We start from the raw sequence: 121,896 nt of genomic DNA on the forward strand, positions 1-121,896 counted from the left end.
CTGCAGTACCCTCAACACTCTTCCTTTTATCCATTTTCAGCCATCAGACTTGCAGAGAATCTTGCACCTGAATTCATCTCATGGGTCCACAAAGCAGCTAAGGGAAAGTCAGGGAAATCAATTACCTTTGCTTAGATCTATAGTCAGCAGAACTAACTCTATTTGTTTCAGCTGCTGGATTCCAGGATTGGAGTCACCTCATCCAAAAGGCAGCACGAATTTTGTCAGGTGAATTGTATGCAAAAGGTTTTCCCTTGCACCACTAACTGTAAAGGAGCCCATGGCTTCACTAGAGAGTCAGGAGAGAGAGGAATCCCACCACTGGAATCCACAGGTGTTTAAGTTTTCTCAGTAAGCCAGGGCTCTGCACTGTATGTCTGCCCTAAGCCCTTGCCATTGCAGCAGGACTCCTCAGATTCCTGCCTAGAGCTGGGCAGGATGTTCTCCTGCCTTCCCCGAGGGACCTCAAGGCACAAGAGTCTCCACAATGTCCTCTGCACAAGTAACATCAGACCTGGCTGTGATTAGGCTGGTGGAGGCAGCACTACCTTCCCTTTGCCCCTTAACACTGTTATTGCAGCTAAGGAGAGATTTGAGGGTGATGTCTGAACTGACAAGCTACAGAGTTGTTACCTTCCAGGTCATCTTGACATCTGATGTCAGTCTGCTGGTTCAGGGGGAGAGTGGAGGGAAGCAGGCTCATGCAGGGGAAGTTGGGCAGGTGACTCCCATGTCACTTAGCAGCCATTTCACTGCTGGGTATTAAGGGTCTGTAAGCTGCATCCCATCAGCCACTCCATGGAGCTGACCCTGCCTGCCCAGTATCAGGCAGCTGGGTACTGGGAATGCTGCATGGATTGAGTCTGACTTAGTAAATATTAGTTTGCAGAGTCATGTGTGATCTAGTGAAAGATAAGCAGTTTCCTGCTAAAGAGCCCCTTTTCTAAAAGCTGGGGTGGTGAAGTTAGGAACACTCACTTTGCACTAGCAGAGGGCAAATTCCTCAGCCATTAAGTGGGAAAAAGCCCCAAGGAATTTAAACAGGACAATGATAAAAGGCCATGAACAGCTGCTGAAAGTATTCATGAACTATGAGTAACTTTACATAAAGAACTAAAACAGAAATAAAGCCCAGTTTGATTAAATGGTTGGATTCAGGAAAGCAGGTCACCTCCTGGAAAGCAGCTTATGTAGGTGTGAGATGATTCAGGCTATTTCTGAAGAGGGAAAATATGCAACAGCTTCCTGGCTAAAGTACAGGCCACCCCACTCCCAAGTAAGGCTAAACTTGAAAGTAAGACTTTCAGTGACTCTTGTCATCGCTCCTTCAAGCCCTGTGCTCTCAGGGAATACTAATGCTCCTGTGCCTGGTCTCTGCTTCCAAAGCTAAAATACACACACACACACACACACACACACACATGCAAACAATTCCCAAATTTATAATATTCATACACCTACACAAAAGCAATTTCAAATGTGAAATTCAAAGGTAGTGAACATTTCCATTCCTGGTCAGATCATGCCCAGAACTTCATAGGTAGCACAGTGGCCAAAACCCCTGATTGAACCTATAAGCACTTGGCATCTGAAAATCGGGACACATCCATTTTTGTGTCTAACCTCAAATAGTTGCTTGGAAATAATACCTGATGATCTCCCTGAGGACCTAAGGGCAAGTCACCGTAGGAGATGGAAACCTTCAAACCCCTGTGACTGCATGGGTCAGCTGGTGACTGCTGCTGATCCTCCTCATGTAACCAGGTGAGCTGGAAAAAGCAAAGCTATTTGCTAACTCACAGTTTGTCACTATGACTTTTGAGAGACGGGATCTTGTGGCCTGGGTGATTTCTTTGCAAAATAGCTGGCAGAGAGCCTGGATACACATCCTGGCTCATACCTGCTTTCGCTGTAATTTGGCGCAAGCAGTCAAAAGCAAATGAGGGAGGATGTAGCAATAATATGGGGGAAGCTGGAGAAGTTGGAAATATGTGCAGGAAATAATCGAATTAGAATGTGCCTGGGAAAACCAAAGTTATATTTGGGAATATATTGTATATTCCCATTTGTATATTAATATTAATATTGTATATTGGGGAAAATAGTCTGAAACACTACTGCTCAATAGGACAGAGAAATCTGGAAAGCAAGAACATCAATTAGCAGACACTGCTGAATTATGGGCCAAGACAGGTCCATGTGATTTGGGGCTGCCCACTGGGGTATCTTAGTGCAGAGTGTGGTGTGCTGGGGCTGCAGCAGGGATGCTGCCATTGTTACTGTAAACCCCAGCAGGGTGATGCAGACAGGCTGAAGGCTTTCAGAGAGCACCACATCAGATGAAAAGTGGGAGGGAACAGCTGGATGAGGAAAGCCTGAAAGAATTCGGCATAAACAACTTTTGCAAACAGTGACTAAAGGAGGAGGATATGTTACCCTTCTGCAAGTATTTGAAGGCTAAAAACACCAAGTGTGGCTCATGTGGAATAAGATTAGATGTAATGGGATAAATGTATGGGCAGGGAAAATGTATTTTCTGCAAGGACAGAGGTACAAATTAATAGAAGGCAGTTTCCCAAAGGAGGAGTAGAAGTCTGATTGGTGTACACAAAACTGCTCCAGATAGAAAAACAAGGCCGTGTGCTACTGGGACGGCTCAGCAAAGGAGAAAAGCATAAGGTAGCCTTTACCTTCAGATCTTTTGCTGTGAGGCTTGTTATTCTGTAGAAAAGAAAAACTTATATTCATCACATTGCTTAAAATCCCTACCAGAACCAAGCTGAGTACAAAAATAGGTAACGGCTCTTTTTCTGCAGTGCTGAAGAACATTGCTCATCATAGTCTGGAACTTTCCTTGCTTGTACAACGAAGGAGGTGTGACATCCTGCTTTGTGTGGGTTTTGTGGAGGATGGCCCAGAGGACATAAAAAGGGATAGTTAACTGCAGTCAGCTATCACCTATGTCACTGGCAGTACACTGGCAGTGCTGAGGTGACTACATCCCACACTGCATTCCTCATGGAAATTAACATACAACTTACTGGGAGTGTTTGTTGGCCAGGTACCTGGTGACCAAGCTGTCATTAATTTCTGGGATTGCAGTGAAAATCAAACCAATGAAGGGGCACTCCTGTTCTACAGCTAACTTTTCTTCACAGTAGAAGTGAGGCACAATTTTTCACCTCATGTTTATTCAGAGCCTTTAGAGGCTCTCTCTTTTACAGGCATTTTAAAGGAAAAAAATCAGGACTTGGATGCAATCCTGTCACCTGCCAATTGCTCTCTCCATTCCAGTCAGTGGAAAGCTAGGCAGAAAAGGGCCTTTTTTCCCACTCTGTCTCGCTCTTCCTTTCCTATTCCTCTAAATCTGTGTAATCTGTAGAGGCCAGGGTGTTCACTGCTGTTCAGACCCTGTATTTTGGCTCATTAAAATGTCAGACTTGCCACTGCACACCCAGGATGCTCATTCCTATTGACATCAATGGACAATGAAATTGGTGGGAGTTGGGGAAGGACAAAAAGCCCATAACTTTCTTTATGATGAGATTAGTGATCAAAGTAGCTTTAAATTATGTTAAACTCCTCTAGTGTCATTAAGCAGAGTTATCAGGCAGTCCAGCCTAACACAAGCACACAACATTTTGGTAAGTTTTCCTGTGTGACTTGGGAAGAAAACGTGTCTGACACTCACCTGTGCTCTGCTGATGAGCTGTACCGAAGCTTTTGGGTTGCTGTGATCAGTAAAACGTGAGGAAAATGGATTTTGCTGCTGTGTTTCCAGGTTTTTTAATGCATCACACAAACAATTTAATAAATACACAGTAAAGTGGAAAATAAATCGTTTTGAGAGAAGGCTGAGGTGATCTGAAAGCCAAGCACAACAAAGCTGCCACTCAGCTTCTCTGGGACAAAACTCTTCCTTACCTTATTTTCAGATTGCAGAATTGAGTAACCAGCTACTACAAATTCAGTTGTCTTTTACCTAGTTGCTTCTATCTAAGGTATTTCTTCTATGTAAGACTGCTCACAGAAATAGTGCATAGCCTGAAAATAAGATTTGATAAGAGCTAAATTATAGTTTGGAAAACTGTACTATTGTGGTCTGTCACCTTCCTCACACTTAAAAAGATTTTTGTGCTTTCACATCTGGAACAATAGATGCCTTGCCCATAGAGGAGACTTTTATAGCCCCAAATATGTCTAATAATGTTTCTAGTTTATTTCTGGAAATTATTTTAATGAGGACCATTTCTCTTCTAATAAACCAATATAATAGAAGCTCATGAAATACAATCAAAAGGTTTCTCATGTAATAAATCATTATAATACTTTGTTATGTGTGAAAGAGCTTCTCAGCATTTCTGTGTATCCCAAACATGAACTAATTTTTCAGGAGCTGTGTTTTCCCATAAGAAAAGTGGTAATGTTTCTATGTCGTATTTAATTTTTTGCTGCACCAGACATATTTGAGGTTGGCGTGGGCAGTGGTGCTGCTCCAGTGCAAGCATGGACACAGGGTCCTTAGAGAGCTCTCAAATAAGTGCTAAGGGGGCAGTGCATGTGTGACACAAGGCATTTAATTAGCATGCTAAATACTCACATATGCATTTCAAAGCAGTGCCAGCTGAGCAGGAAAACAGCCTCACACAGTTTGAAGGAAACAATCATATTTGCTTTTTCCCCCTAAGTTGACTGTTATTTTTTGGACAGTAAAGGGAAATCTGTTTTTTTGGAAGCAGAATATACACTGAAGTCCTTTAATAAATCAGCTGGCTGAACTGCAACTGCTGAAGGGTATGGTAAGAACTTGCCAGTTTCTTTCGAAAAGCACTGTCTTGTTCTGGACATAGTTTAGGCTATACAAGTTTATTGCAGATGCTGAGATCTGCCTGTAGGGTAGGGGCACACGCTTCAGCATACATCATTGGAGATTTCTGGGACATTGAAAGGCTGCCAGAACAAGTTGCCTTGCTCTACCTGGGCCCAAGTGAAATGGAGATTTCTCTCTTTGATTCATCAGCATTTCACCCAGATAATCTTGAAAACTCAACTTGCCAAATTCACACAGTTTGAGAACGTTCACATTCAACCTATGGGACCTGACTGTGCTTTCCAGAGCTTCTCCTGGCTTTATTCCTGTAACAATCCCTTCCAATTCCATTGGCCCCAAAGCCTGACATAATAAATTCTAAGGAAAGTGCCTCCCTAGTTAGAAAAGTTCCAGCCCTTTAGCTGTCACTTGGTGTGAAGCTGGCCCAGCACACACCCACTCATTTCTCTCTTTTGGGCCACCTTCACGCAGTGTCCCGTGCAGGCAGCAGAGGGCAAGCAGGTATCTACTTCACCTGATACTGGCTAGACACAGGCATGGTGCCACTGCAGCTTCTGTTTGTCCTGCAAACATTTGTGCCTGGGACATAAAGCACTCACACTTTAAAAAACCCCAGAAGGAAACCAAAGAAATCCAAACAAACCCATCACTTCACCAAACCTGGTTTTAGAGACAACCAGGAGTTATTTTTCAGTGTCACCATATGTGTAGGAATTGTAAAGACCTTCTGCCTCAGATCTCTATCAGAGCATCACTGACTGGGGGAGCAGGAGTGCAGCCTTGTGGGTAGGTGCTCCAGAAGCCCAGGGGAAGGGAATTAGTGCTCCTTTGGACATTATGTTCTGCCATGCTCCCTTTCCTAGTATTGTAGAGTGGCAGCCAAAAACAAAGCTGCTGCCACTGGAGAAGAGGGACCTGTAGTGACAAGCAACAACAGTTTTGAACAGTAAGAGGGAGGATTTAGGCTGGACATCAGGATGAAAGTTTTTATGACGAGGGTGGAATAGATTGTCCAGAGAAGTTGTAGATGCCCTGTCCCTGGGAGTGTACAAGGTCAGGTTGGATGATCTAGTGAAAGATGTCCCTGCCCATGGCTGGAGGATTTGACTAGCTGATCTCCAAAGGTCCTTCCAACCCAAAGTGTGCTGTGATCCTTAGAGCCACTGCAGCAGAGTGCCAGTGAGAGGGGAGCTGAGGGTGCTGGACACACTGCAGGATTGGGCCAAGCATACAGACAAGACCTTGCAAGGCAGTCTTGACCAGGAATATTTTGGTCATTGAGTGCTGGCCATTTGGACACACTGCACTCTAAAAACATATTAGATGTCAAGGTCCTGGTGGCTGGAAGCTGATGAAAATGAGAAGACACCTGGGGAAATCTGAGAGCAGCAAGAAAACAGGAGGTTGGAGACAAAACTGCAATTCCTTTCTTCTCTAGAGTTTCACAGTCTGCTGGGTTTGGCCTAAGTTGACATGAAAGATCTGCTGTGTTTCCTGTTACACATGAAAAATGACATACACACCAGTAACATCAATATTATTATAATTTTTTGAATCGGACTTCACACGTAATTTTTACTAAAAATAAGTATTTTGAGATTTATAGTTCATCCTAGCCTGGTTTTTCTCATTGAGTGTGACCAGAGTTTTGGGAAGAAGGATGAGATAATGCACCTCCAGGCAATGCCCATCATTGCCCAAAGTTAAGTCAGTAGTGCCAATGGGCCACCTGCATCTCTAATAATGTCAAGCAGCTTCAAAACACTGACATCTGTTTGTGAAGTTTGAAGTTTAAGTGATTTCTCAGATATCCAAGCGAACACTCTCTACCTGGAACCTTGCTTGGAAAATATTTGACATTTCTATAGCAGGCATTTGCTCACTTAGGAAAAAATTATCCAGAGAAAATAGGGGCTTTGCTGCTTCGCCGATTCTTACACACACCCCAAGTGAGCTCCCCTCTCCTCTCTTTTCTCTACATTGTCATGTTTCTATGAGAGAGAGATACACCGCCATCAGTCTGCTCGTGGGCTTTTCCCTCTTGCAGGAGCATTGCTCCACTGTTAATACACTGGCATATTTTGTTTTATTTTTATTTGAGAAGTCACTATCAAAACACTAAAACTGGGGGATTTTTGATTATTTAACCAAGGATACTTTTAATTGCTCAATAATGTAACAAATCCTGTAACAGGATTTGAATTTTTGCTCAAATACCAAAATCCCTGGCAGAAGTTCAGTATTTCTTTCATTTTAAGTAGGCCTTTATGCAGTGTTTTTAGAATATTTTAAAGGGTCTCATCTGTTTTTTTCTAATAGCTTTGTGGAGACTGGGCTGTATAATAACATGAAGACTTGGATAAAATCCAATCCAGATCAGCTGCTATTGAAGAAACAAGCAGGGTTGGGTTTTTTTGCTCTCTACTCAAAACAAGAAACAGGGCTGGAGCTACATCGGCTGCTAGTGAGTCAGAGGTTAACCCCAACATGTCAAATCTGCAGCTGTGTTCATCCTTCCCCCCCAAGGCCAAGAAGGGCATGCGTGTTGCAGTTATGCAGACTCATCCATGCATGGAGACTGCACGATTGCTGTGCATGGCTATGTAACAAAAAAACCAAACCTGCCCCATACACCAGAGCAGTGTGTTTGATGCTGAGCTGGTTATAAAGCCAGGCTGGAATCAGCACCCTGTTCTCTCTGCAGCTCCAGCATTCAGCAACTTGTCAAATCAGAGACCCTCATGTGTAACTAAATCAGAGCAGCAGCCCCGGCAAGCCCAGCACAGGTCTGGGGGAAGCTTCCATCCCTGCTGACCCCACCATGGCTTCCCCATCTCTAGCCCTGCTTCAGCTCCCATGCATCAGCACTGGGGAGCAGAGCCTGATACACAGCATGGTTCAAATGCATATTTCTTCCTCATAAAAACATAGAACAAGATATTTGACTTCTTCTAGATTCTTACTAGAATCTTGGGGTATAATTAATCCACCCTATCTTGCATTTTTAATTATGTCTGCACTTATGTATCCAAGTCTTTCACAACCCCAATAGTTTTAAGATGCAGGGAAAGTATTATATCCATTTTCACAGTGAGAGAGGCTGTGGCATAGAGCCTCTGAGTAAGTAGGCCAAACTTCAGAGAAAACCTGGAGCATGACTGAGAACAGAACACAGATGTTCCCAGGCTCATGCTTCATTTTAATACAGCACTAGGATCCCTCTCTCTCATGATGCCAGTATAATGGTATTTCCTCTCCTGGAATGGTGTGTTCAACTTTGGCCAGCACCTCTCTCTCTGAGAAGTCATATAGAGAGGAGAAAAAGACCAGAGAAGTACAACCAAGACAAGTTCCCTTGTGCAGAGGATCTCCATACAAGGCAAGGAAGAGGCACAGGAGCCTGCAGAGGAATGTGAGGTGCTCTGTGCCTGGTGGAGCAGCGGGCAGATCAGTGTGCTGCACCACGGGGCTCTGCTTCAACCAGCCACAGGATAGGAGGGCTTGGTCATGGAATTTTGGGTCAGCTTGGTCTGCTTCCATGTTCTCTCTGTTCTGCAATAAGCCATTTAACACGTAAGGGCTTGTCTACCAGGCTAGGGGGAACTTTGGCAGGGTGTTTTAAAATGTAAGTTCAACATGTACCTTGAGCTAACTCCCAAGGCCAGTCCAAATGCAAGGCAGAGCACTTGTGAGTGGCTGTTCCAAAGGTGCTCTTAGACCTCTTGCTTACAGGTAGCTTTTGACAGTATCATGAGTATACAGAATCATAAAACTGTTTGCCTTGTAAGGGACCTTAAACACCATCCAGTTCCAAACCCCCTGCCATCATCACTGGATCAGGTTGCTCAGAACATCATCTGACCTGGCCTGGAACACATCCAGGGATGGAGGGATGGGACTTTGACGACCTCTTTGGGAGCCTGTTCCAGTGCTTCACCACCCTCTGAGTAAAGAATTTCTTCCTTACATTTAATCTAAACATCCCCTCTTTCAGTTTAAGACTGGATTTTGTTTGTCCCTTGTCTTGGTACTATCTGCCCGTATAAAAAGTCCCTCTCCTTCCTTTTTAGAAGCCCTCTTTAGGTACTAGAAGTTGGTATAAGTTCTCCCTTGATGCTCTCCCTTCTTCAGGCTGAAAAGTTCCAACTTTCTCAGCCTCCTCTTTGTAGAAGAGACACTTTGTCATGGTTTAAGCCCAGATGGAAATTAAGCACCACTCAGCCACTCATTCACCCCCTCCCTTCTCTCTGCATCCTCCCTCAGTGGAACAAGGAAGACTGAAGTAAAACTGTTATGTTGAGATAAGAACAGTTCAAGAACTGAAAACTAAATAAAATACCATAATAGCATTATTTAATACTATTTATAATATGATTAAAAAATCATAATAAAAAGGAAACAAACAAGTGATGCACAGTGCAACTGCTCGCTGCTCACTAACCAATGCCAGACCCCCTTCCTGATCCCAAATCAACCTCGCTTCCAGGTAACTCCCAGCAGTTTATATACTGGGCATGATGTTTTGTGGTGTTGAATACCCCTTAGGTCAGTTCAGGCCACCTGTCCCAGCTGTGCTCCTCTGCAGTTTCTTTTGCATACCTCCTCACTGGCACAGCATGAGACAAGGAGGAAAAAAAGTCCTTGAGTTGGGATAAACAAGACTGAGCAAAAAACAAAACATCAGTGTGTGATCAACACCATTCTCATTTTGAATCCAAAACACAGCACTGTAACAGCTACTGAGGAGAAATTAATTGTACCCTACCTGTAACTAGGAAAGTGAAGAGTGCTCCAACTCTCTGACCTTCTTTATGGCCTTCCTCTGGACCTGTTTCAATAGGTCCACATCCTTCTTGTACTGAGGATCTGGATCCATCCCCAAACCTGGGTGCAATACTCCATGTGCTCCAGTTTATCCAAGTATACAAGGGCAGAGCAGAGAGGGAGAATCACCTCCCTTGACCTGCTGGCCACACTTCTTTTAATGCAACTCAGGTTTGGTTTTCTGACCTGCAAGTGCACACTCTTGTGTCATGTCCAGCTTTTTATCCATATGTGTCATGATGAATATGCTGTGAAGTCCCACCTTAGTACTGCATACAATGGTCCTGGCAGATATAAGCCTTTAGGCAAGAAGAGCAAAGCTCAGCTTTACCAAACCTGAAGACCTTCACATGCACCATGGTGGTAGAAATGCAAAGTATTCTTTTTTCAAGGCTTTGTAATTCTAGAATGACCAGTATTTAGTACCCTGGCCCTTATGGCAATGGCAAAATTACATTTACTCATAGAAAGAATTAAAAAACTTCAAAGACTTGAAAAATAGACCCCACTCAGTGTGTTAGGGGAAAACCACCTAGGAAGATTTGAAAAAATTGAGGAGAGCTTTTGACCCTATATAATTCACAGAGCTCTTCTAGTTCATGCTTGCAACCAGTGGCCACATATTAGAGCTGGGAAGATGCACAGTTTTACTGAGAACACAGATTTTTGACTCCAGGCCTGTGTAAGAAGCACTAAAATGCAAGTACACTATGCACTGTGCTGTAAGGTAGCTGAGCAGAGCTCACATCCCAGGCTTGGAAAATGAATGTCTGTATGGTGCAGGGAAGGACCTGATGGGCCCCCTCACCCCAAGTGGCTGCAGGGCTGCATCTTCTAGGAGCACTGAGCCTGTGCAGGAGCAGGCAGCATACCTGATTTATGACCAGTGGATATCACACTTTGTTCTTCTTCCTGCCTGCCTTGCAAAGTGTTGTGACCACCGCCTTCAGACACACATGAGGAATTAAATGAAGCCATGCCTGACGTCCCAATGGAAGCCATGGTGTGCTGTGTGCAGAGCTGTCAGACAGACATGGTCTCATGGTGGCATTGTGAAAAGCTGCCTTCATCTGGCAGACATAGAAACAGGCACCACTGAAGATGTGCCTTGGACTTCAACAAGGCAAGGCTCCTCAGGACCATACCCAGCATCCCCAGGTGGCTGCAGACACAGGTGCCAAATCAGATGCTGTCACACCATCAGCATTTTTGCACACTTAGATATGCCTGGCAGTCCTACCAGGCTCTCAAGCTGCTGGATCATGCCAGACAAAAATTAAGCTCTCCAAGGAGTTTGGACCCCAAATGAGTGTCTTTTCAGGGCATTCTTCATTCCTCCCAAACACAGGTTGTGAAATGTAATCCATCATTTCCCAGATACTTTTTTGAGGCAGCTCTTCGTTGTATCTGTGACACTGCATGAGGGTGTAATGAACTTGGCAATGGGCACAACCGTTAGATAGACAGGATGAGCGCCTTAAGCACAAGACCGTCAGACAGAGGTGGTTCAGCCCTCCAGCAGCAGAGTAGCTCAGGATTGTCAACATTTGACTGTACTTTAGGAGGCCAGGAGACCCCAGAGTTGCATCAGAGCCAAGGGCTGCTTCATCTTTTTGATCCCAACCACCACAAATTCCAAAGGCATCCTCTCCTCCACCATATCCAGATTCTTTATTGCCTCTTGAGACCCAGGTGACCTTGCCTGACACAGTGTCCTTTCACTTGTATCTTCATTTCCAGGAAGTCCTGCTTTCCATCAGGGCATGCACAGTCATCTTAGCAATTTTTTTTTCTCCTTAAAGCCAGAAGTTGTCTGTGAGAAAGCATTTCTTCCCACACCTACATGTTCTGTACTCACTTTGAAATCTGAGATATACCTATGGTTCTGCTCCACTGCTTTGTGCACATATTAATGTAATGTGGGAATTCCATGCAACTTGAGACAGAGATATCCTTTGGTAACTACATCCATGAACTGCCTTAACCCTGTAACTCAGTGATCTCTGGCAGCCTCTATCACTCATTGTTAGTTTCCACACATCTTTCCTCTACCACTTACCATCTCATCCTCCCATAAACATATTTCAGTTGTGTTTAAAAATCTCTTCTACAATGGTGCCGAGGAAAAGCCTTCTAAAAATTAGTGTTTGCTGTTTATAATGCTAACTTTCTATAAGCTCCCTCAGACCCAGGCCTGCCTGTGCTGTAAACTGCCTGGGCAAGACAAACATTTGTTCTTTCTTTGGCACAAGGGGATGATGATCCAGAATGAGTGATGCTCTATGAGACAATAATAAAAGTGATAAACAAATAATCAGACTAATGCAGGGGGAAGTCCTTGCTAGAACACTGGTAAGGAAGATCAAGTAATCTCTCTAAAAAACAAGTTATTCCAAATATCATCTTCCTTCACCCAAATCAAGGGGCCAGGACTTGCACTGGTTTGACTGACTGTATTTTCTGTCATCAGAATCTGCTTCCCCACTACCTCTTCAACTTCTGATTCTCTTCACTTTCAGAGCCCACAAACATAATTAAATTAGAAATAAAATTGAATTTACAACATCAAAAACAGTCACATTTGGAAAGAGTTTAATTCCCTGATGCTCAAAAGCACATCACATTATAATTTATCAACCATCACATTTTTAACTATGTCAGATCTTTGTCATAAAATCACCATTAAATTGCTATCTAATGCCTTCTAATAAATGTCAAAATGAACTTGCAGATGCCTATTCAAAATATATTAGGAACCATTAAACAGCAATTAAAAGGAAGTTTCACAAATAATATTTTATATTAGATACATTGTAGAGCCAGGCAAGGAAGGGACAGTGACATTTTGAGGACCTTCTGGAAATGCTCCCTTGTGCCACATATTTCTGCAATGATGGACTGCATACCTCCCTTGAGAGCATCCCATGCTTCCTGGACATCCCTGCATGATGAGGCCCTGGGCACTTACATTGTGGATGCTGTAATTCACTGTTTTAAGGTGTAGCATGAACAGTATGTGAGGTAATGGCATTATTCCCACTCTCCCTTGTGCCCTTCTGCTCTAGGGGCAGAAGCTGTCCCAGACCCTCCCCAGCATTGCTCTCCAGGGTGCTGGGTAGTGCTGAAGCAGGCAGGGATGTGGGGCAGGAGGGGATAGCTGCCAGTGTAGGGAGAGAGAAATAGACACTGACATTTGCTGGAGTTTGGAGGGGATGGTAGAGGAAGATTTCCAGAGAGGTACAGAAGGTTTTGGGGATGATGAGTGGAGAAGGGTATATGAACAGCCATGCTCCCTCTGGAAATGTCAGATGAGTGTTACTAAACTGGGGAGATGGACAACTTGAGGCCACTTAGTATTTAGGTGGGCATATGCACTAAACCCCAAAGTGTTCAGAGTTTTTTACAGGCTTCAAGGAGAGAGTTCACACCACTGGCACTTCCTGCCCTGCCATCTCTTTCTCTAGTCCACATATTAACAAAACTCACCCCATGTGGCAATCTGGTATGAGCACGTGCTGGGCTCTCTCAGGAGGGCACTGAAAGTCACCTTTGCCCTCTGGATTGAGGCTCTCCAGAAGCAACTGTGAACTGAGAGGCACTGATGGTCCATGTTCTTCCTGTGTGTCCATGCTGCTTCTTTTCTGGAGCTGTGGTTTAAAAAGTGCATCTTACAGGCATATTAAGTACACATGCATATGTAAATACAATTTATACAAAATATACAGCTCGTTACAGGTATGATACCCTTAGTTTCTCTTTCAACACAAAGATTACTTTAATTTCTAAAGAATCCTAGAATCATTTAGGTTGAAAAAAACCTCTATGATCACTGTGTCCAGTTGCTAATTCAACAGTTGTGCCAAGTCCACCACTAAACCATGTCCTCATACCTTTAAAATGACTCACAGCATGTTACCTTTAGGAGTAAACATTAACATTAATATAAATGTTAAACATGAACACTAACAACAGCAATTCTTAACAATAATTTCTTAGTATTCACATTCCTACATCAGTCCAGCTACAGCTTAGAAATATTTAAAAAGCTGAACTTCATCCCAGCTTGTTCCATTTCAATGCCAGGTTCTCTTTAAAAGGGCAGCTTGCTTTCTCCCTCTTTTTTTTTTTTTTTTTTTTCCCCCACATTTGCCCTCACAAAAGGGAGGGAGGAAAGGATGGGACTAGATGTGACCATTAATCCTGCTGGGGTTCAGGCCAGTGCAGTGAGAATTAGGCAAGCAGGAGGCTGTGGGGCCCAGTGGGGACAGCACGTTCTGGCGGGGTCAGGAGCACGAGAAACAAACCAGCATCTTACACAAGGAGGTCTCAGGAGCCAGTAATAGATCCATTGTGTCAGTACACAAATATGTTGTTGTGCTCCACCTTCTGTCCTGTTTGTTTCTTACAGTACTATGGCTACTTTCCTCTCCCACTGACGTAGCTGAGAATTGGTCCTGACACAGAAAAAAAAGAAAAAACTCTCATTACCCCCACCCTCCCCATCACTCGTGCTGTTAAGGACCTGTTTACACAACTGTGGAAGAGGGTGTGTATTTGCATATTAAATGGGATCAAAATAATATGTAGCATATGTTGCAAACAGAACTAATGTCTAAACACACATGCAAACCTGGGCTAACGGGTCCTGCCAAAATATTTTAACCATCTGTTTTTACTTAGCTGTTTTTGAACAAATTATGTTTATTATGTTAATTTATTTTACTGTCAACAACAGAAAATGACAGTGTTGCCGCTAAACAGCATCATTATATATCACATTCTGGCATAATACCAGCAGGTTCTTCTAATGCGACAGGAATAAATGCATATTAAAATGTCAATTTGTTTAAAATCTAGTTCAGGATGGTAAATACATCTGCACAAATTCATCATGTTCCAACAGACACTGTTTGCATGCAGACTATTTTCAGATAAGGTGCTCCGACAGGACAGGAAGAGGCAAGAGCACAGAGGTCTCACCTGTACACCTGGCTCCAGCTTTCAGGTTGATCCCAAGAGGAGGGGAAGAGAGGCCCAAAGTGGGAGCTAATTCATGTTTTAGAAGTTGTGATTAAACTTCCCACAAGTCTATCTTTATTTGCAGCATCCAGGAAATATCCCTTAGATGAAGAAAAACTGAAATTGAGGTCAGACACAAGATACTATTGATCTTCATCCTAGGTCCACGTCCTGTTCCCCAGCATACACTGTTTGTGCAGGAACCTCTGCCCCCAGGCTCTTCTCTGGGCCGTGCCAGGGAAGGAATACCCAGTGCTACAGGCAGCTGCTGGTGCAAGCATATATCCAGCACAAAAGTTTGGTGACGGATGCTCTGGAGGCCCCAACATCTCCAAAATCCCCCAACAGTTAAGTTACATGATATTTTCTGGGTCAGCTCTTCTCTCTTTTGATCAAATAATTTTCCGTTTGTTTCCCAAAAGCAAATCTTTATTTCAGCAGGATTTTTCTTGCTGACCTCCCTAAGAGGAAAGATCTCTTTCCTGGAAGGGGCAGGTGTCTTCTCTGCCAGTGGCTTCCTTGTCCTCCTGGCTGCCTGCCTTCACCGTCCACAAGTACAAAATCATTCCTCTCCTGATTACTAAAGTCAGCACCTGTTCTCCTAAATCAGCCTGTTCCCCAAGTCCTGTTCCCATGTAGACAGCTGTTCCTAGTTTCTGTGACAAAAACAACCTTTTCTCCAAGTAACTTATGCTGAATCCCATCTTCCCCCACACAGGCCGTGTGAGCTCCCCTCTGGCTACATTTCCCTTCCAGTACAATTCAAGGCATAGTGTATACTCCACTTTGCCTCATTTCTCTTTCAGAACAATCCTTGCTGGGCTGACCTTCCTTCACTCAGTGAGAGAAGCCTGCTTGTCCCAGCTCTGGGCCATGCATGTTTTTGCACCACTTCACAGGCAGATCAGGAAAGTGGTCAGAAAACTCCAACCTACTTCACTTCATCTTTTGCAATAGTGGGAAAATAGCCTATGGTTCCATACAGCTGGAAGCAAGAGATTTTCATGTGCTCCAGAAGACAACTACAAAAACTGGAGCACTGGGGAGTCCTCTGGGTTTTCAGCCAAAAACCATAAAGAAGACAGACTGACTTTCCTGTCTAAATAGTCTCTTTCTCTCTTCTGCCCACATCTGAAGTGTTGAATCATGGTATCATTAAGGTTGGAAAAGACCTATAAGACTATCATATCCAACCATTGACTGGCACCATCACCAGGCTCACCATTGAACCACATCCATATGGTGTTTGAACACTGGCTCGGATGTGTTCCACTACTTCTCTAAGAAGTCTGTTCCAATGTGTTACAACACTTTCTGTGTAAAAAGAAATTTCCTAATATCTAGTGTAAACCTTCTCTGGGACAACACGAGGCCATTTCTTCTCATCCTGTCACTTCTTACTTGGGAAAAGAGACTGACCCTACCTCACTATGACTTCCCACACACCACCCTGGCCTCCATCTTGTGCAGAGCTCTAGGGATGTCTTGATGATGGCAGCTGTAAACACAGCAACTGGAACAATGTACGACAGGTTACGGAATCCTCCCTGGTGCTTTTATATAGATCTCGGAGAGGAGAAAAGAGAAAAATTAGCCTGAAGCCTTCAGAATACTGAACAATCAGAATAGAACAAGATAAAAGAGGAATGAGTGAAAAAGTCCAAAACAAGACCATGAACACAAGTAATGTTCTCTGGCCATCATGAACCATCCTGCTCCAGGAGCTGAAGGATGGTGTGACATGTAATCCAGTGACAATGTAATACGTTTCAGGATATGGCACAACATAAAATACAATCAGACCACAGTCCTGCAAAGACCAATGCATATGCAAAACTATGCACGTGGATGGTCCTGCTGAGGCCTGAGGAATTACTCTGGTGCAGATGGCTGAACACATGCACAAAACCCTGTAAAGCCAGAGCCCAGGAGAGGTATGGTCAGGGAGGAGCATTCCTGCCCTGAGCAGTCCTAATGCAGCATAACGATGCCTCTTATGGTGAATTGGCTGAGAAGCAACCAGTAAAGAAATACAATATTCCTTTCTGGGGATTAAGGAGCAGACATCTTGGGGTATGATTTTGCTTAAGAAAAGGAATAGGTGCCTTTTGATTAACCTCAGCTTTTTGAGAAGTGTAGCAAAGAAATACTGTCCACACAAATATTTTGATATTTCACTAACAAATATTGTAAGCCATGTCACCTTTGTTTAAATGCCTTTCTTTGTCATGACAAGGGCTGTTCATGCAAGATAGTAAAGGAATCCTTGTTTATAGCATCCACAATAGCACTAGACTTTGTTAAGTGCAGCAATGTATGAGAGGCAATGCCATGCAGTGCACAGCTTAGAGGAATTCTCCCTCCCTTCTCTAAATTCTGGTTTTACGAAGAGAAAGGTTACGTAGCGTTTATTTCAGGAGTTGAAGTCCTGAGAAAATAAACCTCAGTCCAAGTACTCGTCCAGCATACAACAGATATTCCATAAAATGTATGGGCTGATTTCATGCATATGGCTGCTCATTTTACAAGGGGATGATTAAGATGGTCATGGTTGTGTTGGCTTTTAGTCCACAAATGCCTCAGCTGTTCTGGATTCATTTAAAATCATAATGTACCTCTGTGTGCTAAAAGCAAGCAGCCAGCACTGCTCTGCTCTCGCTGTCCTGCAAATCCAGCCCTTTGCTTGTGACGGTGTTTCCAGCATGGCTCATTAGTCGCTATTGACTTACACGGTCCATCTCTTTCTTCTCACAGTCTGCCATCTCCCTCTGCTCTGGCACCAAAGGGACCCATGGAGCTGACAGGACTGCCTCTGGGAAGAGATTAATTTTTTATTACAGTTTGCTGGGTTCCACCCCCCTTCCTGACGCCTTTCTTACTCTTTGATATCTCCCAGCTGGAATTTCACAGCCTGCTCCTGAGGGATGTCAGCCCACCCTGTCCTGGCCTTCTAGCCAGAGAACACCAAACTGCTCTGCTGGCACTTTTGGAGGAGTAGTTTGTTGAGAGGAAGTGTTGCCAGTGGAAATGCAGTTCAAAAGGGATTTTTCCCTTCCTACACTGAAAATTCAGCACTTGCACCTCAGTCCCAAAGAGAGGCGTGTCTAGCACCATTGGGAGAAACAGTTTTTCACACCTAGGAGTGGAAAAGGCTTTTGTGGCATGGTCTGGGTGGTGCAGCATCATGCAGTGTTATTCCACATCCCCTCCTCAGGAGTCACACAGGCAGTGATTAAACAGGCAGGCTGTGACTCACAAAATATGAGCACCTTTTCCCATTTTAATCTGTTTTGGTCATCTTAGGCTTTTCAAGCACATTCTGTTTGATACTTCCTGCTTCAGAGGTTTTTCTTGCTGCAGCTGCCTAGCATCCCTTTCCCTCACCCTCCTCCACATCTTATCCTGCATTTGGTTTATCTCTTCACTCTAAAAAGGAAAGGCATTTATTGCTTCATTCACATTAAGTGATCATCATGTAACAGAAATAAACTGCTTGTTCCTATATAATCACAGATCGCTTTGAACACAGCTTCAAACAGCAGAGGTAGAAGTCTGCAATGTTTTCTTCTGAAGCAATCTTCATTTCTCAAAAAAACCCAACAAAACAAACCCTAAAACCCCTAAGTCAGTATCTTCCCACAACTGCAGCTGATTTCCTGTGTAAACTAAAACCATGTGATATTCCATAAATGCTTCCAGCTCTAAATTACAGGAAATGAAAACCATCATGGAAAAGGAAAGCTTTGGACTAAATTCCCAGATCAGATATCGCTGTAGCGCTATTTCAGTCTGATTACAATTTGGATGCTTTCTAACATACCTGTTAGTAATTAAAGAAGCTGATAACAGCTGTTGGAGCGCAACGTCCCACAGGGCCTTGTGGTGGGACAGAGACATCTTCCACACCCAGGGCAGTGCCCCAGAGGTGCCACAGATGAAATTATGAGCTGAGTTTGATCAAGGGAAGCATTTTTATGTAGCCATTGTGAAGGTCAGACTCTGAACTCCCAACTGTGTTAAACTGTGTGTGCCACACACAGTAACACTTCGCAGTCAGCTGGCCACACACCCACACCCACACATGTAGGTGCTGTTTCACCATCAAGGGCTTCAGGGCTGTGCAGACCTTCATTGCTCAGTAGCACTGTTTGCAATGAGAAAGAACGAGTTGTGCAAGGGAATATGAGCCAGTGCTGGTACAGAGCATACACATGGCAGGAACATAAGAGAAGAACAGATCTCACCCCATCCCACCTGAATTTGGAATATGTGCATGGTCTTCTGGGCTGGTGCTGTCTACTGCTTCTCACAGCCTTCTCAGAGCTGCTCTAATCCTATGGAAAGCTGAGAGTTAGGCAGTGTCATCCATTGTGAGATGCACCATGCAGTGTGAATGTGCAGACGTGCATGTCTTCCCCAGACAGGGCATCACAGCCCCTCAGAGCTGCCATGAACACACTGCAGAGTTAACAGACTGCTGCCTTCAGGTGGCTCTCTGTAGCTCTCACTTGCTGACAAGTCAAGTGGCCCAGCTGAGATTTATGGACACTTGTCTCAGTGTTCTCATCTCATAAATGACTGCAGAAAGGGGATTTCCATTCCACTGACCAGCACATTCTCTTCATTTCTGAAGAGTGTCTGTGTCCTTCAAGGCACTAAATCAGCCTGCCACTGCTAAGAAATAGGTATTTCAATTAAACAAATTAATTGCAATGTTCTACACAATATCTTAATTGATTCACCAGGAGATTTTTTGGTTTGTTCAGCCAAGATAATGATAATTTTCCTATTGAACTGATGCAGTGAAAATAATTATCAGGCTGAAAAGAAGTTGAGGCAAAGTACTGATTTTAAGGGGGGTTTTTGGTACACTATCATTCATTTCTTATTTCAAATGTCACAAGAGCAAAGCTTCACTTTCACTGGGGAAGGGTGTTTTGCTGGGTTACAGATCAATACCTGTATGCCACAGTCACCCTTTTAGATGGTTTAACCATTGCTGTCACTTCTTCACACATAAAACATTTGGGGTAGTCCCTAGCACCTCTGGATGTAAATTATAGCTGTCCTGTTCCTGGTACTATGAAAGTATTTCTATAAACCAGAGTATCTCAGCAGCCATCAATATATCATTCACATTTAGGCTTGCATTGATTTCTGTCTTGTTACCAGAATGAGGCAGGTGCTTCAGCAGGGCAGAGGGTCACATATCCAATGCCGAAGGCACCAAGACAATTTGCACAAATTGAGGACTTCAGCCAATACTTTCTATGAGCTGTTCCTGCTGAATGTCCCAAATGAGGGGTTTCAGTGCCAGCAAAATCATTAAAGTGAACAGGTTTGCCTTGTTCCCTACCCAGCAGACATTTCTGTTAGGGTAGGTCATTAGTTATTCCTGAGGTCATTAGGTTATCGCATTGAACCTTAATCCATCTAATTCATCCCAGTGCACTGCCATTTGTTTCTAGTGCTTGCCTTTTAAAATACCATTAAATCATGTCACAGGCCGCCTCTGCACCTGCCAAAAAGGCTGCATGCATTCTCTGATTTTCTTTGCCAGGTGAGTTCTACTGAGTATATTCCTGGAGAAGACAGCTCATTGCAAATCCTCTTTCTCCTCTTTCTCCTTCCCAAACACACTTGCTCACGCACTCTGGGGATTTTAACTTTTACATACCCAGCTTAGCCCTGGCTCAAGTCAATCAGTGCTGTCCTGAGCAGATGCTAGTGCGTTTCCATTGCCTCAAGCTAGCCTGGGTGTCCCACTTTCTCTTGCTAAGTTATTAGGGCAAGAAAAAAAGAAACAGTTTGCCTTTGATAGTGTAATGCAAAAATAAAGAAATCTCAGTAAAACCTTCCCTTCTTGTGCATAAAACCCTTTGGTAAAAAATTCTTAGCAGGATATATATATAGAGAAACTCCACTGAGATTGGTGCACAGCTTTAAACCAAACATATAAATTAGTAAAGAAATGGCATTTTCAGTTGTAGATAGCTTGTAGTGAATTAGACCAGGGCTTTTACAGAACAAAGGAACCTAAAAAAATCCCTAATCTCACTTTGACAGGAAAAGTCTCTGATCACTCCACCTGCCACTTCTTTCTGTGCCAAGAAAAACTCAAGTATACACTAAAAACACTGAAGGAGAGTTGAGTGTTGCATTAAATTTATGGACCACTAGAGACTAGGGTTGAATGTGCTGACTGAACTTATTCTAATAACTTAGATGGGAAAAATCCATACTGCAAATCACCTTACTTAGGTTGGTTTAACAAGAACTATTTACCCAAGAAAGAAAAAAATCATGAGTGCTGATTGCTTTCTCTCTCACCCAAGAAATACACACAGCCAGAGCCTGATAATTTTTTATAGCTGTAAAATACCAGAGAGTGGGAAGGGGAGTAGTTTGTTAGACCAGGTAAAGGATTTTTCACATAAAACAAACCGGATTTGCAGAGAGCTGTGTTTGTGCATATGAGAAATGCTTACCATTGGTACAAGATTTGAAGGCACAGACATCCCAGGGTTGTGCTAGTGTTGTCTCTGTCATGGTGGTGAACCTTAGGGGGTGCACTGGACCTTGTGTTTCTGAGCCCACATCACTTGGCCAGACCTCCATGCCCTTGGACTATTCAGTGTGTCCTGATTTGGACCACAGCCTTAATGTTATTCAATACCACCTCACATCCTTGCCAGGGCCAGGGGAAAGGAACTATGGCTTCCAAAAAGAAGGGAGTAGCTTCTGGTCATAAAAACATGGATGCATTGTCCACTATGCTTTCCATTGATGTTTCCAGTCAATTGTTCTTATCTCAATCTGTGATCTCTGCCTTTTAGGCTTCCCATCAGAGAGGGCAAGGGGACTGGCTTGTGCTCTTTTTAGTGAGAGGACTAAATTGGGGAATACCTTCCTAAACCATAACACTGTGCCTATTATCTTATGGCAAACACTTGTTTACAGTCTCTCACCTCATGTACACAGGCTGTGGATCTTGGTTTGGGGGAGTGGGCAAGGGGCATGGTCTGGAGATGGATCAAGTACACAAAGGCAGTGGATGAATGGGTTCATGACCAATGACTATAGGGCAAAAGTCACCTACACCCTAAATTACATTAGCTGAAGAGAGCAAACCCTGATTTTACAGGGCCAGGTCTTGTCCCCAGACTTTGTCCAGTAAGACACACACATGTAAGTCTAGTCTGTCCTATGGCAAGGGAATGAGGAGTTAGGAAGCATGCTTGGGAAGACCTGGAGAATGGGGGAAATGAAAGGGGTGAAGGGGCTAAAGCTAGAGCAGGTCCTGGGAAGACTCAGCACGAAAGAAGGGCAAAGCTTCTTTAATTAAAAATTCAGATATTCAAAGTCTTGCTGATGAAGCCAGAGTGTCTAAGAGCAGCCTCTGCTGCAGCCATGGTCTGTAGCAGCTTGTTCAGTGCCCATGCCCACAGGGAGGGCAGTCCCTACTGGAATTGCCAGGGAGGTTTCCAATTAGCACCAATTGAGGCAAGTTATTGGGGGGTTTTCTTCGTGCAGACACACCTCCCCTGGGGCACAGCATGAGACCACCCGCTCGCATTGCATAAACCACCAAAAAAACATTAAAATTATAGGAACCGTTTTCAATCACTACCAACCCAGACTAGATTTGAACCATCCACCAAAAGGTGAAATGTTAATGTGTTAATAATTTTTCAAATCATTGCTGTAACATTAGGAAGAAGCTCTGGTAACCTTCTGGGGGCTGCTGACTAACTGCCTAGTGTTCATTTGGCTGATCCTACAGGCTACAATCACGATAGGATAGTGTCCCAAGAGAGCAAATAAAATCCAAGAGGTACATTTTTCTTCTCAGCACTTGCCTGCTATAACACTGAACCCTTCATTAAAAATGTGATAAGCCATGCAATATATTTTCCTGTAAATTATAGCCTTTAATCTTTAATGTTAATGACAGAAATTTTACCATTAGCAGGGCTGTATTTTGCTCCACACTTTAAACATTCTTTAGTAACCATGCTTTCCTGTCCTCTTTTAGACAGATGGTAACTATTTCAGCTTGAATTCCATTTTATATTAACATAAAGAGAATTTGAAAAAACAAACTAAGGTATAATATAACTAAAATAGAAGAACTTATGGCACTGAAATGTGAAACATTTTTTTCCTAGCTGTGACCACCCTTTGACTTTGCTGTTACTAGGTGTGTGCCTTGAAACCAAAGTCAGTTTTGTAAATACTGCTGACAAGGAGGAATCAATCCACCTCAATCCCCAAGTCACACTGCCTTAACTTGGGCACAAATCTTAGAGGACAAATTATTGGCTGATCAGTTGGAAAATCTGTGTATTTGTAAAAAATGTGAAAGTCATGTTGGAGAGTAATGCTTGATCCAACAATTAATAATAGACTGGTAAAGAAGAACTCCTGAAGTTTAATCCCAGCTACACATTTCTCCATGTCCTTCACACGTGTCCTTCCAGCTTCCCTTGCAGCTTTGACCCCTGTAGCTGTTAAATGCAGATAATAGCACCAACACACAGCAACATGCATGCTGTATCAGTTTTGCCAGGAGTCATTAACTGTGGTGCACCTACTTACAATGGAAGCATCACATTTCATGTAGAGTTACAGCCAACATCCAGAAAATGCTATGGGATTGGCCACAACCCTTTTAAAGGTAGGAGAGGAATCATGAAGAAATACTTGAAATCCAAGATGGGGACCAGGGGCTGGGGCAAAATATCTCTTTTTATGTGCCAAGCATAACGGGGTCCAGTCTCCTGGCACATGATAACTGTGCCCATAATGAACAGGAGGAATGGTGGAAGATTTCAGTCCTTGATTCAGATAGAGCTTTCTTTAAAAGCAATCTTTCAAGCACAAGGCTTGGCAGTGTGTCACCCGCCCTTCCTGTAGGCTGTTCCTTGGTCTGTGGCAGTGGCTGAGGGTATCTGAGGTGCCAAAGTGTGAGCAGGCCAGAAGCCACCCATGGATTTCCTCAGCCAGTCTGGGAGATGGTTGAGAAAAGTGACCTGCATGGTAAGCAGTGCTCGTGAGCTTCCTGGAGGTGGACAGTTTTTAAGGAAGAAAAAGGACATTTGCATACTTTGGCCTCCAGTGACTTTTGTTCCTTCATTAAGGGTATGGAGGGGGATAGAGCCCCATGCAATGACAGACATTAAAAATACTATTGCAGGCAAAAAAAAGTAAAGGCTTCTGCATTGTTAGATTAATTTTTCTCCAATTTTTCCATGCTAAATTTGGACCTAAACACCCCACATTTTAGACATTAATGGACCTTTTATAGCTCTTATCTGTAATTTTTACTATTAATTTTAAGACCACAAAGCTAATATTAGAAGATCAGCAGTCTCATATCCTTTTTTGGAGGAAAACCTAAACTTTTCAGAACTCCATTTAAAGTTCTAGCAGTGTCAATGTGCAAGGGCTGTAACTACTGAAGGTCCTGCAATACTGGAACAGTATTGGTCCAAGTAGCCATTCAATGAGAAAGATGCTCTCATTAAAGCCTTCATGAGCCTTCCCCAATAAATCAGTATTGTTTCAATCTTTGATTTTCATTAACAGGTCTGTATTAGAAGGTTGACATTATAAATTTTAACTGCCACTGAGGCTCTGTTGTGATTGATAGTGTCAATGTTTTTCTGTTACTCAAATTTGCAGCTATTCAATCAGTGAAATTCCTGCTACTGCATCTGGAGAATGTTTTATATTACATCAAATATTGGCATATTTTTCTGAGTTTAAGCAGATTATATTTTGCAGCTGTAATGCAGTAGCCTTAAAATGAAGCTGATGATCCATATCTAGGAGAGAAAACACTAAATCACCAGTGGGCTTAATTAGCACAAGGTGAGAAAATTTTGCCCTACATGAAGTTGCAAGGCTGTTGCTTGGGAAAGGAGGGAAACATGTGGTCCCTCCTTGTCATCATCAGCTTTGTCACAATTAATTTTGTTGCATAAATTTCCTGTCTGGAGGGTTCTATATGTGTATTTTTCCTGTAAATCAGTATGCACTTTAGCATGGTCAGTAATTAATAATAAATCTTAATTATTAACAATTCTGGTTTTATCACACCATACTTGTCAAAAGCCAAAATTCTACCTCATTCTTTATTATAATACTATAAAATAATGATTCATATTTCCAATCTTTTACTGGACAGCTGAATATAAATAATCTCCCATTTTTGTCACTTGGACTCTCAACAGCTTTATCTCTGCTACTAATGGCTTTTCATGTCTCCAGAAAGAACAAAGCATAAAAAAAAAAGAAGATAATGATTTAATCAAAGACAACTCAAATGGCAGTTTTGCTGTGCGGACATAAACAGAGTTAATGGTTCTCCCAGGACTCCTTTTTGAGAACCATAAAATCCTGACACTTAAGAAATAAGAGTTAATACACACTTTAAGAAGTGTTTTTCTATTTGAGGAAAAGGCTGAAGTCTAATACTTTATTGGCTGAATCTTAAAACATTTATGATGGTGGGAAGACAGGGTTTTATTGTACATTTCATCTTCATTTCTTCATTTATTCTTACAATAAAATCAAATAATCAGTAATAGGCTGGTATTTTGGTGTCAAATGGAACCTAAACCACACACAAAAATGGAAAATCATTTGAGCAATATGTGAACCTTTAGTGACTGAACCCTAGCTAAGTAATCGACTACAGGAGGTGCTGCTTGGGCATTTTATCTTACTCCAATGACTCTTTCTCTGATTTTAAAGTGCTACTGGCATAAACAATTATGGAGAAGTCTTCATGCCATTGGCATTGCTGGACAGTAGCATTTTCAAAATTAGTTTCCCACAAGGCTTCCTTTCTACTTGGGAGAAAACAGAACAATTAAAGCTATCATACAAAGGAGATGCTGAGGTGTCTGCTTACCATCCAGCTGCAAAAATATGTGCATTGCTGAGACAACTTACTTCAAGACTCCTTTCTCACTTTTTAATGGTGTTAACTGAAAATTACTAGGAAATTTCCAAGTGCAAATTTGGTCGGTATTTCTGGAGACTAACCAAATGAAAGGTGAATTTAGACTAAAAATAGTATAAGCAGCTTACAGGCTTATAACTATAGATGAAAGATTATATTCTGTGTGGGAGTTTTGCAGGGAACTCAGGCAAAAGTGTTCAATGTCACTAACCAGTTTGTCTCTTTCCATTACAAAAAAAAAATTTAGGACATGAAACCTCAGCTAAGAAAGATGGAAATTTTAACATCTACTGGAGTACCTAATTTTCTTTTAACCCTGTTCTGTTTTGCAAGCACTTTCCTATTTTCTCTTCCAAAAAATAAATAAATGCACACCATACTACTTAATAGCATTAAGAGCATCAGTCTGCTCCACTGGCTGGATCTGGATCAAACAGTAGAGATCAAAAAGAATATAAATGTACTTGATATTCCATCATATCCAGAAATAAACTGCATGCAATAGAAGAACTAAAGTGAAGAAGCATATATGTTGAGTATTTTTATTTCCAGTGTTCCTTTACAGTTACTGGATTAACTCACCCTTCATTCCCTCTTTACTCATTCAGATCTTGACTCTTTTATCCCCTGCTGGCAAATTGAAGGTCTGCCTTGTGGTCAGAGGTCACTGAATTAATCACTTTAAACAAGAGATTTGCTGAGGTTTCAGAATTTCTAGTGTGACCTTTTTCTCCTTTCTGTTTTGCACAGCTTTCCCCCTGTTGTTTGTAAAGGAAAAATCTGTGGAACAAGATCAAGAATCAGAAAGTGCCAGGAAATGAGTGGTCTTGTGGCCCAGCTTACAGGAAACTGAGTGGCTCATATTCCCAAGCTGGGGTAGCTGGCTTGGTTGCTGACATCTTTCTAGTGCAAGACCTGGCTGCTGCAGTAGAAGGAGGTAGCGATGTGGGCTCTGTGGCAAAGCATTGGATGAAAAGTTTCCTCCTAATGTTAAAATTGACACCCACCCTTTAGTCTGATAGGTGCAGAGAGAAGAGTTCTACCCAGTTACATGGTTCAACCAACTGGAAGTACAACCTTCTTAATCTTATGCCCAACATAGTTTTCAAATTATCATTATAAAATCACTGGATATACAAACCTTAGGATATGGTGGTTTTCTTTGTTTAGTACCAATAATCAGCCCTGCAAGGTGAAAATCAACAAAATAAAAGAAACCCTTGAACCAAACTAATTTGGAAACTTTTGGAAACGTTTTGGAACTGTGGCCAGACAGGATGAATGAAGAGGAATTACAGGGAGGTGTACCAGGACACCTCACTGCTGCAGCAGTGCTGCTGGGAGAGGGGTCTGGTCTCTTCCGAGCAGACACTGCAGCGGCAGTGTCTGTGCACAAGGATGTGTGTGAGCTAAACTATCACCAGGCTCTTCTGGACAGAATGATGTGTCCTCTTCTGTGCACTGGATGTGTCATTTCTTTAGCTAAGTAGCAGCTCTGGGGACAAACCTGCCATCCTGCATGCATGTACCATAAACAGCATTCTGAATACTTAAGTCTGTACCTTATCTAGAGAACAGGCAAAAAGAAGAGTACAGTATATTTTGGAAGCCATTTATGCCACATGGGCAAGAATATGCCAGTTGTAGGAAAGCTATCCTATTGGGGTTTTTTCCAATTTCCACTCCAGCTGAATCCAGGTCACCAGTGCAACTCTCATTAGATGTATGCTTGGGCACCGTGGAAGGAGAGGGTTAGCAAGGGTCTTGGGGTGTTGTGGGCAAGAACTGTCCTTGGATGTCAAAATGCTCCTAGTACCTCATTTTTTGACTTGTTGTTCAGTCCAGAAGCCTCCCCTTATGCAGCCATCTTCTCTCTTCTAACATAGAGGAGGCCAATTTCCATATGCATTAACATTCCAGGGGCATCACAGGAGCAGCAAATCCTTTGAAGGGTAGAGAAACTCTTTCTAGTTATCTCCCCTTGGAGCCGATTCCAACACAAATCTGCATCTGAACAACTGTTCAGTGACTAATGCAAGAATTGTACCTTGACCAGTTGCAATATTGCACTCAGAATTTTTTTATATTCTGTTTCCACTGAACCAAATAGGATTTAAAGAAGTACTATAAGATTTAGTGAAATGAGCGTTGTGTTCAGGAGCCAGGGCTCAAGTGTTTTCCCTTCTTTTATGGTCTATTCAGATACAGAGGACACACTGTAAAAATAGAATTTCTCACTCCCATGCACAGGGGAGCCAGCGTAGGTAGGAAGAAAAGGGCACTGCCTGCTCAGCCCTTGCCCCATTGCACCACTTCACCTGCTGGCATTGCTCTCAGCCATTCCCCAAGCATTAACAGCCTTTTACTGGATTACTCTACTTTCTGTCCCACTACACCTTCAACCTCCTCTACACCTTGAAATATTGCATTTAAAATGTAAATTTAAAAAAAAAAGAACTAATTCCATTAACTCAAAATAGGTCTCTAATTGACCTCTTAATATGGTGTATTTAACATGACACCATACAATTTTCATATGTAAATGGGATGATTCTTAATAATTCAGTGCTTCTATTTTCATTCTATAGAATACATCTTCCAAGGGAGTCAGGAGAACGTTGTGAATCTCTGTCATTTATCACTCTGCCACAAAAATTAAACTGCAGCTGCCAGCATGAAACAGTACATTTTACACCTGTCTTCCTATGTTTTGCTCTTGCAGTGCACAACTCAAAAACGTGTATACTTTACTTTTAATAAACATATTGGAAACTTGAATGTGAATATACTTTTTCCTAATATTTCCAGTTGAAGGAAGAGGAAGATGCTGGGAAACAGCATTTCCCATCACAGGAATCAGTTCGGGGTCACAGCTGTTCTGAGGAATAAAATGTACACAGAGCAGAACTAGTTAATTTGATTCCATGTCGGGCTCGTATGCAGCATCTCCCTGTGCCACCTCCCCCTCCCCAGCCAGCCCATCCCCTCCACCCCCGGGATGACACTTCACATTTAATCTAAACCCTCTCAGATTAAGCGGGTGCCTAATTTACTCCCACAGTGAGGTCCATTGCAGCTGCGGAGGTGATGTTAAAGGAGAGTTTGTTTAAACAATGTTAAGCCTGCAAACCTGCATGAAAAAACCCTGATCTGGGCTGTCAGCAAAGCCTTTAATGTGCATTCAGTCTTGCATTCATCTGGGATCTGTGTGTGGTATTGACTGATGTTTTATTATTGTTTGGTAGATAAAAATATTTAACTTAAGAACAACTCAATTGCAGGAAGGGCTTTATATAGTCATCACAACATGCTTCTCCTGCTGCTGGGAGTGTAGGAGGCAGGGTAGTTTTCTACCACTTAACATGTAAAGTCTGACATATTTTAAGAACATGATCAAACTGCAGCTTTAGAAATCATATTAAATATAAAACCCCAAAGAAGTAAATCCATAGTCTTTTGACAATTTCCCTCAGCTAAACTATTCCAATATGCTATTTTTGCTTTTATTATTTCTTTCTGCCTTTGGCAGCACAAGTCTTTTCAACCAGAGAGGGTATAATGGACCATGAAAGCAGGATACATCCTCAGAACCCAGATGTCAGCAGCAGTTAAGGTGAACTGCTTCATTCTAAGGTGCAGTGAGTTACCTTGTGATTCACTTGAAACCTCAGCACTAGTGCGAGAGAGGAACTGGGAAAGGAGGTGGTTCTTCACTGAGATGGATTGTGACTGCCCTCAGGCCACTGGTGCCTCCTCATTTTATCAAATAACAACTTTGTTAGAGAAATACAAAGGAAAGTATTATTGCCAGATTTGCACTGTTTCCCTCTCTCACAGACTGTGTATTTTACACAGCTGACAGTGCATTTGTTACAGCCTACCTTCAGATGCGTGCCAGCAGGACATACTGGAAATTGTGCATCCAGACCAGAGGATTTCTTAACCATAGGCCTCCGACATCTGCTGCACACTTGTTACATGGCTGGAACATGAACAGAGCTTTTAATTTTGCTCTTTGATTTCTGCATTCCTGTTTTTAAATGCTGTTTGTGTAATTCATGCCTTGCAAGCCCACAGAAGTTTGGTGGAAAGGAACTTCTTTATTTGAACTCTCTGAAGTGCAATATTTCTCTTGGCTTAATTTTTCCCTCCTTCTAAGCTTATGAATTATCATCTGACAAATTGGATCTGTTCTTTTGCAGCAAGTTATTTGAACACATACTTGTAGCTGTTTTTAAGAACAGTACAGCTTTTGGATAACTTCATTGTTATTTTATGTGCCAGATGTGGTTTGTTTTCCACAGTTGGAGTATTAGAAAAACGTTGCATAACCACAAATATCCATCTACTCTTTTACAAATAGAAATTAAAATCTACAGATAAAAGATAAGTGGATCATGCAGAACCCAACACTGCCTTATTTCACTTGTCTCTTTATGCTGAAATGAGTTCAGGCTTGCAGCCACCTCCCTGCCAAAGTACAAGCTCGTCGCTCATCTTCCCTCTGCCTGGGCTTCCCCAGCCATCCTGCTTCTCTGCACTCCAGTGACTGCATTTGACTTAATATGCCCATTGACCAGAAGCATGGGAAGAAATCCTTCTTTACTCAAACCATCAAAGCCAGTTCAGTAAGCCTTCTGGTTACTCTCCACTGACTACGTCACCTACATTAGCAGATTTACTTTTGATATTTAGAGTTTCATTAAAATCTAGGATGTGCCCTGAATTTTATCCATATTCTGTGAAGCCTCTTTTTATTTCTTTCATTTGGGAGTTGTTACACAGATGAATAGCTGGTGTCTCTACCTTTTTATTAAGTGCCCTGAATATCACTTCTGGGGGCTGTGGGATGGAAGGGTTCCCCTGGCTCCACACCCAGATTGTACATTGCAAGACTCTTTCGCCCTTCAAAGTAGGTTAAATGCAAACAAACAGATTTAGCTCAGTGGGGATCCAACAGGGAAGCCAACATGTGCATCCAGCTGCGAGCTCTGTGAGGTCTGGGTGACACTGACTTTCTTCAAAGGAAAAGACAGAAACTGATTTTACAAATTCTGTGAAAGCTGCCTTTGCAGATGATGACTGGAGAAACAGAGGTACCAGTTTGGCAGAAAGCTAAATTTACTCCCAAGCTCCACTATAACAGCAACTCAGCTTCCTTTGAGAATTGCTTGTCCATGTGTATCTCTGTGTGCAGCACTTGTCACTGTGTGTTCCCTTTGCAGAGCGTCCTGTCTCGCCAGGGTAGGCACAGGGTGGAAAGGCTGCCACGGTCCATATTTCAGCTGAGGACAAGGGGAGGTAGCCCAGTGCAACATACAAAGCCAGACAGTGCATAAATTACAATTACTGATGAGGCAAACCTGCAGAAACCTTCAAAGCAGCATCCTCGAAACATTGCTCATATTTTAACATTTTAATTAAGTAGATGTTTTATGTATTCAAGCTGTAAATACTTTATGATCACTGACTCTGCCGTGTTTTGGACTTCAGACCTCAAAGAGGTAGAAGAAGAAACATCCCACATACAGGAAGAGTCTTTCTCAGATGACAGGATTCAATATCTTTCTGGTATATTTTTAATTTTATAGATAAAATTGATCAGGAATTGACAGACCAAATAATTATGGCTTGAAAAAGTTTAAATATAATCCACTTTGGCATTAGAAGAATACTTAGGTACATATGCAGCATCTTCTATTTTCAAGGTGTCACAAATTAAGTAACAAATGAATTTTGTTTGCCTTAGCTAGAAATGTCCCCTGTCAGTCTTGGACTTCCCCCCAAAGCCAACAGAAAAGGTCTTTATCATAACTGCTGCAGCAGCACTGGGCACAGATAATGTCTTGACTAACGGGATATGATGCAATAAAAAGCTTTATAGATAATTAAACCATCTCCCTAAAGTAGTACATTGAGAGGAGGCTGGACACTGTTACAGGAAGTTGTGCATTACCCAGCCCATGCCTCAGCAGGCAGGACCTTGCAGGCGGCTCTCTGCCTGCCTCAGCACAAACCCAAGCAGCTTCCATGCTGCTCCCTGAAAGATCCCAAAGGGATGGCACCACCTGGGCACCTGCCCCTCAGTGGGCCCCTAGCAGGGGCCTGCAGGGTGGGGGTGGAAAGCCTAATATGCTGCTTATTTCCATACCCTGAATCTGCTTATGTGGGGATATAAAGGCTTGAAGTGCTTCACATCAAGTGCCATAGGTGGTCTTTCCTTGGGGAATTTACAGCCTGGAAAATTCATGGGATGAAGCTGCTGTGAAGGTGGGTTCTCAAACAAACCAGTTCAACACAGTTTATCTTGTCTGTGCAATGTTGTAATGGAACAGCTCCCAGTTCCTCTGTTTCTAAATTATGTTTCATCTGTAATTCTGAGGTATCCTATGGGGACAGCAAAGCACAGGAATCATCTCTTGAAAAGGAATGAGAGAGTTGGATCTCTTTATTTATTGAAGATATTCTTAGTGACAACATAATGAAAGACTAGAAAGAATCAAAATCAGAGAATATGCTGAGTTGGAAGAGACCCAGAAGGATCATCAAAGTCCAGCTCCTGGCCTTGCACAGAACAGTACCCTGAGCCTGAGAGTATTGTCCAAAAGCTTCTTGAGCTCTGTCAGGCTGGTGCTGTGATGACTTCCCTAGGGAGCTGTTCCAATGCCCAATTATCCTCTAGATAAAGGACTTTTTTTAATATCCAACCTAAACCTCCTGTGACAACTTCAGGACATTCCCTTGGATCCTGTCACTGGTCATCAGAGAGGAGAGAAGAAAACAGTGTCTGTTCCTCCTCTTCCCTCATGAGAAAGTTGTAACTGCAGTGAGGTCTGCCCTTAATCTCCTCTTTTCCAGGCCGAACAGACTAAGTGATCTCAGCCGCTCCTCATATGGCTTCCCCTCAAGGCCCTTCACCATCTTTGTGCCTCTCCTTTTCATGCTTTCTAACAGTTTTGCATCTTTCTTACACTGTGACACCCAGAAGTGCCCCAGCACTCGAGGTGAGGCTGTCCCAGTGCAGAACAGGACAGGGCTGGCCCTCCTGGCTGCCAGGGCACTGCTGGCTCATGTTCAACTTTCTGTCCCAGGTCCCTTTCCAAGGAGCTGTTTGCCATCCTCTCATTCCCCAGTCTCTACCTCCAGGGCTGCTCTATATCAAGTGCAGAATCCAGCACTTTGCCTTGTTGAATTTCATGTGGCTGGTGAGTGCCCAGACCTCTGATTTGTGGAGGTCTCTCTGCAGAGCCTCTCTGCCTTAAAGGGAGTCAAAAGCTCCTCCCAATTTTCTGTCAACCGCTAACTTTCCGTGTCCAAGTCATTTATGAAGATGTTGAAGAGCGCAAGGGTGGAGCCCTTGGATCCCCACTAGTGACCAGTCACTGGTCTGATGTCACCCCATTCACTGTCATCCCTTGCACCCAAACAAAAACAAAACTCAAAAGTGAGACTGGGAGCTGCAGAGGTGCAGCAGTAGGAAGGTGCGTGACAGTCAGAATAGAGGAAAATTACTTCAGTGGGGCCAGTTTTGGTAAGATGACTGGCAGACTCAAGGTGAGGAAGAGAAGAAAGAAGATGGAGAAACAGGTTGTACTAAACTGGATCACAAGGTAACATTCTACAAGAATTTATTCTGCTTGTGCATTTCTTTATGCCTCCTCTATAATTCTATGCTAGCATATGATATAAGTAAATCTTATTTTCCCAATTATCCCCGTTGGCTCTGCATCACTATAATTGAAGGGTTCTGCTCTTCTCTCAGCATGAGCTCACCGAGAACAAATTGCTCTTACAGAGGAACCGATGTGTGAGCACATGCCAGGAGGACCTGACAGCGCGTGGTGCAGCTCAGCCACTGGCACAGAACCAGCTCTCAGAGAGCAGGGAGCACACACGCCACTTCTAATTACATGACTTCTTAATGTCAATATCTCTGGAAGAAAAACATTAATGTGCCTTTAACAGGACATTTCTTCCCCCGGTCTCAAAACACTCTCCAGAGGTAGTGGTATCTAGTCACAGAACTGGACACTGAGAAATTCAGCAATGTCTGCCCACCCAGATCTGTATCACTTCAATTTTTCCAGGAATGTCAAATGGGAAGAGGAGGGAATCAAAAGACTGTTGTCCATGGCATCTGCCAACAAACCTGCTTCTTATTTTTACCACCTCACATTTGGGAAAACATATTAACACCTCACAATATCTCATTGTGGAAAGCATTTCTAGGATTCAATTTCCTGCATTATTGTGATTCATATCACTACTGCAATCACACTGTTCAATGTGTTATTTGATTCTGATGTTAACTTTCCAGTGTCCCACTAATTGACTCAATAGAGAGAATTACAGTTACTGGTCTGTGCAGTGGAACACTGAATAACTACAATGGTTTCAATCTTTTCAAATCTAGCTCACTTGAAAAAAAAAAGGTTTTAAGGAGTTGAGATAAAGCACAGGATTAAAGGGACAGACTAATAAAATTATTATAGACAGTATCTGCATTTTCATTCTGATCAGCACTTTGCAGTCAAACACAACACCTATGTTATTTATATATGACAACATTTAGTTTTAAAGAGAAGTTCCACTGGGCAGGTAAGCACTACATTGAATTAAAAGGTACCTCTTGGCTTCCTATAAGATTAAAAATTAATAACCTAGGGAAAATAACTGCCTGACTGCTGAGAAATGATACATAAAGCAAAGTCATAAACACATTATATACTCTGTGTACATATTTAAATGTTCCCTAGTTACCCCTGATTACAGCTTGCCACATCAACAAAACACCTGGTCTGGTATTTTTCTTACATTGAAACCTGCTGGCCAATTGGAATTTTTATCTCAAAAGCAGCTGAAACCTTTGTTTACCATCTCATAGGACATGTTGTTACAGTCTCATGCTAAAGATCTTTTCTAATGACATGCTTGATGGGACTGAACGGTGTATGTTCACCAGCTTTCACCTTCACTATTAATAACAGCGCAGTTCCTACCTGAAATGTCTTCTATAATTGTGTAATTACACAGCTCATTTATCCAATTGTTAAGCCAGGAGTCTGATTAAATATTAACAACTGCTTGGTTCTCCTAGTGTCATTAGCTGGAAAGCAACCCTGTAATCTCAGGTAACCCATGATGGTAATTATCCTTCACAGCTCCCCTCAGCTGAAAATCCAGCACAGTCAGAGTAGATGAGGTGGCCCAGCAGAAAACACATCACCCCTCTGTTCCTCCTCACCTCAAAACTACCTGGGCCCTGTGTCCTGTGTGTGTGGACTTCCCATGATGGAAAACCAGGTACAGAGCACTGCAGAGGGTGCCACTGCCTGGATTTGCTCTTTTAATCCCATGCTGCATGTTGAGAAATTGTAGCTTGACTTCCAAAGTCATTTGTTACTTTAAATCAAAGAAGGGGAAGTTTGGTTTGGCCCCAACATTCCTTCCCATGGAAAACAAGGGGAAGAACAGAGGATCCCAGTTTATGAGCTGTGAGTGATGCTCTTGAATGTGGTTTTGCATCAGAGGGGCACGTGCCCAGGGAATACCCCCGATTATAAATGGCCTAAACTGAAATGCATAAACCAGGAGCAAGCTGCACTTCCAGTGCACTCTGCATGGGAGTATCACAGGGCCCTTTAAAACAGAATGTTGCAGAAGAGAGCATCAAAATTCTATAAACAACTCAAAGCAATGACAAACAGATGTTTAGCAGAGCCCTCTGAGGAGCCCTGTGTGCTGCTGCCCGCAGCCCTCACCAAACACCTTGGGCCCTGGGGGACCCTGAGCTGGGTGGGAGGACACAAGCAGGCACCTTCTGCCTCTGGGATGGGGATCACTTTGTGGAGACATCTGAAAGGCCCCGAGCAATGGGCATGAGGATGCACAGGTGTGGGCATTGCTGAAACCAACACAGAAAATCCCTTTTTCCCAGCTGCTGTGGCAGCGTTAATAGAGGACTGCTGCTGCAGCAGGGCTTTTCCCCCATTAACATCTTATTAGGATGAAAGGCGCAGTTTATACCTCCCAGAGTTATTGCTTCCAGCTGTCTGTAAACTCAGGTGAAGCCCTGCATCTGGTTCGGGTTTTCAGGCTCTCCGTTGCAGTGGGGAGGATGGGATCATAATTTGTGTGTGAGGAGAGCAGGGCTGGAGGTGGGCTGGGACCAGGGGGACTTGCCACCTATCAAGCTGGGCCACCAACACGCCGCCTGACATCTGCTGTGCACAGCCCCTCGTGGCTCCTCTTCCCCGGGGTTAGTGAGGCACCCCGAGGTGTCAGGTACCGCCACGCCCGCGGCTGCAGGAGGGGAAGGACCAGGGTTTGCTCTCAGACTGCCCTGGGATGCTCTCTGAGCATTAGGGACACGCAGAGGGCCCTTACAGCAGGTGGCTCTGGAAAGCCCATGGGGAACTCCTTGATCCAAAACGTGCTGCTCCTCAGCTCAGGCTCCCAGCACGGCTCTGTCAGGTGAGGAATTTGAAGTAAGATTTGTAAGATCAGAGTCAGAAATCAATAAACTCCATCAGCTAGGATCTAGCAGCTGTCCGAAACAACAGGTTACAGCAGCTGATAAATACTTTAAGGTGGGGGAAATGAATTAAAAATAAGACCAAAATATGATCATAAATCATGCTCTCCAGCTGCTAACACTACGTGAGGAACAAAACCCAATAAATAACCACATTCTGTTATATCCCTTAAAACACAGGTAGCACAACCTCTCCTAGGATGGATATTTAGGGATATTAACCCTCCTTTAAAGGGAGGGCAGGTTATGCTACAAGTAACCAAATAGCTCCTTGTTTAAGTTTTAGGTGCCAGGTTTTCTATGATCCAGAAAGCTGAATTATCAATTCCTATATTCTTTCTGAAATCCACTTCAGAAATCCTCATCCACCCCTCTGCAACAATCTTTCTCTTATACTTGCACCAATTGTGTAAATAAAGGATTCAGTGCAATACTATGATCCTTATGACTCTCAGCCTCAGCAGGGATTTTTTGGAAGCAGAGAAAACGTTTGGCCTCACCTCACCATCATGCATCTAGCAGGTGGGACATGCATTAGGAGATGCTCTCGTCTGAGAAGCATTAGGGAACCCTCCATGGCCTGTAGCATATCAGCTGAGGCTTCCCTCTCCATCATTTTCCTTTGCAGCCAAAGCTATAAAAAAATGTGTTTTAAGCTAATACATACTATATATAGACAAGAAAGACAGAAGACCAACATGTCCAAGAGGCAGAGGTGGCCAGTGAGGCAAGCCTGGGGATATCAGAACAACCTCCATCCTCCAGAACCAGAGTGGGAATTTCCCAACTTCTCCAGCGTGGGCTGGGACAAAGCACTGGGACCTGGCGCTGCCAAGACAGGCCGGGGGAGATGCCAAGAGCTTTGCTCTTCCTGGAAGTGTTGCCTCCACTCCTGTGAGTGGGAGACCCAGCAGCCTGATTTGAGAAGAATTGATTTGTCATTAATTTGTTACAGCAGCCAGGTACCTGTGTGGCTGCATTTTCTCCTGTGGCACAGGTCACACACTGGGGAAAGCTCTGCAGTCCCCTGGGGACAGCAAATGTGGAGCTGCAGGCTCATGCACTGGTTTCCCACTGGGATCACAGGGAGAGCCAGGGCAGATGGGCAAATGCAGCCTTTGCGGGCAAGGGATGAAAAGCACACAAAATATTGGCAAGGACACTTGTTCCCAGCTGTGCTCAATAGCTTTAGCAAGCTCCTAAGGACTGGAATGATCATCTCAGGAAAGGAGGCTCTGACATGGCCACCATTCCTGCAGAGCTTTCTGGCTCATTACAATCTTTGTGCCTTATGCTGCATGAACCACTGAAAATTATGTTGTTGGTATTTAAACATTTGTAACAATTGCTCATCAGAAAACATCCAACAGGCCTCTCATGAAGAGTCAAAGAGATCGCACATGAAACTATTTTTGCAGCACATCACTCACTGCCTTCTGTACTGCTGCAAGTAGCTCCACTGAAAAATGAAACCACCTGGAGGAATAAATTTGTTCAGTTAAGGCTGACCAGAATAAAAGGGGTTTTTTTCCTTCTGGCCTTGCACAGACATTTTACAAACAGTTGTTTTCCAAAACAGTGTATTGATCTTCAGTGATACTGATACTGCATGCCAGGGGTCTGCACTTGCTCTGGTGATGCAGAGGATCACAGAACATGATTCCTGCTCTGCAGCAGAATTGCCCAATTCCCCAGAAAGATGTGAGTTGCCATTCAGAGACCCAAAGCAGCACGGGTTCCAGCAGCGCGTTAATTCTGCCAACAGGGCTATGTGATCTCGGGGAGCCACCTGCACAAGCCCACACAAAAGTGCTCCCCAGAAACCTTCCAGCCTCATAAACCTCTCACAGGCCCCCGAAGGCCATAAATTCTGCAGGCTCTCTCACAACTGTTTCAAAACATTTAATGTTTTCCTTCTGCTCTGTGGTTTCACTGCCCACAGTGGGATCTCTGCACCCACCTGATACTGAGCCTGGAAGAGCTTTGCTCCATATGCCAAAAACTGCTGTGGAATGGAGCTAAATTGTCTGAGCTGATGCCTGGCTAGATAAGACATTGAAGCCACTTCCTTACAATATGATTTATTTTAAATTAGACAGAGGGGAAAAAAAAGCAATTGAGGTAAGTATTTAAATCAGATTTTCAGTTTCTAATGCCAGGTTTTAAGATAGCGGTGGAACAGTTCAATGGCATCAGCTGAACTGAAGAACTTGAGTGTGGGACAAGCATAATATTTCTTGCCATAACCATAAAAATACTGTTTAAAAACCAGCAACCCAAACAAGGAGAAGAAACTTGTAAGGAAAATGCTTCGTCCTGTCACCTCAGCAGGAATAAACACTGAATGAGTTACTGAAAAAAACACTGATAGAAAATGCAAAGTTCACTCATACAGGAAAGAAAGTGTAGGAAGGTGAACAAACCCAAAAGCTGGGGAATAAAAACTGAGAAATGGGAATGGCAATGCAAAACTGAAAGTGCCTGAAAAACCATCTGAAAACGTTTTTGATGCACAGAAACTGGGAATGACCCGCTTGTTTCTGCTGCCAAACATCTATCAAACAAAGAACATCGATATGTGAGCCAGAACTACATCATACAGCAATCTCAACAATTACAGCTTTAGGTTTAGCCCATTCTCAGTATTGAACTATGATTTGGAAGCATTCATGAGGTCAAAAGGAAAACACATGAAGGTTGATGTATACACCCCAAAGCTGTCACCCCACAACCTCATCTCCCACCATTCCTCAGTAAGACGAGATCTTTTGCGAGTGGGGTGCACTGGGTGTAAATAACCTGCACCTCAGTGACGTGCCATACAGAACCTGGTACTTCACCAGGCACTTCTGTCGTGGGCAGAAACAGGCCAAGAGGAAGACAACCTTGGGCTGTGCTGAGAGAAGAGCCATCAGGAAAGACAAGGTACCACCAGTTTTGAAGGATCAAGATTTCAAGTTACTTTATTTAACACCTTTTATTAACGAGGTGGGAGAATCCTAATGAAATCTGTGGATCTGACCGAAGTTTATTGGTTTAATAAGGCTGATTGGAATACATGAGACATGCATGAGACCTAGATAACTTTGTGGGTTTGAATATTAGAAACAGATTAAACTAGACCACACCAACTGTTCATCACACATCTGGAGACCCCTAAGTGGAACTGTAGTTTCACATGGGGACTTACCTGGTTTGACATGGAAAGTGGACATCTGTAGCTCACAAGAGGATAACAAGCCACCAGCACAGTGAGGCAGTATGGAAGGAGATCAAACTCTAGAACCTGAGAAGTTTATTCCTACTGCTCTGAGCTTCATGCACAGCTACTCATGCTTTCTTCTACAAGGGCTGGAAGAGCCTCATAGTTCCCCGCTGCCTGCAGCTCCTGTGGGAACTGCCATAGCCCTCCCAGGCATGTTTGCAGGGGCAGCCAGTCTCTAGTTCAGGGGCACTCACACCTAACGTGATGAACAAGAGACAAAAGAATTAAAATCATGTGAACCTTTGTACTGTCTCCAAAACTTGGCCAAGACTGTAAGCCATCCTTGCAGCTGGGCAGTGAAAGAGATGCTCTGCTCTTCCTAGCATGGCAGCATCTCCAGAATCCTTCCTCCTCTGCTGCAGGTGGCCCAGGGCTCAGTGGAGAAGGAGAGATCTGTGTGCTTCTCACTCCTCCTTAACCATAGTGCTTGAAGCTTGAAGTATCATAATGCACCAAGCTGAATTTCACATTGATTATTTTAACATGAAGCCTGTACTAGATTTCACTAGCAAAGCATTTCATGTGGGACAAAAATATTCTGTTTCCAACAGTGAGTCATGTTTTTCTTATTTGTGCACTGATGGGAGCCTGTGATGGGAAGTGCTGAAATGGGAGCGAGAGGCTCGGTGTGCTTCTACCTCTCCCCTTCCCTGGACACACATCTTCCCTAAGGAAAAGGGATTCCACTGTATGTCCATGGGTGCACTTCAGTCAACTGTGATGCTCACCACCTGGTAAAAAATATATAGGTTTTTGTTAATTTCTAATACTTCTTGAAAGTTTCTTACACAATGAATGACTAAAAGGCATTTTGCTGGAAAGGACTTCAATATGCAAAGAAAAGGAAGGTACAGACAGAAGGACAACAAAAAATACTATTTACCAGAGCACACCTGAGGATACCAAACTGCTATTACATTTTCATGGCTATTTCTGAAAGTACATTACAATCTTACTCTAAATCCCGGAAAGCACCTCCAGACCTGCTTGTCTTATTGAATTTTCTTGCACTGTCTATAAAACATCAATCAATAATCAGTGCTACAGATGAGAAACTCTTTGTGAGGGAGGAAAAAACTAAAGCAAACCATGTGGTCTTTGAGTTTTAAAGAAAGAAATCACTGTGGCAACCCTTAGCTAGTCAGTTTTCACTTATCAATTTCTATTTGATATTACATGCTGCTGTTCTTTTCAGACTGAGATTTTTTACACAAATGACAATAAGGAAATTTTTCTGCTTTCTGCCTGAGCAGCCAACCCCCACTGCAGTCGACAGGAGCCCAGGGAGCACAGTGAACCTGCACAGGGTCCTGGAAGGGGATGGTACCATGTCTGAAAGAGAACATAGGAAAGAAGGAAAAGCTCCTTGCTTACTTCAACCTGATACACGTTCCTTTTAACTTCCTTTTAAAATACTCCTTTCCTTTAAATCCCTTGCAGCAATTTTAAAAGTACATTTTAAAAAAATTTATACATTTTTAGTTCTCTTGCCTTCACTCTTAATAAATATCCATATATATAAATATCCAGCTCTGGAAATATTTTTTTAATTTCTTCAGGTCCTCTAATGCTTTTATTGCCCTGGTTTGGTACCTTCTGCAAAATGCAATTTGGTGGGTGAGTTCAGACCAGTCTATTCCAATTTATATAGCAATTGTATACAGCAATTAACATCTTTCTCCATAACCAAGGAAATAAAACTATTCCTTGGATTTCCTCTGTCTCATTCTAGACTTCCTGTCAGACTCACTTTTCGTGTACTGAGATTTCTTGTCTTCTTGTTTTGATTGCTGTAATCAGCACAAGGAGCAGGACTTTTATTGGTACACACATAATTTTCTCATTAATTAATTAGAAGAGATAAGATACATTGATCCATAATTCACTTAATTCTCCCTTCTCATCATATCCTCCCATAAACTTGCCCAGTGCTGTGGCTGTTGGCCAGCAGGCAACAACACGAGCCAGAAAGCGCTGGTTGCCACACGTCACATCACCAGCGTCCATCCTGCAGAGGCTTGCAGTTAGAATACTATTAGCTGCCACAGAAATTCCCAAAATATCTCATTTTAAGTGTTTGCAGGATCTGCTGAAATGGCCTCCCAGGTCTCCACTGCAGGGCAGCCCTTGGCAGGCAGCTCTGGCTGGAGGCAGCTCCAGTCTCTGCCAGCTGAAGAGCGCACTGACTGCAGCCCTGGGCAGCCACAGCAGCCTGCAAGCAGGGACAGGCCAAGGCTGGCACTGGGCACCCTGGGGAACAGCACAGGCTGTGCCTGGCTCACCTGGGGCTGACAGGCTGAGGCACAAGGGTGACCTTGGCCCTGCCTGAATGAATCTCGCCCTTGGGACACATCTGCCTTTGTGGCTGTGAAAAGGAACAACTCAAAATTCTCCCACCCATTTCAGTTCTGGCCATTAGTGGAGCAGGTTACTAAAGCCAAGTTAAACAAGGAAGGGGGTTGCATTTTCCACACCGCTTTATTTCTCAGAAACTTGGTGTTTAGAAATAAACTAATCACTTCCACTTGACACAAGCAAGGCACTATCTGCTGCGTTGTCTGAGTCTTCAGAAGCATTGGGATACATTTAGAGGTTTATTAGAATAGGGTTTGCCTGTTCAGAGCAGGATGCTGGGTGACTGTGCTGAGCTGATACTCATGTATCAAATCTAACGGTGATATAACAGGCAAAAAGGTGAATGATGAGAGACTTGGGGCTTCATTATAATGCCTTTTCTTTTACTGAAGACTCCTGTTGCCAAACACTCAGCTTGAAGGTTCAATCGATTTGCAGACTTAGCAGTGATTAAAGTTCTACAATCTATTCTCCATGGAAAAGTACTACTATGGCATTATGGCAAAGAAAGGAATGTTGCAAGGAGATGCTGCACAGAGAACTGAATGATGGTTCCAACTTCATACCTGCACCTCTTCCTTGCCTCAGGGAGAACGCCTCAGTTCCCCTCAAAACAAAGAGATCTAATGTTTTCTTTCAGTTCAAAAGTTGTTCTCAATTATATTGCAGTTTCATGAGAGCAGCTGAACAGCAGGACCACTCTACTATGAATTTTATCAGAAAGCAGTTATCTGCACTCAGAGATCCTGTGTGCACTGGGGATTTCTGTTGAATTTTTCTCAAAGCTGTTTCTCTCTGCTTACAGTTTACTTTTTCCTGTCTTATTTTTTTCAGCCTGGTGTTTTTCAAAATCACTGCCACGTTTCAGGGACTCTGAAAAGATACTGAGTAACAAACCCCCAAATCTTCTTTCGAGTGAGAATGAATCCTAAAAAACTTCATGAGCTGGAAAGCTTTAAAACAGAACACTTCCCTATTCCTCATATCAACCATATCTCCTAGAACAAAATCTTATTCAGTGCTGAGTAAACAATAATGTACTTCCCCTCTTAAATCTAACCAGTTGATTTATCATCATACTTTCCTTGGACACGACTGCAAAAGTGGAATTATTTTTCACAGCTGACAGTGGGAATGCAGAGCCCAGGAGTCAGAGAGCCCCAGAGACCTGACAGTCTTCTTGAACTGTCTGAAAAGCAGCTGAAAAATGCAATTCATCTGAACACTGCAGAGGGAAGGCAGAAAGAAGGACGAGCCTAATTGGTTCTGACTATTGAAGTCAGATCTCAAGTTTTCTCTAGAGATGTGTACTAGAGCAACCACTATTAGTGTACCCAGATCCCTTTTAAAAGGGCTAATTTGATCAAATGCTACAATAATTTAAGACTATTATGCTGTTAGGAGATCTGCATATGATATTTGACAGTAAAAAACATCAAATGTTTGTCACTGACACCAAATGAATCATTTGGAAGATGGTCCGTATCAGCAGGAACCAAAGGGAGCAGTCTGGCATAAAAGGAAGCTTCAGAAAAGAGAGTTTTCTGAGCAGTAACTCAAACCCAGATTCTATTTATTATGCATAACATGAACACAAGACAAAGGCTCAAAAGATAAAGGGTTCCTACCATGAAGGTGTGGGAACAATTTATTACCAAGTGATGGATGAAATGAGTTTGGTGTCAGCAAACCCTCTTGTGCTGCACATGATGCTCATATTTCCAAACTCAAACCCTGGGCTGCAATGAGCAACTTTTGTTGAGCAGCATTTCCAGAGTAGCCAAGCCTCACCCAGGGCTCCCATCACACATGAGGGGAGCAGGTACAGAAACTGCAGCAGAGTTTCCCTGCCTCCTCTGCCTGCATGTGGAGCTCTCAGATGGGTCCTCTAAGGCCTGCAGGTTTCTCATTTCTTTCAATCTCTCACCTTACATAAGCACTTCATTTATCAGAAAGAAAGGGGAAAAAATCCATTCTGTGTTGAAATAGACTGCCACCTGCATTGCTTCCTAATGTAAGCAAATCCCAGTGGAAAGGTTTATCACCAGACTTTTTTGCTAGACTGGTAAATCACTCTCAGAAACATAATTTCAACCTCACAAGTGGGGTTAACCAGCAAGAGTGGCACGTTTTTTTTTAAAAGATATTCCAACAATGCAACAATTAATCCAACTTCCTGGAAGAACTTGTGTGACCTCTGTATATTTCAGGGTTCAGATCAGTCAAAAATATAGTAGCAATACAACAACATTGTTACTGCATTTTTATAAAAGTAATTTGACTATACTGTCTAGTGTGGCATTAACATACAAGTTATAAATGCTCCAGAGACTTAATCCTTGTGTGTGATTGCATGTGCATGCCTTTAAGAAGACACTGGAAACACTGCTCTTGAAAGACACAAAACTATTAACCTGTGTAGACACTGCAGTTTTCTCCTGGTGTGCTGGTATCCCATCCATTTATCAGCCCAGCTGTCTCACAAGGTAAAAATAAAATGGTGCTTTCAGTTTAACAGGCTGCAACCAACTTAAGAAGCAGGGCTGGGCTCTGCTGTACTGGGCCTGGGAGTCTAAAAAGTGGATTAGGAGAGTAGCATGTAAAACAGCATAAACCTCCTAGATTCTACCCTGGAAAACTTTTGTCTCCAAATCTTCATTAAGGAGAAAAAAAATAAGTGAGCTTTCAAACAGTCTATACCATTTCTCTGTTTTATAGCTCACTGCAATTTCTTTTAATTACCTTGCAATTTAAATCTGTTGAATCTTAGAGCTGGTTCCCCTTGAAAAATGTCTTCTTGCAAACTTTGATTAGCTCCAGAGAAAAGAGAGCAGATGACTTTAAATGGCACAGAGGTGGATTTGTTGGCAAGTGTGTCAGGTTTGCACTTAGCAAGGAATTGGCAGATAGCAGAATATGGCTGGACAAGATTCAAACTCCAAGGACTTGGAGCTGGAAAAGGATTTATTTGAATAGCAGAGTACAGGAACGTATTTGCTGCAGTTAAAATTATTAAAAGCTTTTAACTAAAAACATGAAGAAATTAAACTTCCAATAAAAGGCAAGCAACTGCATTGCTTCAAAGGTATTGTCACGGGGTTATTTATTGCTTTCCTCCCTCACTGTGTCACTTGCTGCTCCTTGCAATAGGAAGGTATATTGATCTCCTTGATCAGGTGTATGTTCAAAAGCCAGATTAAACCTGAACCTGTGCAAAATTACTGAGCATTCAGGAAATAAAATGCTTTATTTTTGTCTTAAATCAACTGTAAAAAAAAAGTAATCTGTTCACTACATGTGAAAAGTAGAGAGCCTGCAGTCCCAGAAAAAGCAGACTCAAAAGAGTGTGAGCTGCTTCACATGGACAGACAAGAGGCTTGGCCACAGTCTGAAGCAACAAAACCAGGGGGTTGTGCTGAAAGAAGTTCACACAACTGAAGGACTGCCAGATGAGACTAGAACTTTATTTGGGGTTGTGAGGATTTTTTTTGTCTCAAATGCCATGTTTTCTTAAAAAAAGTAAAAAAATTGATTGTGACAGTGCTTGAAGTGTCAGCTGACACAGGGAAGCCTTGTCTACACTCGTGACCCTCACACTGGCAATGGACCAGTGGGAACTGCAACAGAAGTGGCCTCCAAAAAGCAAAAACCACTGCTCTGCTCCTGGGCTGGTGCTAAGCCCTGCTTTGGGGAGGAGGCTGGCCCCTGGCATCCCTTGCAACCTGTTTTCCTGAAAGAAGAGAGGAGGGGAGAGGAGAGAGAGGACTCAGTCACAGTGTCTCTGAACTGCTGCTTTATGCCATCATATCTGTATGAGACACTTTTATGGAAGTTCTCTGATTCCATTATTCAATTCTAACCAGGTAACAGGACATTCTAGTCTTTTACAATGACACATAAATACCTCAAATCACATTCAGCACCTGCTTTTTCTTATAGCAACACTTCACTTTTTTTACCCTACTACTTACCAGTGTTGCCTCTGCAGAAGACTCAGTGAACCATTTTCCTACTTTTTTAAGCACAAATGCAGTTTTTTATTTCATTTTTATGGACTAAAGCTAAAAGATGCTTTCCTCAGAAAGCTGAATGACCGCATTTCACATCTGGCAGCAGCTGGTCTCAGCAGCCAGCGTGTGGCTCACCTAACTACCAGCCTGTAACTGAGACACCAAAAGAAGACATTGGCAAAAGAATCTATGCCATTTGGAAAAGCTCACACCTAAGGAAGCCGAGGGTGCTCCAGACTGAGGTGCTTCACGTGGAAGCAGAATCTGGAATGATGTAACAAAGGGGTGGAAGGAGAAGTTTAAGGCTCCATGACACCAAAGGCCAGTCATACTGAAGCTTGAACTTCTATTCAAAACATTGTTCCAACCTCCATCATCACTACTTCCCTCACATTTTTTTCCCTTTCCTCCATTGAAATCTGCTCTAAGGCCCCTAGGCAGTGCTTGAGTATCTTCATGGCTTGGGCCACATTCTAGACTGGCACACAAATATTTAGCAGAAAAATTCAAGCCAAAGAGAAGGCATGGGCATCTTTAAATTCTTATTTCCCTTGGCCAATCTAAGTAACTCTTGATAAGAACAAACTTTGTACCCAGCAGTAGATCTGTTACCTATAAACACCACCTACAGCAGCATAAGTGTGCAGAGCAAGCCTCATATGGAACACTTTGCTCATGTATCTCTTTCCAATAGAATTTGCTTCTTCCTGAATTCATCAGTTATTCTAGATTAAAATGAGAAGCTTCTGCAAAGTAACTTCAGAATGATGTTTCTGGGTTTGTCAGCAGCAGAAATCACAATTTATCCCATCATTTCTAATGCTTACACAGAAAAGTCAGTGAAGTTTAAAAATAAATAAATAAAAGGGAGAAAGCTTCCTTTGTACTCGACAGCATCAACAGTATCATATTTTACACCACCTCTGGTACTACTATGTCAAAAAAACTGCCTAACAAAGCACAAGCAAAGAAGCATATTATTGTCATTTTTCAGGATTTCTTGAAGCTTTGTCAATAAGGTATTAGAAATTCATCCAAGTCTGAAAACCAAGTTATTTTTACACTCAAATTTCTAGTTTCTATTTGGGAGCTACAGAACAGTCAGCCTCATGTTGACTGAACCCCAAACCTTGCATGTTTCCCCACACTGTGCATACATACATACATATATGTATCTGTAATGACACAAAGACTCTTTTGAGTCCATGGAACCTGTCCACTTGTTAAGAAAAAAGGATACACATTTTTTACTGAAACTTGCTTGCAGACTCAGGTCCTCTTCAGTATTCCTCACCAAGAAAAATCATGGCAATTTAATAAAAAAGTGGAGAAAATCCTGCAATGTGACAGATCAGCTATAAAAGTGCACAGTGAAATGAGGACAACCTTTAAGCCAGAATTTTCTGTGTCATACTCAGAATGCAGAGATTTTCATTTTTCAGAGCTCTATGGAATTTGACAAGTAAACCTACTACAGTTAATAGCATTTTAATCTTTATGCATAACAATCACAAACCTACATTGCACAGGTTTGATAATAGTAACTGACAGCTGAATTTGAAGTATATATTTCGTTCCAAAATAGATGCGCGTGTAGGTGGATGTGTTGTAGAAATACAATGTACTACACGGCTGAGCCTAGATAAGCTGGTGATCCTCAAACATCAGCATCATCTGTACAAAGGGCAGAATCTGCTCCCTTAAATACCTGTTCATCCTTCTTATGACACTTTCTTTAAAGAGCTCAGTGAATAGTAGATAAAATAAGTATCTAATGAGGTATGACAGAAACTCTGATTGAGCTAAAAAGCAGCAAGCCGAATTCTAATAAATATATGAAGCACAACATTTAGTGCCAGCAACTATGTCAAGTTAGACATAGGAAACTGTAGCTCTGCAGCTGGAGCAAGGCAATACTCTGCAAGCCAGAAAAGTGATGGAACTCCTCCAGCTTTGATTATTTATGGTGTGATGATGAAGGAACAACTTTCCATGTGAGGAACAGCTTTAAAGTTGAACAGTGAAGCTGAAAGAGAGACTTAATGAAGTATCAGAGGGGAACAAAACTACAGCTACAAAAACAATAACATTCGGTTTAACAATTTAAAAACAGAATTTGTGTGCAAAACCAGATGTTAACTTGTCCAGCTTCAAGGTAAACAGCAAACTGTATTTATAACAACCCTTCTGCTGGACAGCAAACAAGCACTACTAAATGTTGCAGTATATAAGGCTCACTTCGGACCTCCAAATCTTATCAAAATGAACACAAATGCCAAACAAACACATTTTAAACCAAGGACACATCTGTATTTAATGCAAAGCTATTTTCAAAAAATCCCAACCTTTCATAATCTACCATAATTGTAATAGCCTGAAACATAAGAATGCTTTCAGGCTCAGAAAAAAAAAAAAAAGGCTTCTAATTTTAAACATTTATGAGTACACTGAGAAGTGGCTTAGAACCATGCTTTAAAACATGTTTTCAGGCTTTAAACTGCTGAAAGCTGAGACCCCTTTACCCATTTGGCCTGGAGAAAGGGAGAGAAGTACAAAAATATGATGAAAAGACTGCACATGAAAATTTCTGTTAAAGAAAATGCAACTGACTCCCTCATTCCAGCCCCTACCCCCGCATCCCCACTGCACCTCCCCCTTCAGGGAATGTGCTTCGCTTGCCTGATGACCACCCCCAAACAACTCATCTACATCACTGACTTTGAGGCACCACACTGAGGTTTTTAACAAATACCTTTTGAAAATAATTTTAAAGGGTCACTCTGCCATTGCTGGTGCTGTTCCTGAACCGGAGGGACTCTGTCTCAGCTCTGAATTTATTTCAGCTCATTTTAAACTATACCTTGGGATGGGTGATTTAATATTCATTCTACAAAATATCATGATCAAACCTTTTAAATGTTTTTTCCCAACTCGTAAAATGCATGCTTTATGCTGGGAATGAACTTTCCTTTGACACAGAGTAACTATGGGAAGGAGGGACTGTTCTCACATTTCTGTTTCATGGAAAACACCCTGCTGGTTGATTTTTAAAGTTAAAGGATTAAGTTGCAGGGGTAAAAAATGCTGCTAAATGCAACACACTCTACTAAGTTAAATACAGCCTTGGTCTGATATGAAACACTGACTTAAAAAATAGCTATTCCTGTCCAAATATGCCAGTGAAAATAAATAATGAATATATTGTAGGCATTAAAAGATGAACGTGTCAAGAATAAGAACAAGTACTACTTTTAAGGTAATTCAGCATAAAATAAACCAAATATATGAAAGCAAAGAAACAGCCACAAATCTGAATTCATAGCAACAGATAGTAGCAAGGAAGTTTTGAAAATCCATGGGAATTCTTCAACCTTACCAGGTACCTGTACAGTTCTATTGGCATTTTCTTTTTGTCTTTTGTTACTCTTGATTCCTACCTTACAGTTCAACTTCAGGGCAAAGCAAAACAAGAAATTGCATTCAAAACTCTTAGGTCATCAAAATTGTGTTTACTGTTTAAAAATAAAAGACATACACAAAATATTGCAACAGCTTGAGGAATCCCACTCAGAAAGCCCAACATTTTTACATCTCTTCTCATGTTTTCACCACCATAATTTTTGAAGAACAGTTAGAGGCAACACAGGCCATTTTAGGAACGACTCTTTTATCACTGCAATCCTTCAATTACAGCTGACCACAAAAAGGAATAAATACAGTAGTACTGCAGGGACAGTTCTGGTATATTTTTCAGCTTGACCTCTGACGTGCTCTGACTTCTGTTGGAGAGTGATGTGGTGATTTCTTAGACTTGCCTGCATTATCGTTCCTAAAATAATTCAGAGGAATATAAGGCTTTAAGCAGTTTAATCACCAATTTCAAATTGGATTAAATGTTTCAATGAAACATTTTCAACTTTTCATCAAAATCAAGCTCTAGAACTCCACGCCCTTACAGCCTGACAGGACCTGCCTCCTTGAAAATCTACTGGGCTCCATCTTAATGGGTGTCAACTCATCTTCAATCCAAAAAGCTACATGCAAATAAATTCATGTAGATTTCTTACTTCTAAAATAAAAAGATCTTTGTTGTTAACAGGACAGAACTGAACACCTGCAAGCAATGAACATGTTTAAAGACAGTGAAATCAATAAAACAAATGTTAAAAGTTCTTAAATTATACACTAAAAAGCTCCCAAGTGCTGGCTGCATGTATGCACATTTAAAAGATCAAGAAAACGGCATGGAAATATGCATTTACCACAAAATCTGGAAGCTTAGTTGGGACCTGACTTCTAGTCAGGTGTGTGATTACATTTAAGACTGAGATTACTTAATAGAAATTGAATTATTTCTGTGTGCACAGTATAATTTAACTCAAAAATACATTTCATTGAGGTTAACCATTAGTATTGACTATTTGCTGTTATGAAGTTCCTTAAGCATGAATTTTAAGTACAAGGATTGATAATCAGCTTCCATGTACCCACCTGCAATAATATGGAACAAACACATTTCTAGTCACCAAAATAAAGGTTAGTATGACTTTAAAAAAAATCCCCAACAAACCCAACTACCAAGTTTGAAGCAATACATCTGTTGAGTTAGTTTAGCAAGACAGTGAAAAAAGAGTTTGGTAAGGTAGTTAATATTTTTCATTGCACTGTAGAGTTGAGCTTCAATATTCACCATTATCAGAAAGTTCAATAATTCTTTGTTTTGATACCAAAGTAAAAACTGTCCATAAAGTGGAAGGGTCTTCACAATTATGATGACTCTGCCAATGATTAAAAAGATCCTCTTTTCTTCCAAATAACTGTTCGCATAAAATGCAGTTATAGCCTGCTTTAGACCAAAATTCTATTTTTTTCTTTGGTGTACCAAACCCCACATTTTTCATCTCCTTGGAGGCTTCACTATTTCCTGACTGAGTCAGTTCACTTTTAGGTAAAATACTGACATTATTGTGATGGTGCAAGGGTATCTGTCTATTTGGTTTTGGAACAGTATACAGCTCCTCCTGACGGGCGCTGCACTTTGCTAAACGTCTTCTCTCATCGTGCTGTTTCCACACGTGGGTTGTATGTTTGACCAGTCCCCCCTTTGTTCCTCTGCTTCCTTGCAAAACCCCTTCCTTCACTCTTCCCTGAATCTCTTCTCCATGACAGCACAATAAGTGAAACTTCATTTCACCGAAAGACTCTGCAATAAACTGGCATCGACCACATTTGACCTGTAATTTCACTCCTCCTGGGTTATGGAATAGGTCCTCAAAATTGCAGTTATTTCCCCTGTTAAAAAAGGAAATACAAACTATTTAAGTATTAGGCAGGCAAAGAAGATGGATGGAGATCTCTGTCCTCACAAACTTCAAAAACTGATGACAGTCATAAAACACTTTTAATTAAACACAAACAATGTTTCTAATTCATTTGGAAGAGGGAAAAAAAAAAATGAAACAGATAATAGTAAAGCTGATTAAGAAAAAACTGAAACCAAATGACACTTCTGAGTTTAAGAATTGCCTCCAAATTAGCCTTGGCAGAAACAACCTTTTAACACCACCAGCCTTTAATAAAAGGCTGATAAATTTTGCTAAAGTTCCTGATTCAGTGAGGTCAATCCAAATACTTTTAGTGCTGTGCTAGAAAAGTGAAAATTACTACCTGTAATGTACAAGTAAGAGAAACCTACTTGTTTACAGTGAATGATCTAGGTCAATTTGAGGCAAAACCATCTCCCTTTCCAACACGGAAACGATGAAATTTCAGTTTCTTGTTTTGTTTTTTTCCTACAAGTCGGGTAACATGGTTTAGAAAAGTTTAAATACCTAATGAGAAATTGGACAGCCCCTGTCCCTGATTTAGGACAGTTCTGCAATGTAAAGGATACACAGGCAGTCCATGGGTAAGACAATCGAAACAAGATCTCCTCAGACATCTCATAACATCTACTAGAAGGACCTCATAACACTGTGTATTTATGCATATTGGACAGATTACCCAATAAAAGAGATAAACTGAATGATTCACTGTATGACATCTACTAAGACTGACAGGAAACTACTGGTGTTTCTTAGTCTCAAGACTGTAAAAGTTTCTAACTGGAGCTATGAAAAGTGAAAGGAGTAAAATGGGACAGCAGTGTTGCAGTGAGGAGTTACATTGAAGCCCCGAGTGTTCTTCAGTGAAAACAAATGTGCAGTGGAACAAAGAAAAAAGGCAACGTTTATACTGTATCAAGAGATTTCACCTCAAAATCATAATACAGACATAAAAGTATGCTCTATTCATGTTAATATAATGCATGTTAACTTTTCTACTTGGCTGAGTGATCACAAAAGCAGCAGTAAACTCAGGACAGATTAGCTCACAGCACTCCCTAAAAGGAAGTGGGATAATGATATTTATCAGGGAAAACAAGCTAACACTGAAATATGAATTGTTTTTCGCTTACTGCAATTGCAATTCCCTTATCTTCTAGGGAAAATCTCAAAGTGGGTAGGACAGAAGACAGAGCACTAACCACGAGAAACCAGCTGACCTAAATATGGCATTTTATCAGGTGTTACTACAATATATGCAAACTTACTTTGGATATTTAATTGTCAATAATGATTTGTAATCAATAAATCGGCTAAAATATACTGGTTGGTCTAATGGATTGACTAGATTCAAATGGAATGCTCAAACACATAGGAATCTCACTTGGAGGAAGAAAGCAACAATTCTCATGAGTTTTATAAACTTCTGCTGACAACTTTAATTCTGGTTTTCATTAGCATTTAATTAGTGAAAACTCACCTCTCTGTAGCTTCTTCTGCCTCTTTTATATTCCTGTCTCTATTCTTTAAAGTACCTTGCACCTGTTGCTCACTAGTAGAGGGCTCTGTGCTGATAACAACCCTGTGGACTTCTCTGAGGTGGCCAAAGTACACTTTTGCGTGGCCAAAAACTTTAGCACAGAATTCACAGCACACCAGCTTTTTGGGTTTGCCTTCATTGTGATGAAGCTTCATATGGGTGCTCAGTCTCCCAGAATAGATATATGCCTTCCTGCAGATCCTGCAGCTGTAGGGCCGCTTGCGCGTGTGCGTGTTCATGTGGTCCTGGAGATGGTGCTTGAACTGGAACGTATGGTTACAAACATGACATCTGTGCAGAGGCTTAGGGACAGCTGAACGTGTATTTCTACTTAGATCACTTGATTTAGCTGATGTAGCATCACTGTGCCTGGAACTTAAACATTTATTGGCCAGTGAACCATTTAAAAATAAGTCTTGCTCATGAGACGGCGTCTCTACGATGGCTGCAGGAGCCAGCGGTGCGAGCGCCTGCACAACCACCACTGGTTTTGGTCTGATACTGCGGTATTTTTTCACCGCCTCTGCTTTATTGTCTTCAGGTGTCTGAATATCAATCTTCACCCTTTCTCTTTCTTCTCTAAACTTATTAATGATGCATTTCCTTTGTTTGGCCTGAAAAGCCAATAAATCTTCTGGGGCTCTTTTTTTCCTGCCTCTTCTTTTAGAGGTTGCACTGTTCAATTTTTTAAGGCTGTCAACATCATCCACTTTGCTGGATGGAGAGGAGGTATTTTCTTGAATGGTTTGTTTGGTGACTTGTGTAAATGATACACCTAATTGATTATCAAAGGCTTTGGCTTTTATCAAAGATGGTATCTTTTCACAATCAGATTTTAGTGAATGACCAGGTATGTCCATAACTTTAGTATTCTGCTTAGATCTACATAACACTGAATTTTTCATTCTCGAGTAAGGCAAAATAGGAAGTTTTCCTTTAGGTGCTGATGAAGTCATCTGAATTGTACTGCCAAAAACTGCTGGTGACAAGACAGCAAAAGGATCTGCAGAATTTGTGGGTTTTTCCTTTAGTTTATCAGATCTCAGGAGTGGCTCTCTTGTGGTTTCTGATTCTGTCTTCACAGAGTGTAGACTTAGTTTCATGGGATTAGTTGTACTTGCTGGCTTGGATAGAGAGTCTTCAACTACAGTTGGTCTAGAAACATTATTGCTTTCAATTTCAGTTTTCTTCATTAAAAGAGATCTAGACTCCACACGATTGCTTTTATTTACTAATGTGGCAACTCCAATTTCAGCTGAGTCACAGTCTATCACCCCTTGCTCAGCTGAATCTGAACTAGACTGAGCTTCAGGACAGTCTTCAGGCAGAGAAGTCATGAGGGAAGTCTGTGATGAGATCAGCGTTTTGGTAGGAATCTTGTTACATGCACTCCACGCAAAACCAGAGATTTGTGCCGGTTTTTTGTCACTCAGCAATTTATTTCTTACAGATTGGTACCTGGGGATGGGCAGCTTTAGGTTTTCAGAGGGGGCCACAGTCGACTGCTGAACTTGCTGTGTTAGAGCAGGTGCAACACACGGCACAGCCAACAGGGAAAATGTGCCCTTGTGAGCAGCCACCTGCATGACAGCATAGTTCTGAGCTGGCACCACCAGGGGCTTAGAACCTGAAGCTGAAATTGGTGTCACTGGCTCAGACAAAGATGACTGATGGCAAGAAACAACTCCAGATGTTAAAATTTTTGGTACCATTTTTGGAGCAATGGTCCTAAACTGACTTTTCTTCTGAAAACTTTGTATTAGATCCGAAGGGGATTTCTGTTTGTCTGTAAGAATAATGTAGCAAAGATGTAATAAGACACATAACATAGTATTTTTTTAAAATTACTCTCTCAAAAATTAAACTGCTTACAAAGGATACTATTACACACAAGCTTATTAAAATATTTAGGCATTTAAATATCACCAAATTAAATCTAGAACTGCAAAAGTTTCATAGGCAAAAGCACTGTCTGAAGCAACACCTTTGAACACAGATTTGCAAAAAAATCTCCCCTGAATCAAATCTTAATTGGATGTTTCATTCTGGGTTAGAAACTACATGACATTTCAGAAAAAATACACCCATAAGCCGCTTCAGCCCTGGAAAAGCTGCAAGAGCATACTGGGAATATTCTACTGGAAAAATAGGGACAGGATTTAAGCTGCATGACAGAGCACCAGCTCTGATCATGTATCTCAAACAGAATCATGCCATCTTGCAGACATTTTCTACTATTTAGAATTTGTGGGTTTTATCAGATACAGACCAAAGTTTGCCTGATGAAGTCTTAGAAAAATTACTGCTACAAAACATGCAAATAATGTATAATAAAATCAGAAGTGCACTCGAAAAAATACGTGAATATGAACTACCGTTAAATACCCAATCACAAAAATTACTCATGTGCCACTAACACAAAACAGAACTACACTAGTAATTTAAACATTTTCTTGAAAGATGTAATTTATCAAGGTTATACAACAATTTCTTCCTATTTCTATTTGTTTTCATAAAAGTAGCAAATATTTTTAGTAAAGAATGTTATGATAATTAAAATAAACAAAAGGAAAACTATAAAATTCATACAATACAATATGCATTAGGCAGCAAAGATACCTGCTAACCTTTTAGACTCCACAGAAAAGGAGTTGATACAGTTAATTGTACCACTACCATTTCATCTATCACTCTCATTACCCACTCCCAAATTCAATTACTGATGCTTCTAGCTCTCAAAACCTGGAATAGGTTTCCTGGAAAAATGGAAATTGTAACCATTGAAAATGCAGCTACAAAGATCCCAGGCAGAAAGGCAATTTGGACACAAACAAAAATCATTTGAGAGAGGAATCACATTTGAAAAGAACATGTTAAAGTAAATGCTGCAACCTTGAAATATTGTAGTAAGATAATTCCATTGGAAAGTTTCCATACCTTGCCATTTTAAACACTTTCATTGCAAATGCATTTATAGGTGATTCTGGACTTAAAAAGGTAACTGTGAATTAGTACCAACACAAACTCCAAGTAAATTTATCTTAATTCTGGATGTTCTTCTAAGTCATCACACACTTTGCAACAAGTCCTGCAAGCTACAGACCTATCATGTTTCACAACCAGAACTCCTGGACAGATATATTTGCGTATCCATGGTATGCACGTGTGCAGTAAAGCCACTGCTTTCAGGACATGCTGGATTCACTGAGCAATCAAATATAAACTGTACAGTTCATATTTAGTGTATCTGATGCTTTTCACAACTTTTGATCAGCAGATCCATAGAGCAATAACTATACAGGGCATAAGGCTTTGATCCTTTTATTGCCATCTATTGCATTAAACCCCGAGACCATTATGCACTTTCTTTATACTCCAGTTAAGTAAAACTACTGGGCACCACCATAACTTTCTTTCTGTTCAATGTCTGTTGAGATGTTCTGGATTTCTAGACATTCTGTGCAGACTGGGTTACTGTTCACCTGGATTTGTGCTACACAAATACTGAGATCCTTGCACACAGGGATAAGTCCAGGTTTGTGTAACTTAGAAAAATCAGAAACATGATATATTTAAAATTGTTTCCCTTCTGCACTTTTTAGTCTCAATTTTTAATTTTTTTCTTAAAAATCTAGTCACTAAATACATAGAAATCTTTAAATTTTCAGCTGCTAAGATTTGTTAGTCAGATGATGATTTGTATCGTACAAGGTATCTTCCTGTTGCTTTTGTGTAAACAATCTAAGTACTTCTGAGAAGAACAATAAAATTATGTAAAGAATTTTAATCACTAACCAAACTAGCCCTGAACTTCAATGATAGTTACAGGTCAACCCTGTATAATATATACATATTATAGCTTAAATAATACATATAGCTTAAATACAACAGATAACAGAATAAGGGTACTTTCCTTTAAGGGGGCAGAATCAACTCGTACTTCTCCAGATTATGCTTGTCCTACACTGACAGTAAAGACTTTCTCCAAATCATCAGCTTGCCACAGTATTTAAAATGAAGCTGTTTCCATTCTCTCTCACTTCTTCCTCTCCCTTTTTATTTCAAAACTTCATTCACTGACTTTTAGGAAAGCCAGCATTTCAGCAGACTGCTACCTGTGCTACTCCAAGTTATAAGGCACCCACTCTTCAACCAATGGTAAAGGAAAAGGTGGAACTTTTGCTGTGGACATGCCACTTCTACAAATGGCAGCCATAAAAACAAGGTTGATTTGAAGTTAGGATGAAATATTTGTAGAAGTTATGTATGGCATTAGCCTTAAAAAGAAGAGTAGGTTTCTCAAATACATGACTTGCCTAATGCAAAATTAAGCAGTCAAACCACTTTTCTATAAAGAAAGTATCTCCACATACTTTCTCAGCATTCCACAGGAGAGTATTGCTCTAAAAGAGAAGACCTTCATCAATATCAAACACAAGATGCCATTTGAAACAAGGTCTGTTTAGATCAATACCCTTCTTACACAGGTAACACAATACTAAGAATTGATATAACTGTTTGAGAAGGGATTTTTATACAAACACTTTTTCCAACTAGCCATTACGTTTTCCAGGCGAGCTATGTTTGGTACCAACCTTCAATGTAACTTTTATTTTTTCCTTTTTCAGAAGTTTACATTAGACATTTTTGCACACAAATATTCATTGCAGTGCTTCTGGTAAGCCAAGGAATACTTGACTCTGCATTTCCCTCCCCTCCAATACAGCTACTGTAGTTAAGCTGCTTAGCCAGTGACTATAGAGAAGGGCTAGATGCAGATTAGCTACCTGATGATGTTTCAGGCTCCATTAACATTTTTCCTGTAGACTGGAAAAACTAATTGGAAGAACTGGTGGAAGACTACTTAGGATCTCGAATCAGGAGAAAGCAGCCAGTCAATTCACAGGAGGTTCTACTGACCCCACTCAGAGCATGCAAGTATCATCAATGACCAAAATTCAGTTTTCCATTTTATAGTTAGGTGAAAAGTTTCAATAACTTCCTTTGCACCCAGACAGAGCTATAATAATTCAAGTCTTCACCACACTGAAGGACTTGGATATGCTTTGGCTATCTGGCTTGTGCAAAGGCAGCCTGGAAACCTCATCTGCATTTCTCAGGTGCATTCCATGTCTTCCAAATTATTTCTGTCTCTGATTCAAAGGACTCATTTTGACTTGTCACCTGTGACCTGAGGAAAAGTTTTTGTGCCTATGCAATCCCATGAAGTCTTTCACCTAAGAAGGGGAAGCTTCAGTTAAGGGAGGCTCTGCATGGGCATTTGTGGCATCCATAGAGGATGGCCCTTTGTTTTAGACAACATTCTTTCTACAAGTCTGCAGATCCTTCACTGGAAGGCAAAAATTTTTATACTTTCTTTAAAATTGTCATCAATAACAAAGGAAATAATTGAAAATATTAGATTTAATACCTTAAAGATGTGAAGCCCATTTTTAACTTTTGTGTCCTCAGTCTTTCAGATGAGTGTAGAGGTGGGGCAACAGGTAGACAAATAATTACACACAAGAGTAAACCAAATGCAGTTCAACCTATTTACTTTAAAAGTCTCTGTTAAAAAAATTAACGGGTACGATGCTAGGACATGCAAGTATTAAATCCCTCAGATAGATAGGCAGGATGTCATAAGCTTTCATCCCTTCTAAATAACCTTAAAATTGCGTAGAAGTGGACAGTGACACACCAACACAAAAATCAATAATGCATTAAATTCTGATAGAGTCATGCTGGGAAGAGTCCTCTGGAGGAAACTCTGGAGAAGTTTCCATGGGTTGCTGCTTCTTCATGGTTCTCCTGCCTTCCCAAGTCATCCAAGTCTGGTTTACTCCAGCATAATCTGCCTTATTTTTGTACTTTCTTTAGTTTGTTCCCTATGTAAAACACACATTGCTGAACTGAGATGCTGTAGAAAGTATCAGGAGACATTTAATTTTCAGTACTATCTGGTCTATTTTGAAAATAACCACTAAATAGCCACCACAGAAACCACTGAGTAATAGTGTTCATTTTTAAAATAATCTTTTAGGTCCACTTCAGTTGTGCACATATTTCATTTGTGTATGAATTTACATACGAGAGAAAACACCAGAAAAAAGAATCATCTTGTTTTGAGGGAAAAGACAGAACACAGATGAAGATTAATGAATATTCAATGCCTATTAACACTGCTGAATCTTTTGCTAACTTTGAAAGGAAGAGTATCTATTCTGTGGGAAAGAAAAAAAATGTACAATGGTCTAACACACAACATTAGATCTCTTTCTGCCAAAGACAGTTAATCATTCATTTTGCCAAATCTCCATACACACCAAATACCTGTGGATACTGTCTTTGCAGCACAAGTTTCTTGCTTTTGCTGACCCAGCATACTTTGTTGGACACAATGTTTCTCTGCAGGATTAGCATGCAAAAAAACACCACCTGCAAAAGTGCTTCAGTTATAAATAGATTCCAGGACAAAAAAACCCAAAACAACCAAACCCCCCAAACCAAAAAAACCCAGAAAACGACAATATAAAACATTAACTTCCAGTTAATGCATTAAGGAAACTACTGCTTTTTGCTCTTTGCCATTTTTCTCTCCTCAAAATACACTTTAAAATCTAATATATTACATGCCAAATGCAAGGTGATAGCTTAATAATTGAGTAAAGCTGGTTAATGTGGCAAACAGATGGGATGGTTTAGCTTCAGTGTCATGGCAGACAGTCAACAGCAGCAAAACAAAATGCTTCAAAAAATGAAGATTCAGTAGCCTTATTGAGTAGTTTTAACACAGGGACTAAATTCTATACTCATTTACATTTTCCATAATTTGGTGTAAATAAACTGCAGATATTATAGAAAACAGAATTTTGACTTCTTTATTAAAAACTAATTTTGTTACACACCTATACAAGCTAAGATTCATAATAAAGCCTACAAATCATGAGTGTCCAGCTCTATATGTTACAGCAATTAATCTGCAGTTGTTTCTACCTTTGCTAATAATAACTACATGGGCAGAATGTTCTGCTCTGGGTATTTGCATCAGATAATTTTCTAAAATTAATTTCAACAGAAAATACCAGCCATCCTCAGTATGTCTGCATTAAAAAAAGAAACAAAAAAAACCACCCAAACAAACAACAAAACAAAACACCCCACGACTCAATTTAGTGACACATCTGTTCATCAGGTGGAGAACTTCATATGAGACACAGCAAAGTCTCTTTGATCTGTGAAAAGCTGCCCAAATTAGGCAAAGCTATAGACTCTGGGCATGTGCTCAGTAGATTCTTCAAGCAGCTAACTTTTCCAATGATTACATTCTACTGAATGTGCTCCTGCTTCAGGCTGGGCCGGATTTTCCCTGAACTATGGCTTTAGGTCCAAGTACCCAAGTAGGAACAAGGAAATGGGCTCTCCTTATCTCTGAGCTGCAGAGCTGACAGTGTGGCAGAGAAACAGGAGAATACACAGGGCAAGCAGAAAAAGGACAAGACTACAAATGAGATTTGAAAAGTGTCCAGGCCAAAGAGTCAGGGTGGGATATGGGAATTAAATGCAGACTTAAGACAGGTAATCAACATTACACGTGATGTAGAAAGGAGAAGCATTTAAGCCAAAAGAGGAATCTCACATTTCTTACGTTTTTAGTACTTGATTTTTTTAAATAGTATTATGACTATGTTTACATAAGATTGCTTTTGTGCAATTTAAACTAGCTTAGAAAAATAAACAATATAACAAAGTAGTCTAAGATCTCCATAGATCATTCACACAAACACTAAGATACAGAATGTGCAAATACATTTAGAAAATTTATTCTGGTAGTCCATAGGAGGAACAAGACCAAAATAATTTGTTAAAATTCTAGAAGCTTTAAGCTTATACATAATTATATAATTAAATATATATAATTACATCTTATTTGAGCATAAATGTGATTTGCTAGTTGTGCAATAAACATTTTATAACTTAGGCTTCGAAATTATAAAGGCCTTCTGTACAGTTTGTGCAAGCTTATTAATTGTACTTCATTAAAGAAGATGTTCAACATTAAAATTTCTAGTGGCATTTTTCAGTGTGGGAATAAGTTACAACTATTTTTAGCATAAACTGTCACCTTGCAGAGGTAAATCACACAGTAATCCAAGATCATGGGTATATAGTTTGCATTTAAGAAGTTCTCCGGTTTCCTCTCTAATTCAGTCCTTTGGTTTTGCCTGAAATGTCCTTTCTGCACTACTACACAACATTTATACAGATCTAACAAAACCTAAGAAAAAATAAAATTAGATTATTCAACTTCCTCAACTTCCAGAATTGCTTTCCTCAGTTGTTTGAAAGCGGACATAGGAGAGGCCTCTCACACAGTCCTCATCAACACCCTTCTCTCAAAGTTGCAGAGGTATAGACTATTGATAGATGGACTATTGGATAGGTAAGGAATTGGCTGGATGGGAATGGTGAACAGCTCAGTGCTCATATGGAGATGGGTGACAAGTGTTGTATCTTGAGTCTGTACTGAGACCAGTGATGTTTCATATCTCCTGCAGTGGCACAGACAATGGGACTGAGGGCACCCTCAGCAAGTTTGCAGGCAAAACCAAGCTGAGAGGTGCACCTGACACACCTGGAGGATGGAATGCCTGAGGGACCTGGACAAGATTAAGAAGTGGCCCCAGGGGAACCTCATGATTTCCTGCATATGTGTCAGGACAGTCCCTGGTATCAATACAGACCGAGCTGAAGTGACTCAGAGCAGCTCTGCCAAGAAGAACTTGGGGATACTGGTGGATGAAAAACAGTGAGCTGCAAATGTGCACTCACAGACCAAAAACCACTGTCCTGGGCTGCATCCAAAGCACTGTGGGCAGCAGAGGAGGGAGAGGATTCTGCCCCTCTGCTCTGCTCTGGTGAGACCCACCTGGAACACTGTATCAGCTCTGTGGCACTCAGCACAGGAAAGACATGGACCCGTTGAAGCAAGTTCAGAGTAGGGCCACAAAAATTATGAGAAGGATGGAACACCTCTTGTTATGAGAAAAGGCTGAGAGAGAGATTGGGTTATTTAGTCTGGAGAAGGCTCCAAGAAGACCTAACTGGGGCCTTGCAATACCAGAAAGGAGCTGAAAAGAAAGATGGCAGTACTTTTTTACAGTGCTTGCAGAAACAGGACAAAGCATAATGATTTTAAGCTAAAAGAAAGTAGATTCAGACTAGGTACAAGGCAGAAATTTTTTACCTGTCCATCACTCTCACCAGCATCTTGGCTTCGCTATCTCTGACCTCAGAAACAAGTACAACATAAACAATACTCATACTAAAGCAGACTTGTTAAACACAAGTAAACACATCAAGAAATTTAGTCACTACATTAGCACCATTAGCAAAAGTAATACTTAAGACATAATTTTTGATTTCTCATGGATTTAGATTTCATAGATCTCTGTATTGTCCCAACACAAATAACTTTTAATATATGCATGAAATACTATTTCTACAGTGAATAACAAGTGGCCAACAGCTTTGAAGTAACTTTTTTGAGCTGCAACCTGAAATGTTTTAGCCACGCAAAGGTAAATCACTATTCAAAAGCAACTTCCTATATATAATGTGGGCAATGCATGGCTTAACACAACCTCCAGTTTAAAAAAGCCTTTTTTGTGCTACTATATAAAGGAAGAAAATCTTCAAAGTCCTTCCTAAGAGTCAGAATAGAGATACATAAGAGATTTTTTGACACTTTTGCAGAGAATTTAAAATACATTTATTAGCAGATCTACATGCTTTTTTAGCACCACTCGTACAGTGTTTGTGAACTTTAAAAGCTTTCCACTTTTTTGGAGGCACAACCTTTCTAGTTATAAGCTACTCATTTCATATTAATGTCAACAAAATTAAGCAGATCAAAATATTTTCATATCAAGAAATGAAAACTGACCTAAAGAAAGCTAGACATAAAGCATGTTGTAATTACTAATAATGTTTTCCACTCTTAGAGGTGAAAAAATCACACACAACCTTTTCTCACTACGGCAAGGGCTCAAAATGGTGCCTGGCCTCTGCAACCATGCAAAGTGATTGAATTTCATTTCTATTTAAGCACAGAACTTCTGTTTGAGAGACACTGTCAGATACATCATCAAAGACTGTATTTCAGCTTATTAATGCCTCTGCTAGTTTCAGCAACCAAACATGTCAGGCTCCAAGTGGGCATTATCTAGAAAACTTGGTGTTCTGACAGGATGCAATTGAGTGGAATGGCAATTATTTTGGTATCACTGCAAGTCCAGTGGTTATCTTTGTTGGTTTTGCCCAGTCATTCTGTCCCATAGAGGACACCATCCCTAAAGATTTGCAAAGCAAGGCTGCAATGATGCAGCCACTTGGGGGAACTAATTGTTCAGAAAATAGTTGCAGGGAGGTGATGGAAGCATTGGTCATAAACTAGTAATTCGTAATCCCCCAACAGCATTGCAAACAAATTAGGTCCTCTAGAAAGTGGGGATAAACACTAATTGGATTTTTAAAAATTCCTGGGACAATTGCCAGTTTTAATGTGAGCTTCAGGAAAGATACAGACCTGAACAGTAACTCATCCACTGTAAAGTCAATGTAAAATCATTTTTAAAGGGTCTATCAAGATCAAATCAACATGGACAAAATTTCAATATGCCTAATGTAAATGGTAATTAATGGACTTCTTTTCTCTTAAATACAGGAAATAGTAATGACCAAGTCTTCTAAAAAAAATGAAGGCAGAATTCTTCAAGAACTATGAAGCACAAAAAGGTCAAGTAGAACCATTTTATGAATAAACCATAAAATAGTTTCTGATTAGATTTTTGTTCTCCTTTCAAAAAAGAGAACGTATCTACATCTCACTGAGAGTTCAACCCTCTCTGGGACAGAAAACATGCATGTCTCACTTCAGTAAGGCAATCAGGCCTCTTGCTCACAAAATTTATTTTTTTTGCAAATACTGGTGTGCAAATAGAGAACACAACAAAAAAGCAAGTTATATTCATACTAAAGAGTAGTTGGGGTTTTTTTTTGAGAATCATCACACTTTTATCCTAAAGAAAGAGTGTATGCAGGAGAAAACAATTAATTTGCCAATTTGGCTTAATATAACTGTATTTTACTTGAGCCATTAAAAACATCTGCATGGTGGCTTCTGTAGTACAAACCTCAAAAATACTCCCTCATGAACAGAGGATCAGAAGACTGTCAGTCTTGGTTTGGCCTATTTTGACTTCCGTTATAAACTATACACAAAGTTTATCATTCTCCAAAGAAACATCCAGAACAATTCTTAAAAGTTAGAGGAAAGAGTTTTAAACAGAGTATCTTCTGGGGGATTTTGTTAATAAGTAATTTCATTGAAAATTACCTCAGTGGTCTGAGTTTTGAATGGGGAATCCCTAGCTAAGGTTTTTGTTTGTTCCAGTTTCACCCCCTTTTCTCTCATGAGCCAGATTTCTTCATAAAGACTCTTCAGCTCTGGCTGAGATATGCAAAACAATGCTACCTGTAGTTATTTCCACCAAAGACTAAAACAAAAACAAAGGTTAAAGGATCTCCACAGTGCTTCAAATAGGTATGTATACTTTTTCAAAGCCAGACATGGATCTATACAGCATAGGAAAACTAGAGCATCTTTGGAAATACGATGGTCCTGGCTAGGCACATATTAGTTTTCATAACATATAAAAATATCACTCGCTGCTGTACTTTAACACAACTAGACCTCACTGGCAGTAGGATGCAGCAGAAAACAATTTAAAATACAGTATCTGACTGGTATTCTTCCCCCAGTGCATAATGACAATTATTTGCAGCGCTTATAGGCATTGCTAGCTTGCCTATGCTAGTCACCATGCTGTTTAAAGGCAGCGCTGGTTCTCACGAGAAGGTCTGGATGTGTGGAATACGCTGCTTGAGAGGTGATAATGAATCAGCAAAGCCTGGCAGTGGTGCCAGCAAACGAGGGGACGGGAGCAGGAAGGCAGCCGCCGGGAATGCAGGCCAGAGATGAGGCCTTTGGCCCGCCGTGTGCCGCAGCCGCAGGCCGGTGCAGGGGAGCTGGCGTGGCGGACAAAGAGCCCGGAGCGGAGCCAGCAGAGGGAGTCGGTGCCCGTCCCGCCGCCCCGGGCCCCGCTCCGCAGCTGCCAGCCCGGCTCACAGCCGCGCTCACGGCCACTGCCCCACTGCCAGCTCCAAACAACACACAGCCTACTCTACTCAACTAAAAACTTTGTAATGCTAAGTACGGCTTGTCCTGAAAAATCCCCCAAGTCGCAGAATCAGGTACAGCACCGCACCCAACCTCCCAATAACTTTGTGACAAGTTAGTTTAGCATTCCAAAGTGTTCTACCTCTGCAAACTTTTCAGTCAATTCAATGTTTTGTATAACTTGAGAGCATCTGAAAGCAAAGCAGTTAAGCCTTCCCGGCTGAAAGTAATTACTTCTATTAAACGATTTAGCATCTTCTGTAACTGCAGTACGATTATTGTGCCTGAGATTTAAAAAAAAAAAAAATCCTTTACTGATCTTGTGTTAATCTAGTCAGTGCCTGAAACGGCACATCCATGCTACTAGAACCACCACTATTTACACTAGATGTTCTTCTTTCAGTAGATATATGAAAACTAAGCACTGTTACCAACATATTTTCCCATCCCAAGGAATACCCTGAAATCTTTGTCAAACTTTCTCTCTTTCATCATTGCTCAGCTCATCACACAAACCATCTGCATAAATAAAGATGTAAGCATCTGCTGTATGGCAAATGGTCTCAGGGGCAGATGTTTTTATCCTTGCATTCATGTCACTGGCTTGGATACATTATTTGAACAGATGTACACAATCTGAAGTGTCGTGTCCCACAGTGAAACGTCTCCAACTGCTTTCTATCAAAGTGCATAAATGCTATTTGCACCTGCATTTATGTTAATGATATAAAGGCAGCAGGGGTTCCAGCAAAGTGAGAGCTGATGCTAAGAAACACATTTACAAAGCTAATGGAAGTTTGAGATCTCACAGCACCAAAAAACCATACTAATATGGATACAAAATGTACAGAACCACACTTGACCTATGATCCTAAAAAGATTAAAATAAACATACTCAAAGAAAAAAAACTATATTGCTTTAGTGTGTGATACCCTTTTCCAATGTTAGAAAAATTACTTAAAATTACTTAATTATTTAAATAATTACTATTAGATAAATAAACTAGGACAGCCTTATATCTTGCAAAATATTTGTCTAAGATACACAATTCTTTCATGTTAGAGTCATTTAACAAAAAAATTTTACAAATCTGACAATACCAATGGTATTTCAGTTCACTAAGGCAAAACTATATTGTATGCCATTATGGAGCAATATAAAAAGTACCAACACATGCTCAACAGTAAATATTTAACGTGAGCGTGAATAGTCAAATATAACGCTTCAGTGATTGTTGTCATGCCATATATTGTCATATGAATGAAATGATAATTTCATAACCCTGAGGAAGAAATAAAATTTGACAAGTTACTTATCATTGTTCAGAAAAGTGAACCTAGTTGACCACAGTGTTACAATTCCTTGCTACATAAAACATAGTCACCCTTCCTATAAAATATTTTAAAACTGAGAAAAATGCAGATGTCTTGAAGGAGTATGGATCAAATTACAGAACACCTGCTATTACATGATAAATGGCAGCAGTGAAGGGTTTAGCTGTCACTCAAAGAACTTGCACTAATCATTACTTCCATATTTAACTCAAAAATAACGAGCACATTCAAAGGACAGAAACACAAACAAATATGCCATACTGAATGTAACTGATGGATAGCTTCTATTCCCAATATAACCTATTTTTGAAAGTTTTATTTATAAGAAATGTACCAACATTAGAGTTGTACATAAATCATCACAAATTACTAATACCCTCCATATTTTCAAAGTGCTACATTTCAGAAACAAGTGGTACTTGATATAAAGACAAAAAATTTCATAGTAAAGAAAAAAAATGCAGAGACTAGAATATTTGTAGAATATCATCATTTCAAACTGATATAGACCTTGGTCATCATCTAGGGAGGCCCTGCAGAGAGATCTCACCAAATCAGAGGTCTGGGCACTCTCCAGCCACATCAAGTTCAACAAGGCAAAGTGCTGGATTTTGCCCCTGGGATGGGGCAACCCTGGATGCAGAGACTGGGCAATGAGAGGCTGGAGAGCAGTGGCACAGGAAGGGAGCTGGGGGTCCTGCTCCATGGCAAGTTGAACATGAGCCAGCAGTGCCCTGGCAGCCAGGAGGGCCAGCCCTGTCCTGGGGGCATCCGGCACAGCCGGGCAAGGGAGGGGATTGCCCTGCTCTGCTCTGAGCTGGGACAGCCTCACCTCGAGTGCTGGGGCACTTCTGGGTGCCACAGTGTAAGAAAGATGCAAAATTGTTAGAAAGCATGAAAAGGAGAGGCACAAAGATGGTGAAGGGCCTTGAGGGGAAGCCTCAAGTGTGAGGAGGGGCTGAGATCACTTGGCCTGTTGAGCCTGGGGAAGAGGAGACTGAGGGGTGACCTCACTGCAGTCTTGTGAGGGGAAGAGGAGGGACAGGCACTGATCTCTTTCTGGTGTCCAGTGACAGGACATGAGGGAGTGGCCTGAAGAGGTGTCAGGGGAGGTTTAGGTTGGGTATCAGGAAAAGGTTTTTCACCCAGAGGGTGGTTGGTCACTGGGCCTGGCTCCGCAGGGAAGTGGTGACAGCACCAAGCCTGGAATTCAGGAAGTGTTTGGACAATGCTCTTATGCACACGGTGTGACTTGGGGATGGTGCTGTGCAGGGCCAGGAGTTGGACTCTCTGATCCTTGTGGGTCCCTTACAACTCAGCTTATTTTGTTATTCTGTGACCTCTAACATGGAAGCTCACTTCCACATTTGCCATTCCTTCTGGGTAGAAGTTAGTGACAGGATACTGACTGGAATGGATTTTGATTTAGGCAAAAAAAGAAAAAGCCTTCAAAAAAATGTAAAGCAAATGCTTAATCAATTTGAAATTTGCAAACAGCTTCACAGTCTATATTCTCCTACTACTATTCAGCAATGGCTTTAATGTAACACTATAACCAGGGTCAAATTCTTGTTACTTAAAGCAAAAATTAAATTAATCCTTTTAAGTATTAGAATTAAGTACTTCAGTCACAAGCATGGAAATGTAGAGCACAATCTGGAGTGGACAGCTTTACCCAACAGTACCTACTGTCTTCCTTGAAATAATAGTCCCAAGAGACACAGAACGCATCAACTAAAATCAATTAGAATGACATGCTTCTGGAACAGCTTCCTCAGAATTATTACAGCATCATAAAAATACTCAGTCTTCACAAAACAGGTAAAGTATAAACTTACATGACAGTAAAAGCTCAAAGCTTCAAATTAAGCAATAGATAGTGCTCTTCTTAATTAACATAAGTACTAACAATGGAAACTTAACTGACAACCAACAATGGTTCTGAAAGGTCCATTAGAGCTGATGTCATATCCATCAAACATTCACTCACATTTAAGTATCATTAAAAATGACATTCATGTTAAAAATTGTATTTAAATACTAGCATTGAGACACACATCAAAAGGGAAGGGAAACTGAAGTTACAGCTACACAGCTAGAGGCTTGAGAATACACAATATCCTTACTAATAACAGAGGGAAAAAAATCAAGTCATCAACCCTAGTGAAAATGAAATTAAATGAAAGACAAATTTGAAGAGACCATAAAGAAGAAAGAACTAAACACAAAAAAAATTAGTAAGGATGGGATTGCTGTAGAAAAGGCATTTAAAAAAAAATCTAAGTTAATGTTTATTCCCGTTTCTGCTAACTGTGTAGCATAATTTGCAGATAGATTTGACCCCATTTAATATGAGGATCAAATATAGTAGGGATTTTCACATATATGAAGATTTTTTAAAAAATTAATAAAACTCAAATACTTAATTCTGCTAAATCAAAGAAGAAGCAGATTTATGCACTTCAAGTTTTAACTACAGGTGTTAACAGTAATGAGCAATGCCCTAAAGAAGAAAACAATTTTAGCTTTTGTAATTATTTAAAATGATAAATGCTGCAGTCAATTTTTTTTTCCAAATCATACCACAGCAGAATACTAGACACAAGTAATACAGTGATTAATAATGACAAGATTTCTTCCCCATTTTGAATCGCATCTAATTTCTAAATAAAATATAGAAAGCATACTATACCTGCAGAAACTGTTAACGGATTCTGCATTATGCCCTTTAACAGTTACGACAATGCTCCTAGAAAGAAATACAGATACTTAGAAGCTCTGATAATTTCTTCAAAACTAACAAAAAAATGAACAGGATAATGGCAATAGTTTCCAGACTTGCATTTCATAATGCATCCCACTGTGTCCATAGCTCTCATGAAAACACCACCAGAGTTTTAAACTAAGCGTCTCTTTGGACCCCTATATGTGCTGTCTGTATTTCAGCACTGTGCACTACTAACTTGGGCTTCTCGTAATTAAACACCCCTCACAAAGCCAGGAAAGAGGACAGTAATGAATCCCAACATGACAATGCATTCTGAAGAATCACAGACAATACAGGGTTAAGAGATCATTTCCCTTCAAACATGCAGACCTGCTGGGGAGGATCCGGAGGAGAGTCCCTATGTTGATCACAGGGGTAAAGCACCTCTTTGAAGACAGAGCTGGGGCTGATCAGCCTGAATAACAGAAGGCTGCAGGGAGACCTTATAGCACCCTCCAGTACCTAAAGGCAGCCAACAAGAAAGTTGGAGTGGACTTTTAAGAAGTGCATCTCCAGACAGGACAAAGGGTATTGGCATTAAACAAACAGGATAGGTTTAGATTAGATGCTAGGAAGAAATTCTTTATTGTAAGGGTAGTGAGGCACTGGAACAGTTTTCCTAGAGAAGCTGTGAATGTCTCATCAAGGCCAGGCTGGATGCAGCTTTGAGCTATCTGATGTAACAGAAGGCTCCTTGCCCATGCAGGGCTGTTAGAACTAGGTGGCCTTTAAGGACACTTACAACCCAAACCATTGTGATTCTATGTGACTGCATGGATCCCACACAACTGTCTGACCAGCAGAATCTTCCATGGATGCTCTAATGAAGATACTACCTTGCTCTTGTGAACCAAACACTACACTGACATCTGTCCTGAATGTGCTGCTGGTATTTACAAGATGTGATGTACTACATTTGACAAAACAGCTTTACATTAAATGGCCACCCATTATTAAGAGTTGGCTACTTCTTTCCAGTGCAGTTGAGTGTGCTGTTCAAGCTCTGGTGAAGTGGGATTCAACAGTCAGGTAAGAGAGACGTAGAATAATATAATAACAATATAAAAGTGTTGTTATCCACTTAGATTTATTTTTCATATAATGGCCTAGCTTTTGGAATAGCTACATAATAGTTTGGTTCGACTGAATACCACAAATATGTTACAAAAACATCACAAAGGGTATAAAGCTCTTGTTCTCCTGATGCAGCAGGAGGCTTTGGGAAGATAACAGATAAGTCCATTGACTAACACAGATGGAACTACAACTTCTTTGGATTTTGCTCAGATCTAGGCTTTCATACCAGTGTACATCTATAATATTCCCACAAAGCCAGCAGCACAGATGTGGAGATTGCTGACTTTCCTGACCAGTTTAACAGCCAGGAGAATCTTACATGAAGGACACACCAGACATGCACTCAAGACCCTTCTTCTGGGCACATGAAGTACCAAAGATCAGTTTTGGTAAAATACAGAAATATATGGAACAAATACTGATGCAAATACGAAACAAAATAAGCCTTGAATATATTTCTTTACTATCATGCAATTTGCTCTCAAAAAGCAATGGTGAGGTTCTGGTTAGAAGATGGTTCTGTAGGTAGCAGTTAAGTACCAAAGAGAAAACCAATTCCATTTTCAAGAAGTTCAACATGAAAACATAGAAGAACATTGAGCATGGTTGCTGTGACGCCTCACAGAGCAAACAGGTGAAGCTCTTTGGTACCTGTATCTTCTGAGCCATACCTAACAAACAGCTCTGGTACATCAACCAGCACCTCCTTGCAGCAGTTTGCTGATGCCCATCAGCAGATCCCTGACTGCCTCAAACAGCCTCTGTCCGTGGTACTTAAGCAACCAAGACATGAGCTGTCAGACCCAGCACACAAACACACATTGGCTCATCATCATTGCAGTTTGGTGTCATGGGAACACACAGACAATTCCCTCTGCACATCAGCAATGGAACAGGCCACAACAATGTAATTTCAGAATGGTAAGACACTTCTAGAAACCAGTACGGGTTTCCAACTTCTCTGTCAACTACATTCTAAGACATCTTCTTTTGAGGCCATATTGATCAATAACAGCTTTTCAGAGAATCAAAGTCTGAAGTTTTTCTTCCCCTTTAGTATTTACAGCACTTCAAAACACACTGAAACATTTAAAGCAATACATATTCTTGTAAAAACAATTTGAGAAATTGTTCAAATAAAGCTTCTCAAAATTATTATTTCAAAGTCACATTTTTTTAGGTTTCCATGGGAGCATTAAATCACGTTAAGAGGGTGCACCATTTATAGTTACTATCTAGTTTTAGATTTATAAGAAACCAGACTTCAGGATACAGATCAACAATTCTTAGAATACTATGTGGAAACAGAAGCTCCAGACATTCTTACAATGTTCTTCCCAGACATATTCACAAACCCTGACACTGCAACACAAAACTGGATCATATAAATCCAAACATTTTGTAGAGACAAGTTGATTTGAATTCAACTCTAACTGCAGCAAGGTAATGGTATTAACCTAGAAATTCCAGTGCTTATTTGACAAATACATTGATCGCCAGCTCTTAATAATAATAGTAATAATTTTAGAAGTATAATTTCTCCAATTAACATTGATAATTTCTTTTAGCAATTCATAAATAATATTTTTATTGCTGTTATGTGAAAGAACCTCTCATCACACTTTACATTTGGAGATATTTAATCAAGTAACCTCCCTTTTCAGGAAAACCGAAGAGCTCAAGATTCTGAAATCAGGACAAATTCTATCATCATCCCCTCAAATTTTTCTATCCATCCTTATACGTATGACTGTGTTAAAACATGTTTTCTTTGACTGTACATATACAGTTTACAAAGCAAACTATAAACACTGTGCACTTGTTCTATCTATGTTTTACACTGTTTTCAAATACACCAACTGTGACCCTGTTTTTTTGATCCTTTCTCTGAGTTTCTGACACTTTTCTGCTAGGCTGTAATATGTTTAACAGATATTTATTATCTACAGACATTTTATGCATGTCCCAAACATAAAATACAGTCTTATCACAAGGTTATGTACAGTGCATTGATTCAAACTTTTAGAATTTGAAGGTTCTAACATCTACAGAAGTACTTATACCTGCTCTGAGCAGCTTTGGGGTTTTTTTCCTCCCCCCCATTTCACTATAAATGTGGATTGGTTTCACTACTTCCCATAAAAAAAAAAACAAAACAGGCTGAAGTTCAAAAAAACCCTAAGCTTAGAACTAAAATTACTGATTAATTTTGTACCTTTCACACTCTTACATCCAGAAAAAATTTTAGACTGATCACCAGTAATAATTCAGTATGTCCTGATGTTTTTATTGAATACTGAAGAGTCAAATCTCTTTCACTCTTCCCTGGTTATATTTGAATGCAATACAGGCTCTTGCCAAATACAGGAGATGATACAGATTATTTCTATGTGGCAGTATCATAAATTCTTCTCCACCTGAGAGCTTATCAAAATGATAAACATTTTTTAATACTATATAATCTTAACATTTGTTTTGCTCAGTTTATAACTCTACTATAAGACACTAAATAAAATTATTGAAGTCACAGTATTCCAGAACTCAAATTAGTTCTCCAGAAATCTGCTGCTGACTGCTCTGAGATGAAAAGAAATCTATTACAAGAATTTCAAGTGAAGTAGAGTTGAAGCTGGACAGAATTAGAAAGTAAAATCTCTCTTAATGCCATAAAACAAGCTCTATCTTGCCTGTACTATTCCTTATGTTACCAGAGAATGAAAGGATAAATTTCATTATCCCTGAGAGGCAAAAACAGCAAGCAAACTGGAAAAAAAAATCCCATGCTGTAACTCAGTCTTTAACAACCAAAAGAAGCAGAGCATATACATGTAATAATTTAAAAGCAATTTTCACAGGAAGATACCCACAGGTCTTTTATATGAAACAGGTGTCCTGATAGACACACTGAATATGAATATCAGTTGAACCCAATTAACCTAATTCGATGCTTGTCCATACTAAGACATTTATTTTAGATGTTACACAAAATCCTTTAGGATATTAGGGAGAAAGCGATAAATAGGCTGTAAAGGTTATGACATTAATTTTACTGTCATACTCATGCTTTAAGCAGATATCAAAACTAAAAACCTCATCCTCTGGGAAGGAAGAACTACCTGAAAGTAATTATAGAACTTATTATCATAACAGTATTAAACTAGACCACTATGACCCTAACCAAATTTATTTTTGGTACCTTTTGTTAAAAGAACAAAGCTTCTCAATGACGACTGCACCTTCTAATGCAGTGTACATTAGTTCAGGCACTGGAAGAAAGCATTAAATCAAATCTTATAATTTCATATTAAGCTTAATTATGAATTTTAATTTAAAACTAAGCATGTAAAGAAGTGTTAGTCAAATATTATGTAATTTAATTTCAGGAGGAAAACATCCAGCTAAAAAGAAAAATCAAATATTTAGTACAGGTTAGAAAAGACATTCTCCTGACAGAAGCCCATGAAATGCCCATTTGTATTTCACAACCAATTTTATTCACTTCATTTTTCACACCTGTTCTTTCACATGCCATGCCATCTTGTAAATGAGTGCCATGCAAACAATATTTCCCATAATTTAGAAACTTTTCAACTGAAACCAAGTTCCCCAAGAAGCCTGAATGTATTGAATCAGCACAGCTTCCAGGAAAGTTCACAAAATCCGTTGTTATATAAAGGCCAAGTTGTACTTGAAATAAAAGATTAAAACATTGCAGCTATGAAAAAATAGAGAGGAAGATAAAAATGACAGAAACAATGACTGACTAGTGTAACACAAAAGCATTTGTTCAAGCAAGTGTATTTGCCAAAAGCCTGCAGTGCTTGGCTACTTTATAAAATCAAGCACAAGGCATTAAGCCAATTTGTTTAAAAAATAAAAACCCCTCCAAAATCCTAAACCCCAATAACCAAACAATACCTGATTTGCATTTCTGAAAACCTGCAAAAATAATCTGCATTTCACTATTCGCATCTTCAGTCTCAAATGTCTGATTTACTCCATGTTTTCTATTTTTCATATTTTTACATCAGGAGTTAATCTTGTATCAGATCCTAGTCTTCCTATTCTATATCCAAAGAGATATTCATGTAGTCACAAACAACAGTGTGTGAAATTGCTCACTGCTTATGTTTCCATACTTAGATAATTCATCACGGAGAAATGTGTGTCCATGGCAGAACTCTTTTGGCTGAGCCCATTAGATGACTTCAGCAGAACCACAAAAAGAAACAGAACAGTACAAACCCAGCAGAACCCAAAACCCAGGCTATTTTTAAACTTTTGGTCATCCTGTGAGATGGACCAGTCCGAGCGCATTTCCTGAACTTCAAGCCATACATGCACTGAATGCCACAGTGGCAATCCTGGACAAAAATGCTTCCCTTCATACTCTGCTGGGTGATGTGGGGAATGGTTGGCTGGCAAGCCTACACCCTGCCCATCTGTCAGAGTGGAACTGTGCCTACACGACAGGTTCTATGCCACTTTCAGTAACATGTTGCTGAGAATAAAAGCTTATTTATGAAACAACATAGGGCAACATCAACGTTCAGCTTAAAATAGCAGGCAAGTGAAAAACGATTGCTTTTCTTGAGAAGATAAGTCTTTTGAAATCAGCTTGAAGGTTTTTCACTTGTATGAATAAAGATTAGCACATACACTGCAAGAAATGAGGCTGTTCCACGCAGTTTCTACTACTGTGGACAAACAAGCATACAGTCTCACTAACTCTTATTTTACAACTATAACTACCTCCATAAAAGCAAATTTGAGGACCTCTGAAAAATGTATAAAAGCGAAATTTCTCAAAAAGACACTGGGGGAACAGAAGGCTAAAGAAGGTGCAATATTGATTCTTCATTTTATGAAATGTATGTGTATTAAAATAAAGTGGACCTAAACAGTTTTTATAACTATAAATAACCGCAACTATTTTCCATTTGAGAAAACAACTCCATTAAAAAAAAATAAAAATCAAAAGAGCATGGTCACTATTATGCCTAATATTAGGCAATTCGTTGAATGTCAAAAAATAACATCTTTTTTTCCAAATTTCCAATTTAAAAAGACAGATTGTCATATTATGTTTTCCTTAGTAAATCCCCTCTTGGTGGAATGCTCTGAATGCCACAAACTGGAGACCCGTACAAGTTCCATGTCTGGATTAGACATCTGTACCATTACTTTGTATTAAAAGGTCAAAGCTTATTGTTTAAAATACAGTCTTGGTTATTACTGGTGTGAAAGTAAATGTGAAATGATTAATCAATACAAATTGATACATTTTGTTATTGATTCTTAGGACATCTATAAACAATAGCTCTGGAAAACACAAATTTCATTTTTATAACATACTATATTAAATCTATGCTGTCCATAGTTCTTACAATTTCAATTTAAATTGACTTGGTATTTAAAACAAAATAAGAAAAACAAACGTGTTCCATTCTTAATGAGTAATGACTGATCTAGAATTCACTCTAAAATTCAAACAGCACAGTTCCTTCTACTTCTGTTCCTCCCTACCACAACGATATCTTGGTTCTTAATTAAGCATTCATTTATTGCTTGGGTCCAAACTTCTGAGAAGTTTTGCTGGAATTCTCAACAATGCAATTTCATAAGATATAATCTATGTATCTTACACTTCTCTTAGCAATATGGTACATCATTCACAGTGAAATTGCAACACACCACTATGGTTTTCAGTTTGCAGTACCTGATTAAATTGTGAGATTTTCTTACTTTTGTTCATAATTAATTACTGTTTTGATCTAATAAGACCATCTAATAAGACTATGTATTTTATCTCTCACTGTGTACCTACTTTTGTACATTAGCTTTCCTTTCATATAAAAAATATCACAAACACTACACAGCAATTTCAGTTACACTAAAATTTCACAGAACTAGACAAACATCTATGATCGTGTACACAGCTACTCACAAAATCATTCAGGTTGGCAGAAACTGCACAAGGTCATCCCGTCCAACTTCCCTGCTTAAAACAGGGTCAACATTGGCCTTAAAGCTTTGTCTGGATGAGTCTTAAAAACATCAACAACTGCCTTTCAGAAATCAAATTGTATTTACTAACTGACAGCAAAGGGTAGCCTGAAAATGACAGCAAAATTTGGTCTACATACATAGGACAGATTGTTCCATCAATTCCTATGGCAATGCTCTTACCATACTTCAGAGTTACCTAAGCCTCCCATATTTCATATTTAATCTACCTGTTATGCTGATGGAATAAAGATAACTTTAGTGACTGGCAGAGAATAAAGATATTTTGTAATAAAAGGCCATATATACTTATTTATCTAATGAATAACCTGTTTTTACACTATGGAAAACCAGGTTGTTTCAAAGAGTGGAATGAAGTTAACATACAAAGTTACCAACCAAAATAATTAAAAAGGACTAAAGGAAAGATTAAAAAAACCTATTAGTTGTATTTTCCTTGGTTTTTTTTAAACTTTCTCAACTTTAACATATGAAGAATAAGCTATTACTGATATTGTTACAACTTCCAGTGAAAACTTTTGGTTTCTGTTAATTTTAGATTAGAGAAAGAACAAGCCAGATCTGCAATGCTGAAAGGAGAGCAAGTTCTGTTCAATTTGGAAGTCCTAACATATTTAGAGCTACTTGATACCTCAAAACATAACCACGCATACAAAATATTTATTTGAATGTGTCAGATAACATAGCCCTGAAAATTCCATTAATAATTAGAGGATTACAAGCTACATTCATCTGCAGAATTTGACTGATTTAAGTTTGAAATGTGATGCTGAATTCTTCACAGAATCACAGATGGCCCTTAAGTTTCGCAGAGACCAAACAAGAAATTGACAATCACTGAAATCACTTCTATTTTCACTGAAAATAGAAATTTTGGGTTACTTCAACACTAATCTGCATCCCTCTGATAAAAATTTCTGTGTCATTCAGGAAGGATTTTGTACAGAGTTTCATTATTTTCATATTGTCCAGCTATGTTGTTAATGTTCTACTTAGAAGAAAAACTAACAGCTGACAAAAACCAAAAAACACTCAAGGCTTTGCAAGGTGAATTGCTTTTGAAATTCTGACTAAAATAAGGGAATTACTTCTGATTTTACAGCTGCAAACTTGAACACAGTGCTCAATTTTGCCATGGTACCAAGTAAGAGCATCATCTACAGCTGTTTCTATAAGAATTTCCATTACAAATTTCTTAAAAGGTCAATTGTGGCATTTATAAAGTTTGTGCAGCAATATCCTCTACACTTTATAAAATGCAGCATATGTTTTTTAACTTCAATGTATCTTAGTCACAGACCCAAGCAAAACAAGCATTCAAGAACTAACAAATAAAAACAAAAATTAAAAATAAAAGTTAAGAAATAAAAATAAAAGCTGTTTACTATGACTGCCCAATTAAGCAATAAATGACCTAGGCCAAGATGGGATGTACTTCTAAGATATTAAAATTCAAACTGCCTACCAATTGACAACTTTTTGTTTAAATTCCCTCTCAAAATGGCTCACCTCTAACACACATTCAAACTCCTAAGAAAGAAGTTAAAGAAACAAAGAACAGGAAAATGGTATTAGCACCAAAAATCTAACACTGCCACATGCCTAAGACCATTAAAGCAAACTAAATTCTAAGGCCGAATTCCTCTCAAACAAAAAAAGCTCTTAATTTGAATTATACACTGAAATATTTAGTGACTTATGTTGAAGGAAAAAGCCTGTTTTCTTCGTCTGAACCCAAAAATAACTCCTAAGTTCTACAAAAGAAGTAGAATTCATTGGAGCATGTGTAACTGTTGTGAGGCACAGCTGGTCCTTGCAGAGAGCCCTGTAGTAAAAAATATTCCAGGTAACATATGTTGACTGTTTTGGTGCTACGCTGATTCTGCCCCCAAACTGCCTCTACCACTGCTAGCCCAGACTGTTTCAGGGCTAAGGATGGGGCTTTTCTGGATAGTTCAATGTCCGGTACACTTCAAGAACACATACGCTTTTAAACCAGAGATGCAAATACAAGAGCTGGATTTTTTTTTTAACAATACCCTACATTAAAAACATTGCTCAACTATGAATTGTATCTTATGTTTCCCAAACCCGATCCTACTCACCAGAAAGAAGTATGTATTTAACAAGTCACACCTAAAAAACCTGTAAAAATTTAATGACTAGCATAAGCAACTTCCATCTCACTCAACTTCCACCTTTACTGCTTCCCAAGCATATAATAAACTGTTCTACATTGGAAGAATCATCAAACAGTGAGTTGACAAATTAGAACATAATCTCACTGAAGCACCCTCATAAAACCCAGAGTTCCAAATTCAGTGCAAAAATTAAAAGGTCACATTTTATCTAAGTTCTGTCATAGTGGGTGCCTTAAGTGTTAAAGAATATTGCTTAAATGTTATACTTGTAGATAAAAAGAATTCCCAGTACGCAACCAATGCACTCAAAATTATCTTTCATAATTAAGGGCAGTTCAAGATCCACAGCTGAAGATGTGAACTACAGCTCTGGAACCCGTGAGAGCTGCAGCCAGGGAAGTGACAGCCCAGCTGAGAGCTGAGCACAGGCAGCAGAGGCAGCATCTGCCCTCCCTGTTGCTGCTGTGCCCAGACTAATTCATACAGACCCCAGCAGAGAAGTTCAGCTGTTTGCCCGCATTCTTTGCTCGGTCACATCCCTCTCATTTTCTGGGAAACGACTGTCACCACTTTGATGGATTTTCCTGCATAGAATGTCCCAATTCCCTGGTTGGGAGCTCCCAGAGCTCTAACCCAACTGAAAAAGCTACTGCTGGGCTGAAGAGACTAATGTGTCATTTATTTTAAGAACAATCAGAACATAACAGTGTGCTTTCTAGTCAATTTAGTATAAATACATTTTTTAATACAAATAGTAGAATTTAAATAGACACAAATATTCCACAGGCGTAGCTAGTTTTGGTGACACACTTTATTGACTAGCATCAAGAAGCACGTAAAATATCAGCTGTTGTTCAAACTAGTACACCATTCATAGAAAATATACAGGACAACATATTCTATGATTTATTTAAATTATTCTCTTTCTTTCAGTCTATCAGTCTATTTCTCTAGTCTTTCAGTCTATTATTGTCTATCAGCACTATGTTACTGATGAACCATAATTACTAAAAAAACTTTCACACATTTTGTATTTAAAAGTACAAAAAAGAATAAATCAAAATCCAACCTGTCCTAGTTTACTGCCTTCACCCACTTAGCTTGTGTTGTTCTCATGTGCAAATAGTGCTTGCCAAAATCATTTTCATTTTTGTATCCACCACCCTGTTTGTTGTTAGAAAAATGTTAAAGGCACAGAGCTTCAAAGACTATTGGACATTTTTAATGAAGTGTTCTTAAAACATGTTCACGGAGAAAAAATGTGAAATAAACATGTCAAAATTATTCCTGGATGCTGTCCAGCAACCAGCTGTGGTGTGCAGTCTATGCTAACCCTGGGAACATTCTTTCTCTATGGGCCTCCAGCTTTGTCTTCTGTTCCTACGGATATTTGTATTCCAAATGCATTCAGTTAAATCTCAAACTAAGCAAGACCAAACTGAATTAGTACTTCAAGAAGCAAACAATTAAGCATGGCCAAGCTTTTAAAGTAACTAGGTTTTTTTGGTTTGATACACAGTACCTTTTCATTAATTTACCATAAAAAACATTCAGTGGGACACCGACACGGCTTGGGTCATGTCAGGCCTTCAAATTCTAACACTGAAGTTCTGCTCACTTAGGGCAATTAAATAAACAAACATCTATTTTTTTTAATAGCAGCACTAATTCCTACTTTATGTCTGAATCCAAATTTTACTAGTCATGCTCAGTGTCTGTAGATTACAGCAGCGTTCTAATTATTTAAGACACTGCTCAAGCATGCACCTAGAAAGTTAAGAAAAGCAAAGGTCACAAAAAAAAGGCTAAAGAAAAAGTGGGCCTAATGCTTAGCAGAGAAAGTAAAAGAAGCCACAGAAGAGGCTGAGGCACTGATGTAATGTAACCAACAGAACATGAAGATGCAATTGTACAAATCCACAGGATCAGAAGGATGCATTCACTAGTGCCCAGAGAGCTGATCAGTGCCACTGCAAGGATGCACTCTATCATCTTTTAAAAGTCACAGCATCAAGGGAGATTCCCAAAGCCTGGAAAATGGCATATAGCCATCTTCAAGAAAGGCAAGGAAAAGGATCTGATGAACTACAGGACAGTCAGCCTAATATCAGTTTACAGAAAGGAGTAACCCCATGCAGCAGTACAATGTAGGTCTGACTTGCCCATTCTCATCAGCATTAATTATGCAATTCTCCTTTAAATCCTCACTGACAGCATACTACTATCAGCCTTTTCAAGGTGCACTTATTATACCTTCTAAATTTGGGCACATTAGTTCCCCTTCACCTCCAGCCTTCTAAAATTTCTCCACTGTTCCATGACTTGTTAAAACTCAAAATGAATAATTCATAGAGCTTCTAAAGCTTTTTTTCTTTTTTAGTATCTGTAGGTGTCAGTGCAGCAGATTTAAAAACATTTAACATTAATAGTTGCTGGTACAGTGATAATACATTCTTTCCATCACTAATGATGGAGGTGGTGTGATGCAAAAGCATCATCTAGCCTCTTTCTGAATACAGAACAAAATATTTATTGAATATTTATGCCTTTCTCTGCACAGCAGAAATTTATCATCCTTGCCCAGTATTGGACTTCTATCATTACTAAGCTTTTGTACCCTTCAAGAACATCCTCTATATTTAAAGAATTCCATTGTACTCTACTGCCCACAGATTTTTATTAATAACTTTACCTCCTTAATTGCCTGTCTCCAAGCCATACAGTGCTTGCCATCATCAGCTCCCCATTCTTTAAAACTGTATTGCTCCACTCCCTTCCTTACCTTGTTTCAACCAAACAAATCATGTTTCCTAAGAGAAGAATTGTTCTGGGAGTAACTAAATGAACAAGTAGGTGTCAAGCAAGTCACATTTTTATGCTCAAGTACTCTTTGTATTTTAAGTCTGTTCTTCTTTTAAAGATTAAAGTTGGAGATATGTGCATGCAGAATTTGTTCTTGGCTCCCAACCTGCAAAATTAGATCACAGCTTCTAACACACCTGCTCTATTTATTCTACATGCCTCAGAAAGAAAAGCCTGTACAGAAGACAACAGAGTGGCTTTCAATTGTTTGAAAACTGTCAGATAGATATAAAGATAACTTCTCAAAGTTTCAGAAATTGATTAGTGGCCAAGTGATCTATCAGCACAAGCTCCCAATACCTGCAAGAGGCTGAATTCTCATGATTTTTCTTTACTGAATACTGAATGACTTTTAAGAAATTATTCATCTTTCTAGGATCTGAATTACATTGATAAGAAGCCTCCAATATATTTTTTTCAGATAAAAAACACTGGCAAAGTGCTACACTACTTGTCTTCTGAATGGTGAGAACTGTTCAAGCAGGTAACAGAACATTTGATATATAAGACCACAGAAAAGTCTGTAAGGTTTTGCTCTGACCTTCCACTTTTAGAGAGGTTCTCTAGTGAACACTCATTAAACATTTTTTAACATACAAATTGTTTCAGTCCGATATAATTATCTTTACATAGATGAGATCTGTTTTTTTAATCTATCATTTTGCTTTCTCTCAAAAACTTGCACTAAATAGCAAAATACACAAGCCTGGACAAAAAACAGAGTATCCTTTAAGATTTAGATAAGGGTTTTAATATGGAAAGAACACTACCAAACATATTTCTGTAAAAACAAAAATCACTTCCCTTGCAAGCTTCCCTTGCAGCAAAGCAGAAAACCCTGTCTATTATTTCTACCACATCCACTTCTGCTCTTCAAAGTCATTCACCTTTCACTAGTAATAATGAAATAATGCAAGATCTGTGCTGTAAACTTTGTGGTTTTGAGATGTGCACTGGGTGCATGCCAACAATCTGCATCATCCTCTGTATCAAACATTCATTCATTGAGCTCAACTACTTCTTTTTAGGGCACTGGAAGGGACAAGGGAAGATTAAAAATAATGGTGATAACTGCCAAAGATTTTGTGCTTTTGTTATAAGCTGTTTCTGATCTGTGTGAATTCACCTGCTGCAAGCAGGCCTCATGGCCCATACCATGTAAATGTCAATGATCATGCTACAAGTTAGAACTGAATTAACCTTAAAAATGAAACACAAAATTACAGTGACAAAGAGCTCCCTTCACAGTCCTATGTGAGTCCCTTCACTGTTCACAGTGAAGAATCTAAAAAAATAAGTACTTCCATTGATGACAGTTATCTTCAAAGAGATAAAGAAGTAATTTTTTTTTTCAGTATTTCTGGCTATATAAATATTTAATTTGCAAGTATTTTTCAAACTGTTGACTGCAATAGCTGTAACACCTATGGTATTTAATTATCATGAAAACTCACAGACTGGAAGCCAAATTAATTTTATAGAGATGGAAGAATTGAGCTTAAGTTTCTGAAATGTGAAGTTTTGGATAGCAATTTTAGAAGAAGCTTCTAATAAGTAAAAAATTTATGCAATACGTAATACATTTAGCAGATGACAAACATAAAATTACTTTGAGCATCAGAGCAAATGACAAGAACAGAAATCTTTCTATACAGGAAAAACACGTGTAATAAGGATACAGTGTATTCTGTTTCCTAACATCTTTCAAATTGCTAAATACCTTGTAAGGTTCTCTGTTTTCATGACTGTTCATCTAAAATTAAAAAGCCTTAAAAATACAGAATCACAGAATATCCTGAGTTGTAAGGGACCCACAAGGATCAGAGTCCAACTCCTGGCCCTGCACAGCACCATCCCCAAGTCACACCGTGTGCATGAGAGCATTGTCCAAACACTTCCTGAATTCTAGGCTTGGTGCTGTCACCACTTCCCTGCGGAGCCAGGCCCAGTGACCAACCACCCTCTGGGTGAAAAACCTTTTCCTGATACCCAACCTAAACCTCCCCTGACACCTCTTCAGGCCACTCCCTCATGTCCTGTCACTGGACACCAGAAAGAGATCAGTGCCTGTCCCTCCTCTTCCCCTCACAAGACTGTAGTGAGGTCACCCCTCAGTCTCCTCTTCCCCAGGCTCAACAGACCAAGTGATCTCAGCCCCTCCTCACACTTGAGGCTTCCCGTCAAGGCCCTTCACCATCTTTGTGCCTCTCCTTTTCATGCTTTCTAACAGTTTTGCATCTTTCTTACACTGTGGCACCCAGAAGTGCCCCAGCACTCGAGGTGAGGCTATCCCAGCTCAGAGCAGAGCAGGACAATCCCCTCCCTTGCCCGGCTGTGCCGGATGCCCCCAGGACTGGGCTGGCCCTCCTGGCTGCCAGGGCACTGCTGGCTCATGTTCAACTTGCCATGGAGCAGGACCCCCAGCTCCCTTCCTGTGCCACTGCTCTCCAGCCTCTCATTGCCCAGTCTCTGCATCCAGGGTTGCCCCATCCCAGGGGCAAAATCCAGCACTTTGCCTTGTTGAACTTGATGTGGCTGGAGAGTGCCCAGACCTCTGATTTGGTGAGATCCCTCTGCAGGGCCTGCCTGGCGTGCATCAGGCACAGCATCGCCAGCCAGGCAAGGGAGGGGATTGTCCCGCTCTGCACTGCAGGGACACAGCCTCTCCTTGAGGCTGTATGCAGTTCTGGGTGCAATATAAAATATAAAGCTGTAAGAAAGTGTAAAAAGAGAGCCACCAAAATGGTGAAGGGCGTTGAGGGGAAGCCATAAGAGAAGTGGCTGAGGTCTCTTGGTCTAGAGGTTACTGAGGGGAGACCTCATTCCAGTCTACAGCTTCTTCATGAGGGCAGACATTGATCTCTTGGAAGCTGTCACAGCATCAAGCCTGACAGAGTTCAAGAAGTGTTTGGACAGTGCGCTCGGGAACATGGTGTGACTCTTGGGCCTGCCTGTGAATGCCCAGGGGCTGGACTTTGATGATCCTTGTGGGTCCTTCCAACTCAGGATATTCTATGATTCTTTCTGTGCACCAATGGCAAACAACCTAATTCATCAACATTATAGCAGCACTTAAGACTCTATCATACAAAGGCAAGAAAGCCATGGAGATAAAACCTGCCCTTAAAAATCTAGTCAAGAGGCGCTCTATGACTAAACAGCTTGTGAACACTGAAAGTGAGAAACCACTGCACTTGGAAAACAAAGTGGTTTCAGTTCTACCAAATGTGCTATTACACCGAATGTGTGTTAACTTTGTTTATATTTTACTTTTTATAGCCAGTTTCAAACTGAGGCACTTAATCTTTCCTTAGATAGTTAAAATGAATTAATTATTATCAAATCCTAGACACATTTATGCATTTTGTCACAACAGCAATTTACATGGCCTCCCTAAGAGAGAACTTATACAACCCTGAATATAAAAATACAGTTGACTACATTGTCTGAAAGCTTAAAAGCTCCCCTAATTCAAATCATTCCTTATTTCTGTAGTAGCTTGTTAAATCTAAAGAGTTTCTTTCTCTGCAGTAAACACACCTAAGGTTAGGTCTAATTCTTCCCTGCATCATAGTTATATGCATCACCTTGCCTCTAGTACATTACAGATATCTAAGTCCACAAGAGTTTTAAGTTAAATCACTCAAAAATCAACATGCACACACACACAGAGGATAAAGAGAACCAGCTTACATCCCATAACATGACTTCTATCCAATAAGCAAGGGGCAATTCACATAGACTTTGAAACCACAAATTATTCATGGAAGAAAATTCATTGCCAGTCAGGGTACTTTCCACTACAAAGGTGACATTAACAATGGAGAATCTGGTTGGTTACATTTTAAGTATTTTACAAAATAAATTCAAAACAGGTTACCTTTAATTACAAAATAGCAAGTAATTCTCTGCCTTCATGTAAGCAGAAGCAAAATTAAAAAAGAGAAAGAGAATGGCAAGATGAACTATATATCCTATTAGATGGAAAACAGGTTTCAGGAGAGTCTGCCTCTCAACTAACTCTAAATTCATCAGTGTTTTCATAGTATATAGTCAAACATGAGCTGTTTTAGAAAAAAAAAACTTTAACCAAAGTATTACCCTGCTGCATGGGAAGCCTATCATGCTTGAAACATCTTTAACACATACCCAAGCAGCTATGCAAAGGTAAACCCTCTTCATATGAAGTTTCCTAACAAATTTCAGGTATCTGAAGATGAGAAGCAGGCCACAATAAAATGACAGTGTAATTGGAAATTACAAGCAGCATCTTTTTCTGTCCAGTTACACTCACCTAGTGCTTCATGGGTTTTTTTCGCATAACTACTATATAAATACTTTATCCCAGGACTGGATTTCTCTGTATTGAATAATACCCCATAAGAACATCTGAGTTCAACAGCAAAAATAGACAGATCAGACAGCCATGTTCCCAGTTACATGATGGACTATGCAATTAAGAGCTGGGCAGCATACTGACTGCATTCCAATTATAAATATGGCATCAAATTCAGGACTTCCTGAAAAGATTAAAGACATTTTCATTAAAATACATTCTTCCTATCATTCACTAGCACAGCAGCACAGTCAACAACACACACGCCAATTGTTTTAATTTCTATTTATATAGTAAAGCACAGGCATTGGAGTACATGAGAATTAAACTAAGAAAAGGGCTGAAACTGATACAATTTATTACCTACAAATCATTTTCTTACAGGTATAATCATATAATCCCATTGAGCTCACAGTTACACATTCACAAGACTTCAGTCAGTCAGTTACTGGGTAGACTTCTGAGTATCTGTGTTGCAAGTACAATGATACAGCTAAACAAAATAGAATTACTTGCAGCCTGAGAATTTCACAAAGGAGCCAATTAAATGCACAAGTTAATAAGACTAGGATTATGAGAAAAAAAGTTACCTATAACAGATAATAAGATATAATAAGATAATGAGATTGCTCTTAACTGAAGTATCAAAATTTAGACTACTTCTTGAACCAATAGAGCACAGAACCTCCAACCACTTTCTCTGACATTGTCAGAAAAAGAAAAAAAAATAACAAAAAACAAAAAAGTCCAGACTAACCCAACACTCACCAGTGTCAGTGTATCAGCACATTACAACTCCTCACACCCTAAAAAAAACCCTGCCATCACAACCTTTCATCTTTCTTGGCAACGTGAGAAAACAGAATAAAGGTCATGGAAAACAAACTTCACTCACATTCTTACAGGTGTCTCCTCCACATTAAAGCTGAAAAGCAGCATAGAAAACCTTTTGGTGCCTTTGCAGAACTGAACACTTCAGTTCCCACACCACTGAAGTCAACATTTTTCCGTAGTATACAGTCACTTCTATTTAAAAACAAAATCATAGCTTGGGTTTACTGTTTATATACCAAAATTGAAAATCAGAAGAAATACAGGATAACTGAACTATGTAGGAAAGACAGAACTGAGTAAGATTCTGTTTGTGGCTTTTTTATTTTTTTTTTTTTTTTAAAGATATGCAGCTACTGCAAAGAATTCAAAAGAAAAAAGAATCCTGAAGGCTCAGCCAAGTAGTTCTATATTCAAACAAGCTTAAAAGGATTTGCCAATTATATGGTCAAAAGTAAGAAGCTACAGTCAAAATCTGTCTTTTTTATATCATAACCTATTTTCCAAATGTATTAAGAAAAAATAATCTTCAGTGTGAACTCAGTCATTCAACCACGATTCAGCAGATTCTAAACTCACATACTTGATTTGTCATGTATTTTGGCTGCTAAGTCCAACTCTAAAAGAGTGATGTGCTACCTTATTATTATTTTTTAAAAGATTTCTCTTGGGATTGCACAGCAAAGGAATGAATATGTAGCCTATCTTACACAGGAAGGAGAGATTTTTATCCTTAAAAACAGGAGGTTCGCCCACATGATCACCTGGGACAAACTTGGCCAGTGCAAGCAGGCTAGAAGGTTATAGGAGCCTGGGAATGTTTAACATCAAGAAAGTAATTACAGCCCAGCAAGATCAGAAGGAATTACACAGGAAATGTGAACAGTAACCCTTTCATGCCAAAAAAAAATCATGAAAAAGTGAGCTCTCAGCTGCCAGACTATAAGGCTGTACAAACCAGTTGCAAAATGCAGGAATGGAAAAAACACTATATATCACTAGGCTATAAATTCCCAATGATGTGATAAAGCTACACGTCCATGAAAAGAACAAAATCCCTGGTCTTTTTTCTTGCCATGTATATGCAGTATAATTAAAGCCCAGAAGAAACATGAAAATGTTGCAAACACCACACAAGAACAGTCAGTTTTCTCTTCTGGACTTTTAAATTTATGCTGACCAAACAGTGCTTCCTCTAGAAGATGGTCAAATATCTTGTTCTTATTTAGTCATGGAAAAATCTCTGTCCAAAACATGTAGGGCATTATTCAAGCAAGAATGCTAACTCTCTCAGTTACCTATTCCATAAAAATTAATCTCCCAAATTCTGAAATAAATCCCATAACTAAGCATAATGGGCTCAAAGTACACCATGTATCTGCTGGTGAAACAATTTCTATTCTCTAGGGACATGGTGGAATTTGAGTGACCTGACTGTAGTACAGTCTAGTTAGAAAGCCTTCAAGTGTGATATTGGAAAGTGAACAGTGATCACATGCCTGTCCTTCACACAGAACTGGGACCCATTTTAGCAAGACAAGATCTTTTGCTAAGCTCCTCACTAAGGAAAATAGCATTCCTTTAAATCTACCAAGACCTAATGCTGCACACAACCCCAGTCAGACAAGATTTGAGCAATAAAGCAAAGAAGCACTAGTATTTTTATTAATTTATTGATTAAAATTACCATTAATATATCCTCATTAAACAAAAACAAGCTCTCTTAAAATGAGTCCTAGTGTATATCTGCTCTACTGAAAAATGAGATTAGAAGATACTTTTACAATTAAAAATAAGAATCAGTGAATTATCTTATTTAAGCAGCACACTTCCTTAGCTGTTCTTAAAATTACAAATCAGAACAGCATCATCACACACTGCAGTGCCAAAACCAGCGTATCACTTTAGTTTCTTTTCTTCCAACCTTGTGACTCAGGCACTCCCCTCCACTTTCCTTTACTACCAAAGTCTTCATTTTCTCATCTCTTCTGTTAGATTCTGTTTTGTTTTCTATTCCTTGCCTTCACATCTAAGGTTGCTGGGATTTTGTCATCACTAAAGCCACATGCACAACCAATTCTTGTATGGCTAAAGTCTAACTCAGCTACCTGCTCAGTGGAATCTCTAAATAAATAAAATCAAGGGGCAAAAAAAAAAAATACAAAAGCAGCACATGAGAATTTCAAACACAGGCATGCAAATAGGGCAGAGACAGTGCAGTAAAGAAGCAACAAGGACAAGAATTCCTGACATTACAACCTGTACAAGTAACCATAACTCCCACTCTTCAGGAGATAAAACTGAAACACAAAACAATTATATTTTCTATTATTTTACTGAGATGGAGACTAAAAAGACACAAGCACCATGACCTCACTCTGGGAGACAAAGGGAAAGTTCCATTTTCTCCTGCACTGAACTTAATTCCACTTCTAAGGGTTGGTGATTTGCAAAAATAAACTGAACTAGCTTTCCCAGTCAATACACGTTCTTCAAAGATTAAAGATACTTCTCTTAAATTTGTCTGTCTCCACAGCAGATTAAAGATTCAGCAGTGCAATATTCATACAAGATGTTAGCCAAAAAAACTGAATAGTGCATGAGACATTGGTTTTTCAACAGTTATAAATGCAACACAAATCTATCCACAGCACAACACTGTTGGTTCCTCAGACAGAAAAATATTTCAATATAGTTACAAGATATTCTGTTTTCAAAGGACTTGTACATGTGAAGCAAAAATACTCCCAGTGATACTATATAGTTTTTTTCAGTTCAATGTGCTTAAAACCTCAGCCTCTTCTCAGCCAAGTGAACTGACTGAAGTCTGTCAGAAGCCAGCTAGCTACAAGGGCTATTACTGTGCAAATGAGTTGGTTGCAACAGCCATGGGAAGGGTTCCCTGCACCTCCCAAGTGTAGGCAGCACATCAGAAACTGAGCATTCCTTTCAACACATGAATTTGTAACTGACTCATCTGCTGCACCCTGAAGCAGCACTGCAGCTCACAACAGTGGGCACTGCATAGAATTCCTCTGCTAATCAACATTTTCCACCTGGCCACATCTGCTCTTTGTAAAACCTCTGTAGAATTTGTATCTGAAAACTTTTAGGAGTTGAACTCAGTGATCTTTGTGGATCCCTTCCAACTCAGGATATTCCATGATTCTAGTGTACCATTACAAGTAATGGTCTTTAATTGGGAAGTTACTGGCATTCATCTTATTTCTAGAAAGAAATGTAATTAACTTTAAAAATCTTAAAGTAAAAAATGTCATATTTTGGGCCTGTGAAACCACTATAATGAAAAAGAGAATTCCAAAGATACTAGTCTTGAAAATTACTATGCTTCTAAACACAGTTATTTGTAATATTACTAGATTTCAATAGAAATTTCGCTTTTGGGGACAACTATAAACAGTCAACCTAACACAAGTTAATATTCCCACCCAGTGCCTTTCTCACTGCAAGTATACACATTAAACACTTTCTCCCAACCCAGAGCAGCTTTCTAAAAATAATTGCCAGAGACTGAAACCATCAGGTCACTACACCATTGATGTAGTTGACACATACAAGTCTTGGAGAGAGAGAGGCCAGTAAAGACAACCTGAAGAATATTCTCCGTATAACCTTCGTTAGGAAAGCACAGTTATTCTCTCTCAACCATTACTAACATCTATGAATTCTTAGGTTTATCTATTAATTTTAAAATTATTAATAAATATTTTGGAAATGGTCTTTCTACTGTGTCATGTTTGAAATGTTATGAAGAAACAATTCAAATAAATTGTTTCCATTATTGAATAGCAAACACTTTAAAACATAATTCCACTTTGATGAAGAAAGGCTCACATGCTCAATTTAATCATGTCTCTCATCACTGAAATCCCTCAGGGTTAAATAAGACTCAGGATATTTAGCCTGTCCTATTTCCCTTGCAATAGTCTATAGGTACAGTACACTTTACAAATTACTTTTTTACTTTTTGCTTTCTAGGGAGAATATGCTTTACAAACTCTTAGATATTACCATCAATATATTATTACTTTTCCTTGACTTGCATTTTTGATGGTGGTCAAATTAAAACCCATTATTCCACAACTTGTATAACCAAGATTTTATAGGTTTGGATTATTTTGCTTTTCCGAAATGAACAGCTCCCTGGAAAAGGAAGAGACATATCCAGAACAAACCAGTTCTATATTCAGGAGTTTCCACCAATTTTGTTAGCATTATTCTTAATCTAAGGAATTTTTATGCTTCTCAAAAGCTGATCAGCTAAATCTTTCAAAGATATCTGCACTTTTTAGAGTGTAGAATAATTTTAAAATTGAAAAAGAAAAGTAAGAGCTTGGTCCGCTTTAATCTTGAACACGAACAAAGCTTTCTTTTAAAATTGAACAGAAATTTCACTTTCCAATGAACAGCAATATTTTATACCAAATATTTGAAGATTTTTAAATGCAAAAAAAAACATTCAAAAAGGTTTCAAAACTTTTGCAGTGAATTAGATCAATTATACCGTAATAACACTCTAGACCAGCTCTCCTCACAGTATCTTCAAAGCTCATACATAAATGTAGGTTTGACTCTTGCATGTAATCATTAAAAAAAAAATAAAATAGGTACAATCTTGATCTAGCCTAAATGAACTCTACAGTTTTGTGCTTCTTTTGAAGCAAAATCTTATCAAGTAAAAGAAACCTTACAAATACTTAATTACTTATATCAGCTAGAACACAGTCTTTAAATGACAGAATCCACAACATAATCATTTTTCTAACTTTTTTTATGTGGTCACAAAGTCTTTCTGATACAACAAAGAAATTTGACAGCCAGGTGAAAAATACCTGTAAGAAATTAAGTTCAGGGCAAGCATAAATGATGCTAATCAAACGCACCAAAACTGCGTGCATACAAACTCACCTTAAGCAGAACATGCTCTAAACTGGTCAGAGGTGAAAAATCCTGCACTGGACTATGTTAACTCAGTGTCTGAATAACCCTCCCAGCAGCTGTTGATCAAAGCTGGCTTCCTTATCATTTAAGAAATCCAAAAGGCTTCACTCAATCTTCTTGGAGCAGCTCTGTCCACAATTATCTCCAGGCCTATCACTTTCAAGTCACTGAAATTAGCTGTCTAACCAAGGAACTCGACATCTAACAGCCAACAGGCAAGTTAGTCCTGTGTTCTTTTAGCAGTGCACTGACATTGTTCATCAGCAAAGGACATGGGAACATTTGTTCTCAAACCTAAACAGCAGCACACTCCACTCAGGATTTTGCAGAGGAAAACAGTGCATGTACATTATATACCTCACACATAGAATGCTTCTGTCAAGTGACCCCACTACACTAACAGCTTTTTTTTAAAAAAAAAAACAGACTTCATATCCTTACTAAATGCACAGTAACATGCATTCCTTTCATTTCAAATCCCATCTCCACAGAAAATGGTAAGAACTACTACCGGAGCTAGACAAGAGTCCAGCTTCACTCCCAGAATAGAAGACCCAAAGCAGGAGTCAATGGGGTTTACTAAAACACTAATACAAGATCACTGAGTACCATCTCAAGGAAAAGTACATTTATTACTGTCCTCCCCTCCAGACCACTGTGTAAATAAAACCTTTTCATCACAGAAAAAAAAAAATTTCTCCAGAAATTATCAAGTACATTATTCTACGCATAGAACAACAACAGAGAATTTGCACAATTTTCAAATACAACAACCTGCAATCAAAAATAATGTAAATGTAATTACAATGTAAATTACATCGTATTTATGTTTCTTTAAACTATACTGTGGCAATATATATGCTTGTAGTACAAGTAGATGATGAATGAAAAACCAAAATGTGAGGAAAAAACAGAAACAAACAAGCAATCAGGCTGCTAACTAACAAACTACACCAGGTGGTTTGAGAAATGCCCCTTAATTAGGTAAGATTCAAAGAAAAAAGAAGCCACCACTGACTTTCGGAGCATTGTGTTCATTTACAAAAGTGAAAAGAAGTAAAAGCAAGAAACTCTCCAGGTTCCCACAAATATCTGGGACCCACCTGACTATGTAAAGACTGGCAACATGCAGTGGTGGCTTTTAAATGCCTATTTTTCAAATAGTGACAATCCAAATAGCAAAGCTTACTTTTCAGATGCTTTACTCCTAATTGTTTAAAAGTTGACTATTATTTTAGACTTATCATCCCTGGCAAAGTACCTCTCAGTTAGGGGAATTCCATTTCTAGGATTCACACAGAGAAAATGTTTCAGTATAAATCGTGGCTATTCCAGGCCAGGAAAATGTCCCACAGATTGCTAAGTTACCATCTTTCAGGCAAGTTCTCCATAATTAAAGTATCAATTATAATTTCACAGGCATGTTTTATTTTATAAATAAACTCTGTTTCCACAATTTGAGCTGTGGGAAAGAATGTCTGCGTCAATGCATCAGCCCTTGCAGCACGGCAAGTTTTGAACTGAATGCCAGCTCTAAAAGTTATAATATGGATTCTAGCATGGAAAAAAATAGGAGGAAGACTTCCCTCTCAACCCCAAATTCCCACAAGCCTTCTGAATTTTTTTATTCCCGTCACAGCACCTCCCTGACATCTGCTCTTTGCTGCTCTAGAGCCAAATACAACAAATTTAACTCAATCTGCTGCTAAACACACCAAAAATAAAAACTGCAGCCTGCACTAAACGGAGAGAAAAGGACATTTAAGCGGGAATGAGAAAAAGCCGATTCTGTAGTCTTTTCCTGCTGAACACTGCTTCTGATGCTTTTATCATGGAGTTTTATATTTGAGTTTGATAGAGACTGAAAGCAAACAGTTTCTAGGACTTGAACCATGCCAAGAGAAAAGACTGGCAGAGCGACAAGCATGCTCATTTAATTAAGATACCCCCACTGCTATTTTTATGACTTTTTACATACTTGCTGGGAGTTGGCAGGGTGACACAGAAGGCCAGCGTTAGCTCATTTCATCCTCCCAAAATATTCCATCACTCTAGGTTCAGAACAAACTTGTGTACTGACTCGAATTAAATTACTGCAGGAACACCAACTTTATGCATGAGCCCAGGCAATAGAAAAATCAAAGCAGAACAGTGTCTCATGAGTAGCAAGTCACAAAAACAACTGGCCTACGTAAATTCTTTCCAATTTCATGAGGATGCTGATGTTAGCCACCAAAACCTCTTCTCCAATATCCACATTTACAAGAGAAACAAAGTAAATCAGTGCATCCTACCAAGGGAACTAGACACAACACCTAGCGGGTCAGTCACCTAGATATAACCCAATACAGGGAAAGATTGCAAACAAATTAGTGAGATGCTGTAACTCTTTCTCCCATAAACAACCTAGGGATAGACTTACTTTCTTTACTCACACTATCAACACATGGTTTTTAGATGAGCTTTATTAAAAAATCACGACGGAAAAAATAAATTTGCATGTGACAAAAAGATAAGGGATTATATTCTTTCAGGAGAAAAGATAACTTTAGCCTGTTTAAATACTCTTGAACTCTAACTTATCCAATTTATATTAGAATATTTCTAAATTAAAATTATCCCTAGACTGCAGAGCTCAGTCTTACCAGTTTATTAAGAAATATAACCTTTCTCAAGTTTCCTTTCTCACTTTGTCACCCTAATTTCACAGAATGTCCCCTTACTCTTATAGCACAAACCAACAAAGCAAAAGTTTTTAAGTTACTTCTCTCAAACAAGTCATCATTTGTGTACTTTTGTTATACTCCTCTATATTCACAGCCTTTCAAAAGCTACAAAATCTCTTTTGTTTTCCAATTTCTCTTTATAAAAGCAAATTTCCATCCCCACAGATTCCTCTTTCAGACTCTTCCCTGATTCCCTTCTTCTCTACATCCTTTTTAGAGGCATTCAGCACCACATCCACTGCAATGGCAAGCTGTATGACAGTAAGATACTGATTTTTACCATAGCATTTCATACTCCATCACATTTCATTTATTTTGATTGCAAGTATCAACACAGATATCAGAAGCTAAGAGAAGAAACAATATTTTTAACACGCAGTTCCCTACTTTGAGTATGTGGCATTACTAACATGTCAAGACATCATTTGAGGCCAGGTTTGCTTTTTTTGTCCTTCAGCATAATTTCTTCTTTGTATCTCACCCATTACAGTCTGCAAATCTTTGCCATTTGCCAGTCAGGGTACCTTCCCAGGACGAAAATCACTGGTTTACAGGAGAACACAAACACACACTAAGCAAAGGTAAATGGCCAGGACTTTTTGCTTTTAGGTCTTCAATGACGCACCAAGCATGCTTTGGCACAAAAATGAGTCAGTAAAAATACAGCAGACCTGCCCTTTGAAAAATTAAGACTGTAATAAAAAAGATAACTCATATTATATGGAGGACAAGAATATTCTGCATACTACCTATTCTACCAGAACTATGGAAAATAGATAACATCTCTGAATTAACTTACAAAATACCATAGAATATAATAGATAATGTATTGGCCCTTACAAGGGCCAAAACTAGAAAAAAGTTTCCAAAAACTCAGTGCATTACATTTATAATTTGAAGATCTGAAATCACAACAGCCTATCACTATTTTTCTTTAGAAGCTAAAAAAAACCAAGGGAACCTATAAGTCTTTTTTTTTTCTCAGTGATGAACAATATTGTAAAGTTTGCTTAATATTGCTGTTTAGGGAAAAACATAATAGAATCATTGACCCAACTATCTGTTCTTAAGCACTCTACTAAAAGAACAAACTATTTGTGAAAATAACAAAAACCAGCTGAAGGCATTTGGGTGGTCTCCATTTGAGTCCTGTAATATACAACAGTTCCTTTTTTCTAAATCCAATACTAATTTGTTTTCCTGCTTCAGTAAAGCCTCAAAATCTGTTGATGACAAAAGCAACACAACCCACTGAACATCCATATTATTTTACTGGCAGGCTGGTAACTTCCAAGCATTTGAATCATCACACACAGAGTACTATACTTACACAACTGGGTTATGCAGGTTTCTAGAGACTGATCCTTTTTAATTCTCTAACAGTATTTTGGGGGTTCATGTAGTTTTATCTTTAGGACACCACACATAATTAGCAGAGACCAATGTTGGGTAGTTCAACTCTACTGACCTGCTTCCTAAAAACATGGATGTACCTTATTTCCTCACCAGCAGTTCTGGTTTGATTGAGCTAAGGAAGAGCAAAAACTGTCAGAACTTTGTGTCCTGGTGTATGCAGCACTCTTTGAAAGGACAGACTGATATAAATCTGAGATTACAGACCCTCACAATCAGCAGACTAAAGTCTCTCTGAGGGAATCCAAACAGTCATGGCCCAAAAAACACACCAAAATTAAGTTCTATGTCATTCAGCAGAAGACTGAAGTGTGCTCAGAACTATAAAAATCAGTAACATTTTTGTAAAATCCCTATTTTCTACAGTTCATCCCAAATAACCACAAACATGCATATAAGAAAAGTAAAGTGGCAAAGAAGCATAGGTATAACAACAACATCAGTCTAAGCTTTAGTTTGTTACCATACACCATTTTCATAGTGTTGGCCCAAGAGAAAGATCCTTTGAAGAAGGGATACAGTCGCTCGCAATTGTCCTTAACGGCTGAATAATGCACCTTTGAGGGTTTTTTTGGTTTGGTTTCTCCTTTGGGGTCATGTAAAACAATTAAATCACTCCTACAGACATTTCAGCATTCAGCTACTGGTAACATAGGGCTTCATGAAATAGACTGATTATGGAAACATAGCTCTGACTGCTCTGCCACCCACACTTTAACAGCAAAAATTTTCCGAGGAGCTGTAACTTACAACTAACCTAATGTCCCAAACCAATTTCATTGATAGATCCTAGTAAGTCTGCCAGAAGTAGTTTCTTTCCCCCACGACTCCTTTACCTATCAAACAAATTTCCCAAGACACTTTTCCATCTCTTTAGCGCCTGCTCCTCCTGGCAAATATCCAAGAGAGCCACAAGAATACTCCTGTCTCCCCAGTGACTTGCTGTGACAGAGGCTCTTCAGAGCTAAGACAGTCCAGCTCTGAAGCTCACCATATAACCTCTTCTTGGCTTTAACCACGACACTTTTTCTAAACCAACAATCCTGGGTTTAGACTTTCTGAAAAACAATAAACTGCTAAGCCACAGAATGAAACATGATGCATACACAGAAATTAACATCCTACACCAGCCTCTAAAAGCCACACTTAAAAAAAAAAAAGCACGTTTACGATTCAATACTCCATAATTTTACTCTTTATAAGGTTCCATGAAAAAAAAAATTCTCACCATTCTGCAAAAAATAAAAGTTCAACCACAAATGAAATGACCACAATGCATTACAATTCTGAAAGATATACTGAGCTACTGATTACATTCTTTCTTTTCTTTTTGTGCAACAATTCAAGGTGTACTGACAGCTCAGTACTAAACCTCTTCTAGTGTTTAGGACACCAGCCAGCCTCCCTTCAAGCAAGGCTTTCAGTACTGTATGGCCTTCAAAAAGCTGCAAGAAAAGAACCAAAGAGAAAAAGAACAGCTCACAGTTTAGGTGAGGAAAACATTCTTTCCTAAAATGGTAAAAGACTGAAGTGACAAAGCAAAGATAGTCTCTCCTTAATTGATGCCCTTTTGCATCCTTGTTCAATGCACAGTACAGTTCTACCACAGTTAGGTTTATGGTGTCTTCATTATGTTCTTGATATTAAGTGGAAGAGTTATAAGATTACAATATGTATTGCTACACAAACCACACTAACATTTCCTACAACATTCAATTATACTATAAATACCCATGAAATCAGTCCTTTAAAAAAGTCATGCTTGAATACTACTGGCACTATGTTTGATCAGCCAATTAGGAACAAATCAATATCAGCACATAAAGTACTATATTACAGTAAGTCAAAGATTATTTAATTAGGAAATATCACACTTTGTGATATTAGAATAGGATGGTTTCTACCCATTTGTTCTGCAGTTTCATGAAGTGGCAAGACCAACAGTGATAGAGAAAATACAATACAAAGACAACAGCATTCTCCAAATGCCATTTTAAGCTGGCAGTAAGAATCTCTTTGTTACATCAGCACAAGAAAGAATGAAATTTAAAAAAAAAACCCAAACGAATTTATTTTTTAAATTAAAAAATAAAAAATAAAGATTACTGTCATATAATTTAATGGTGATTACATTGCAAGAAAGTCTGTAATTCATTTAACTTTGACAACAACATGCAAATGTGCTCCCTGAGAAAGGGCTCAATTATTGCTCAAGCAGCACTGTTTCTCTTATTTGCCAATGTTAGTATTGTAAAAAAATATGGTCATGTTTTAAATTTATTTTAAAAAAATATTTTTAAGTAAAAGCATGCTCTAGACCTCTGTAAGTGAATTACAGTGCCAACATGAAGTATTAAGTCCTAGCAAATAAGGCCAATGTCTTCTCTTGACTGCAAATAAGGATGAGCACCAAAACACACTTGCCTGCTGCTGACCTGTTGCATTGTATCAAGATACATGGTATATTTCTGGGGCTCTCCCTCTATTCTGTAAGATGTTAGTTCCTTCCCGGTCATCCCTCCCATTTGATTCTTCCCTACTGGCTGTACCCTGCCCTCCCTACCCCCTTCCCCTCGGTTCAAAAAGCAGCGCGGGACATGATTCTCTCTCTTTTCCTGCCAGACATCTTCTGACTAAAGCTGGAGCTTCATCCCACCAGAAGAGAGTCTCCTTGTATCCCTAGTCCTTGCTGTATTAACTCCCCCGCTCTCTGGACCACGGCTGGGCAGATGCAGTCTCAGGGGGGGCAGGGGGGATTTTTAAAAATACCACTGAACAACTAATATCTTTTATAGAAATTATGAAAACAATTAGTTTCACTGGTGTACAAGCCCAATGGAGTACACCCTCAATGACCTTAAAGAATTTTAAATGAGCATGTAAATAGCAAGTCAAACACAGAGGCAAAAACTGTCTTTGTGTTCAGATGGACACAGAATCAAAATTTAAAATACTCTGCAAAGATATTAACTATAATCTTTAAACATACCCACCTTATACGTCCTGCTCCTGCTATGATCAATGAAACATTTCATCCACCTTAATTCCTATTTCAAGGAAATAAAAAAACAAACAAAAACAAAGTTCCAATATCTTAGGAAATATAGCTAGCAAAGGACAGAAAACTGCATTTAATGGAAGAGATAAACATTTTAGGAAGCGGTAAATAAACAAAAATTCTACTCAAACATGTGTACCCACAATACAACAGCATCTCCTCTGAGGCATACTGTACATTAACAAGACTTTAGACTAGAGATAACACTAATAAATATCAGAATAAATATTGCCAAAATAACTGATAAAAGTTCTTATATTTCTGATTTTCCCATGCACTTTTAAAACTCCAAAGTTTCTTTAATTGCAACTGCAGTAATATTTCCAGTCAGCTTCCAATCCAAGTTCTACATTCAGCATTTGGCTATATCACTTTGACCTGACCATCTACCTCCTTAGGTGCAAAAAAATATATAAAACCATCACCAATTTCATACAGACATTTAAAACATTAAACCACTTCTATAAATGTTTTACCTGAGCACATAAAAATGCTTGAAACAGTTGAAGTCACTGATGAAGAACACTCCTCCCACCTAGCACAACATAATCCTTGAACCTGTACATCAAAAACATATGTGTGACAATCACTATAAATTTCTAAGGCTTCATGTGAGAAAGTCAGAAATATCTCATCAATGCTCTCCCCATCATTGCTAGTTCTGACATTCTCACTCACAAATGAGATGCAGGAAACATAAGAAACTAGTATTTTCTTCATTAAATGCTTTGAAAAACACTTCAATTGCAACTTCAGATAGCACACAATCTATTTCTTTAACAGCCTGCCCAAAAGCTAAAAACATTTGCATAGTGCTAGTTTTCTTCTGATCCTCTAGTTATCATTACCCAAGAATATCTTTGTAATTAAATAGTAAGAACATTAGATCATTACAAAAAATATTTTAAACATATGACTTGTCATATACTTTTTTCTATCTCTTCCTTTCTGTCTTTTGACAACCTCCAAGTTGGAAAAAATCCCATTCTTCTAGCTACTGAAGCAGAAAAAAATATGCACTCATCCCTCATGTATTTTGTTTTACATAAAAATAACTTTGAAAAAGATTGACTTAAACTACTACTAAAAATAACTAGCTACAATCAGGTTATTGAAAAAACAAACAAACAGAAGAACAACAGCTCAGTATTTTGATTGCTGAATAGTTCCGTGGGGAAAAAAAAAACCTGCACATAAACTACTGTAATCCAAGGGAGCTGTGCATTTGCCCTATGTTATCCTCCTCTTCCCTTTTTATTAAGAAATAATAACATGAAAGACCACTTTTAATGGCCTATTACAGGTTCAAATATATCAGGACAAGAGAATTCAAGACTATAATTAGCTTAACTCTACAGCATTTAAGGGCTAGGCTGTTGACTGAGACTTTAATACACATTAAAATGCTTCAATAAAAGTTAACTTGGAGTAGAAAGGAATTGAGCACAAGACATACCACATCAATCTTAATTTAGGCACAGAACTAGGTAAATCTTTCAATAGAGCATGACTTTTGGGAAAAATAAATTGAAACAAGACAATCATTCATAATGTTTCAAATCTGCCACACTGCAGACATTTGCACAGTCTTTTGAAAACTCTCTTACGCCGTTTAAAATGCTTCCCTCCTTCTACATCCTTGTATAATCTATGCCAGATACATCTGATCACTTGGAACTGGGACATGTTCCTGATGTGATTATTAAAAGTTCTATGTTCCTGAAGTGATTATTGAAAGATCTTATGGATTCATAAGCCAACAAGCCTCTGTAAGTTACACACAAACAGTAGACCCATTTACTGTATCCATTCCTGCAACCACAGGACAAAACCCCTTTGGCTGTCAGTTCCTTCCAAAGCGTAAGGAGCCCGAGAGCACTGCGCACCGTATTTGTACTTTTATGGAAGCAGCAGCAAGGTTATGAAACATCGCTCAGGTCTCGGAGTCAAGAGCTCGGCGCACAGCTCTGACTCACACTGGCAGGGGCCGCACAGGAGCCAAACGCTGCCACGGCCCAGCGCCACAGAACCTGCAGGCACCCGCTGCCTCCCCTCACAGAGGTCACGCTCTGCGGCCACCACGGAAAAAAGCGTGAGCTGCACAAGCAACCGTCGTGACTTGTAGGAACTTGTAGGTCACACGCGGCCTTTCCGCAGGTCTTTATTATAACATCAGAAGCGGCAGCGGCAGTGACGCCCTCTCGCAGTTTCCGCACTCGGGGGATGATACCCCGGGCCTCGCTGTGACAGCCCCGGCCCGGGGCTCGGGTGCCCGTGCTGGCTCTGAGCTCACACGGCGCCCCCGGCCGAGCGCTGCAGGCCCCGCACCGCCGCTCCCGGGCTCCGCGGCGGGGGCCGGGCGGGCCCCGCACACACCTCGGCGGCCCGGGGGACGTTGCCGAGCCCTCCGCGCTGCCCGGCGCCTCGGCCGAGCCGCGGGACCAGCTGTGCCGTGACACACACGAGAACGAAAGGCCCCGCAGTCGCGGAGCTCCGGCCGCAGCGCCCGGCCAGGAACCCCTCGAGCTCACAGTCAGGGCCAGAGGAGGCGCCCGTCCCGCCGGGAGCCACCACCCCTCCGCCTCCTGCTCCCCGGCCCGGCGCCGCCAGCCGGTTCCGCAGGCGGGGAGAGAGAGCGGGGCAGCCGCGCCCCGGCGCCGCCCGCCCCCCGCCCGGGCCGCGGCCCCACCGCCGCGGGGGGAAGGAACTTACGAACGCCCGCCGTGCCCGGGTCCCGCCTCCGCGGCGCGGGGCCGCGGCGTCACCCCCGCGGGAAGGCGCAGGGGCGGGGCCGCCGGCGGGCGGGGGCTGCCGGAGGGAAAGGGGCGGTGGGGCCGGGGCTTGTTGTGCGGCCGGTGCTGCTCCGGGGATGTGGGGCGCCGGGCTCGGGCACCTCTGTGCTGAGTGAGGCCTTCCCTCCAGGCCGTCCCAACCCGCCCGTGGTCGCGGGGGGAGCTGCGCTCCCAGCCGGTCCCCGAAACTGATGGTTTTCAGGCGGTGGGATGGGGGGTTTCGAGAGGCAGGTCAAAAAAAAAAAAAAGAATCTGAAAAGTACAGGAGTTTTGGTGGAAAATAAGTGTAAGGGACTTAAAAAGCACTGGGTCAGAAGGAGCGCAGATGGCTGAACATGAGCCGACTTGAAGGCCAGCGGCATACAGGCCTGTATCAGCAATAGTGTGGCCAGGAGGATGAGGACAGTGGTTGTGCTTCTGTAGTCGGCAGTGGTGAGGCCGTGTCTTAAGTACTGGGTTTGAGGCCCTCATTTTAAAACAGGTGCTGGAGCATGTCCAGGGAAAGGCAGCAAAGCTGGTGAAGCATCTGAAGGACAAATCTGATGAGGAGCAGTTGGAAGAGCTAGGGGTGTTTAGTCTGGAGAAAAGGAGGAACAGGGAGGACCTTATTGCTCTTTAGAACTACCTAAAAGGAGGTTGGAGTGTGGTAGGGGCCAGTCTCACATGTAACAAGTGTTGGGTCAAAAGGAAATGGCCTCAAAGTTGTGACAGGGAAAGTTCAGTTTGGAGATGAAGCAAATAATCTTTAGCATCCTCACAGCCTCACACAGCATGTACAGGTAATCAGGCCCAGCTAGCATGGGTTTATTGAAGGCAAGTCCTGATTGACTGATCTGCTCCTCTGTGACAGGGTGACCCACTTAGTGGATGACAGAAAGGCTGTGGATGTGTCTACCACATTAGTAGCCTTTGTGCCATTAGTAAAGCGTTTGACACCATTTCCCACAGCATTCTGGATAAACTGGCTGTCCATGGCTTGGACAGATGTGCTCTTCATTGTGTAAAAAAACTGTCAGGATTGCCAGGCCTAGAGAGAGTTGGTGAATAGACCTACATCCAGCTGATTATCAGTGGTGTTCCTCAGGGCTCAGTGTTGGGGTCAGGCACATTTAATATTTTTATTCATGGTCTGATTGAGGAGACCCAAGAACACCCTCAATTGCATACACAAGCTGAGCAGAAGTGTTGATCTGCTGGAAAGTAGGAAGGCTCTGCAGAGGGATCTGGGCAGGCTGGATGAATGGGTTGAGGCCAGTGGTACAAGGCTCAAGAAGGCCAAATGCCAGACCCTGCACTTGGGTCACAACAACCCCTGCAGTGCTACAGGCTGGGGGAAGAGCAGCTTAAACTGCCTGGTGGAAAAGGACCTGGTGGTATTGGTGGACAGCAGCTGAACATGAGCCAGTGAGTGCCCAGGTGGGTGTCAGTCTCTTTTGCCAAGTAACAAGAACTAGAATAAGAGGAAATGGCCCCAGATTTCACCAGGGGAGGGTTAGATTGGATATTAGTAAGAATTTCCAGAAGGGTTGTTAAACCCTGGAACAGGCTGCCAGGGGCAGTGATGGAGTCACCATCCCTGGCAGTATTTAAAACATGCTTAAAGACATTTGGCTTAGGGATGTTGTATATTAGCTGGACTTCATAGTGCTGTGTTAACAGTTGGACTTGATGGTCTTAAAGTCTTTCCCAATCTAAATAGTTCTGCAATTCTGTGGTTCTCTGAAAGGAAAAATGAAAGTTTGACAGAAAAAGGATAATATGGGATTTAAGAAAAGGCTGAAAAGAGAAGTTATTTGGGCAGTTATTTGGGAAGGTGCAGAAGAAAGAAGGGAAGTGTAGATAGAATATGTAGGTGTGAAAAGAAAAGAGAAATAACATCCGGAATTTAAAAAAAAAATGACCCCTCTTCTTTACCTTCTTTACATCTCTTCTACCACAGTGTTACTTGTGGGAAAGAAAAGGACTTCTGTCTGCACCACTTCAACTGCACACTTCTGTGTACCATTGAGGCCACATCCTTTTCCAGTTTCATCTTGTGATGCAAGACTGTTTCCATCTTCACAAGCTCCTCTTGCATGTGCTCTGCCAGGACACCTCCATCTCCCATGAGCCTGCACTCAGCACAGCTTTCTGCCATAGCCCTTTGCTGGAAGAAAAGGTGACAGGGATCCCCTAGCCACAGCTGGAACAAAGAATCTGTGGAAAAGCATTGAAACAGCTTGTGGGAAGTGGGAGTAAGGAAAAGGAGGAAGTGGTGTTAAGCTAAGCATTTAATTCTGATGGTTTTGCTATCATGTAATTAGCATCATGATGCTGCTGTGATAATAAGTCCAAAAAGCACCTAAAGTAGCAAAAGAAATCCGTGTGGGAGAAAATAGAAGAAATATGTCTTTGGATGTCTTCCAAATATTCACATTTCTTTACGTGTACCTAAGGCAGGAATTTCAACTGTATAGATGAAGACAGTATGCTAACAATTAGAAACATATTTAAAATATTTGTGCAGTTTTCTGAAAACCCATTTCTGCAGCTCACTGCAGAGTGACATCTAAGGAAACAGTACCTGACACTTTTTTCTAATGTAGCCAAACAATAAAAAGAAGTTAAAAGTTTAGGTTCTTTTTGAACTCAGATTTCCTGAAATAAAATGTGAATTAGAATTAGGGATTCTGAACACAAGCACAGTTTTGTGAATACAGTAACTCCATCTTGGCAAATGAAATTTGTGGTGATAAAACAGGCCCACTGGCTCAAAGTCATTTCGGAACATTTATGATATGATACTTCCCTTCAGTCATGTGTTCACTTGGAAGTTCTGCATCTAAAGTAACTGTTCTGGTGCTTCAGAATACTTCCTTTAAAAGTCATTGACAACTTCAACAGGAACTGAAGTTTAAAAATAAACATACTTATTCTTCATCTTTATGTACCTACTAAAGCTGAAGTGGTTTGCAGTTACAGAGCTTATCAAATACAGTGAATATGAAGCTGAGTCTTCCAAATGGTGTTATAATTGCATTTCTTTTGGATTTATACAAGTCCTTACTGTTGCTTAAGCAAAAGTATTACTATATCCATTGTATGTACTGCCTTTCTGTACCACAGATGTGGCATAAGGAGCATATGATGGTTCTTGATATATATTACATGCCACTTGCAGAGACACAAGATATGCTTTCCAATGTGCACCTGTGTTTGTGCCTTTACAAACTATTAGTTTTTGCTTAAAAATAAAATAAAATGCTACAGTGGATTTATCTGTTGCTGGTGAAAAAGAAAAGAGATCTGATGACAATATAAACTTCATATTTAGACTATTTTCAGTATTCACAGAAAAGATCAGTCACTTCTAATAGGAGTGTATTAATTTTCCTCAAGTCTTACTTCATGATATACTGTAGAAACTTTGTAGCTGTACTGGGAAAAATGATTCATTGTGACTAGTTGAAGAAAATATTTTTTGTGGTATGGTACCTCAATATCTGAGCTTATAATATTCAGTAGTAGTGTTTCCCAAATATTTTTCAGAGAAATGTGTCAGTGATCTCAATCTTATTTTACAGGCTTTTGTGAAGGAGTTTTTCTTGAAAGCAAAGTAATAGAATGAGTTCCTGCTTAGAATTGAAAGTAAGCAGACTGTAGTCACCAATAAACAATACCATAGAAAAAAATGAAAGCTGTGATATCTGATGAAGATAATACTTTCTCTTTTTACAAAACCTAGAGTGGACAAAGAGCTACTGTTTTAAAGATTACATTGGCAATGATTTAGAAGAGTGGTAGTGTATTATGAGATAAACTGAAGACTATACCCACATGATCAAGAATTTTATGATGCACAGTATTAATGTGCACTACTTAGAATTTGGGGTAATAAAAAATCCATAGTTGCAATGCCCACATTAATTTTTTTGTATTTAGCAATGTGGTATATTTTCAGAATTAAATCAATAGAGGTGTTTTTACAGCAGTTCTTTTGCCATGTGTCAGTGCAAGTGGAAATGCCAAAATGTGGTCATAAAGAGGTGAACCACTGTGTTCTGTGGTGCTGTGAATTGGAGCCTTTATGGGGACAGTAGCAGCAACAGACAACTGTAACACTTCCCACCCTCCTGTAATCCGGGAAGTTCTAGAACATTAATCGTGACCCTACTGTTCTCTTTTGCACATCAGTCTACATGGAGGAATTTTACATCACCTGTAAAGAAAATCCTCCCACATGCAGTAAGGTATTACTGCATAGTAGTTGCTTTACACCAGGCAGAGAATCATTAGGTTGGTGTTGGTGTAGGTAGTTAAGCTTGTAGTACTTCAGAACACTGTTATTTAAAGATGATGAATCCACTGCACTAGAGCACAGACTCAAAGAAGTTGGGAAATTTGGACAATACCAAACACAAGCTTTGAAAAACCTCTTAGTACCTGACTTCTGCTTCCTATAGATTAGGCCTCCTGCTGACTATTTGTACTTTTTAAATGTATAAGAGATTTAAGCTTTAATGTCTGCACCTCAGTTCAGCTACCTTTGAAACAGCAGTGGTAATTCTGACTTAAATATTGTGACGATACATTAATAAATATGAGCAAAACTCTTTGAAGTTGAAAAATATAATGAGATTTAAGTACATTCCTTTTTGTCATGATTAACCTGTCAGACATTTAAGTGCTGAAACACTGCTTTTGGAATAAAAAAAAAAAAAAAGGAGAAATGCCAACTAAGACAATAAAGAAGCCAAGATTCAGATCAAATAAGCAGAATAAGCAACTAAAATAAATACAGGGGGAAAATCCAAGGGACAGAGCAGATCAAAATCTACAGCTCAGAAAAATCAGAAGAAAAAAGCCTGGAACAAATGCTGCTGGAAATGGACAGCTAATACTAAGAAACACCTTTGTGTAAGATTCTAAGTGAATGCATATTAAGACAATGTGTCAGAGAGGTCTAGACTGCAGTTTAACTCCCACAGTCTCAGAGTGATGGTGCCCTGTAAGTTCTTGTTTCTTCTCTGACTCTAAGAGGACCCTACAGCACTACCACAGATATATGAGCTCAAGCACCTCTAGTGTTAGGGGGTGGCTGAATGGAGGTTTTCAGATAATGGTTTTGATCTTATCTTGAAACAGACTGGGACAAGAAAACTGAGACTGGGCAGAGTCCCATAAGTGATGTAAAAAAACTTCAGTCTGCTGAAGTGGGACAAGATAGACATGCAGGAGTAGGTAGGAGGAAGGACAAATCCATGGACAGCAAGCAGAACAATCGTGCACACATGAACACACCCTATTCCAAACCTTGGAATGGATTAGAGATGTTTAATTTTCATATTTCCCCTTACAATAATACATATCTGCAGATTAAAGGCCAAAAACATTTGCATAGAAGATGAAAATCTGTCACTGCTGGTGGTCAGCACAGTAGTCAAAACAACAGCACTCTGTATGGTTTTTGGCCAGAAAGGGAAAGTAAATACACTGTAATTGCTTATTTAGTCCACCCCTTGTTCTGTTTTTTTTTAAAAAGATGGACACACATAATTAAGAACTGTATCATCATCAAGAGTATTAAAGCCAAAATCAGGCTGGTTGGAATTTCCTAAGTTCTCAGGACATGATTTCTCAACCTCCTGAAATTCTTTCAACGTAGCTTTTGTGTTGTGAAGGCCAGAATTTATGTCCTTTATTATTGCTTTATGGAAGAGAGTAGGAACATATTTTAAGTATTTACTATCCTTCTTTTGAGGTGACACTTTCAAAAGCTTCTAAGAAATCATAAAGTAAGAAAAATCTCTCTTTGAGCTGTTTTTGTTCCAGCTTAGGTTGACTGATTTTTCAGAGACAGCAATAGATTTCAGCAACATGAAAGGCTTGACTGGTGATGCCAAATAAAAATTATTTTTAAAAACCCACAAGCTGCTTGTTCTAAAGTTTTCATTTTGTGCCCAACAAGTTGATCTCTGTCCTTCAAGGTAGTAAAATACTGTGACAAGCCAAGAACACATAGTTCTTGTCTCTTTTTTTGTTTTTCTTAATGAGAAGCCAAGGAAACACACATGACTGAGAGGAAATCTGCAGGTTTGCAAGCAGGAAGAAGCAAACTCCCTTCTTTTAGTATCACAAAATGTTTTTTACTACTACTGTGGACTAAAAATCCTCTTTAAAGCCTCTACAAAAAGGACTTTAAAAATTGCAGACTTTTTGAAAATGAAAAAATAAGAGAAATATATACAAAAAATATTTTTTAAATGAGATGATAGAAAAAAGTGAAATGATACTTAAAAATGCGGGGAAAATAAGCTTTTGCAAACGGAGTAACAAAGGCGAAGGGAAACTGAAAATAAGCACAAGATTAAATGGGAATGACAGAAATTAGTGATTCAGAAGTAGTCAAGTTACTGTTTCATATTCACTTAGAAAGGAATTTCCATAAAGGCTGGACAACTTAGAAGTAACAAAAGATTTATAGAAATAGCTGTTCCTAAAAAGCAGTCAAGGAAACATTTGAAAAATGTGCAGAGTTGTAAGTCCATCAGCCAGCCCAGCTGCTATGCATCCTAGGGGATAAAAGGTATTTGCTGTGAAACTTCCTGTAGCGCTGTCAATGAAGCTTGAAAAGAGGGACAAATACTGGAAGACTGAAAGAAAAATCAAATATGACCTCTTTTTTCAGTGAAAGCCCTTTGTAACTGCAATACATATTTGACCACTATGTATCTTATTCTAGCAATGTTGTGTAGCAAGAGTATGCTGTGTTCCAGAGACAATAATTAAATTGCTTTTGCTTAGAATTTTGAGTTAGTTCATGAAGGTGTTATGCTGACCATGAGGAGATGCTTTGTAAGAATAAATTTTTGAATGAACACTGCAGCTCACAGAGAGATTCTTCAAGGCAGTGAGTAGAGCAGGAACAGACAGCCATGCTTTTAACACCTGATGGCATGGATACACTGTTGGCTTTCTAGATGGTTTATCACATGTTCTCATAAAAATCTTTATTTGTGTGTGTGTTTTGCAATATGTCTCTTATGTAATACAAGGAAGTGCCCCTCTGTTTCAGTTTCATAATGCAGAAGACTTGCACATTGGGACTTTACTTCTTGCAGATAATTGTGCCAGGGTACAATTACCTTCCTTCTGGAAGACCAGACTTTCTGGGAGTGCAAAGGTGGCACACATGCAGCTAAGTCTAGCAGAGCTGCAGCATTGAGGATGAACAAATTGCTCTTGAATCACAGGACAGACCATTGGTTTTAACGAAAATTGCAATCTGGATTTGTTTTAAACCATCCTATAAGTATCTGCAGAGTGTATGGGAATGGGATGCGTGGGAGATTGGGCTACAAATAATTTTTGTCATTTTAATCTCAAGAAATTTAAAATAGTCCTTTAGGACCTCTTCAGGCAGTTCTTGCTATTTTCTTTCTATCATTTCTAATAATTAATTTGAATACTTTATCTGTATGTCACTCAGTGAGCAAGAAAACTGTATTCTACTTTTCCAGTTAGGCATTGAGGCAAAGAAGCCTTAATGTTTTTTGAAGGGTTTCTCAGAGAATCCCAGCCAGGCTGTTCTACCCAGACTGACAATTAAGACGGAGGCTTCTGTTTGAGGCAAACCATATAGGAAAAGGATCCTGGTGTGAAAAAGCTGAGTGTCGCTGAGCTACTGGAATTCTTCTCTGGAAAGATTTTTTTCCTTGTCTGCTCTTTATAATATATATTTAAAGTTGTGTTTGTTGTTGTTTTCTTTTACCATTACTGGCAGTCTGTAATTTCTACATCCCTTGTCTTCAGTGTACTTCACTGCACAAGAGAGTTATAAATACCTCTAAATTTATTTGGTTGACTTCTGTGTTTATGCAGTTCCCACTGAAGTGAGGTCACTGAACTAGAGAACTGACTCTCCAACTGGTTCTCAAACCCTTGTAGCATCTCACTGTCATTCTTGGCATGTGAAGCATGACCTCTTGTCCCACAGTCACCAGGCATGTTACCAAGGGGCTTTATCATAGTCACTTACTCCACATTTAATTAGTAGTAGTTTTTTTCACAGCAGCGCATCTACATGGCAGTTTTATTTTTCATTTCCATTTTCTGTGGTGTACAGATAAAAGTGAGAAATCATAGGTTCCTGTAAATGCTTACATAACTATACAAATGCTTATAAACTATAAGAAGGGGGAAAAAATCCTGAAAACTGTAGTCAGATTTTATGTACTGCTATTCCCCAACTGAATTTAAAAAATCATGGGAACCAGCTTCAGTTGTTATAAAGTATCATGTGCTGAAACCTCATCACATCGACACATCACCAGCTAAGTATAGAGTAAACTTCTGGATGCAATCAAGTGACCCATGGCCTTGGCAAAGATCTAACTTGAAGTCTCATGGGGAAATAATTTCTGGCTCTTAATTTAAGACAAACCCAAAGGAATTGAGCCCTTCAAGTGCTACAGTTAAAACCCAGAAATCCCACTTTGATTTGAATAGTGAGCTTCTCAGTTGCTAGCAGGTATGTGTGTAAGAGTTAGTGAGGCACAGATTTCCTGCTATTTTGCCCTTAATGTGGAAAAATCAATCACCCTCTTTAAACGGCAGACTTCAGATTAAACATGCAGCGCTTGGTCCTTATGAAAAGGCTCTTTTTTTCCAAGACTTTGATAAGAAGAGGAAGTTAAACAGAATTTTAACCTTTTTTGTGAGCACTTTTGAAGTGACTGAGGACCTGATTTTCATTTGCATCAAGGCTTCTGCATTAAGCTTAAAGAACCTTAAATGGGCATAAGCTGTAATTAGGACCAAGTCCCCTGTCTCTCCTAGCTTAAGGTATGTAACGACTCTGAATCTTTAATGTCTATAGATGCAGCTCCAGGGGAGAACCTCAGATGTCCAGAGATTCAACTCTAGGGAATAGTGACAGCCTGGCAACAGCCCAGAAATATGATTAAACAGAAGTCTGTCCTCTGAAACCCCTAGAAAATCAGTATATTTAAGAGCATTAAAAATTTATTATTATTCTTTATTCAAGATTCATATCACACATAAATATGAAACCAACTATTATAGTTTTCAGTCAGTGGTGAAGAAGCCTAACAATTTTCATAGTTTCTTATCTGAGTATTTTACATAGATGATACATTTACTGTTACTGTATTTTTCATTTGTATTATTTGTACATAGATATATTAAAAATGTGTTAGTGAATAAGGTTCACAAAGAAAAGCTATAGCTGCTTTAAATTAGAGAATCCAGTTTACATGTTTTCTTTATAATTACAGTGAGTGCATCATTTCAGCAGGTGTGTGGGGAAAAATGATCTAATGCTCATATCCTTGTGATCCTCAAATAGAAAAATTATACAAAGGCAAAACCTGAATTTACCTTTAAAACCATAAATAGTATGTTCTTAAAAGGGTAGCAAAAGGCAAGAAAACCAGGTGTTCCTGTAGTCTCAAAATTCCTGCACTGTGATTCCCTATACATTTGTCTACCTCCTTCACATTCAGGACCATCCTGACGTTTCCAGTCTTACAAGGGACACCAGTATTGTGGCTAGCAATGCTTGGAGCTGACCTGGTCATCAGCCAGCTGCTGCCACCTAAAATATGGCACAATTTATGTTCAACTAATCCCCCCAAATGGCACAATTTTATCTTGCTGTTCTCCCCTACCTGCTTATTGCCGCAAAACCAGTAAGAATGAAATTTTCTTTGAGGCTTCTCTTTCAGATGTAGACGAAGTTCCTTTGTGGAGCCTCTGTTACTACCAGGACACTGGCAGGCAGGAAATAAAACAAAACAAACCACACCACCAGATGAAAAGCAGTGTTGCAAATACCTCATTTCCGTGGGCAGCCAGGTTAAGAAAAGAAGCTTATGAGGCCTGTGACCATCCGGCTCTTGGCCATAAGCAGCCCAACAGTGAGAGGAAGGAAAAGACCAATAATACTGAGCTGTGATTCTTCAGTGCAAATCCTGTGCCAAGACATCTGTGTCCTGAACAGAAAGAAATGGAACCATTTTGGTAATTTGTCTCCTGGGTTAAGGGTAAAATATGTCACAAGAAGGATGCAGGATATCCTACCGTGTTCTTACCAATTATAGTTCACATAGTAATGGCAACACAAATAAAGGTAGATTTAGTACACTCATCAAATTACTTGGCAGATGTAAGAGAGAAGACAGGAGATGTCTGATGTCAGGAACTTCGTGGTGTCTGGTTCAGAGGAGAGAAACAAAGTCTCCCACAGCTTCTTACCCCTACGCTGGTTCCAGAGCAGCAAGATGTGTCTGTATAAAAAGTGAGGAGGGTACTTTTGTTTGGCACAAGAAATCTAGCTAGAATTTTCCAGCTTGTGAAATAAAATTAAAGTATTAGTCTAATAAGGGCAAGCATAAAACATAAAAAATAGTATCTATGTTATTCTATTTAATAAAAATGTCATATTGATATATGAAGTAAAAGGTTTTTTTAAAAAAAACAGGTATTCCTAGGGCCACAAATTGTGGAAAGTGGGAGAGTATTCCAAAGAAGTACTGAAATATGCTTTTCTTGTGCTCTTCTCTGCGTATCTGCTAGGAGGTAGGATATTGGAATAGATGAATCTTTGGTCAGGAAAACCTTTCACCAGTCTGTTCATACTTCAGTTACTGACATTTGAAGTTGGATGTTTCATACCATAGTCAAAGGAATTATTCAGTAAAGCTCCCTGTGATGGAAATGGTAACGTATATCCTGCTGTTTATTTTCTTTATAAAAAGCAACAACTATCTTTCAATTCATGAGCACACATTTTACATAATTTAAGTTACATGAAATGGAGAGTTAGAGCACTGTATCTAGAGATGAATTATAATGGGTTTATAGTTACATGTATGAAATACAGGCTGAGTGTGAAGGAGTCATAGTTCAATTTACTCTTGGAAGGAAACAGCGTATGCTTTTCTATCACCAGGTTTTTCCCAAATGTTACATAAAAAGGTTTTTTAAAGCATCACTAATTAACAGATATTGACACTTTGTGCATAAGCCTTTTAGACATAATTGTAGTATTATACAGGTGAAATTGGTGGATCTGAGAAGAAACCAAACCTTCTGATGTAAATGTATGTCTGTTTAATATTTTTATGATTTATGTCCTTTAGACTTGAAAACATAGTCAAAATTATGTTGAAATTTTTTTCTTAAAAAGTACTGGAAACAGAAGGCAAAAGCTGAAATTTAGTAACTGTCACTAATGATTCCAGATTGGATGCTTTCATGCATAGCCTACTAAGCCAAATGAAGGTGCATAATAAAAAATGTCACTGAATTGAGAATGTTAATTTTTCAGGAGATGTTGAGTTGGTAGTTGTCTTTTTTTATATATTTAGCTAGGAACACATACTGAAGCATGTTCTAAGTTATGTATAAATAACTACACCTTTCCCCCATGCAGAGACATCATGTCTCACAATTTGCACTGGTAAAATTTAGGATGATAAAATATACACAGTATGAAAGCAGAATATGGAAGAACAACTGCTTTGATTTTTAACATAAAAACTTCTATCTACAGAAGAGAGAAAGAAACGAAGCTTTTCAAGGGTACTCCAATTGAAACAGGCCAAATAATAAAGCGCATGGAATTAGAAGTCCTTTTTTTCAAAGCAATAGAGAAAAAGGATTTTAAAAGTCAGGACATGCCTTGGGGGACATCAGTGGGAAATTCCTGGATATGTCTGCTTGGGGTTATTCCATTGGATTAGTTTATTCATTCACTGAAATTATAGTAGTTAAAGAGATTAAACAGAAGTGCACACATACCACCTTTTCTTTTCCCAGTCAAGGTGCTTTTCTTATTAATCATATAGTCTTTACAGCTCCATCTATATATATCAATAAATCCTCCACTATTTCATGAGGCTATTCAATAGTTGTTTATCTAATGGTGAATTCCAGGATGCCTACCAGAAATTATAAAAATTTGGAGACTGGACTCAAACGTAGCAGCAAGTCCCATGATTCCTGTGCTGGCATCTGCTGATTTTGCCAGCATCACTTTTGACCTGCTGACAGGCATTGTAGGGGATGCTGCCGAGCGTGTCCATCAGAGTGTACACACATTGGCAGGTGGGCTGCAGCCTGGTTTGGCAGTGTAATTTCATCAGGTTTCTGAGCACATGGGAATATTGTTAACAGAGAAGAAGAAAGACAAGGACTGAAAAACAGTTTTTCTGGAACTGCTGTACATGATATGAAACATGCTCATAGACTGAGCCAGCTAGCAGAGCTCCTGGGATAGGTGAAGCTAAACTCCAATGTCTGAGCCTCCTAGCAGAATGACAGAAAGGTAAAGGAAACTCCCAAGAAACCTGTGTCCTAGAAGTCACCTAAATGTTGCAGCACCAGAGCAGCAGTATGAAAGTTGTCTCCAGTGCAGAAGAAATAGGTTACCCTTGCTCTTTGGGTGCTGGCTGCCCCCACTTACTGCCTGTTAGTAGTTAACCAGGTTGAGGCTGGCAGATCAGCTTCTGGGCTTGTTGCCATGGAAGATTGAGATGTTTCTTTGAGCAGTGCTGCTCTACCAGGTGTATACACAGGAGGAACTGGCATCTCTTCAGAAAGCAGAGGAGAGAGATTTGTGTCCACTGATTTTTGGGAGCAGCTTTTCTGCTTCATTTGCTCTGACAGTGCCTTCTCAATGTTTGGGTTAGTGGCTCATGGATGGAACTAAATGGAGCACTTGGGAAGGACTGACCTCTATAGTAGTCCATGCACATGCATGTCAGGGCATAAATGATTTCTGCATAGCATCTTTGCCTAGCTTTACCTCAGACAGCATCAGAGTTTTAGAAAAAGAGTTCCCGTGTAGCTGGCACAGACATTACTTAAAACATTAAAATGCTGCCAACCAATTCAAGGGCCAAAAAAAGGAGTAGAAAACTTTCTTGCTGGTATTCTCAGTGAGAAAAAACATAAGAAAATGCAAAAAAGTACCTTAATAAGGCTTTTGGAAATAAAGCATAAGGATGGCATGTAACTACACAGGCTGGCAGAGGCAGTGGCAACAGAAGCTGCTCCTTAGCAGTCTGGACACTTCAGGGAAGTTCACTATAATCTTCCCTTCACCCTACATCTACTCTTGTTTTAAAATCCTAATTCAGCTGTAAAAACCTTTAGTTCCATTTCCTCCACTCAAATGAATGAAAAAGGCTCTTTAGAAAAATTAAAACAAGATTGACTTGGTTGGCTTTAGTAGTAGTTTAGTAGTTGGTGCATACTTTACTGAAACCCATCAACAATTAGATCATTTGGCTTAAGTCAAATGTATGAATAGCTAAGGTATTTCCAGTGCTTTCTCTGTAACCTCATTTCATCTGGCTGTCCCCATTAGCCCTGAGTTCAAAAAGACCTGGATTACACCCAAAGGTGTTCCATCAGCATAAACCTGGCCTAAATGATACCAGAATAAGCTCTACCAGCTGAGTGAACCATGCAAGCACCTTTCAGCTGAAAGTTTGGGGCTTTCAGTGCACCTGTCCAATACTCTGCTGAGGCTGAAAGGGAGCACATTTCACCAGCTATGGAAAAACAAGAGAAAATAAACATATTTCCAAAATAACTACATGGAAAAGCATTGCTTAGAAATAACTCCACACACATCCTTGCATAAGTATCCTTTGACTGTGAGCAGGGCTAACTTGTAGTGAACTCCTTGATGTGGGATTTTATTTTCAGACCACTGCAGACACAGATTCTTTTTGAAGCACCAACTGTACTATTTAGTACATGCCACAGCTGTTTTTAGAAAGAATTGCCACAAAACATAATTTAAAAAGAACTTTAATGCAAGACCCACAAACTTCTAAGTATCCTTACCAAATAGTACATATATCAAAAATCTCTATTCCATTTTTCTCAAACAATATTATTATATAATTCTTTATTTCAGTAGACATCAATGTTCTGTTCTTTTCCTGTATGTTAATGGAAAGGGAGCAAGAGGTTACTTTGATTCTAGTTTATCTTGTCTTTATCTGTTACATTTATCATGCAAAATAGATGCAGGCTACTGTTGGGTACTTGGGCAGCTTTCTGTGCACATTTTGAAAGAGGTTTTCTCAAACAGCTGCATATGAAACAGTGTGTGAAAATCAGGGCCCAAAACTCAACTGAAGACATAGCTGGACTGAGGGCCATACCCCCTTTACGACATAAAGCAACATCATCCTGTTTTTAATGGAGCCAGGTTTCTGTAGATGAGGATATGGCCATAAGGGTGCTCAAACTGGTATAGCTGAGGAATTTTGTATGGAAACTAGAATGGGAAAAATAGCCTAATATTCAACTTCTCATTTGATTATACTAATAATTAATTGTTTCCCTTCATTAAATGTGAATTTAAAGGGTGAGAACCAGCTGATTAAAAAAAAAAAAAAGAAAAAAGATTGCTATGTCCTTTGTTTTCTACTCACAAGCATTTCTCTCTCCTGAATCCTGGAGTAATCTCTTTCCATAGAAAGTTTTGCATAAGACATGCTTACTCAGTCTGGTAGCAAATCTGACCTGGTCTCTGCACATGAACAAAATACACTCTTCTTAGGCTTTGTTATAACCACAAAGAAAAAAAGAAATTATGCATTTAGATACTCAACATCCATTTTAACCCTCATCTAACCATAATCCCTGATTATTCAATACCCTTAGATGTGTACTTGCAGCTTCTAATGCATGAATTTATGCTAGTGCCATATTGAGCAGTACTGCATTTCCCTGCTGAATAGCAATGCCAGTTTTCAGCTGTTGAAAGGACACAATTTGAGGTTGAGCATTCTCACTATCTGTTTGGATGCTCAGGACTACAGTTTATCTGTGTGCTTTCCATGTTGAAGTATGGGTGGGCCACTGACTGCGAGAAAGTCCCCTGATTTTATTCTTTAACGCTGTTGTATCCAAACAAGTGACAAAACACAGAAGACTGAGACTAAATCAGATACCTCTGCCTTTAGTTAATTGAATCTGTAGTGCAGATAGGCCAGAAAAGGCTGGAAGGAACTCCAGCTCTTGTCTTCTTTTGTTTCATTTTTTGCAGATGTATTGTGCCAACTTCTTTTTTCTTTTGAGATAAATGCAAGCAAATATATGTGCATATTGTCTACAATGTTATTTTATATAACTCAGTATTTACCTGTTGTTTATGTACTATTTATAAGCACACAGAGAATTTTCTAGCAGAAAATTTAAGATGACAACTGAAAAGCTACTTCTAGGAGAAATACATATTTTCAAAGATGTGAAAGCACTATGCTAGGGAGCAAAGCTCTAAGCAATGTATGTCATTTTTCTCACAGTCCCCTTTCCTTTTGTACTCCCTCCCTTGCCTTTATTGATGCTACTTCCCTATAAAACACAGTGCTCTAGGGGAGACCTCAGACCCCCAGTTCCTACCAACCTCTTCCTCCCTTATTCTCAGTAGCAGAAGCTACTGCAAGCTTACTTTGTGATCAAGAAAAGAAGTTTATACAATGCCCCAACTCTGCAGCTTTCAACTGTTCCTCATTTTTCCAGATTAGTGCCTTAATTAAGTCCAAATGTTTTTCATTTTCTCCCTTATGGTCCCTTCTGTGAAACCTGATGCTGGCCATGGACACTGTCCTCTTGTGACCTTTTCTCTTCCTGTTCCTGCTGCTGGCTGGCTTTTAAATTGTGTGCAATTGTAGGAGGGTGATGGTCACACGCTTTTCTGTCTCTTCACACACACAGGGGGCTGTTTGCTCTGTTGCTGAAGTCAGAACCAGTCAGCACTCCACCTTGCTTTTCCCCTTCTCTATGACGCAGAAGAAAGTAAAAAGAAAATAGATTTTTAGCTGGTGGATAAAGCAGTTCAAACCTTCCACTTGAGTAATTCTCAGTATAAATTCTTAATACAGTGCAACAGTTATTTATCCCATTGCATAAAATGTATAAATGAGGTTTCTTAAATCCAACCATTAAGTTCAAGATTATTTTTTTAGGGAGCTATCTTGCAAGCTCGACCAGCAATTTCACATGCATTATTTTAGCAAATCACGTGAGTGCCTGTGAGGGCAGGAAGTGAGCTCAAAATATTCAACACAGAGGAAAGAGTTCAGTAGAATGAAAACACAGAAATTTTAACTGTCTCATTTAGAAATTTACCTGTAACAATGAACTACAAATTTTGCCAGTACAGTATGTCAACAGAGCTGAAGATAACAGAGGGAAATTAAATTAGCTGAGAATCTGGCCCAAGTGATTAAGGAAAGAGAAACTAAAGAAAACAAAAAAGGGCTTTGTCTTTTTCTTGTGGCGTGAGTAGCCCCAGTTACTGGAACTACATGATGTAAAATTGGTTTATGTAGCAGAAAAATCAAATCATATGTCAATTGGAATTGCATGACTGATGCTAAACATAAAAATTAAGCATGAAAACCATGGTTATAGACAAAACCATTGCAATGGGAAAAAGATTGCAGTAGCATCTCAACAGCATTTATCTGCAAAAAATAAAAGAGAGAACTTCTAATACTTACATTTTATCTTGAGACAAAGCAACAACATGTCTTGCTTCTCAAATAAAACTTTAGATCACTAACCTCGTTTCTCTATGTGAGCTGTAATAGGATTTGTAGAAATCATGCAGATGTGTCCACAAAAACTGCAAGTACCAGAAGATGAATGGTGTACAGAAACAGTAATTGTTTATTTTTTCCTTGCAAGGTTTGTTCATTGTTCCCCTCAGGGAGACAGATGTGCAGACTGTATGTGCTGAGTGAAATGAGTACCCCTTCCTTTTTGACACCTTTAAAATTATTAGAATTAAATCTATACTTTGCTAAGTGAAATGTTTCAATTTAATCAAACTCTGCTGTCATGACCATACTTACATTAAGAGTTTAAGAGCCCTACTTTGCCCTCAGCTAATCCCTCACATATGAGGTTTTCATGGTTAAATTGTCTCCTGTGTAAGTAATCAAGTACATATGAACTTTGCTGCTAGGGAAATTGAGCACCAGTCAAAATCTCTAAGAATGAATTGCTAAGAACAGTGGAGTTAAGGAAAGGAGGGGAGCTGGCCTCAGTCATCAGGTCCTCCTGCTTCTCTCTCTTACCTTGCAAGCAACTCCAGTGAAAATCTTAAAGAGGAACAACATCTGCTTCTGTACCAGGAAAATGCATTCAATCTGTGTAGTCCTGCTGCCACTCTTTCAGTCTTCTGATCATTCTCATAATTATATTTTGAAAAGTAAACACCCATTATCTTGTATTAATGCTGGTCCATGGAATAAGATGCAAGATGTAAAGGACAGCATCACTGTATAAGTTTCTAAGTGTCTGGAAAGTGTGCCCAGCAGGAATGAAAAGAGCAATAATGAAACTTTCAGTCAGAAGACTTTTTTTATAGGATCACTGGAAAATGTTGCAATCAAAAATCAGGGAAAGCAAGTGGAAGAGTTCCAATTTTTAAGGAGGTTAGAGGTATACTAGCCAAAGCAGGACCACTATGAATTTTAATACTAAAAATTCATAGAAAGAAGGTGGTAAAGAAGCAAGATTTAGGCCTTTATGTGATGAACACACACATAAAGGGAGCATGTGTACAAATTGAAAAGTTGATTAATGAATGAAGCACAGTTCCATAAAAATTGAGTAAATGCCTAGAAAGATAGTTAAGAGGTCATGTACCCCACTGCTTTATCCACTAATAGTAACTATTTCTAGATGACTTCTGACAGGTTCCTGTCTTTCCTAAAAACTTCCATTGATGTAAAATCTGTGATGTCCCTACTCACAAACAATATATGCTAGCTTTATACTACTTTACCACTGAAAGTAGTACTTAATGTTGAAATTAAATTTTTTGCTATAATCTTATAATATGGTTTAAAAAAAAACAAAACCTCTAATTTTTATGGGACTTTCATAAAAGTCCCATAAATACCTGAATATACAGGAATACCTGGATTGTTGAAATCCCTCATTAATATTATATCTTGTCCTATGGCTGATGCTGTTTTTGGGCACAAAAAGCCTCAAGTCTTCCTTGTTTAATATTTTGAAATCCTTGCAATCAAAGCCTTCATATTCTTTTCCCCTTTTACTTTCTCAGAGATAGTAAATTTCTCCACATTCTGGATGTCCCAGCATACCTGTGTACCCTTGAATGCAGAGCAGTATATCTAATCTTTCCTGTCCTTCCAAGTAAGTTAACACTCCCTTTGTTAGTATTCCAATCATGCCACCACCTCAGCACAATTCATGAGTGTATTGGTGAAGGCGGTATCCATTAATGATTTTAAAAAATCTTAGTGCCTTTAAGAAGATGCATTTGTTGGAAAGCCCAAGGACTTAAAAAACTGAAGAAGAATTAAGGGAAGCCTTCTGAGGAAAAAGAAACCCTCAGAAGAGCAGGACAGAGAAGGGAGAGTGCAGCATAACAACAGTTCACACCACTCACCTTGAGGCAGGAGCTAAAATGAGACTGGATAAGTGCTCTGAGAGACCTGAGAAACCATGAGTGGCTGTGCTTATTGGACATCACAGCAGGGAACAACAGAAGCATTCACTTATATAGAGAGAACCTGAAAAAAATGAAGTAAGTATGTTAAGAAAGGAATATTTTCCACTACCTACAAGGAGAGAAATCTTTGGAGACGTGGCTTGTGCCAAATATTTTCCTATGCTTGGGGCATCAGCAGGATTCTGGCAGGTGTCCTTAGGAAAACAGAGCACATGTTTGTGCACATTCTGCACCTCCTCTGGGAGACACTGTTTCTGCAGATGGCTGTTTGGGTTGTGTTTGGCACCCACAGTATTTCACAGGACAGCACAGGAGAAAAAAAATGGTGGCAGTATTAAAGGGTATTAAAGTATTAGGTGATATTCTTACCTGGGGAAGGTGGTAGAAAAGCATGACTAGAAACTCTGAGTAGCCAGAGGTTTACCAAAATACCAACAGTAAATACTGTTAAGCAGAAATAACACATCTGGGAAAAAAATCAGGATGTGAGTAGGCCACTGTAAAGCCATTTCCAACACATTTGCTTGAAGAGACAAGAATGCTGAAGAATGCATTCCCCAGCTGTCCCTGCCAGGCTGGGAAGTGCTGACTGCTCAAGTTGTCCAGCTCCAAAGCAGCAGCAGCATGCTCCTGTGAATAGAGGTGTCCTGTGGCTGTGGCCACAGTGCCTCGTGGCAGGCAGCCCGTGGTGGCTCGTCAGGACCTGTGGCAGCTTGGTTAGCAGATGGATGTTTTTAGGCAGGGGCTTTTAGATGGATGTTTTTTTAGGCTGGAGCATAGCTCTGCTCTGGCACCTGTGAAGCCTGAGACCAGTACTTAGGTATAATGGGTACAAAGAGAAATGGTGCCACTGCACTCATGTAGAGAAGGGGCTTCAGCCTGGAAGGAGTGAGAAGTAACCCTGTTCTGAAAAAAGCAGAGGCCGTTGGGCTGACCATAAGCCATTGTCCCTAAGGACCTAGTAAACTTCCTATAAAGATCTGAAACTCATTTTTGCAGCTACATTTTTACCTTTGATTTAAAATCAAATGCAAATCTGGGGAAGATTTACAGCTGCAAATGTATTTTCTATACCACAAATATTCAGAGTGCAAAAACTGGAATTAAATTTCCCCTAGGTCAGTCTGATAAAACAGTGCAGCTTTGGACAAAATGATTGTCAGGAGCTCAAGTATATATTAGGCAAAGCACAATTATGCTTTTTTGTACACTTTTCTCTAAATCATCACAACTGATCTTTGTTGGTGACAAGGTACTTGGTTAGGAAGACCTCTGCTCTGGCAGTTATTTGTTCCTCTGAACTACTGGTGAGAACAGAAAGTAGTGAAATCCACGAGCAGTGGCCCATGTACAGCTTATTTTCTCACCCTGCTAAGATGAAGTTCTTGTTGTTTGGAAGTATTTTGTTTAAAGGCACTGAGCAGTGATTCCAAAGGCACCATAAAAATGTGCTTAAAAGGATACATGAAAGTCAACCAAGGGGCTGAAAAATCTAAGAGAAGGGCCAGGGATGTTTTATATTGGCCTTAAATAAACAGTGCCATTGTGGGAAGTTAAATATGGTAGCATCTGCCAAAAATACTACTCAAGCAAAAGAGCCTATGTTGGTAGCAAAAGAAATATCTCTCCCTCTATCCTCTCCTGGCATGAAGCAGATGTAGGTTTGTTTATGTTGGCTATATAAACTTCATTTCTCCAAGAGAATTATTCTTAATTCCTGAAATGGACTCATTTGAAGATATTAGAATAAAAAAAGGATGATCTCATGTGGTAACCCTGTTTCTCTGTAGCTGAGTTTTCTCCATTATCAGACACTGCTTGAGCTGGCATAGAGATTTGGAGGGGTGACTGATGCAGAACTAGGACCCAATCAAGTCATATTTTTCAGGAGAGTCTCATACAGGCAGAGACCCCAGGAGGGTGTGCCATTTGAATCCCAGAACACAGTATAAGCAAAACAAAAAGGTTTATAACCAACCTGAGAATATGAGACCTGGGGAGCACAATTTGTCCTCTAACTGAGTAAACACAGTAACTGCATTTTACAGCTCCAAATTCAAGAGGTCATTCCTGCCTGAAAAAGTATCAGTGTGTGTTTAATACCCATTGAATACCTCTGTAATCTGAGCCTCAGCCAGTC

At 39.8% G+C, this 121,896-nt stretch overlaps 1 protein-coding gene and 1 long non-coding RNA gene across 19 annotated transcripts; one reads left to right on the plus strand and one right to left on the minus strand.

Annotated features, from left to right (window-relative positions):
- Positions 1-49,296: 49,296 nt before the first annotated feature.
- Positions 49,297-101,382, minus strand: ZNF438 (zinc finger protein 438). 18 transcript variants are annotated; one of them, XM_086862648.1, is made up of 8 exons: positions 101,160-101,237; positions 98,924-99,005; positions 98,383-98,436; positions 68,940-68,996; positions 61,919-61,962; positions 59,005-59,109; positions 52,612-54,457; positions 49,297-51,099 (listed from the first exon to the last, which is right to left on the minus strand). In XM_086862648.1, exons 6-8 carry the CDS (start codon positions 59,054-59,056, stop codon positions 50,487-50,489), a joined length of 2,511 nt encoding a protein of 836 aa, XP_086718774.1. In that variant the 5' UTR covers positions 59,057-59,109; positions 61,919-61,962; positions 68,940-68,996; positions 98,383-98,436; positions 98,924-99,005; positions 101,160-101,237; the 3' UTR covers positions 49,297-50,486. The 18 variants fall into 18 exon arrangements, with proteins under 18 accessions (XP_086718774.1, XP_086718739.1, XP_086718762.1 ...); XM_086862613.1 differs by lacking the exon at positions 61,919-61,962 and having other exon boundaries at positions 101,160-101,382; XM_086862636.1 differs by lacking the exon at positions 61,919-61,962 and having other exon boundaries at positions 58,998-59,109.
- On the plus strand, positions 101,221-105,978 carry LOC147655942 (uncharacterized). Its single transcript, XR_015279177.1, has 3 exons — positions 101,221-102,120; positions 102,161-102,655; positions 103,179-105,978. It is a non-coding gene; the product is annotated as an uncharacterized LOC147655942 (long non-coding RNA).
- Positions 105,979-121,896: the final 15,918 nt, after the last annotated feature.

Source organism: Cyanistes caeruleus, chromosome 1 (genome assembly GCF_971803275.1).
Source record: "Cyanistes caeruleus chromosome 1, bCyaCae1.hap1.1, whole genome shotgun sequence".
NCBI classification, from domain to species: domain Eukaryota; kingdom Metazoa; phylum Chordata; class Aves; order Passeriformes; family Paridae; genus Cyanistes; species Cyanistes caeruleus.

What these genes read in the sequence shown, in the direction of transcription:
- ZNF438 (XM_086862595.1), bottom strand. Translation starts at nt 98,424, where the DNA reads ATGAAATGTTTCATTGATCATAGCAGGAGCAGGACGTATAAG. An exon ending in ACAGTATCCACAGGTATTTG is followed by an intron (nt 54,458 to 58,997) that starts GTGTGTATGGAG and finishes TTATTCTTACAG; the next exon opens with ACAAACAGAAATCCCCTTCG. An exon ending in GCAGAAGAAGCTACAGAGAG is followed by an intron (nt 51,100 to 52,611) that starts GTGAGTTTTCAC and finishes CTTTTTTAACAG; the next exon opens with GGGAAATAACTGCAATTTTG.